The sequence below is a fragment of the Chlamydotis macqueenii genome, chromosome 1 (genome assembly GCF_036417535.1).
Source record: "Chlamydotis macqueenii isolate bChlMac1 chromosome 1, bChlMac1.mat, whole genome shotgun sequence".
NCBI classification, from domain to species: domain Eukaryota; kingdom Metazoa; phylum Chordata; class Aves; order Otidiformes; family Otididae; genus Chlamydotis; species Chlamydotis macqueenii.
Genome location: NC_141556.1, coordinates 34,965,066 through 35,109,244, shown reverse-complemented (window position 1 = coordinate 35,109,244; position 144,179 = coordinate 34,965,066). Strand labels below are relative to the sequence as shown.

At 37.9% G+C, this 144,179-nt stretch overlaps 1 protein-coding gene across 1 annotated transcript; it reads right to left on the bottom strand.

Moving 5' to 3' along the window:
* Nucleotides 1-46,608: 46,608 nt before the first annotated feature.
* SLC16A7 (solute carrier family 16 member 7) lies at nucleotides 46,609-130,278 on the bottom strand. Its single transcript, XM_086740026.1, has 5 exons — nucleotides 130,077-130,278; nucleotides 78,093-78,335; nucleotides 52,739-52,882; nucleotides 50,175-50,987; nucleotides 46,609-47,519 (listed from the first exon to the last, which is right to left on the bottom strand). Exons 2-5 carry the CDS (start codon nucleotides 78,304-78,306, stop codon nucleotides 47,248-47,250), a joined length of 1,443 nt encoding a protein of 480 aa, XP_086596152.1. The 5' UTR covers nucleotides 78,307-78,335; nucleotides 130,077-130,278; the 3' UTR covers nucleotides 46,609-47,247.
* Nucleotides 130,279-144,179: the final 13,901 nt, after the last annotated feature.

The following is a 144,179-nucleotide window of genomic DNA, read 5'->3' as shown; positions in this document are numbered from 1 at the left end:
AGTTAGAAGCTTTTTTTTCCTATTTTGTCTCTCTCCTGTTGATTTTTGGTGTACTCAATGCAATGCATGTGGACTGACTTCAAGAAAGAGACTCCAGGCAGTTGTAGCTTCCCCAATGACTAATACTTGATCATGGCTGTTGTAAGACAAGCATCCATCTGGCTCAATCAGTATATAGGTGCTCAGATTCTATTTTCCTGATTCTTGATGCCACACAGCCACCTTGACAATCAATTTTTTTTTTTAAGTTAGAAAACTTTATTGTATTTACTGTGGCAGACTTGCTTATGATAAGCACAAAAACACATTAGACTTTTAATTCATAGTGCTAATAAGCAACAGGCAGTCTTCCACAGAAGCAGTGATTTACAATGTGCAGTTTATGTTGCTTTCTCCTCTTTTTTTTTTTTTTTTCATCAGAAGGCTCCCTGTTTTCAATTAAAACACTTGAAGAATAGTCAGAATCTGAGAATGAAACTTTACTGCTAAAAAATCTGCACTCGGATTAACACTGCAGTCCAGTTTTTACTTAAGATCTTCCTGGGGAACCTTAACCATCTCCAGCTCTGTCTACATTAGCAAGTCACAGGAATAATAGAGACGGCATCCTGGCTTGCATCAAAAACAGTGTTACTAGCAGGAACAGGGAGGTAATTGTCCCCCTGTACTCGGCACTGGTGAGGCCGCACCTCGAGTACTGTGTTCAGTTTTGGGCCCCTCACCGCAAGAAAGACATTGAGGCCCTGGAACGCGTTCAGAGGAGGGCTACGAAGCTGGTGAGGGGTCTGGAGCACAGGCCTTACGAGGAGCGGCTGAGGGAGCTGGGATTGTTCAGTCTGGAGAAGAGAAGGCTCAGGGGAGACCTTATAGCTCTCTCTTGAAGAGCAACCAACTCTCTTGGACCCCTTTGTTCGCTAAGACTGAATGCCAGGGGACTCCCCCTACTAGTCTCTTGAACAATTCAAAGTCCGCCCTCCGGAAGTCCAAGGTAGCAGTTTTACTATTCCCCCTCCAAGCTCCACCATGAATTGAGAAATTTATCATTTCATGGTCACTCTGTCCAAGGCAGCCCCCAACCTCCACATCTCCCACCAGACCTTCCCTGCTTGCGAACAGCAGGTCTAGCAGGGCAGTTCCTCTCATGGGCTCTCTGACCAACTGCATTAGGAAGGCATCCTCTATGCACTCCAAAAACCTCCTAGACTGCTTCTTCTGTGCTGTGCTGTACTCCCAGCATATGTCAGGGAAGTTGAAGTCCCCCATGAGGACAAGGGCTGACGACCGTGCAGCTCATGCCAGCTGCTTGTAGAATACCTCATCTGTCTCTTCATCCTGGTTTGGCGGTCTATAACAGATGCCCACCAGGATGTCTGCCTTGTCAGCCCTTCCTCTGATCTTTACCCATAGGGATTCAATGTTATCATCCCCAGTCACAATCTCAGTAGCAGAAAAGGATTCCCTAACGTAGAGAACCACACCACCACCCCTCCTTCCTTGCCTGTCCCTCCTGAAGAGTTTGTAGCCATCCATTGCAGTGCTCCAGTCATGGGAGCAATCCCACCACATTTCTGTTATGGCAACTAGGTCATAGTTTGCCTGCCGCACTATGGCTTCCAACTCTTCTTGCTTGTTCCCCATGCTGCATGCATTAGTGTAGACGCACCTCAGCTGAGCCCCTCGCCTCTCTCCTAATCCCAATACCACTTCCCCAGGCCGATCTCTAGCAGGCCTGGCTTTATCCCCTTCCCCCTTCCTATCTAGTTTAAAGCTCTCTCTATAAGTCCTGCCAGCTCCTGGGCAAGTATCCGTTTCCCTTTTGAAGACAGGCAATTCCCATCAGCCGACCTCAGGCCAGGTGCCGAGTAGACCGCCCTGTGATCAAAGAATCCAAAATTTTTGCGTTTGCACCAGCCTCTCAGCCATGCATTTATAAGATGGCTTTTTCTGCTTATCTCAGTGTTTGTCCCTGCCACCAAAGGAATACTGGCAAACACTACTTGTATGCCCGCTCCATCAACTAACTTCACCAGCCTCCTAAAATCATGTTTTATAATCCTCAGGCTTCTATCAGCAATCCCATCGCTGCCAGCCTGAACTATCAATAAAGGGTAATAATCAGAGGGGCGGATAAGGCTGGGGAGTTTTCTAGAAATATCCCTGACCCGGGCCGCAGGAAGGCAACACACCTCCCTATGGGTAGGGTCAGGCCGACATATTGGACCCTCTGTTCCTCTCAGAAGAGAGTCGCCCACAACTATCACCCTCCTTTCTTTCTTGGAGGAGGCAGTCTTCAAACGTGGAGCCGTCCGCCTCACCTTGGGCAAGCTTGGCGGCAGCGCTCCCATGTCATCATCACTCACCTCTCCCTCTGGTTTCAGGGCTTCATACCTGTTACAGAGAGGGATCAGGGGAACCGAGGTAGGTCGGGATGGGGGTTGCCTGCGACGCCGGACTGAGACCTGCTGCCATTCCTCCTCTCCTCTTGAGCTGTCTCTCCCTGCTTGACTATGGTGAGAGAGAGGGCCCATTACTCCCAATACTCCCTCAGTCTGGGAAGTGCAATCTCTGCGCCTTTCTCGCAGAGAGTCACTCCACCAGTCAATCTCCCGCTCGCATTCTCTGATGGTCCGCAGTCTATCTACCTCCTCCCTAAGCTCCACCACAAGGCTGAGCAGCTCGTCTAGCTGCTCACACCGCACACAAGTCACATCCTTCCCATCCTCCCCTGGCAGCAGCAGTCTGAGGCACTCCCGGCAGCCAGAAACCTGAACTGCCACATTATGGAGCAGACCCTCTGTCTGGGTTGCCACAGTCTTCGCGTGGGAAGCCCATTTCCTGGTGAGGACCATGTTTGAAGTGTTGGTGTCGGGGCCTGTCAACTGGAGAGCAAGTTACCTGAGAAAAGACAAGAGCACTCGCCCGTGCTGATACAAGACACAGCCTCCACTCCCACTGCCACCTAATTGAACGGGCAGTGCAGGCAGCCCTCAGATACTGACTACCTCCACCCTAGGTGCTCAGAAAGGCTTTCCACACCTTCTGTGTTGCGTTGTGTGGGCAGGGGGGTTCCCGTCCTCCCAGGTCTCTCTTTATCCACACAGCAAATGGGTCAAGGTCAATTACCAGAGATAAAGAGCAGACAGTGTCAGCTCTGCCCCTGGTGAGTCAGGAGCCCTCCCACAAGCTGCCAGCTGCTAGCCCAGGCACAGCACTGCTGCTGGCCCCAAAAAAAACTCTAAAAAAAGAGCTTTTTCTGGTCGCTTTTCTTCACTTCAGTTTCCTTCCTCAGTGCAGTTTTACCTGCTTGAAGCTGGTCTCTGAAGCAAAGAGTGTAGCTATTGGAATTCTTGCAGAGTCCGTCTATTTCGGGTTGAAAAGAAATGTTCTCCCACACCTCCCAATCCTCAAAGTTCCCATAATTAAAAAAAAAAAAAAAAAAAGTAAAAAAAAATCTCTGTGAAGCTGACCTGAAAGGGGTTCATTACTTTCCCCACAGAGAAAACTGTTGTGGCAAGAAATGAAGCAATGTAAAGTGTTCCACTCAATTGTTGAAAGGAATAATTTGGATGGAATCATTAAAGTCTTATTCACTCATGCAGCAAGCAAACTGAGAAACCTGCTGATTCAAGGAAAGTTTGATTTTATAGACATCATTCATCAGCCAATTAAGGAGAAGCAAAATTTGATGCTGTCTTGATGTGGGGGACAGGAAAACAAGTATTTACTTTTCTAGCAGCACAAACTCTTATAAATTGTGAAGGAAAAAAAAATGAAAATAAATCAAATTTATCCTAATATTTTTTTATGAACCAAGTAGTCAATGCTTCTTTTTTCAAGGTTAATGAAATGTAATAAACTGTAGGGATAATGTGAGATTTACATAAATTATTGATGAATAACTTATCACCCGTGTTTGTGAGATTGATAGTTTTCCCACTAGCATTCATGCCATGTATTTTCGTGATTTTTTTTTTTTGTTTGTTTACAAGACTATCTAAGGAAGATATTTTATCTGCAATTTGTATATGTCACAGTACAAACACTGGCTTTGTTACTCTGTACCTGCCTCAGGTGGTCTGAAATGTATGTGTTACAAGAGGAGGAACTTAGTTTTCCAAGACACTGAAAAATCAATTAAAATGAGTAAGAAGGAGGAGGAATGTGAGGAGTATCCTGTGCACACAGGGGTCCTTTGCTGGAGTGCATTTGTTCTTCAAATAAAGAGTCCACTGTGTAGCTGCATAATAAGACAAGTTGAAAGATTAGACATTGCACAACATGCACTCTATATAACCACATTTGTGCAGACACAAGGTAATCGGCTCTGGGCTTTCTGACTACTCTGACTAGTCAAAGAGCTGATGGGAAGGAGAAATAGCCCATATAGTTCTTTGCTCAGGAAGAAGTGCAGAACCAGGAGGAAAGGAGGAAAGGGAGTCATAGGAACAGATAGACATGTGACTTGTGTAATGCTCAACCAACAATATAAAGGCTGATGAATCCTTTATCATACTGTCCTACTGTGTTTTCGTTAGCATCTCATCTTCTGAAGTGCAGAATTAAATTCCAAAACAGTAATTTAGAAAACAATGTTGCTAACTTTGTAAAAAAGTGTTTATCTTAGAACAACAACCCTTAAATTGTATTTGCAGAGAGCTGTGAATATCTGTCATTGCAAGTACAGAAAGGCAAAGAAATACTGCCTTTTCTATTATCTCTTCAGGCAAACGTCTTTTGTATCTGCTAAATCAAAGTTAGGTGCAGACATGAAGTTGAGATGCTACGTGTGTCCAAAAATAACTTGTCGAGACAGCTGTCAGAAAAGGAACTATAAAGGAAACTTGATTCTGTAATAAAGAATATTTAACCTGTGACTTTTATTCAATCCATACTACTACTAACATAGACCAAAATAGTGTGCGTGCATACACACACATGCAAAGCCCCGCAAAGATAGGAAGATGGAGCAGGTGCTGCAGTAGTCATAGGCACAAAAAGGGTTAAGCAGAAACTATGGTGGGTGTTGCAAAGCTTCAGCTAAGTATAGGAAATTGATTTTGCATATCAAAGAGGTTGATGAAATAAGAAAGGAGGAGAGAAAAACAAAGTTCTGACCTAAAAAGAAAACCCAAACAAAAGCTCTAGAACAAGAACCTAAGACATAATACAGAATCCAGACTCCTCTCTAGCAAGAGGTAACATCAGCTCAATCTCAGCCACAGCTTTACTATATAGAGGCTTAGGAAATATTTTGTAATTTAGGATAGTTTTTCACTCTTCTTCCATTGCCCATGTCCTTAAAACACCTATTGGTGAGCAGTCTAAAAGTCAGTCAGCTAGTCTGGCTGCTGAGAGGTGATTGTTCCCTCAGCTGGTCGTCCTGGCTGGGATCAGTCACAGCCCCTACTCCTCGGAGGAGAGGAAGCGGTGTGTACTTACATGGCACTCTCCACTATGAGGTCTGCAATGTACACTGCTCATGGCAAGGCTAAGGAAGCTGCCTCACCACCGCCTCAGAACTGGCAGTAGTTTGGAGCAACCTGCCTAGTAAAGGGGAAACACCCCAACCCTCCTCAAGGCACTGGGGACAGAAGGTGCCTACACCTGGGGGTGTAGTTGCAGAGCCACCATGATATGAAGCTTGTGCTGACGTGCGGAAAACGGACTCCACAATCTGTAAGATTGTAAAGTAGGTATGTTTATTCAGCGCTGGGCAGCACAGGGGGGTAGTCCCACCAAAACCGTGCGCGCCTTACGTGGCAACTCACTTTAAATTTGTACAACCAAATGTTACATATACATAAAGTTTCACAATACGCCTATACATATGCATGACCTATCCCCGCTTCGTATTAAAATTAGTCCCAAGGGGTCATTTTCATAAACTCCTCCTGTCTGGGCTTGCGCAGTGCCTCCTGGTGGTGGTCGTCGGGGGTCGTGGGGATGAAGGCAGGTGACTCCTCTTCGTCACCACTAGTAATCTTTTGTTCTTGCGCAAACTCAGTTATCCCTTGGCTTTCATTCAAGCTGCAGGGTCGGTTTTAGCTGGTTCTTGAAGCGACCCCCCTAGTCCTTACCGGGAACTGTCTTTCGTGAAGAATTGCAAGACTTTCTGCTTCAAATAGTTTGCACAATGGTTAGCAAATTATTAAGCAAGTAGTTAACAAAACATTAAGCACTATTTATCAACTTGATTCCTTAGGATGCACAGCAATAATTAATCAATGCCATATCTATTAAGATTTCTTTAACTCCTTCTCTCAGTCCCCCCTTTTCTGGAAAATTAGTAAATTCTTTTACTGTCAGCTATGTTCATCATTTGTAGATTTACCAGGATTACACAAACCTTAATCCACATTCTACCTTCTCAGTTTAAGCTTTAGGGGTCCCTGAACTTCAGAAGTCCAGAGTTTTTGTGGTGCCTTTTTTACCCTAGTGTGGTGTATCCAGGCATTCTGCTCTCTGATCTTGACTGCTGTAAAGGAGGTGAGGAGTACCTGGTATGGTCCTTCCCACTGTGATTCCAAGGTTTTTTCTGCAAGAGACTTTACATATACATAATCTCCAGGTTGTATATCATGCACAGGTTCATCTAGACCTCTTCCCCGGGTCCCAATTACATGCTTTCCAATTTTATTGAGCTGTTTGCCCAATGCCACCATGTAGGAAGTCATAATTTCATCCCCAGCTTGCGTAGACATTCCCCTCTGTATTCCATAGGGTCATCCATACAAAATTTCAAAGGGACTCAGTCCTTCCTTTGCCCTTGGTCTCGTTCGTATACGCAGAAGGGCTAAAGGGAGTGACTGAGGCCACGTTAAGTTTGCTTCTTGTCCCAATTTCACAATTTGCTGTTTGATTAAGTGATTCATTTTCTCTACTTGGCCACTCGACTGAGGGCGATACGGGGTATGAAGTTGCCAATCTATACCTAAATGGTGGCTGATTTGTTGCACTATTTTTGAGACAAAATGTGGTCCTCTGTCTGAGGATATGGTTGCCGGAACCCCAAAACGTGGTATTATCTCTTGTACCAACACTTTAGTTACCTCCCGAGCCTTGGCTGTCCTAGTTGGGAACGCTTCTGGCCAACCTGAAAAGGTATCAGTTAATACCAGCAAATAGCGATACCCCCCTTTTCTTGGAAGTTCTGTAAAATCAACCTGCCATTGTTGTCCAGGCCCATTGCCCTTCCCAATCTGGCCCATTTCTGGTTTGGGAGTATTTTTTGGATTAGTCTGGAGGCAAAGGTCACACTGTTGAGTCACCTGTCTCACTGTGGTATATAAGTTTCTAGCCACGATTTCCCTTATCAAATGTTTATACAGAGCCTCTGTTCCCCAATGCCTTTTTCTATGTTCCTCCTGTATCAAGTGCCACAGTAAACAAGAGGGAATAATTAGTCTTCCCTGTGGGGTATAAGCCCACCCCTCTTCATTATATGACCCTTCCAAGTCTGTGATAAGTTTCTGATCTTCCTTGGTATATTCTGGCTTACCTTCTAGAGAGATTTGCCTATCAGGAATTAGAGCCCCTTCTATTCTTACCTTCATTTTGGCCACTTGTTTTGCCTCTCTGTCCGCCAGTTCATTCCCTTTCTCCAAATCGGAGGTCACTCTCTGGAGTGCCTTAATATGCATAATTGCCACTTTCTCAGGGAGCTGGACAGCTTCTAGTAGCTTCAAAATTTCTTCTGCATGTTTGATATTTTTTCCCTGGGAGTTCAATAGTCCTCTTTCTTTCCAGATTGCTCCATGTGCGTGCACAACTCCGAAGGCATATTTTGAGTCCGTGTAAATGTTCACAGTTTTGCCCTGGGCCAACTCCAGGGCTCGGGTTAGGGCAATTATTTCTGCCTTCTGTGCGGAGGTGTTCACGGGCAAAGGCCCTGACTCTATTACCTGCTGGCTGGTAGTGATGGCATATCCCGCATGTCGATTGCCATTTAAGACATAACTGCTCCCATCTGTGAACCAGTTTTCCCCATTTTCCATGGGGCTATCCTTCAGGTCTGGGCGGCTTGCATATGTTGCTTCGATGGTTTCCAAACAGTCATGGTGCACTGGTTCTCCTGTGTTCCCACTGAGAAAAGAAGCTGGGTTGACAATGTTAGTGACCACGATTTCCACATCGTCCTGTTCTACTAATACAGCTTGATATCTCAGGAACCTTTGTGGAGAGAGCCAGTGCCCACCCTTTGCTTCCAGTACCGCTGATACTGTATGAGACACCAAAACAGTCATTTTCTGGCCCAGGGTAAACTTTCGGGCTTTCTGTATGTTCAGTATCACAGCTGCAACCGCCCATAGGCATCCAGGCCAACCCTTTGCAGTGGCGTCTAACTGCTTAGAGAGATAGGCAACTGCCCGTCGATATGGACCCAGATCTTGTGCTAATATTCCCAGGGCAATACCCTGTTTCTCATGGGAGAAAAGAAGAAACGGCTTACTCACATCTGGGAGTCCTAAGGCCGGGGCCGACATCAACGCCTTTTTCAGTAGCTCAAAGGCTCGTTCGGTCTCTTTGTTCCACTCAAGGTGCTTCTGCTCAGTAGCTGTCAGAGCATACAGTGGTTTAACAAGCAGTCCATAATTATAGATCCACAATCGGCACCACCCGGTCATTCCCAGAAAAGTCCGTAACTCCTTTACTGTCTGAGGTCTCTGAGTCTGGCATATTGCCTCTTTGCGGGCCTGTCCCAAAGTTCTCTGCCCCGCACTAATTTCATAGCCCAAATAATTCACTTTACGTTGCATTACCTGGGCTTTCTTCTTAGAGACACGGTATCCCTGGAGTCCCAAGAAATTCAACAGACTCACCGTCCATGCCATGCAGTCTTCCTCTGTTTTTGTGGCAATCAGGATATCATCTACATACTGCAACAATTTTCCTTCCCCAGATGGGGTTTCCCAGGATTCTAAGTCTTTTGCAAGCTGATTCCCAAAAATGGTAGGACTATTTTTAAATCCTTGTGGCAACACCGTCCAAGTGAGCTGGGTCTTCCGACCACTTTTAGGGTTTTCCCATTCGAACGCAAACAATTTTTGACTGGCTTCATGGAGAGGGAGGCAAAAGAAAGCATCCTTCAAATCTAAAACAGTAAACCAAATTAGTTCAGGTGTCAACACAGTCAGCAGGGTATATGGATTGGCCACTACTGGGTAGAGGTCCTCAGTTATCTTATTCACCGCCCGTAAGTCTTGGACCACCCTATATGACCCGTCGGGTTTCCGAACAGGTAATACAGGGGTATTGAATTCTGACTCACACTCCTTTAATAGTCCTAACTGTAGAAATTTTTCTATCACCGGCCGGATTCCTTCTCTGTCTTCCTTCTTTAGGGGATATTGTTTAATTCTTACCGGTCGTCGGCCTTCCTTAACCTTAACTTCAACAGGTGGAGCACTTTTCGCCCTTCCAGGTACATCAGTAGCCCATACCCCCGGGTACACTTGGTTTAGGATTTCCTCATTAATTTTTCCTTCTGAGGGGAGACTGGTTAAGGCTAGACTCAATATCTGAATATATTGCTGATCTTTTACCTCCAGAGTAATTTCTCCTTTTTCAAATATAATTTTTGCTCCCAATTGTTCCAATAGATCTCTCCCCAAAAGTGCTTTCGGGGAGTTGGGCATATATAAAAATTTGTGGATACCCCATTGTTTTCCCAATTTGTATTTTAGAGGCTTACAAAAATATGCCTTTTCACTTTGGCCAGTCGCTCCTTTTACCATGACATAATCATTTCCCAGGGGCATCAAAGCTTGATTCAGAACCGAATATGTTGCCCCTGTATCTACTAAGAATTCTACTTGTTGTTGTTTTTCCCCTAGCTTAATTATAACCAGTGGATCCGCTAGGGTAGACTCCCCAGGTTCCCGTCAGTCTTCTATCACATTAGCTATCCTCGCATTCGCCGGGATCCTCCAGCCTTTTTTCTTGTTCCTTGGGCATTCCTTTTTCCAGTGGCCAAAGCCCTTGCACATTGCACACTGATCCTTTTCCAACCCCAACCGAGGCTGATTTCGCCTACCTCTCCACTCCCCATCTCCCCGAACAACAGCCACCAACCTTCTTTGTCCCTGCCGATACCCTTCTTCTCTATTACTGAACACTCTCCAAGCCTCATCCAGCAATATCTCTAAATTCCTGCTTTCCGCAGGACGCAACTTTTGAAGCTTTCGTCTTATGTCCCCCGTAGACTGATCCAGGAACAGAGAAACTAGTTGCTGTATCCCTACCTCAGACCCCGGGTCCAGCGGCTTGCTACGACGCATCACATCCCTCAGTCGATCCAGGAATTCAGATGGAGACTCGGAAGGACCTTGTTTAATTGCATATAAGGCTGACCAATTTATAGTCTTAGGGATTGCCCGTTCCATCCCCTTCGAAATCCACTCCTGATATTCCTGCAATCTTTCCATATGTACTGACCTGTTTACCTCCCATTTCGGGTCCTGGAGGGGGAAGTGTTCCTTAACATCTCCCCCGGTAACTTTATAATAATCCTCGGCTAGATTTCCTGCTGTTTTTAAAATCAACTGCTTCTCCGTTTCAGTCATGTATTCTAATAGCAGTTGTATGTCTTTCCAGTCCGGATTATGTTGTTTTACAATGAACTGGAAATGTTTAGCCACACTTACCGGATCGCTTCTGTAATCTTTAGCAATTTTTCTCCACTCTCCCAAGTCAGCGGTGGAGAAGGGCACTTTAATTAGCATTGTTCCGCCATCCGGCCCCACCGCCTCCCGGAGGGGTGCTTGTAAGATTGTCAGAGCAGATTTCTGTCTAGTACGGGAAGATACAGGGCTATCAGGGGGATTCGATGTCCCTTCCGAGTCTGCGTCCTGGTCCTGTGATCGGGGGGGAGGTTTAAACAAATCACTTAAATCTTGTTCTGGAACCTGGCGTACTTTATCTGCTTTCGTACACCTCTGCCCAATGCTGCATGATGAACAGCACCTTTTTAATCTGCCTCCACCCTCCTTGTTCTCCCGTTCGAGTGCGAGTACCATAGGGTCCTGCGGGGATATCATCCCACAGTCCCTTTGCCACTCTGGGTGATTTCATAGGGTAAAAAACATATCTGCATACGACACCTCGTCCCATTTCCCTTCTCTTCTAAGAAACAACATAAGCTGCAACAAAGTATTGTAATCCAACGTTCCATTGAACGGCCACTTGACTTCACCCTCTAACTTATACAATGGCCACCACTGATTGCAATATTTAATAAGAGTCTTTTTACTTTCCGTACCTCCACCCCCGACAATATCTTTCCAGTGGGCGAGTATGCAGCCCAGGGGGCTTTTCCTTAATATTCCCCCTTGAGTGTTACCCATTTTATATTTCCTCTGTGAGAGGGTCTCAATGAATGATTCAAATTTAGACTAACTATTTCACTCCTCCACACCACACTTACAATCAATCACTCAACCACACTCTCTTAACCATACAGCACAGGGATCTCTCATTCATACCAGCCTTTTAAAGCAGCTGCAAAATGGTTGCAAGAACAAACTCACCTACTGATGTTAAACTATCTCCAAATCCGGGTTAAAGAGGCCCGCTTACCCTTCTCCTGCTTCTCATGTACCGATCATCAGCAGGTCCATCCTGGCTCCCAGCAATGGGATGCAGCGGTTACCTCGGACTCGCTCGATCTACCCCCAAGATCGCTAGTGGCCGCTCTATCGGTCAGCGAGTCCCCTCTGGCGCCCCAAACCAACCTGGGTACCCAACCAACGGGGACTATGCTGCACGCCAGACGTCTCTGCGCGATTTACCAGCTGCCCCAGCCACGCGTACGACTTACAGGCCCCTACTATTAAACATACCGTTTGGTCCGCGGCTTCAGGAGGTTGTTGTCTGCTCCTGCGGTGAGCGGCTGGCAGCGGAGGCTCCTCCGAGGGAAGTGCTCGGGGCGCGCCTAGGGGCGTCCGCTCCGCAGTCGATCCCACAGCCAAGCAGAGATCCTCCTGCCTGGCTCGCCAAACTGACGTGCGGAAAACGGACTCCACAATCTGTAAGATTGTAAAGTAGGTATGTTTATTCAGCGCTGGGCAGCACAGGGGGGTAGTCCCACCAAAACCGTGCGCGCCTTACGTGGCAACTCACTTTAAATTTATACAACCAAATGTTACATATACATAAAGTTTCACAATACGCCTATACATATGCATGACCTATCCCCGCTTCGTATTAAAATTAGTCCCAAGGGGTCATTTTCATAAACTCCTCCTGTCTGGGCTTGCGCAGTGCCTCCTGGTGGTGGTCGTCGGGGGTCGTGGGGATGAAGGCAGGTGACTCCTCTTCGTCACCACTAGTAATCTTTTGTTCTTGCGCAAACTCAGTTATCCCTTGGCTTTCATTCAAGCTGCAGGGTCGGTTTTAGCTGGTTCTTGAAGCGACCCCCCTAGTCCTTACCGGGAACTGTCTTTCGTGAAGAATTGCAAGACTTTCTGCTTCAAATAGTTTGCACAATGGTTAGCAAATTATTAAGCAAGTAGTTAACAAAACATTAAGCACTATTTATCAACTTGATTCCTTAGGATGCACAGCAATAATTAATCAATGCCATATCTATTAAGATTTCTTTAACTCCTTCTCTCAGTGCTTTGCCTCCTGATTCCTAGGAGCCCCCTGTGCTGTTCAGAGCAGCCTAGATTCTTCTATGGCTGAACATAAACACTGTAACTGAGCAGGGTAACTAACAGCTATACATTTCCAATAACACCTCAGAATTTCCATGAAATTTCTCTTGGACCTTCCTTGCTGTCCTATGACCCCTCTATGATTCTTCAATGATGCAAAAGGCCTAAGTCACAAATCTGGGCCACATTCTGCTGCTGCATTTAAATAACATTGCTCTGAATACTTTGTCTCAAAGTATGCTGACAGAATTTTAAAATATTCTTCACAGAAAAAAAAAACTAGCCTTAGTCATATACAAAGTCCTATAAAAGCACTTCCCTTAAATGAATCACTAATTGGAAAGTGTTTAATGCTTATGGTTTACAAGGTAGGACATTTAATTATTTTTAAAATTTTAAAATAAATTAGTGAAATTCTGTTACTAAGCTAATTAGGCAACTGCCTCTCATTACTGTGCTGTTTCAGCTTCTTGCCAGCTTGGATTTTTACAAGTAAAATGAACGTGATGATTCCAGCTTACTTTCTAGCAACCTGATACACTGAACCCTGGCACACCTCAGCAATTAGTATAATGTCCAAATGCAATGGATTTGCTGGTACAGCATCTGAGCTCCACCTCTGGTAACTCATGTAATTAACTAAACAAAATAAACCAAGCACACTTTGTAGAAACAGAAGCTTATTGACAGCAAGATGTATGAAATCTTGAATCCTGCTTTGCCTCAGTTGTTTATTCTTTCTCAACATAATTTGTTCTCTTTCCATGAATAATAAGGTAAACAGGAGTGAGTAACAGTTTCAGCAGAGGATTGTTATGTGTGTGTAGAAGATGGAGTATACACTGACAAGAAGGTCTTCATCATCAGTCTGTACAATGCAAATGGTTAAATTTGGAAGTGTTCTAAGTCAGGTTGGATACAGCTTCGAGCAACCTGATCTGGTGAAAGTTGTCCTTGCCCACAGCAGAAAGGATAGAATAGATGATCTTTAAAGGTCCTTTCCAACCCAAACCCTTCTGTGATTCTGTGGTAAAGGACTTGATCATTAAGATGCCTGTATAAAATCATTTACTCTACCACTTACTCATTTGCCTAAATCTGTCCTGAAGTATGCTATTCCTTAGCTGGTCAACTGCGAAATAGAGATAATAGCTTCTCTGCAAGAACAAATACATTTGGTGAGTAGGGAAACAAGGTAAAATAGGTAGAACAGTGCTGACAGCTAAAACAAACTTCCAATGTTTTCGGTGACACAGAGAAATAAGTACATTCTGCAGCAAGGTGAGCATGAGATAAGATGCCCTCAAAACCCCCTTTATTTACCTCACATCACATTTATTTTTCATCTTCAAACTCATTGCAATAATAAAACCTTTGAGAAAATAAATATAAAATAAATAAAAAATAACTCAACCCCTCTGTCCCTCAAGCAAAAAAAAAAAGCATTACTGTTGTTTTCTCCAGATAAAAGAAAGACTGAAAAAAAGTGGGAGCATACTACAAGTTGAGTAATAAAGCCTTCCACAATAAGTACACTTTACAAGACTCAAAGCAAGATAACAGGGTAAGAAGCCCTCTACAAAGTGATAATGGATACATTGTTCATGGTAATACCAGCAACAACAGCAAGTTGCATTGTACAATAATGTATCTTCTTGTATAGATGATACTGTTAAAACTCCTCTGTGCTCTTTCTTCTTGCTATGAAAAATGAATAGTAAACATTAACGAGTGCTCCTGTCTGGCATCTCGATTCTCTCTTTGAAAGATGTCACTTTTAGGTAAAGAAAGCTTCAAAAGCCTGCCATTTTCAAATGAAATAAAATCAGTAGGAGTGCAGGCTCTTGTACTCAGAACTCTTATGGGATCTGTAGCAGCATTAGCACACATAAACACAAAACCCTACAAAAGCAACCCCCTTTCCCCCACAAAAAAAAAGAAAAAAAAACCCTAAGAAAGCAAAAAAAAAAAAACTCATACACCAAAAAAACCCACAACAAACCCTCAAAAAATCCAACAAACATAGACAAAATTTACTATATTATTTCATTCATTTCCTGCTTTGAATGCACCAGTCAAATCTCCTCATTTAATGTATAGAATTTACCATGGCTGATCCTCTGTATAAAAGCAAAGAAAAAAAATATATATCAGATTTTACTGTCCTTACACACTCTTTTAAAAGAGCCATGAGTAGCCAAGTAGTTGTAGTTGGAACCATGATCTCCGTCCGGACTCAGCACCTGGATAAGGGCAAGTTTAAGGCAAACCGTAGGTGTGCAAGGTATTCGTGCTGATGCCATAGCTGTGACTTAGCTGGCATTCCTGCCTTAACATCAGAACTGAACAGCCCTGGCATTGGGATGAAGAAATGGACCAAAAAGCTGCATATGGTGTTCTTTTAGTAACTGAAATAATAAAATAACCCAAGAGTGGTAAGAAATGGAATATTCCAGAAGCCTGTGTGGGTATATTAAGTTGCTCACATCTGGAAGCTGACTGATGGAAATGACTCGATGCAAAATTAAAAGTAGTATTTCCAAGAATTTTTAACACCTATTTTTCTGTTACTCTCTGGCCTACGTGGAACTGGTCCCCTGTCTGCAGTGCTCAAAGGAGCCAAACCAGAAAAGAATCATCAGACAAATAGGAAGCAAATGTCAAGAAGAGCTGGGGAGAGGAAAATCTAAACTCTACCTCTCAAATGGCAAACCCACACAGAATTTGGCAAGTGGTCAGCAAAGGCCCTTCCCATATACCTGTGCCGTGGAGAAGGGCATGAGTCTGAACATTTTCATACACTAGTAGTTCACTCCATTTCCTAACAGTTCACCAGAAGCAGTCCTTATGAGTTGCTCAGGTGGTGACAATCGGAGTTCTGAATCTTTCATTTCCATCCCTACATGATACAAGGAGCCTCTCTCTCCCTAAAATAAAACTCTCAGAATCTGCCATGAGCAATTGTTACAGAATCTGGCTCTTAGCCCTGACCTTGATTTATTTAACGAGAAAAAATAAAGTATTATTCCAATATCCTTTTCACAGATTTTTATCTTTTTTTTTTAATTTAACAAGAAACATATCTATTAAATTAGGATAGACTTAATTTTATCTGAGAAAAAGAATTTAATGATGAATTAATAGAGGAAGTAATAAAATAAATTGCTTTTTATTTATAGCCCTTTTAGTACCTGGATATGGTAGGGTAAGCTCCCTCATCCAACAGTTTATTGTGGCATTATTTTTACTTAGTATGATTTATTTTGTGTTTATTAAATGTTAATTGTAGGAATAGTTCCTATAACTCTGTCTCCAAATATTAGTCAGGTTTGGATCTGTAGACATTCAAAGTCTAAGAAAAGGAGGTGGATGTTTTCAGATGTTTAAATCTGTGAGATCAGCTCAGAAGGTGATTTTTTTTCCCCCTCTTTGGTTCTAAATGGAAAAGATTGCCTTTTTTTTTTTTTTTTCCTAGGTCTTTAACCTGAGTTTTGCTGTGGAATGAAACACCACTAAAATTAAAAGCTATGAAATTTCAGAATTTTTTGATGAAGGAAGCAAAAAAAAAATGAACAGTAAGATATTACTACTTAGTGATACTTTAATTATTTCTGTGGTGTTAAAACTGTAAGGGAGTCCACAAACAAAACAACAACAACAAATTGATAAATACAACAGCATTTGTGTTGTAATTCTTGTTAACAATTCTCAGGATAACTCGCTTAGGAGTTGCACTAACTCTGTCCCTGGGTAAGATTTAAAAAGAGAAACCAACTTCAGTACAGTATATTACATGAACAGGACCTGTAATTCTTAGCTTAGGAGACCATTCTTTGGTGTAGTAGATGTTCTCTGGATGCAAAGTCTCCGGAGAGATTAATTAGCAATTGAATGGGATTAGTGATGAGTTTTAGCCTGAATTCATAGATAGATATCAGTATTACAACTTCCTATGGAAATGAACACGGAAACTTTTTGACCCCATCTTCTTTTATCATTTTTTTTTTTTTCCCTTCTACATTTTCACCTGCAAGTGCTTAGAAACAAATGACCGTGACTATGGACACTCAGATACAGCATTAACTAATCAAAATGGATTATCTGCATTTTTATGTTCAGATTCAGTGAGCCTCTTAAATGGCTAGTGAGTCATATATTAGTTTTATCATTTCATAGTAAAGAAATATTTTAAATATAGATTAAAAATAAAATGTATTTATTATGTAAACATGCACATCTTTTTTTAAAAAAATATTATCACCAACCAAATGTAAATCTGAGGTTTGCCTTCATATTTCATTCTCAGGAGCAATTTAAAGTCATAAATATGGCAGTCAAAGGTTATATTTGATCTACATGCAAAAGACCACCATAGTAAAATGTATTCGTTTCACTCCACTGTAAGGTAGAGTGTATTGAACAAATAAATAAACCCATAAAATCTTTGGGACAGAGAAATCTGTTACAAATATGTAATCTCCAGTCTTATTTTTTTCATATTTACCAATTGGTGACACGATCACATATAAATGTGATTTGATCAAAATCAAATTGTTTTCTGTAATTGTGTAAAACAGATAATATGGAAGGAAACTTTCTAATGAACTTCCCAGTAAAACTTCATAAGGAACAGATTTCCATCAGAAGCATACAAGTATTTCCAATGTCCCCAATACAGAGTAAGCCTTCTCTCATTTTAAAAGTCATCAGAAGTGTCATCCCAAAGGCAGGAGAAGATTGAAAAAGTTTCTCGATAGCATGCATGTAGAATACATTGCCTTGCATTAAAAAATCACAAATGTTTCCCATTATATCAAATGCAATTTCCTTCTCCGACTCCTAGGAGGTTTTGAAGACGATTACATTCCTATAAATTTTACAGACGTGTCAAGCTACTATTTCTCAATAAAATAACTTTGCTTATTTGACTTCAGTGCTACGACTCTCGGGAACTTTTATCTTTGGTGTAGTCTGTATCTCTTAAAACTCCACAATAAGACATTAAGCCATATTTAATCACATTTAATCAAGAAACTACTAGTTTTAATGAAGTATGCAGAAAAAATAGTTAAACTATTTTACTGTTATAACTTATAATGTCAGTGGATTTAGTACTTCTGGAAATAAAGTTGAACTTCAACAAGTTTTGCAATGCACATTGCCACAGAGTGCAAGGACTGCTGAAGGTAACCACAGGACTCTACCATGGAAACTGGGATGTGATTCATCTTTGGGACACATGGTAAAAGGCTAACAGTCACCAGTGTCTTCTCAGGGTCTTTTGATGTAGGTGTGAGGAATTATTAAGTTGGAAACACTAATCTCTCTCATTTTCATTTGTAAACCAAAACATCATGTGAACAAAGGCTTCCAGAGATTAAATAAGATGTATTGACTGACAGTGTCATTAGTCCCTAGCATTGCACATGTCTGGATTTGGAGAATATATTTCTGCTTAGAAAACTGCAGAGTTTTATAGCAGAAATATGTAAATCAATGGAGTTAGAGCACTGCTGCATCACTCAACTGCTCACAAATTGACTCAAGAAAGTTTGGCTTTCATAGCTCTATGTGACAACTGGAGAGTACTTTTGACCTCTGTGGGATTTTTCTTGTCATATTTTTTTTACAATACTGTCACACACAGAATTCTATATGGAGAAGTGAATGCATCTAATGCTGTCCATCCTTATCACAAAGTGTCCCTTGTTAGATAACATGACAAAAGGCCCCCAACACACAAAAGAGTGCAGAGGAACACCACAATTGGAGGAATCCCAGTACCACCCTGCCCAGTTCCTCCAGGTGCCCCACAGGATCCATCAAACCATGAAAGGCTCATCCCCGTGGCCGCAAAGGAGCACAGAGAAGTAATGGCGGGAGGGACCACAATGCCCCAGTCAGAGTAGACCTTCTGATACATAAACTTTTTGAAGTTTATAGGGAACTGGAAAGTGAAGTGTGGTGAAAAAGTGACAGATCAGTATTATACGTCATCTTACTGCTGAGGGGACCAAGACTTGTTCAGCAGGAGGTTTTGAGGGGACATAGCAGCACACCCCTAGAGCCTATTATGAGAGTTTGAAGATGGAGCTGAGGTCTTCACAGTTGTGCATGAAAGGAGAATGAGGAAGCACAAGTTGAAACGAGAGAGCTTGGGACTGGATACAGGAAAATATTTTTCACCATGAGGACAGGCAGGCCATAGAGCCAGTGGTTCGAGTAGACTATGAGGTCTCTGGCCTTGGAAGTTTTCACAACCTGACTGGATAAAGCCTGAGTAACCTGGTCTGACCCCAGAGCTGATGGCCAGGGTGCCACAGAGCCGCAAACCAGCGCTGCTGTGGCATCACTGGGGTAGAAACTGATGTCCCCAGGGGACAGTGGTATCCTGGGACATATGCAGAATGGCAGGAGTCCCAGAGGCTGGGCAAGGGCAGTCAGGGCTGTGGGTGCCCTCAGGGATCATTGTTATTTTAATAATGAAAGAACAGCCTTAGCAAATGAACTCACTTTCAGCAGGGTATATTGACTGTAGTCAATTTGAATGACAACACAAATGGCAAAATATTGTACTGCCACTGCACAAAATGCGTAGGAAAAACAAAATAGACCTAGTAGTGAAGAAGCAGTGCTGCCACTTAAAGAGAGCTTGGTCAAGCATCATGAATGCATTTTATTTGCATTATATTCGTATTAAAACCTAGCACGGAGTACATTTCCAAAGATAAGTAGGAAGTGTAATATTAACTATTAGCCAAGTGATTGTGCATTGGGCAAGCTTAAAGTACAAAATTTCTAATAATAATTAGAAGATCTAGTTATTCATATGGATAAATAACAAAATTTAGTTCAGTAATAAAAGGCTGTTACTTGAAGCAGTTAATCACAAAGCCCAAATCTGTACACTGAAACTGGTTGAAAACTGGTTTATAAAGATTTAGTGAGCACAATTTACAAAATTGTTAGCTGCATAAAACTGAAAAGCAAACAAAAATATCCACTACATTGTGGATTAACTTCTAAGATACAAATTCTGGGAAAATGAGGAGGAATTTTAAAGGAGCATCAAAATGAGTAACGTGCTTGCATGTAACACTGAGAATGTTTAATGACACCAACCCCCAAAAATAATCTAAACCATCTTTAACAAGACCACAAATAAAGGCAGCATGAGTAAAAAGAAGTGTAAATGATCTTAAAACTAAAATGTCTGCCTACAAAGACTGGAATTTCTGTCTAGAACTATAAAAGTACACAGATTATAAAGTTAAATGCAAAAATGTAATATATGAATCTAAAAGGCTATTTATGAACAATTTAATAATGACATCAAAAGCGAGTAAAATTTTTTAAAAATACATTAGAAGAATCTCAAAAGAGACTGAAAAGCCAGTAGATGATCACGTTATAGTACTCAGGAAAACAAAGACTGTTTAGGGAAAAAAAAGGATGAAACAGAAACATATATAATATATTTTGCACCAGTGTTTTTTTATGAAGACATTGAAAATTTCCTTCATAGAAGATATTTTCATGTGGTTAGCAAAGAATCTGTTTCAAATTGTAATATGCATCCTTTTAAAAGAAATCAATAATGCTAAAAGTAGCAATCACTATAACCAGATTTTTTTTTCCACAAAAAGCTAGAAGAATTCATTGTCAAACTACTAACAGCCGTTTTGTAGTTAGCGACATGTTTGGTCAGTTCATTAAGTTGACTTCAGTATGAAAGAATAAGTCAATAAAAAGCTACTCTAATTATAAAAGCATTCAGGGGGCTTCTCAGAAATTGTAGTTCAATAAATCTGACCTATATACTGGAAAAGCTAGCTGAAAATACACATTTTACAATGGTCAGAAAGAATATTGGGAAATGTGGACGTGTGGTCAGTTTCTGTGGTTTTATATGTATCTTGTGAAATTATCCATAATACTGTTGAGTTTCACAGAGAAACACAAGAAAATCAGTAATATAAAATATTTTAATGCATTCCAAATAATCAAAAACCACCCAACCCATTGTAACTGATCCCTTTTCACCAGTTGAAACACACAGAAACTTCAGTCATTTAATGTACCTTGGATTTACACTGGCAGATATAGTTACTAGATAGGGAAAGTGATTGGATCATTTTGCATATAAATTTGTATTGCATTATCCACCTGATGCTGTAATGAGAGGAAATAAAGTCAGAATAATAATCTTTTGTAAAAAGAAAATACAGTAATTTCCTTCATTTTTCTTATGTCAACTACAGGCTTTAGATGTATTGGCTAGCCAATACATCTGTGTGATGTCCTCATATGTCACTGGAAAAGCACGAATTAAATCTTTTATTTGCTAATACTTGAGACATTTTCTTTTTCTCTTTTTTTTTTTTTGTGTAATTCTGTCTTAAGATACTTGAATCAAGTCTGGATACATTCACAAAAAAAAATGTTTAGCAAGATTGCATTCAAAAACTGGGTTGTTTCAGCAGAATATTTTAGGTGCTCCCATGATTTCAGTCAGGAGCATGGAGGTAGTCTGAAAGCACAATATGACTTCATTTTCCAGGGAAGAACATGGTGGAGGCAGGTGTGAAAATAGAAGCTTTTTCAGGAAGAAGTGGCAAATCAGTGGTGACTGCAGAGTAACTTGCTAGAGGGTGAATGGCTCTTAACTGCCTTACCAAGTTGTTGATTTACGTGTTGTATGCTTACAATCAATTTTACAAGGAAGTCTGTGAGTCTAACTGACAGAAGATGTATTTACCTTCTTTAACAGTTTTTGCTTGCTCAAAGTATTTCTGTTTTTCCTTGAGGTGCTTACCAAGAGGGAATGTTTGTGACTAAAATCCACTTTTCTTAAGAATGACTTTTTGACTCTATATGCAAGAAGTGCACATAACCCTTTTTTATGTTTCTTAGTTTTCCGTTAAACAAAGCTTCTTTCAAAAGCGCTGCTGGTCATATTGGTCTTAGGCAAAATACTAGGCAAATACTAGGCATGCAAATATAGGCTAATACTTAGGCATGTTTACATGTTCCACTGGACAGGAAAGGACACAGGTGATGAGCTCTTGCATTTCTCTATATGAATGTAGAAATATAAGGGATATTTTTTCTTTTCCTATTACATTAAATTTCTACAATAATTGCATATGAATTTACAATTAATTAATTAGTTTTATCAGCATAGCATGTACAGTAGTTATCATTTCTTTCCTGAATTTATCTGCATGCTGTATTTATTTCTACCCACTCCAAGTGTGTATTCTACATCAATTTATAACATTTGAATCTGTTGCTGAAGATTTAATATTTAAAGTTTTATGTAGTTCAGAAAAGCAATTAGATGTCTCTTCTGGGGTTTATTCAAATTATGGATTGGTTTGATAAAAAACCCATCAGATTATATTTCTATCAGAAATAAAAAATCTTGAGAAGGTAACTGTTTAATGATTGATCTCATTTTAAGCTTTATTGTGCTGCTGTTGCCTTTTAAGGAGATAATTTTTTGACAGTTAGAAACTTTTTTTTTTCCTGCCTAGCAATCTACAAAGCTGTAGTTTGTAACATATTCTGATTAAAACTGCTAGGGTCTAATGTCTAATGAAAATAAATCTGCTCACAAAATGTATTTTTATGCTCTGGCCCAATAATAATTTTGAATACCCACACTGTTTCAGAAGCCTGATAAATTAACAAAAAAAAATCATAGATTTAATTTTCAGCACTGTTCTTGACCATTTACACTTTACAATTTGTGATGTCAAATTAAGTTGATGAAAAAATGCAGGATGAATTCTATATAAATCTTTTGAAGTAAAAAGAAAAACAACTGTTATATGGGATTAACAATAACCTGTAATCTACAAACAGTAGTAAAGGAATATTTACACAAATTTCTGAATTACTGAAAACTATAATCACAAAAAGTTCCAGGATTTGTTTTGTTTTGCTTTCAGCTTTAAAGTGCAACTTTCAAGAAAGTGAATTGTCATTATCTAAAAAAAACACCATAAAAAGAAAGGATGACCCTGTGGTTATAGTCTCTACTTGGCATGTATGTAATAGTAATCTTTATAGAAAAAGAATAAAAAGATTCATTAGATGACTTACCAAAGTCCAAAATTACTGTAATGAATATGCATACAGTAGCTCCTTACATGTAAATGTGTTTTTACCTGTACTCTTTGTTCTGAGAGTTCCCCTGATTTCTGCATGTCTGGCTATGGTGCATGCACACAGGTTTGGACTTGAGTTTTGCCTAAGCATTACTGAATTCTAAAGACTATACAAATAATCCAAAGGGTGCTTAAGTTGATCTATAGACAACTTTTCCACATGTCTAATTACACTAACAGGAATGAGGCATTTGTGAATGGAAGGATTCTTACTACTACCTACCCTACTCATCCTAGTGATTAGAGCCTCAAAGTACTAAGTACATATTTACTTCCCTACTCAGAAGAGTCTGTAGATGCTCCATAGCACTAAATGAGGTTCCATTCATATGATGGAACCTACTAATATTGTCTCCAAGTGGAAAAATATGCAAATATGGTCTTTAGAAGTCGACTGAGTCGCATAATCTCCAGTTTCTAAGAGCTCTTAACTACTGTCAGGACAAATGTCAGGACCTGTACTCTGGAATGCCTCTCAGAGTCTCACTGCTGCATCATCAGGACAGTTGTAGCCATGGCAAAGATCCCTTGTCTTCCCAGTATGCAGCCTAGACCAGTAGTCACCCTGATTTCCAGCTGCCATACACATACTGACATATGCACCCTCACACAGCATGCACACGCACAACAGCCTGACCAGGTGCTGGCATCACAGGCAGGCAGGCCACCAGCCAGTAGCCCGCTTCTGGCATTGGCAACCAGCTCCTCCTCCCCAAACAGGCACACACCCCAGAGAGGCCTGCACCCAGGAAAATCACTAGATATGGAATTTAGTGAGAAGCCAGTGCAGACTGTGCTGGTCAGGTGCAGTTATGGCCAGACAGGCATCCATCCCAGCACCAGTTTGCACAGAACTGTCTCCTTTTCTCCCCTTCTCCCTCTGTTTTCCCACACTTGTTCCTCCCCAAACACGATCCCTCCCATTCCACACATTGATTTCCTCCCCTAAACATCCTATAGTAACTTCTGAAATGCTTTTCCCTGCACCCCACAACAAGTCCTGTACCCTAGGCAGTGCCCTGTCTGTGGGTTGACCTGGACAGCCTCCCTGCTGATTGCTGGTGCTGAGTGTCCCTTGGCCATGGGGCTGAGGCTGCTCTGGGACAGCCCCAAGGCTGGAGTGGGGTCTCCTGTCTCTGACTGGAGCTTGGGATCTCCATTGCCATCACACCTCTGTGCTTTTTCTTGGCCATGAGAATGACAGCACCCCATGAGATCAGACTGTGGTTAACATAGACAAGGTCTGCAGAAGCACCTGAAGAACGGTGGCCTGAAACCTCTATTTGTCTTAAAATCTTCCAAACTGAGAAAATTACAAGTATATATGAATCTGTAAAGGTCTCATATAAAATTCTCTTTTTTAACAGATTTGAGATCTCTTTATTGTTCCAGAGATTAAGTTGGCTAACAAGTACAGAAGTATATATGCCTTACCCTTTACACATTGCTTTCTTAAATTGGTTAAGAGAAGAAATATAGTTTGCAAATGCAATATGCTTGTCCTGTTTTCAAAATGATTTTTCTTGTCCTCTTCAAATCCAATTGGTAAGACTGCATTTCCCAAAGTAAATCAAGATCTTATGTTTGAGAGTCCACATGAAACCCCCTGGGGACATAAAATAATACTCCTAGAAATATTAACATTCTTTTTTTTCCTTTATTTACATTTGCCCATTCCTTGAAGTGTCAGATAAGAACAGATATTCTCTATAGCTTTTCTACCTAGGAATTATTTTTTTAAGTATTTGCTTTTTTTAATGCATAGAATTTTTTATAATAAACTTTGCACTTCTGGCATATATATTTACATGCATGCCATGATTTACGCTGTAAGTGTATTCTATTCTTACAATTAAAGGCAAAAGCTTTCAGATTCCACTATACCAAATGTTTCAGAGGCTGATTAGAATCAATAATAACAATTAAAAAAAAATATATCAGTGGAAAACTCCACAAAAGTAATAAAAATAAAAAATATCTTCATATAAAATTGTAGTTTTAAAATTAAGCAATTAGGTGAGATAAGATTAAAAATAAAGCAATAGATGTTTTGTGTAAGTATAGATCACTAAAATTAAAGAAGTAACCTCACTACGTGTGAGGTAGTTGATCTCTTTTTCATTAATTAGATAATAAAAGGGATTTTCTACTAAAATTACTTTTGTGTAAGTGATGTTCTTTAGGATTTTGTTGAGAACTGCATCTGAGATAGTGTTCCATTAGTCATACTAATCAAAAACAAAGGTTATTTTTATTATTTAGGAAGATATATATATTTTTCAATAAGCAGTAAAGTACATTCATGTTATTCTGTAATGATTTCAGATTTACTTCTTTCAGATTATTACAAAGGGACAGTAAATTGTATTTTGTAAGCACATATTACCTTAAGAGATGTAAGGATTAATTTATGACATTTTTGGGTTTGATTTTGATAAATTATGAGGGGTAACTCAAAGGCCAGTGATGGGAAAGAGATTTTAAACTATTAATGTAGGGATTTGAGCACAGTACACAGACAGGAGTTATCCTTACTCTGTCTTCTCAGGCTCCTCAGTCCTTGCCCACTCTGCAGTCACCCACATGCGTGAGTGACAAGTGATAAGAACAAGTGAAAATAAAAGCCTTTTTATTCCCTCCAAATATGTAAAACTGTCCAGTTCAAAGTAGTGTTTTAATCTGGCCTAGGTATGTTATTCTTCTCAAACTAAATAACGGACAAATTTAAGCACCTGTTATTGTATGTAAGTTCAACAAATCAACAAGCACTTCAGCCTTCCTGCTGTCAACATTAGCTTATCCTGTATCCATGCTCTACTGTGCAAAGATGCTTCTTCCATGAGGCATAGTCTACATATCTGAAGGAGATAAACATGCCATTTTGCTTCATAATAGGATACTTTGTTTGCACCAAACTTCTGATAAAGTTACACTTCATACATTTTATTTTGTTAGCTCAATGAAAAGAAGAACAAATAAACAAATACAAAATAACCCAGTATCTGCACACTCTGTAAAACATCACTGACTGCAGAGAATAATTTCAGTGGGATAGGAGGTCTGGAAAGAACTCTATAGTAGAAGATGTGTAAGAATAAACTGAGAAGAAAATTAGTTACTAGAAAAAAAACTTGCAACTAGAAAATTAAAAGATCTTAAGTCTGATTCTGATTTGAAGAATATATATGTGTTGATTCCTGAATTGTTTTAGATTTTTTAAATTACTGACTTATACTTGGTTCATCAGAATCTTTCTTAGTAATAATCAGGAGGAAACAATAATTACCATTATTTTCCTTTCATCTCTGAGATACAGTAAAGAACAGCACATGCTTGTAGATTTGGGAAGAGGAAGTCCAAAATTAAAGAAAAAAAAAAAGATAGGCAATCATAGCAACACGACTGGGAGAGAAGGAAGAATATTTACGAATTGGAAAAGATTAAAATAGTCACACAGATTTCAGTAATTTCTTTAGTCACAAAAAGACTAGATATGGTGCCAAGCAGTTTTGATTTTCTTTCTGTTTCTCACTAAGGCAAACTCAATCTCATACTTAGTAATTACATGTCTTTTATCACAAAAAAGCACGTCTTTGAAGTGAGACTGCATGAGCCAATTAGGCAGATTAGTTTCAAAACACATGGGATGCAGCAGTTCTCATTTGTTGACCCCTGGACAGCTGTTCTAATGGCTTTGCCTCTAGATTATCAATGTATTAGCTCAATTACAGCTGCTTTGGTTTTTAAAAATGTTAGGAACCTGATTACCATCCCCAGCCTAGCTGGAATGTGTGGGCTGTGTCCCCAGCTGTATCTTCTGTTGCTGAGCTTAAAAAACATAGTTAAAGGGGACAAAGACATAGCCAGCGAAGTGGAGTGTCAGCTCAAAGTCCAGGTTTAAATGTTCCTAATTGTGATTGCTTTAATTGGCTTTATCAACAGTAATTTTCTCTGTAAACAGTGTGGTGTTTAGTTAAGATATGGCAAGCAACACTGACAGAAAAATGTACATATTTTTCTTACTACATAAAAGTGATGAATGAATTCTAGCTTGATTTATTTTTTAGATGTTTTTTAATTTCTGTATTTTTACATTCAATATTGTGTTATATATAAAGATATGTACTTTAATTAATGTGAAAATACAAAAGCAACTGCAGTAGTCATTACTCTTCAGTAGTCCTATTTATGTCTTGTCTTGAATTTTAGAATTATTTGTAATAAGATAAGGAATCTACAGCCATCCTCTTCCCTGGTAAAGTTACGGGGAATAGTAAAATTGAAAAAAAAAATAGTAGAACTTCAGTTTAATATTTCAACAGGAATAAGTCAGTATATCATATAAAAACTTCCACTCAGCCTGCTGAATATTAATATTGAATCCAGTTAAGGCCAAGAAAAAAAGTAAGACTTGGAACATTATGATCTTCAAAAGATACAGAAGCAATATGTAGGTTATTGCATCATTTCCTCTGCTTGCCACTAATGTTATAGGGAAAAAGACTCCTAGACTAGACTTCTGCTATCACATTGGTGCTGGTGATCATTGTACTCCAAAATAATTAGACCATTCCTGATGAGAGTAAAAACAGTTCAGGAAGACTGATTTGTGCAAAGCATAACCAGGATCAGCATTCTGTGGAAAATACATTTATGGGTGAACTGGGTTTATGACAATACTAGATTTTACCACTTGCTAAAAATATATTTCCTATAGAATTTTTCATTTTGATAAGGCTTTTGTTGATTTTTTTTATGTTCATGATGGGTGCAAAGAATTTTTTGTACTTTTTCAGTGAAACCTGAACACTGTGAAAAAAAAAAAATAATAATTTTACCCGGAGAAAATGAGTGAGGGAGAGGGGAAGATATTCCACAGTCACAGTGTGCAGGAAGAGATAGAATCTCTAAAGAGCAATTAATATCACCTTACTTAGAGATTTAAGGACAGCAGAAATTCCCCTCTAGAATTAATGACAAGAAAAAGTTATTTGATGTGTCAAATGGCTGATGTATCAAATACAAGTAGTATACTAGTAGAGAGTTATTTTCAAAGAGCATAAAACTAGTTCAACAGCACAATAAATGCACAAATAACCATTAGTTTTATTGTGAGTAGGGGTACAAAATCAGATCTATCATGTAGCTAATATATTTCTAATGAAAACATTGGATTTAGTTATTGAGCTCATGGAAACTAAGAGCTCCATTTATCTTCCTGGAATGCTTTCTATTATGACTTCTTCAAACTTCGTAAAACCTGTGGTGTAAACATTACTCTTTTCTTGTTAGTTAAGTGTAATTACTTAGGAAAAAACTCATTAAAAAAAATACATTACGCTTGTGCTGTGCAAAATTTTAGTAATAGTGGTAATTTACATCAGATGAGCATCAGGGTTCTCAAAGAGCATTATTTAATCAGATGTTATGGATACAGTTCTACTTAGATCTATTTTTGCTTAAGCCATGCTTTCACTTTTCTGCATATAGTCAATCAGTTTCACAGCTTAGCCATGTGACACATCAAATCCTCTCATTTTTCCCCAAACTATTTGTGACAAATTCACAGCTCTTAGCACCAGTCTTGGAATGCCCTAAATGATGTATGACTTAAATAGTGAGCTCCTCAACAGGTCAAGTATCAGGTGACACAGCTCTTTTATATACCAGTCAAATCGCATTTAATTCTGGGAGGGTAGTCTCATCTTTTAAACTATTTCTTGCATTTCATCAACAATTTATTTTTCCCTCACAGTGTTGAATACAAATATCTAGCAGAAATAAGCCAAGAAATTTCATGGAAAAGCATATCCCACTAGGGTCGCAAGGAAGCTGTTGTTAAATGAGAGTCATGTTGGTGATGCTTCCCATAATGTTATGGAAATAAAAGAATCAGAACCAGAGGATTATTGACTTTGCACAGGTATTTACTACAATGCAACACACTGGAAGATCAGGTAAACAGAGACATTCTGAAGCATCAGAAAGCTGTAGATGGCCATAAAATTGAAAATTATTAGAACAATGCATAAAGAGTTGCTCCAGCACATTAATCTGGCCTTTTATGAGCTTCAGATAGGATTTTTTTTTTTTTTTGTAGAGGGTACAATTTTTTGTACTTGAATGTGCCTTTTCAAACTATTTTAAAAGATGTAGAGTCCCAATTGAGTTTTTTATGGGAAGATTTGAATCACTCTTTAAAGGCTTAAACATAAATTTTCATTCTCAGCTCAATTCTAAGCTGCAGTCTTGAAGTCTGAGAAGGCCAAGGATCCCTTTCATTTCTTTTGTTAAAGTATGGATTTCATGAACAGAGCAGCAAGTATGCTTTTTGACTTCACTTGATTTCGATTACCAGAATATTTCAGGGCCATTTCTTTAATCTTCTGAGAAGATTCTCTTGATGACTCAGATTATAAGCATAGATCTCATTTACTGATCAGTTCAAGCAAATTAAGTTTCTGACACTTTCATATATACTCTTTTTTTTAATAATCTTCCTAACAGAAGAGCTTGAGGAGATGAAATATAAAATAGCCAGTTAATTATGAATATAGAGAAAGTACCTGAATTAAATGAGGATTGTTCCCTATGAGCAGAAAAGCTTTAAAAGTTGAAATATGAAATTTTTTTTAATAATTAATATTTTAAAATTTAAATTAATCAAATGAAAATTCAGGTGAAAGTTACCTGAAGAGCTCCACAGAAAATGTATACTCAGTAGAGCAGATTCCTATGGACCTTCACACATACATTCTAAGCAAAATGAAAGTGAAGAGATATGAAACTTCTATTCAGTACTGGGATTTTACATTATTTGATTTGGATAAGAATTTTTTTTGCTGCTGGGTGAAAACGACTTTCACCATTTTAATAACTCTATATTCATTAAATGTAAAAGAGAGCAAGTAAATAGCTCTGAGAAGTACCCACTTTCTGAAGCAAATTATTCACTTTCTTTTGTCTTTAGGGACACTTACAAGATATTGAAAATTAAACAAAATGAGTATACAAATGTGATAAAACAACTTTTACAAATGTTTGTCTATTTTTTTTCTGTTTATAATATAAACATATATATATGTGTGTGTGTGTATGTCTAGACAAGTTCCTGGGGATTAGTTTAAAATTGCAATTCATTGCAGTCATAGTCAGTTTCCAGAACTGTTGCCTGCCTATTCAAATGGTAGATTTTAACAGCAGGACTTGCCCAATGAAATACATGGCTGGTATTTTCAAAGCTGCTCCTGATGTCTCCAGCTGAGAATCACCAACTCATTTAAAACAGGTTGCAACCAAGCAACAAAACTGTTGGACAAGACTGAAGTTTGCAGAGCTCCATGAAGACCCAAGGCTTCATACAGATTCAGAAATCCAGTTGTAAATCCAATGCTAGGTTTGGATGCACATCAGAATGGGCATGTCCATTCTTGCTCTGTATTAAACCATAAACTAACTTCATAGAGGTTTGTTTGTTTCTACTCTTCAACAGTTTTATTAACTGTTTTAAATAAAAAGTGTCATTCAGAATTACATCACAGCTGGCAGAAACTCTGCATTGCACCTGTGGGTCACTGTCGTGTAATGCAAGTGAAGGTAGGAGGCTGATTCTGATTTTCAGCAGTTCACAAAGAGTTTCAAAAACACTATTGTTAACAGAAGCAAAGAGACTACTATGCTTTGAACTTCATAAATCAGACAATAACTAAGAAAAAAATGGAGCTGACCATGTCCTTTGTGGATTGCACTCATTGCTTCCTTCCTCCCTTCTCCTTGTCTTTGTACTGTTTAAATGAAGGCTTTGGAGAACAGCTTATTTCCTGATCCTGGGAATACACGATCTTCTTCATTGCAGAGTCCCAACAGGCAACTCATTTATGACTGCCTCACAGTCACATGTACAGACACACATAGGTTGGTAAAGCTGAAGCAAACACAGCACATGGGGCTAGACCTCCCCATTCTCTCCTCTCACCTTGTAGCCTTACTAATGAGGAGTGCAAAGATAGTTTGAAGTGCTGCTCAGCAGTCCTTATGCTGCCTATGAAACTCCTCACACACACCCTCTTCCAAGTTGCTCACCTTTGTACAGGAAATTCGTGCTTTCTGGTGGATGGAAACAGCAAAATATGATACAGTTTAGAGAGCTATTTTTTTGGTCATGTAGATCAGCCAGGCTTAAGGATAGCAAATACAACAGAAATGATATGGATGATATCTTAGCAGAGATGTAAATGACCTACTTCTCCATCTTCAAGCAAGTGGCTGCTGTGACGCAGATGTTTCACTGAATTGCTACAATAGAATATGTCAAAACCTGTCATGCAATAGAAGAACCATATTGCAGTAAGATTATTCCTACTGAGCAGCAACAGGTATATTTTCATTTAGAGACCATTTTGAGAGACACAGCAGTGCATTTGAAAAGCCCTCGTTTAAGGGAAAAGTGAGAGAAGAGCTAGCTAGATAAGAACCAGCTCCTAGACTTCACTTACTAGCTTTTAGGGTAGACACTACTCGCAGATTCCTGGGAAAACAGACCCTTTTCCCTTTGCTGCATCCTGTTTCCAGACTTATCTTGTGAAATGGAGAAAAAGATGTAGCTGGCTGTGCTTCAACACAGCACCTAGGAATGCTCAAGGGAGTAGGAGGCTGTTATTGACCTTCCCTTTGCTCCACATCTTCTGCAGGTCCACAAAGCTGTATAATGTTAACCAATTAATACAATGTAGAGGTAAATGGCTGGACTTACCCGTGCTTGTTTTCATAGTAAAAAAAGGACATGGAATCATAGAATGGTTAGGGTTGGAAGGGACCTTCAAAGGTCATCTAGTCCAACCCCCCTGCAAGAAGCAGGGACATCCCCAACTAGATCAGGTTGCTCAGAGTCTCATCCAGCCTGGCCTTGAACATTTCCAGGGATGGGGCTTCCACCACCTCTCTGGGCAACCTGTTCCAGTGTTCTATAACTCGCATTGTAAAAAATTTTTTCCTAATATCCCATCTAAATCTACCCCCCTCTATTTTAAAACCATTACTCCTTGTCCTATCGCAACAGGCCCTACTGAACAGCCTCTCCCCATATGGTGATTGTGAGCAAGATAACTTTTCATACAGATTAGATACTGTTCCTGAAACTCTGCTACTTGTTTTATATTTTTAGCTTCACAAATCTTTATATGTTCTTTGGCATCTAACCCATTTGCACTGTTGCAAATGTCCATATCTATTATTTCCTATGGAAATAAACTCCTCTTAGAAATAAGCAACAGAGTAGAGAAACAGTTGCCTTAAATTTAATATGTAGCTTTGAGTTTTGCTGACCTATGAAGTTATTTCTAGGCTGGAGGTGTTAGAAAGTGAGTAGCTGTGTAGTAGTTTTTCTTCAAGGATGCTAAGAACTTCATGCTGAGAACTTACTGCCTGCAATTCTGTAACAGAAGAAGTTGATCTTCAGCTGCTACAAAGGTGACAAGGAAAACAGCATGTGCTCTGAGAACATAAAAATATTAGTAATCACTGATGTTACACCTTGAATTCGTAGGTTTCACCTCTCTTTGCAAAGGTGTCTAGACATAATCTGTTGTATACTTAGAAATGTAGGAAAATAGAGACAAATCAAGTCCAGAAAAGTGCTTGGAAATTTCCTAAAATAATCCATAGCACAGATGTGAAACAAATTCCAGTTATCTTGCATTTCAAATTATATTTATTGATACAAATATATATATAAATATGCAAGCTTTTCCATGAAGTCTGTATCAAAAGACAAAAGCTTTTCAGGAGTGAAAGAAAGACTCCTTAATGTGTCCTTTCTGAGACTTCTGATATTTGAAGGTTTGGTTTTTTTATTTGTGTTCATTCCACCCACCCAAAGTTACTTCCAGTACTTCCAGTAAGGTTTGTGGCAAAATCCATCAGAAAGAGAAGTCCTCAAATTAAAAACTTTACATTTTCCCTGTGGATTATATTCATGCACTCTGAAGCTTATAAACACCAGAGAAAGAATGACACAAACTGTTCAGTCTAAAATTTTCATGGTCATCCCTTGACATGGCTTAGGGCAGAGTGAGAAAGAACCTGGACTGAGTTCAAAACAAATACTTCTTGACGTAACCCAGTGAGACAAGACCCTGGAACTGAGCACTTTCTAGTGCTGAAGCAAGACATTGCTTAGTTGTTGTATATTGTGGATGCTTAACTGCAATCTGGTGAATGTGCAGAAAGTGTGAGGCAAGCAATTTCCACCCCAGACTTGACAGTCAGTTGTCTGGTCTGCACTCAGGGAAAGGTGAGAGAAAGATTATTGTGGAGGCCTCTCAGAGACTGTTGCTTCGGTAAACAGAAAACACATTGCTGAGTCTCATGACACACACGTGGGAATAAGTTATTAACTGATACACAAAATGGAGTTGTAAATGGTTCCAGGGTGTTTCACGTTTGTTGTTGATGCCCTGCACCACCTGTGGAACTTAAAGTAGTCCTCTGGCTGCAAATTCCTGTTAATTTCAAATTCTTGAGGGCAATTAAGTATGTCCCACTTTTGAGCCCCTGGTACTATATACCTGTGTTAACAGCCCATTTGCCACCCTCTGCCAGATGCACTGAATCTCCAGGTTGCTGCTGCTGCTGCTGTTAAGGCAGAGTTTAAGAATAAGTTTTTAGTATCTTTTCACTTTATTAATTTTAAGACAAAAACTTGCTTTAATAATCCTTAGTGGAACTCAGAATTAAGACTGTTTTAGTGACATTGTTATTGTTACTTGTGGGGAAAATATTGCTAGCAAGATTAACTCTCTTGGAAAATAATTGCTACTTTGGAGCATTATTTCCCATTTTCAGTTACTTTTTGTATCCAGACTGAACTTCCATGGCTCTGGGTTTGAGGATGGGAATACAAGTATCTAGTTCTGTGAGGCAGTCATTTTCAATCAACTCAGACTATATGTCTGATGCAACAAATCCAGTGTCCATGTAAACACAAAACAGCTGACTGTGGATTTTATTAATACACAGCAATAAAAACTTTTATTTGCAGTGGACATCAACTGAGACTTCTGATATTTGAGTAAAAAGAAACAGGAGATTGTCAATGCCAATCTACTTTATTTCAGTCTTTCAATAACTACGGATACTGTATCTTTTCAAACCAATGCATTTCCTACAATATTGCCCAAACACAATTCTGTAGGATTTTTCTGGTGTGCAGGTATTAGCAATTCCTTTAATTCATGCTCTTTCACTTTGCATAAAATATTTGCTGTTGGAAGACATATAGTCCAGATGCTAGACTGCTCCATGCAAAATGAAACAAAAGATTGCTGGCCTCTGCAACAATAAAAATTATCAGCAGGACAGCAACTCACTCCTGAACCCCCAGCAGCTTTAGAAGATGGAATCATGGGTTCATTCATGTCAGGTAGAAGAAAGCACTGAATCTGTCTTACTGTATGTCTGATGAATAATGGATCATTGCTGAATCCTGTTGTTTCACAAACAGTATTCAACTCTCCCTTTATTTCCATTCAGAAGGTCCAAAATGGAATTGAAAATCTTTGTTTTGTAATTAAGGCAAAGAAACACTTCTTCTGTGATGAAAAAGAAACCCTTCACTTCAATCTCAACCATTTTCCCCCAATTATTCAGTTCAGTGATTGAACTGAGTAATTACAGTGCCTAACTGCTACTCATCTATCATTCAGGCCAAACTGGAATTGCAGTTATTAATCAAAGTATATTATGATGGTTGGCAAAATGAATCACTGTTCCTCTAAAATAAACTCCTTGTCAGTGAAAACTGATATGTGTGTGATATTTCAGAAAATTTTGCCATTTCTTTTTGGTATCTAGCTACAGCTTTAGAGTTCTACAAAACCATTTCTGAAAATAGTTATTTTGTGGAAAATACAAACATATACAAGTTATGGATATCTGAACCAGGTTATGTAAGCCAAATCTTTTCTATTAGTATTCAGTTTAAACTTATTTTAAAAGAAACTACTGAGAGATTAAGATGTTTGAATAACACATTTTCCTAAATATTTCACATGGCTTTTGTGCTCAGAATTCAAATACTGCATAAAGAGTTTTATTAAATGTTCATGGATTACCTACGTCTCCATGAACTTTGATGAGGACAATAAAACCAAAATAGATTTTGCTGATGTACTTCTACCTGTCTTAAATTAAGAAACAAAGACAGTGGCATTAGCAAATTTCCCATTCCAATTTCGTAGATATGAAAGTGTGCTGGTTTTCTGTAGAAGCAGGGGCTGCAGTGGCAGCTTCTGTGAGACGCTGCTAGAAGTTTCCCCTTTGTTTGGGGGACCTTGCTGGGTCTAGGGACGACCCACTGCTGGCTGGGGCCAAGGTAATTGGTGACAGAGATAACACCTCTGTGATGACATATTGCCCTGAAGGCCAACCGCATCCTAAGCTGCATCAAGAGGAGTGTGGCTAGCAGGTTGAGGGAGATGATTCTCCGCCTCTACTCTGCCCTGGTGAGACCTCACCTGGAGTACTGCATCCAGTTCTGAAGCCCCCAACATAAGAAGGACATGGACCAGCTGGAGAGGGTCCAGAGGAGGGCCACAAAGATGATCAGAGGGCTGGAGCACCTCTCCTATGAGGACAGGCTGAGAGAGTTGGGGTTGTTCTCCTCTGGAGAAGAGGAGGCTCCGGGGAGACCTGATAGTGGTCTTCCAGTACCTCAAGGGGGCCTACAAGAAAGAAGGGGAGAGACTGTTCAGTAGGGCCTGTTGTGACAGGACATGGGGTAATGGTTTCAAAATAGAGGGGGGTAGATTTAGATTAGATATTAGGAAAAAAAAAATTATAGAATTAGAGTTGTAGAGCATTGGAACAGGTTGCCCAGAGAGGTGGTTGATGCCTCATCCCTGGAAACGTTCAAGGCCAGGTTGGATGAGGCTCTGAGCAACCTGATCTAGTCAGGCACGTCCCTGCTCCTTGCAGGGGGGTTGAACTAGACGACCTTTGAAGGTCCCTTCCAACCCTAACCATTCTACGTGTCTATGATTCTATGATTTAAGAAGGGGAAAAAAAGTAAAAAAAAAAAAAGGTTAAAAAAAAAAAAAGTAGTGAAGAAGCAGAAGCAAGGAGCAAAGAGGAGGAGGCTTGAGCCTTGTGGACCCTGCGGCCCTCACTCTCTGGCCTCCTGCCAGGCGGCCGTCTTGGCCTGATTCAGCCCAGCCCAGCTGAGAGAAGAGAAGAGAGGAGATGTGAAGAGAACCTGAGAGGTGTCTGCCTGAGCTGATTGTGAAGAATTTCTTGTGAGAGGAACAGCTGTGGATGCCTAGGTCAGTGAAGAAGGAGGAGGAGGAGTAATGTTGCTCCCGGCCAGAATTCCCCTGCAGCCCCTGGTGCAGCCCACGGTGAGGCCGGCTGTGCCCCTGCAGCCCATGGAGGCCCACGGAGGAGCAGAGATCCACCTGCAGCTCATGGAGGACCCCACACCAGGGCAGGATGCCTGAAGGAGACTGTGGCCCATGGAGGGCCTGCGCTGGGGCAGGTTGTTCCTGAGGGACTGCACCTCATGGAAGAACGACCCGTGCTGTAGCAGTTCATGAGGGACTGTAGCCGGTGTGAGGGAGCCCACGATGGAGCAGGGGAGGAATGTGAGGAGTTCTACGCCCAAGAAAGTGGCGTAAAGCGACAAGTGATGAACTGACTGCAACCCCCATTCCCTCTCCCCTTCTGTACCACTTGGGGTGGGGCAGAAGATACAGATAATTTGAAATTAAGTGTAGGAAGAGAGAGGGGTGGGGGGAAGTTGTTTTTTTTCTCTTCCACATTATCCTGCTTTGGTTTTATTAATAATAATAAATAAATAGTTTTTCCCAAGTTGAGTCTGTTTTGCCCATAACAGTAACTTGTTAGATGCCACCAAAACTCTTCTGCTGTCACAGTAAATCTGTAACAGTTCTGTACAGAAAATAAATATGCTTGATTAACTACAGTTACAAAATTTCCAAGAGGAATAAATATAATTAAATTCAGAAAAAAAAAAACAATTTCTCCCTGTCTTTATCTCAAACCACAAGCTTTTTCTTACAATATCTCTCCCCTATTCCTTTGGAAGGCAGGGAGAGTGAGTGAGAGACTGCATAGCTTGGTCCTGAGTGGGGCTAAACTATGACAGAAAGTGTTCAAATACATCATGCATTTCCAGTTTATGAAAAATTATATGAAAGGGAAGTAGGAAGGGGAAAAGCCATAAGACTTGACTGGGACTGTATATAGTTGATATAAATGGCACCAAAACTCTTCTGTTGTCACAGTAAATCTGTAACAGTTTTGTACAGAAAATAAATATGCTTGATTAACTACAGTTACAAAATTTCCAAGAGGAATAAATATAATTAAATTCAGAAAAAAAATAGATATATCAAAAGAACTAAAATTCATAACTTTTGTAACAAAAATCTATCCTTGCATAGATACTACTGCTTAAAAGCACTCAAACTAAAATTGATAATTTCCATACTTCAGCATTTAATTCTATCTTTCATTGAAATAATATGTGTAAGAAAGATTTTAGGATTATATATACATTAGAGACATGTGGATGAGGAACTGATTGGATGATCGCATCCAGATGATTGCAGTCAACAGCTCAGTGTCCAGATGGAGGTCGGTGACAAGTGGTGTTACTCAGGGGTCTGTACTGGGACCAATACTGTTTAACATCTTCATTGATGACATAGACAGTGGGACTGAGTGCATCCTCAGCAAGTTCACAGATGACACCAAGCTGAGTGTTGTGGTCAACACACCTGAGGGATGGGATGCCATCCAAAGGGACCTGGACAAGCTCAAGAAATGGAGCTCAAGAAGTGGGCCCATATGAACCTCATGAGGTTCAATAAGACCAAGTGAAAGGTACTGCACCTGGATTGGGGCAACCCCCGGTATCATACAGGCTGGAGGTTGAAGGCATTGACAGCAGCGCTGCTGAGAAGGACTTGGGGGTATTGGTGGATGAGAAGCTCAACATGAGCTGTCAATGTGTGCTCACACCCCAGAAGGGCAATAATATCCTGGGCTGCATCAAAAGAAGCAAGGCCAGCAGGTCAAGGGAGGTGATTCTGTCCCTCTACTCTGCTCTGGTGAGACCCCATCTGGAGTACTGCATCCAGCTCTGGAGCCCTCAGGACAGAAAAGACATGGACCTGTTGGAGCAAGTCCAGAGGATGGCCATGAAGATGATTTGAGGGATGGAGCACCTCTCCTATGAAGACAGGCTGAGACAGTTGGAGTTGTTCAGCCTGGAGAAGAGGAGGCTCTAGGGAGACCTTATTGCAGCCTTTTAGTACTTAAAGGGGACCTATAAGAAAGGTGGAGACAGACATTTCAGCAGAGCCTGTTGCCATAGAACAAGGGATAATGGTAATGGTTTTAAACTAGGAGGAGGTAGATTTAGACTAGATATAAGGAAGACATTTTTTACACTGAGAGTGGTAGAACACCAGAACAGATTGCCCAGAAAGGTGGTGGATGCCCCATCCCTGGTAACATTCAAGGCCAGGTTGGACGGGGCTCTGAGCAACCTGATCCAGTTGGAGGTGTTCCTGCTCCTTGCAAGGGGGTTGGACTCGATGGCCTTTAAACGTTTCTTCCAACCCTAACTATTCTATAATTCTATGACACTATTAGGGATAAAACTAGATTACACGTATTATATATGTACTTATTATGTATTAGGAACTTTATTGAATGGCAATGCTTTTAAGTATTGATCAGAGGAATAAAATGGTGGACGTGATTGCTGCTGAGCTGCAGTGGTAAATGTAACCTTTTAACTCAATTTGGGATAACCAGTAGAGTTAAAAGGGCCCATTACTAGAATAAAATACCATTTGTGGGAAAACATAGTAACAGCTGACCTTAGAGACAAAGAACAGGTTGAGGTCTCCATCTGTCTTGCCACTGAACTATTAAAATACAAAACCTCAGGAATAGGTATGATTTTTCTGAATTCAGTATTTGTTAATCAGCAATTTCAGTCATATAATCAGATTCAGTGAGGCAAGATATCTTTAGGCATGCAAGTGGTATCAATAATGACTTTGCGCGGGGTTAAAGTGGTTCGTTGTGCCAAAGGGACGATTTTACCACTATGTGTTTTTAACATCAGTGCCTGAAAATGGATTATTTATAAACATTAAGAATGTTAAAATATGCAAATATTACAAGAGGCTAGAATCTAAACAAAATCTAAATATAATCTGGTGGCTGAAGCAACACTTCCATATTAATAAGATTATCAATAATGTTATTTGAAAGTAGATTTTACAGTTATTAGAAATCTAAAAATAAAGACCATTTGCTTTCATAGACAGAATAATTTATTTCTTATTCAAGAGTTCATCTTTTACACCTTTGTTTCCTACTAGTTTATTGTGTTCTATGTAATAGGTGAGTAGGGTTGTAAGGATGAAAAGGAGTTAGTATCACTAATATTTCTGTTATCTCTAATATCTCCTTAATAGTTCTGATTTTAAATATCCAATCACATTCTAGAAATAAACATCAATTTAACCAGGGCAAGTAATCATAACCTTAAGTCAACTGACAAATACATAGCATCTAGAAATGCTTTGAAAGATTATAAGAAATAGTTATCTATATTCACTCTTTTAAGGCATATGGATAAACTCCTCTTCAGCATGAAAATGAGTATTAGTGATAAATGAATGATATTGCATGTACATATCATATAGAAAAACATCCCAATCAGACTAATGGGGAAAAATACTAGGTGTCCAGATGGTATTTGAGTAATGTATGAGATTAAATAATAATTATGGTGGAATTAGGAATAGCAAGAGGATGGTAGCACGTTCTACTGCTGGTAGTATCTTTCCCACACAGGAAATCAATTTCTGTTCCTGTATGCAAGGAGAAGTGATTTTGAGATCTTAGCTTCATTTGAATAGTTAATCACTTAATATATGAATATTTGCACACTTTCAAAGTCTAAATAACTTACTATTAAAATATCTTTAAAAAAAGAGCATTTACATTCTTTCAGAAACTTTACATGGAAATTTTATTTTCTTTTTTTTTTTAATTGTTCATCACACACATTTTTAATTGTCATTTTCCATAAATATATATGGACAAACTTGACATATTACACAGTAGTACAAGCCTGGAATAGAAGTTAAAGAACAAGTATGCTTTTAAATACAATGTAATGCAGTGCATAAGCATTTAACAGTGTTAATATACATTATGAACAATGAATTTTGTCAGGTCAAAAAAAGGATTTGGCATCTAGAAAGAGAATGTTATCATTCACTCAGATCTCTTTGGAACATAAATAGCACCTCTAGCTAATAAATGATTGTCAAAAAAAAAAAAATCTAGCCAATATATTCAAGTAAAAATCGTACAGTATTGCAAAATACAAAAAGGAAGAAAAAATTTGTTAGTCAACAACAATGGCTACCGCATGTTTAATTATTGCATAGCAATACCAAGTTCTGTTGGTAGACTGCAGATATGGCGAACTTTCCAAGTAGGCTGTAAGTGGAAAATGCACGTGTCACACTTCAGGAAGGGTATTTATGTAAGTACTTTATGTACCACTCTGAAAAAATGTCTCAATAACTTTAAGGTAGAACTTCTAAAGAGTCAGAGACAAATGCAGACTTTTCACTGGCTCACCTACTTGCAGACAAAATAGAAAAAAAAAACCAAACTGGAAAAGGTATGAAAAATTGTCAGTATTTTAGAGCTTAGTGTTCTGGAGAGTTTCCCTGATCTAGTCGAAGATGTCCCTGTTCCTTGCAGGGGTGTTGGACTAGATGACCTTTGAAGGTCCCTTCCAAGACAAACCATTCTATGATTCTATGATTCTATAACTTAACAGGAATATTGTTTGCAGGGCCTTGAGTATCCTCATTCTCCATACTTTTTACAATAATATAATGTCTCTCAACACCTCATATGACCTTGTCATACATAATACAATAGATGAAAACTCAGTCTACATGTTGCAGTCTGTTCAGAGATCATCATCTAGTTAATACTTTCACAGCAAAAGCAACCAACCAACCCCTCCACCAACAACGTAGGTTTTACAGTCTAACAACAATGAAAATTCTCAGTGATCTTACGCCACTTTGAATGGAGCCATGGTTGAAATACTAGTGTTATGTAATATTGCAGTTTTCTGAATGAATTTCTAATAGAAATAAAACCATTAGAAATGAAAAAATAATAAAATATACTCTTGTAGAAAACCTTTAATTTTTTTCTGTCATTTGCTGAAGTCTGCTTACAAATATGGTTCATTTATCAGGCACAGTATGCAACTTACTCTAAGATATTATATATATTTTATATATACATAAATATATATAATATATATAAATTAGAGTTTTATATATAGGGGAATACATATATACACACATACGTATATATTTTCCCTTATACATAAATCTATATATACATTCCCAAAAGACATAAACCATTTTCTCTGGAAATAACAAAAATGAAGATTATAAACTGCTGAAGGAAGGCTTGAAAGGAAATAGATAATTTCCTTTGGGGTTAAACAGATTTGTTTATATATTTATTTAAATATATCATCTATATTTTATAATCTACATTCAGAGTTTGTGTTTGATATTTTTATTTACATAGGCTATTAAAATAACATATATTGTGCGTTAATTTAGGGACTGATTCATTAGGAATATTATGCAGGCATAGCTAAATTGCCAGTTGCCACAAATCCTGCATTTCCTGTGTCATATCTGATACTCCTGAGATTTGATATGGAGAAAATAAGGCTGAAGTCTCCACTGAAGCCACATCACCTCCAATGTCTGGTAAAGCTCTTTGACTTTGAAAGGTTTTTTTTATGATGGCTTCAGCGGACTTTTTACTGGGTCCTAAAAGGCAAGAATGGTTTGCAGACTAAAAAGACAAGTATCTTTGAAGAAACAATCATCTCTGTTTTTGTAAAAACCATATGAAGAACAATCATCATTCCTGGGCCTCAGTCCAGCATTTTGTGACCATCTCCCTCAACTGCCCCACAAAATGGGGGGTAAGCTAAAATTCCGTATTATTTCTAAACCAAATAAACTTTTTTTTTTTTCAGGGATGAAAAATGCAAAGTATTCTGTAATACTTTTAAAAATTGTTTGGATGTATGAACTATGTAGTGTTTCCATTTAATTACTTCCACTATCTCAGAAATGGAAAGAAAACAAAGAAAGGAGGGCCAGCATCTCACAGAAAGGGCAGTAGACTTTGGATATCTAAATGACATGTTGAGTTTTTATATCAGTTTAGAGCAGTAAAAACTATACCAGTACGGGTTAAATCTTTAGATTTAATAAAGCTATGCCAATTCATACAAGAATTTGGTCATAAATATGCATTGCCTTAAAAATAGAACTGTAAGTAGCTTTAAATATTTGGTAGACTTTCTAATAGCCTGTACAGGTTATATCATTACGCTTTTTGTTAACTGTATTCTTCCAGGGTTGTGCAAGTCTCCAAACTTCAATTGAGAGGTAGTTGATAGGAAAAATTTGAACTGCAAAACAACAACATGCAAACTATGTTGAAATTACATAGCAATGCTTATGCAAATTGTGATCAAGAAGATGATAATACATGCAAACACTTTATATATATATATATATGCAAAAATATCAGAAAAGCACCCACCTCCAAAAAAATCCAGACAGCCTTGTTAAAATTGATATGTCATCTCAGAAAATAATTATTTAAAAATTCCCTTTATATTCTTCTCTGTGAGTAGAAAAATAGTCATCTATAGAGAAACTAACAAAAGTTGCCTCGATTCAATTTCATTATAGGCAAAACTGCCACTATCAGTTACAGCATCTTTGTCCATAAAAGTGGTCGCTGTCTTTGTTTAGTAAAATCCTGACGACTGCCTCAGATCTGGCTGTATGTGGTATCTGTAGCTTATTATGTTTCTGAGTAATACCAGCCCACTAATGCTCACAGCCATCCAGATCTAAAAGTAGAGAGTGAAAAATGTTGCTTAAGCATTTGAGGAAATAGAACAACAAGAAAGCATTTAAGAAAAGTCACTACATGCAAAGCTCAAATTCTTTGTGTTACATCAAAATGGAGAACAGGGTGGGAGTGGAGAACCTTCAAGAGGAATGAGAGTTGTCTGGGAAGAGCAATTATGTACACACTGACAAATGTTTTTTAAGCACACTGGATGCTGATATGCAAAATGACTATTAAAATTCATACAAATTTTGAATCATGATGTTAGTGAAATTGCTGCCATTCACTTCAGCAGTAAGTAAAGCTGAACTTCCTCTCATAAGGACAGCATCATTAAAAAAAAAAAAAATCTATCTGAAGAGAAAATAAGACTTTCCCTAACTCTGTCAAAATAGTTCACAAATCACAGTCCTGAAAAAGAAGGATTGTAGTCTGACTACTTATGCTACAGGATTTCATATAAAAAGATACTTTTGTGAACTTAATGGAAATAGAGAATTAACAACATTTGCAGACATAGTTCAATGGCGAGAGGTGGGAGGAGTGGACCTTTGATATGTTCTTGAAGAATTACTGAGAATTATTGGTGAGAAGTCTTTTTCTGGTGTTTGAAAGGGCAATACAGAAGAACCCTCTGGTAGCTAGAGAGTATCGTGTCAAGAAATCCTAAAGAGATAAAGTATCTAGATATCTACTCTAAAATTACTTGAAACTTAACCTCAGTGTTAAATAGGAGAAATATTATTGATATTATCCCCTTTCCTACTAGTTTTAAAGTTTTCACATTATTTTTCTTAATTGAACAAATAAGAGCAAGATGATAATTAGGCTCAGTGATACCATGGCAGAGAAATGAAGAGGATGAAATATATATAAGTATAAATGAGATTAAAAGCAATGAAGGATTTATTTGCACTGACTGACAGAGACTACAGACTCCACAGTGTATAACAGATGCATTTGGTATGTTTTGAAGTTTGAGAATATATTTCTTGACTGTAGGGCAGGGGCATCTCTTAGTCCTGACCCTGCAGTGGTCCACACTGGGAGTGAGGTAATTAAAAGAAACCAGGGGGATTTAGAGAGATGGTATATAACCAAGTCTTATCCTGAAAGCAGAAATTAACGATGAAATGATTTGCAGTACAAATTACAGCTCAGTGCAAGAGTGATATTCAGGGGTTTGAAGTTATACTCATTTTGCTACTTTGCTGCTCAGTATAGAATTAATTAAAAGTAATTTATTATTATTATTACTTTTAGAAATAAGAGCTACATATACAAGGCAATTGCCCATTTAGGACCTGTTATTTGGAAGACACAGTTTTTTAGTTACAGGCAGTTTGTGCATAGATGTAGTTCCAATTTTCTTCATTCATCTCCAGATTTTAGCTCCCTTAATATTCAGTAATATCAAGAGTATTCTGATTTTTTTTTTTATTTTGCTGCCATTTTTATTTTTTATTTATTAGGAAAAGTAACGAAAGCAGTGTAAGGAAATGTTTCACTTCTCTCAATTCATACTTTATATCGCTCTAGTTGCCGGCAACGACATTTTACCCTATGGGATTAAGAATTGTACATTGGTAAAGTACAGTGGTGGTAAAGCAGCTCTTTCATTCCTATTATTTTTTAACATAATTGACCAGAGATGAAAGAGTAGTAGTTCTGCAGAGGATTGTGTTTATATAAATGTTTATTTCCTCTGAGTTAGTAACATAATTTTTGTTACTGGTGGTCAAATGTGTCTATGGCTTGAGGAATCTTGTTTTTCCCTTATTTCCTATATGCCATGTTGCATCATATTCTGTGATCCTGCATAGAAGTTGCCTGCACATTTCCTGAGAGCCTTTTTTATAATCTTTCTTCTGAGTCCCTTATTTGCTCAGCAGCAACTTTGAACAGACTTAAGTCAAAAACTGACACTTGTTGTCTTCTACTCTATATTTTTAATCATGCTGGTTTTTGCAAAGAGATAATAAGCACCTAGAATTCTGCCTCAGTCTTTTTGGTTCAGTCTCTATATTCATCTCTTTTCAGATAATCTCTGCCTTTCTACCTCTTGCTGTCAAGAGCAGAGTGATGTTCCTGATGACTACTCTTTAGTTAAAATTTCAGTTAATCTTTCACAATTCAGTATTTATAACTGATATTCCTCACTGCATGAAAGCTTAATGTCTATGAAACTCCTCATCACTTTCTGGCTCTGGGCAAAAAGGGCCTTCACAGCTCTTGGAATTCACCCTGTATGTTTGTATAGCCAAAAACAGAGCAATGCTTTTACCTTATGGGGTGCTGACTGGGCTACGATTCAGAAGGAGGTGCAATGCATGTATTCTTTGATACTGGAGGCTGGGAGAGGAACTGTAATTTTACTGGGACTAAATCATTCTCCTTTACACAAATCTTGAGCATGTAACCCATATTTTTTTCCCAAAACTCTGAAATGAACATATCTTGTTGTTGATGTGCCTATAAAATTACAGGACTTGTAGAAGGTATTGGTTTTCCTGCATTTAATTAGGTAAAAAAGTAGGTTTCTATACCATGCTGCGAGTAGATTCATGATGCTTCTCTCCCAAACTGGTGCTGAGATAATGAAAAAGTTCAGCATTACTGTGGAAGTTCATAGTATATAATATGATAATCCAGCAAAACAGAAGCAAGCACTACTAAATTTTTAGAAGAACGACAATAATACTATTGAACACTACTCTTTCTTAAAAGCACTCACATATTTTCTAGATTTTACTATTAGTTTTTTTCTTTTGTTATTGGCGCTTCAAAGTATGTTTAACACAGCTAGCTATCTGTCCAATACATGTACAACTCCATGAGATTTAAAAGAGGGCTAAAATGAATGGTATTCTTTTCCCTGAATTGAATGTATGTGTATTCTGCATAAACAGTGTATAAATGTTTTATGAATCAGACCCTTAATTTTCACAATTTCTGAGGCGTTATATGCATCTCTCCAAAATGAATAGCACCTTTCCTCATCTACAAAAAGAACATAAATACTTTCACTTAATACCTTCAGAAGCTTGCCCTTTTAGCTTTCAAGTGCAATGCTAATTTCTGAAAAGCAAAATGGTAGACTTATGCTTTCTTTTGCCTAAAGGAAAAGGAACAATTGTCTACATTTTAACTGATATGAGTGTTTGTGTGAAATTGTAGACACAAGACCAAATATCCTGCACAAAAATGATACGTTAACACAACGCTTCCAGACTGGGACTGTCAATGTGCCTTGAAGCAATTTTGCTTGAACTGACATCACAAAAAAAGAAGTGAATTTTCACTAAATACATGGGAAAGGGAGGTGAGAACTGGTATTAAGTTACCTGTCTGCAAGGACCTGAAGTTAGACCTTAAATCTCCTCTCGGTATACCATCAAACAACTAATGACTTGCCAATAAACCCAAGTATCTACTTTGAAGGCATTGCCATGAAGCTGATTCAGGCCACAAAAGCCCTGGGTAAGTATCCTTTTAACATCAGCAGGTTCTGAATCTAGTCCCTTTAGGAAGAAGGCTTCACAGTCCAATTCAGTTCCTTCAGCCACACAGGAATACATAACCAAACAAACTAGTTGCCACTCTCATTAGCAATGTAAATCTTGTTTTTAAATCCTTTCATGTACAGGTAGATTTTAGCTTAGTTTGAAATAGTGAGGTCTGAATGTACTTTGTGTTCAAATGTGTATGTTGAAGTACAATGTAGTCAGCTATCACAGGAGGAAACAACTTCTGGAATATATTGTAATTCAGCTGTTTATTGTATTTTAGAGATGGTGCCCACCAATTATTCATCTTCTAGCATTAACTTTTACATCCATATTATAAGTTTTTATACAGACATAATATATTTTTTATTTAGTGGGCATACAAAAGAGAAAATGTTTCAGTGTGTTTCACTCGGGTATTCTGTCTCTTTTGAAACAAATCTTTGAGCTTATATTCTTTTTAATATTAGTGGTGAGTACATTTTGGGTAGATTATTTCAACAGACTTTAACAATACTCTAAAGATGAACACAAAGTATCTTCCCAAAAAAAAGAGTAAGAGATACTTTTGCATTAGATATACTTTTAAAACAAAACTGTTTGTCATTGGAAAGCTTCATATATAGTCTGGTTTACCTGACTCTTGATTGTCCAGAGTCATAGTCTGATAGGACTCATTTGCATGGAGTCACTACCTCCATAATCTCAATTTTCTATCACTGAAATAAATAAACTGTAGATAGTAATTTAACTTAGAGTCTTGCCACGGGGCAAAAATCTGTTCCCATCCAATATTGTGACTGATCATTATTACCATAAAACCTGGCCTGTGTCTTGAAGACATATTTCTAATGGAAGTCATAACTGTTGCCTTCTGAGTCATATTGCAGATTAAATATTGGTTTCTCTTTCTGAAGGATCTTCAAGAGCTTTATCAGCTCTGCTGGCAACATCTTCATTCTCATTGTTTGTTAAGGGTTCTGTTTCCTTCAAGTCAGCATTCTTCTGTGCTTTCTGCTTCTCATCTTCTAGTTTCTTTTCTTTTGCCAAAAGCCTGTAGTTAATGGCATTGCCAATGAACAACCAGATACTGGCCACAATCACAATCACTCCACAGACAAAATACATGTACTGATATTCACCAGTAACATCCACTAACCAACCTGAAATACAAAGACAAGAAGAGAGAAAAAGAGTCTTTAGAATAGAATACCCAGATACAATCCAGATCTTTCCTTAGGAGAAGTCCCTATATATTGCCTGGCTTTGAAACTGGAGGAGAAAAGCATTTTCGATGTGTTCAAATGGTCTAACGTATACAGCAGAACTCTAATGAAATCTGTATTACTCAAGCTAGCAATTGTCATTGGAATCACTGACAATGATAAAATATTGAAGAACAAAGTAAGTAAAGCTTAACGAAAAATGACTGACAGTTTCTTTGTTCTTTCATTTTCATTCTTTCATTGTCTTATGATTTTATTCAACTCCTAATTTTGTTTCCTATTGTTTTGGAGTGACTGTCTGACACTCACGGAGGCTGCATACAGACAACAGAATGAAAAGGTATGTGCCTTCTTAGGTTGCTGTCACAGTGCATCAACTTCTTGCTTTTCATTTTTACTTTCCTGTGACTGGTGAAAGAGATAGAAGGGCTTGTCCCCTCAGCTTTCATGCTCAGCTGCTGAGTTTTGAACTCTGAAGCCTGTACCAAAAATTGCATTCACATCTCTGAGATTAATTTGGTCATGACAAGGAAAATAAAATGTAACTGTTCTTCCACTTTATGAGCCATTCTTTCTAAATTTTCCCAACTGCCAAATTAACATTTGTATGTATCCAGCTATTTAGCTCTGCTACACTATCATTGAAATTCACAGGATAACCTGCAGACTTCAATTTAGTATGTATTTAGATGCTTTTACTGGGATGGAGCCATAATGCCAGTCTATTCACCTGATACACATTTACAAGCCATTAAATTTTTTTAGTCTTTTGTTAATTTCACAAGTGTAGTATTAGGAAAAACTAAAATAGCACTGCAACTGTATAATTCACCTATTAATGTAAATAGTACAATTTACTGCTTTTTATCGATGAGCAATATCATAAAACCGATGATTAAAAATAAAATTACACATTAAGTTTAGTTCAGTGTAATATTTTAAAGGATGTGAACTAGTCAAAAGTGGAATTTAGCTTTTGCATGTGCTCATCCCCTTTGTTGTCTCTATTTAACAAGATAAATCAATTATTTATGCAGTTATAGCACAAACACATGCTTTTGAATATATTGAAAAATAAATAGTTGCATATGCTATTGCTCCATAAGTATTACATTTAATATCTTTAGAGTTAATATTAATATTGATTTCAGAATCTGACTGAAAAGACTGGACTCCAGCGGTCACAGGCTCAGTCCCCCCACTAGGTGGCACAGGAAGAGTCTGTGTGAGAAGAATATTTTTCTTTCTACTATTACCAAAATGAATTTGTATGTTAAAAGATGAGGGAAATATGGAATATCTTGACGACTATTAAACATTTACTTGTACAAATATTATTGCACTGAAGTGAGTGGAATTGTTTTGGCATATTTAAAACTTCACTCAACAATACTATTTTCACACAAATAGTGAGAGTAATCCCTAAAATACTTTGATAATTAGAAATGGTTTTAGACACATATAATGTTGCTGTATTTTGTGGCTCTGCTTATGTGGGTACAGTGTATGTTCACAAGGCTACTAATCTCAGTATCTTTATATTTTCATATAGTTGGGCTTGCACTGCAAGACACACACACATTTAATGGATAGTTTCCAATAAGATTTGAGCATCTATTTCTTTAGTCTCTTATATCATCTTAAGATCATAAAACTTAAGATTATAAAATAAATCTTAAGATTATAAAACTTACTAGTAGTATTAATAAATACTGATTAAAAAGCTATCAAACTGAAAACACTTTGGACAAGATTCTTCCTGATTTTTGGCGCTAGAAGCCCAAAATTTAGGAATATAGTCCAATCTGTACACCTAGGCTCCCTTTAAGCTCCCCTTACACTCAAAAGAGGGAAGTTGGCAACATTAATATCTTTTAGTCAATGTAGGATGGTTCACACTCTGAATTGCCTTACACACATCTGTTGGCTACAGAAAGAGGCTAAACAACTGGTGGAGAGCAAGGCTGTGGTATGAAATCATGCCAGGGCACAACGCTCTGCAGCACTGTGCTGGAATCTCACCAGGCACACACCCTGCCTAGGTTGCTGAGCATGCCCCTGTCCTTTCCGGCACCTCCCTGCTGATTTCTTCTCCCTAGAAACATCAGTCCTCTGTGTTTAGGCAAACTAAAGTTGCTATTTCAAATTTACGTGGGTGCTCCTCTAACCGCCATTAGAAACTGTAAGTCACTGTGAGATCTTCACAAAAACTGACCAGTGGATTCGACAAATTAAAGAGAGTAAGAATTGTGTTGGCAAAGAGAGAATTGTAGCTGAATACATGTAAATCAAGGCTGCAAAGTTAGCACTATGTGCTATCAGGAAAATATACATTTATCACACGGATTTATGGGCCAGTAGAGGTATGCTTTTATCTACTGCACATGCACACAATATATGCCTTTAGATTCTCATGTGGATCTGCAGCTGTAGAGTGTAAAGATAATTGATGCAGTGCACTGCTGCCATAGTACATTCCTAGTCACACAGAAAACATTATACAACACTAAGAATAATGTTTATAATAATTCAATACTAAATTGCAAGATTATGCTGTAATGTCTGAAAAAATGGAATAAAAAAGATTCTTACCTCCTAGAGGAGGGCCTATGAGCACAGGGCAACATTCCACGATGGTGACAAGTCCAACTGCACTGGAAAATCTGGCAGCCCCAACAAGGTCCATCAATGTCTCAAAAAGAACACTGCTAACCATTCCAAATGCAAACCCAAAAAATACAGCATATATCACCAAGCCAGTGTAATTTGTTGCCAGAGGGCACAAGATATGACAGACGCCGTTGTACAAGACAGCAAAACTAAAAAAGTACTGAATCTTTGGCCGGATAAACTTAGAGTTTGCTACGAGTCCCATTGAAGGCCTAGCAAACATATCTACAAAGGCTAAGATAGATAGCAAAAAAGCAGCAGAATATTCATCAATTCCCTTGTGCTTGGCATAAGGAGCCAAGAATACTATTGGAGCAAAGAAACCGATAAACATAATGACATTTCCTGACAAGTAGATCAGAAACCCTCTGTGTTTGAAGAGGGACAGATCTAGATATGTATTGATAGTTTGCCAAAAAGACTTCTTGTTGTTTTTGTGCAAGGTAGAATCTCCTGTGCCTTTTTCAATATCTTTTTTCACAGGAGGGACTTTTCTCGGTCCAACAGGTCTCATAAGTGAGCCAGCCACACAGCAGTTCAAAAGAAGTCCTCCCAGAATGAGAAAGCTTCCTTTCCAGCCAAATGCATTAAAGAGAAATTGATTGAGAGGTGCCAAAGTGCTCAGAAACACTGGACTTCCAGCCATGGCCAATCCATTAGCAATGGGACGTTTCTTATAGAAATACTTGCCAATCATGGTCAAGGCAGGCTGTAAGTTGAATGCTAAACCCAGACCTAAACAACACATAAAAGACAGTATTATTAAAGGTCATGCACTAAAAAACATATCACAGTTCTTCCAAGTTATTTTTAAAATGATCAGTATCTAATCCATTGATTCCAAATGAAGACAGAAACCAACTAGCATCAGAGAATGAAATACAGCTTCGTTGCTGCTTATGTGTCTTAATGCCAAGACTATGTCATGGTGGCATTCTGCCATTTCCCCCTGTAGCACTGCACTAAAAGCCAAAACTCCTTGTTGGGTTTCAGCAATGACAGAGACAGGGGAATCACAGAGGACTGATGGTATCAGTGCCTTGACTCACCATTTTTATATTTACTAAGCTATAATGCAATTCTCTCTTGGCTTATTTCACAGAAGTTATTAAACATCACCTCAGCTGCAATGAATGCAGACCATATTTAAATGCATAAATCCCCTGATTTCTTATTTCCAGCCTTATTTAAGATCAAACTTGTGTACAGAAGTGGAACTTAAAATGGCTCATTATTTTGGAACACATTCAGCTTCACTTCCTCAGGTACAGAAGTCACTATTAAAGGTGGAAGAGTTGTAGAGGACATGCATGGGAGCAGACCACTCATCCACATCATCTGAGTGTATAAGCCGACCCTCTAGGTCTTCTCTCTGTATTAAGAAATCTAGGCAATAAGGTCTAAGTAGCCATGCATCTGATGGACAGCACAGGAGAGAACCTTTCTTCTCTGATAGGCCCATTCTTGACTTTATTCTTTCAGCAAGTCTCAAGTTTAGGATGCAAAAATAAGAGCTTTAAGAAATAATCACTGAACAAAGAAGTCCTTTAGTCTCAACATAAAGAAAGACGAGCTTGAATATAGGAACAAGTATTATCTCATTCATTTATTACTTGCAATATTTCACCTCACTTGCCTTCCTTATTCTGAGGAGGTAGTTTAAAAAAAAAAAAACAAACCCACAACTTTTGATAAGGTTATTTAATTTACTGGTTTTATGATCACTTTAGTCCATTCCCTTAGGCAGTATCTAGGCCTTTGATGATATATGAATAATTTTATTTGAGGATTGACCCTGGGGGATTTTAAACAGAAAGCTATTGAACTGAAAGTTGTTATACTTATCTGTAACAGTATATGCATATACAAACCTACAGAAAGCTGGTACTAGCTTTCGCATTTTTACTAGAATTCTGCTAGCCTCTGCCACTCCATTTGAAGTGCAACATGATTGAAAGCTGAAAGAATGAATGTGAGATTCTACACAAATGACTGTAATAAGTGCTGTCATGAGCCAATCAACTTTTATACTATAATTACAGTGCAGTGTGGAACAGTACATACATACAGCATTTATTGAATAAAATCACCAGTTGTTCCTGAAATATCCTAAGAAATAATTTAGCTGCATATCAGCTAATTTAAAGGATTAGGTAGTTCAGGTAATTGAAATGAACTGATCTTGCTATCTTCTTGGTTTGCATTTGTACAATGGTTCACACAATGAGTTCTTGATCAGTAAGGCTCATTGGTAGAATAGTATTAGAAGTAATACAATGTAATATAATATAATGTAATATAATATAATGTAATATAATATAATGTAATATATTGTAATATAATATAATATAATATAATATAATATAATATAATATAATATAATATAATATAATATAATATAATATAATATAATATAATATGATATAATATAATATAATAATACAATACAATACATAATAATAATCCATTTTATACAGAACTCTTACCTCCAACAACCCCAATACATAGATAAAGTTCCAGGACACTATTGCAGAAAGAGGAAGCAATCATACCAAATGAACACAGGATACCTCCTGCTATCATCACAGGCCGGCTACCATACTTATTCACCAAAATGCTGCTTATGGGACCTGTTGGTAGAAAAAAAATACATTAACAGGTAACAGGTAGCTCCATCATACATGTCTCTGTGTTTAGGATATGTTGGAAAGCCTTACTCTTCCATCACAGAAAATGTTTAGCTGCTTCTAAACCAATTTGTCTTACAAACACACTCTGTGAGTTTGCAGACACATGAGTCTGGATGTGGATATATCACCTCCATGACAGTATAAATATTGATTAGTCATGGAGATGGATCAAAAGATTAAAGACATCAGACAAGTAAGAGAGATTGTTACAGTTCACAAACAATCAATACTGAGATTGGTCAATGGAAGTTTTGAAAGTGCAAGGACTGAAGAATTTAAAGTATAAGACAGATATCAAAACTCCACTGCACAAAGCAGGAATAATCTACAGGCAAGCAAACTAACAACTAATCTTAATACTGTAGCATGTCCTGGACCCCTACCTAAAACTACACATAGACTTAAAAAGTCTGTCAAATCAGAATGACAAACTCTGGCCTCTGAAGCTCGTTTTCCCTTACCTCATCCAGAAAGGAGTGTTAATGGGCAGTAAGATTACTACAGGTTGTCTGGGAAAATCTAAGATGTGGTTTAGCGTAAAGACCTATAAACTTTGAAAATATTGCTACAGGTCCATTTTTCAGTTTCAACTGCAATTCAGTTTATGGCATAATTACGTCCATACTAAACAAACAGCTAGTGCGCAATTTAGCATGACATGCATTATATGTTTTTTAAACGACCATGACTAGAATAGATGGTGTGCTACATATCAAGATTAAGAGGTTGTCAAAGCTCTTTAGGTAAACCTGCATACCATCTGACAGCACTATATTTGGCCCACACCATTACAAATAGTGTTGCTTTTGCAATAACTGAACTTAACCAATTCAAAAAAATTTTAAAAAATACCATAATAAAAAGCAATAAATTTCAAACTCAAGGTAAAGCAGGCACCTGGCATAAAGTGGAATGCCAGGCTCTGCATCTGATTTCATTGCAAATCATTCACTGTACTGGTAACAGTTTTAAGTCTCTCTGCTAATAAATATCTAAAGGAATAAATGTGAGAAACTCCAAGATGTGCAAAAGCCAAATCCAACCAAATTTAGAAGTATAGTTTCATGTGTATAGTGTTATTTTAGACTCCACTGATTGAATTACCTCAAATATATGACAGTATTATTATGACTATACTGTAAATGTTAATTACCACTTTTATATTAACCACAAAAATCTTAAGCATATGCCAAATGATCCATTTTTAGCTTATTTCCTTATGGAAATAAGCTTCTACAATAGCGTTGCCCTGTGCCTGTCTGTCTTTTCTAATACCTTGTGAACCCAGAGGTCAGTTTGAAATTAACTTGACTGAAAAGCAAATATATGAGTGATATTTAGGTCTTATAGTTTGCGCATTCATTAAACAGCTTGGGCTACAAGGACTCTAGGGCAGCACCTGTTTTAAGAAAAAGGAGATCCCTGTCCAGGCAGTACAGAACTGGCCAATACATTCAGCTTTCCACCAGTAAAAGCAATCTATCTTCTTGCCCAGACAGCTGTGCCATTCAAGGTAGGTCAGGGCATAGAGGATAAACAGGGTGACTATTTACTGGGAAGATAAAGGATGTTCAGACTGAAGGCATTAGGGCTCATCTTACAGACATACAAACACAGGAGACCAGGCTCTGCTGCTCACTGAACTGCAGTTTAAGCATAATCATATATTGAAACCATTAGACTTGAAAATCCACAGCATGGAATGGCTCACCAAATACACAATAGCCCAGAGATTTATTAAAAGACTTGAAATCACATATGAAGCACTAAAACATTTCGCTGACAGCTTATATTATGAGATACTTAACACTTCCTTATTTCCATTTGGGGGGAACCACTGAGCAGAACAGTTGACGAGATGGGGTTTCTCCTTTGAGGCCATATGGAGAAAGCAATGAAACATGAAGGACGGACAAATCACACTCCAAACACCCCCCAGATATATCATGCTTACTTCCCCTGTCTTAATAAACTTGTGGTCTCATAACTGTGCTGAAGCATAACTTCAATCACATTTTTTTTAATTTATAGAACTATGTTTGGACAATCAGTAGTTTGGCTCACGTCTGAATTAGAAAGAGAGGCCTTTTGAAATATGTGAACAATACAAATATTTCCTCTCGGTCAAAATGCACCTTTTAACTTGAACTCTTTGTTTAACTCAAAGTAAAAAAAATCATCTTTATATCAACTCATATGTATATATTTGAAAATAATTTAAATTAAAGGTAATTTTCTGAAAAAAAAAAGTTTTCATTGTTATCATTGCTAATCACAATAACGGTATTTCACTTCAAAGATACCAAAATAATTATTTTTAAAATTATTTTCAACTTCTTTTTCCTGTGATGAAGTGGAAGTATTTACAAAATTGTAAATGAAAAATTTTTGTAGTATTTGTTAACATTCTGACCTCCCCCCAAATTACTGCTGTAATAAATGTTGCCTTGCTGTAGTCTTAGTTAAAATGTTCCTTTCCTGAACCTTAGAAAAAAATGTAGGAAAGACACATAATAGCAGTTAAATATTTGACCATACTGTTTACACATTTATTCACTACAGGCAGCACCTTGAATTGTACCCTTACATAAATACCTCAGTTATGATGTAGATAGACCTGCTAGCAACCTGTTTCTTTTCTTATTAAACAAAGACAGAAAGATAGGTGTGAGATCAAGTTCAAGAGATGAGATAAATCCACACATAGCAGATTATCAAGTGTTGGAAAGAGAGGAATGGCATTAAAAAATATTGTTGTGCAATATTGCTATATTGTTAGCATTTTAAATAAAACCATGGATCAAAAAAGTATTGCACAACACTGTCAAAGCTTTCCAACCAGAATCAAGAACAAAGATGAACTCTACTGTAATATTGACCCCAGAAGTGTATTGACTATTAATAACATATTCTTTAACACTGTTCCATCAATCCTTCCTTCATTCTCCTGTAGAACAGGAAAATGAGACAGACTCTTGTGTGTTTCAGGGTTTGGGGAAGAGGTGTGTTTTTAGCATTTGGTTGATCAGGATCTTTAGGGAGTGTCCAGATACAGAAAGTTTTGTAGTACAGTCCTTTGAAGGAGATAATTTTGCAAACAGTTCCTTATGAGGAACAAGAAAACTGGACTTCCGTGGATCTTAACTATGGCAGTTAAGCCAGAAGTGTAAGTTATGGTTTTTCAGATCAAAGCACGCAATGTTAGCCTCACCTACAAGACCTGTTAGCTAGAGGTCAAATATGGATATATTCATATAAGTAGGCAGTAGATGAAGATACCAGAGGAAAGACAAAGCTGTCTGATGAGCCTGAGCTCTGTACTTTCAAATGACCTAAATCTGGAATGTATCATGAGTTTAAAATTCCTTTAAATATAATATTCTCTGAGATGTTTTCTTTCAGTTAATGGTGTGTATTTACCACCACAGTTTCATTTAATTTTGGGTTTTCTTTTAGTATATTCCAGTATTTCGATTTAAAATTTGTGCATGTGGGAAATATTAATTGTTCTCTAAGCCATAAAGTTAGCTTAAGCTTACACCCTAAGTTATCTAGGAACCCTTCCAATCTGATGAGCAGGTTAAATATTTTCTTAGGACCTCTGTGTATATACTTGGTTTCGGAGTCTCATAAAACGGTGCATATTCATAACTTAATGTATATGAATCTACATAAATTCCAACTCTATTGTATAGCCATGCACAAATTTCATTTCACATCTAACAGCTTCTACAGTTATTTAAGCAATGCTCACATGCTGGCATGTATCTATGTTCCTTGCATATTTTTTTTTCATTTTAGCAGAAGGAAGATTACACTGTTTCAGTACTGTACCACTCCCAAAATCATGCTATACATTAATGCACGTTAATGCACTAAAGGACTGCTGGATCTCTGAGTCTACTTTCTCGAAGCCTGAAGTAACTATATCACAGATGTTAAGTCAGGAAGCCCACAAGAATATTTACTCTGATCTCTCCCTTAGCACTACAAACCATCAGCCACAAAAGACTATACACTCCCTAAACCAAATTTAAGACTATTATCATAATACGCTAACAGTCTCCTGGCTGTATTCTTGTTTTATATCTCTGTTTGAGGCAAATGACCAGACTGTGAGAAGGAATAAGACATGAACTGTAACCAGTGCCACTGAAGAACAGCTTCAGGAAGGGCTGTGCAGCAGAATACAAATGCTTTAGAAGACAAAACAAACAAACAAACAAAAAAAACCCCCAGCTTTTTATACTCTTCAGCATATGTCAAGGGAAAGTTGGAAAAAGTCATTTCAGCTATGTAAGCAGAGACTCATGCATTTGGGAGCTGTTTATGATGTTTTATACAATGCCTGTTATAATGTGACACCTACATTCTGTTTTGATGGCTCAGCAGAACATTCACTTGCACATATGTATTGCGCAAAATATTAGGAAAAAGCTGCTTTCATTGGTCTTCAGTGAATACTAAGAACTTTCAGAGGAAATATATTGCTTACAAATGAGATTAATTATTTCTTATAATAACAAAGGTAGCAATAATCCATATTTTCCTCTCACTTCCAAGTTCAACTTTTCAATCACAATTTAAATCTTCCTTCTTCTGCCAAGCCATACTGTTGTAAATGAAAAGTAATAAAAAAGGCTACCTAACTGAATTACAGGTAGATTTAAAAAGCAGATGCTTGAAGAAATAATCACTTTTTCCCCTTAAAAGATGTTTATTGTGCTAATATGGTTTAAACATAATTCGAACATTAAAGTTTCTTTTTAAAGAAATGTACTGCTTGCTATTTTTTGTAAATGAATACAGGGCTTAAACTATGCACTATAAATTTAATATTCTTTCTCATACAGTTACATTCTCAGAGATACAGACACACTCATATACACACATCTATCCATTTGCTTTTTTCAGCCCTAAGAAAATATACACTTCAAAAAATGATCTGACTCTGGAGACAATGCAACAACTTTATATCTACCATCTCTAAAAGTTTAAAGGATGCAAACCAGATAAAAATACTTCCATTTCATGATACCTTGAGGTAATAGTACAGGCAGATCAGTTTTAAGGCCATGAAATAGAATAAAGGAAGATTTATTTGGCATAAAATCTATATCTTTCTCAGCTCTCAGGTAGAATAACATTTATAAGTCCAAATGTATTAGATACACTTCATTAACTTATAAGAGGAAGAGAATCTAGGACACTGGAATTCTTGCTCCCTTTTCTCTTTTCCATCAATTTTATTCTTGTCAAAATGAAAAAAAAAAATTATATTTACTTTAGACAGTTCTCCCGTAAACAGACACCACTTTCTGTGAGGGATGAAAAAATGTTCTGCAACTTAAATGTATAATAACTAGTCAGAATGGTTACAATAGAAGAAATTGGTTTGTAGTAGTATCGAGCTGTCGTAATTGTCTTTTATATCCATAACGAGGTCATCTTTGGGTCTATTCTGTATTTATATTCACTGTAGGAATGAAAATTTCTTTAAAAAAATATGATCTAGGTTTTAGTATTTAATTTATTTGTCCTCGTTTGACTTCTCACTGCTGTAAAACAGTGATGTAATTAAAGATCATTCACATCTGTAATTTGTTTCACATACAGGCAGTGCATTTATGCTTATTATTTTGTTACCTGTATTATTTTTAGCATGGAACAAGAGATAAACCTTCTTGATATAAAGGTAATTTTTAAAATATATATTGACAATGTCATACAGCACTCATAGTGTCATTGATCCAAAGCAACATGAAAAAACTAAATCTGAACAATATGACATTTATTTAAATAAAGTGAATTGCTGAAAGAAGTTGGAAATAAATACAATAATAATATTACAAGTTTCAGTAATGCAATTTTGTAGATTGCATCCTGTCAAGTCAAGTGATTCAAACACAAGTACATTTTCAGCCACCTGCTCTGCAGAATCAATGCACCTATCTTTCCAGTTTGGCTTTATTTTTTGTTTCTGTTGCCTACAAGGCTGGAAAAGTCCAAGGAGGTTTTCTTTTTCCAAAATACAAAATCCACTTGCAGGAGTTGATTTGCTTTGTTTGCTACAGTAGAGTCTTATCTTTCACTTTAAAACAATATTTTACTAGAGTAGAGCCTTATCTCACTTTAAAACAACTCCTTGAACGCCAAATGCTTTAAGCAAATACTTAGTACTGCTACTGGATTGTCATCTCTGGCATACAGAGGAAAAGGAACTCAAAATAAATTCTGATCATGTTTAAAACCTGTTCATTAAGTTGGAAAACACTTTAAAAATGTGCTGCTTTTCTGAAGCAGGACTAAGTCAATATACTGAGCATTCTGTGACAGTCATCTCTAGTTCAAAAACCTTTGGCTAAATACTTTTAGTTCTCTTGGACAGGAAATTAGATAAGACAGAAAAAAAATAATTAAAAAAAATTGATTAATTTGAAAATATTAAAATGTCATGCTAATATTTTTGTGTTCGACTCTATCACATTTCTAGGAACATCTGTGTTTCTGACATATCCTATGTGTTTGTGCAACAGTAACAAAGGTAACACAGTGCAAAAATTGTAAATATTTCTGTGTAGTTCCTCTGTGTATTTGACAGCATTTTTTTTCCATTTCACATAACATTTACAACTGGCTGCACTGATTCCGTAAACTCAGATAATATAGTCACCTTGACAGAAAGCAAAGAGAAAAAAAAAATACTCTTGCAATAAATATCACCAAAAAGAAATGGCTAACACTGAGTTAAAGTTGCTAAGCTACGAGTTAAGATAGCTCAGCAGCTGAAAGCAAAGCATGCCAGGTAGTAAGCAGTCAGTCGTTCAACCATCCATCACACTTTGCTCACCATTTTCCCTCCTCTAGCTACATTTCCTCAGTGTCATTACCCTGCACGCACACATTCTCACTTGTGTCCTGAAGGATCCTTGAATACTCTTAGGTTTTCATCTTGTGATTATCAATAAGGATTAATTTGACCTTCAGATATTCCTTAGGACTTTTATAAGAAATACAATGATCATGTGTGGTAACCTATAGGAGCCTGAGTGACGGCAGAGTGCCTCAACATACTGGCTACTTCATTTTGGTTCCTCCTTCCGAAAGGTTACATCTGATAATTTTGAACTGACATGCTCAGTGCAGTAATGCATAGGTTAAGCTGTCTTTTTCCTGAAACATTCAGAAGAAACATAGATAAGTGATCAGTGGTGCTGATGCTTGCTCAAAATATACTGCTTTTTTGCAGAAATTAGAGATCCTTAATCTTTTGGGGGTTTTAGGGGGTTGTGGGTTTGGTTTTTTTTTTTTCAGTGATACATCAGAGAAAAGAATCAAGGGTATTATATACTTTAATTAAAGCTGTTGATTGGCTTAAAGCTTTTTTTTCTTGTTTGCTAGAGTGTGAATGTATATAGAGTTAAGGACTATGTAATTTAGAAAACTTAGCTTCAAGTTAACAAATTACTCTAAATCTATGAATTTTAAAAAGTTGGAAAATTGCCCAGTTTTTAATCAAGGAGTAGCCATGCTGATCATTATTTATGTGGATACATATCAATGATTTATATGAATTATTTTTTGCATGCTCTGCTACAGAATGTTTTTCATGAAAGGCTACAACACTTGATCACAAAGCAGAAGACTAAGATGATTTATGACATTTGCTTTCAAATCAGCAATGTGAAATTTGATAATATTTAATAAGAAATAAATGAGTGCAATCTATGAGCTGCTGAACACTCCCCACTCTTCAGAACTGTTTATGGTCATCTACCACAAAAAAAAAGTTCTGCCCCAAAATTAATTGCCCAAATTTTGCATTGATAATTTTATTGTGAAATGAAGTCAGATGCCGAAATTTCAGTATTTTCTAAACTTTGTTTATATTTGTATTCCTGTTACCTTCAATATTACTGAGTAAAGCGAAGCTTGTGTGTAGATATTTGCAAAAATTAATCTTTCAACTTCAAAAAAGTCAAGAAACAAGAGAGGTAACAAGCTAATGATGAGATGGAACCAAAACACCTATAAGAGAGATGTGTATAAATAGAGACATTGTAACACCAGGCACATATTTTTCACAAAAATGTCTCTGTAATGGGGATAGATGGAAACAGCATCAGCCTATGATATACGAATTGCAGTCTTCTCAGAAAACTGTTCTTTTCTTCTCAGAAAACTGATGCAAGCGGCTTGCAACTTAAGTAGTGCCATGTGGTGTATCAACATTAACATTAAAAAAATTCAGTGGCAAATATGAGGTACTTGGAAGAATTAATGAAAGGTTCCTCCAGAAGAAAAGACAGTGAATTTTTAAAGCTTAGTATTTAACCACAATTAACTCCTCGGGACTTTGTAGGCTGGTATGAATTCAAATTTAAAGCAGCTTTTCAGACACAAAAAATGTGTTGCAAATTTCATCTAAATAATATTACTGTTGACATGCACAATGAACCTATGCCATTAAACATTACTTCCCCTTCAAATGAAAAACCAAAGACTCATTTTTCCTCTCTCTAAATACAGTAAAGATAACAATATTAATATATAAATATTATTAAATATAATTATCTATAGTAATAGTTAATATAATAAACTTCACTAAACTTATAATCTTTTCAGGATTTCACCAGGAATTTCAGGAGGAACAACTATAAGTATAGAAATGCTCCGATGAAAATATTTAATGGTTTTCTTCCAGAGGTCTCATCCCTGAAGTATTATCCATTCATATCAGCGGCTGCTCCTTATTTCTCTGTGGACGGTCACAAGTGAAAGACTTAGTTCAGTTTGGTAACATCTGTGTTTGAGCACTTGTACTGAAAGAAGCACCACATTTCTGAAAAGATTAAAATAAATCCTACCTAATATGTCTACTTTCAGGGAGGAAAGGAAAATTAATACTAATCTGATATGAAAGGTTCATTCATAGCTATCTAGTGTTACTACTAATTCTTCTATCTCAAAAATAATCTTACTAAAAAACTGCTATGCCCAGACATAAAGACACATTCAAATTAAAATCCACCTCTTTTCCTCATCTGGTTGTTGGACCCCTAATGATATATATGTGTTGTTTTTTTTCCTGGGGTAATAGAAAGTACTCATCCCATTTATAAATATTTTTAACCTGGAAACTTTTGAACTCACTAGTAAGTTCACAGAACTTGAAAATTTCTAACTAAAGACTTAGTGTTTATTACTTTGTGCCTCACCGAAGCAGATTACATTTTTTAGCTATAAAACTTCTTTTTACAGCTCGCTAACTGTGTGAACCAGGTTGCCAAACACATTTTGTATACTCTGCTGTTACAAAGGAAACAATTTTCTGTGTTGTTGCAGATCGTAAACTGAAAATAAAGACAGAAGTTACGATATACCATTGTCACAACTACAATTATAGCAACTTGAAAATAAGAGATATGTTGTTAATCTCAGACCTAACTGTTGGGAAGGAAAAAAAAAACAAGCAGAAAACAAACAGTGCTTGCAAATATTTATTTTAATTCTTCATATACATTTTCCTAATACATGTTATTAACTAGTTGCAAATATTTTTTTTTCTTTCTTTCTCTTTGAGCAATGACAGTCTTTTCTACAAATCTGTGTATGCACATGTGAACGTAATATTCATAAATGTTCTTTTATCATCATTTCCTATTTTTTTTTCCCTGTTATCATTCATGATTTCTATACACCTTCTTAAAAATCTCTGGCTACTTTTCCTGGAAGCAGAACAATACTTTGTCATTTGGAAGTCTATCAGACATCACAGATAGCCGAAACTCACAGCAAACACTTTCAGAAGACCTTGCACAGGCTATTTAGTTGTTCTTATGAATGTAGAATATATTCTCTGCAACTCAAATAATCACATTTTCCAGATCATGCATTCACTGTGAAAAATTCAGCCAGCTTCAGTTAAGATTAATACTGTCATTTGGATTTCTCTGTCTTCTACAAATTGTCCATCATATTAATGTTTATACAATATCCCATTTTTACCCTGCACATCATCCTACAATTTATTTGTTTTCTTACAGAATAATAGTATATTTAATTCAATTGGAAATAATTCCTTATATATTGTTTCAGGCAATAGTACATAATTTCAGAAAAAAAAGCACAAGATACATTGTTCTTCCTAGTTGCCTCTTCATCATATTCCTTTCTAGTCTCAATTTTGCACTGTGTAATTAAACTTCAAATTGAAAATACTCAATCTACTCCCTAGGATGTTTCCGTGGACCACTTACTATGAATTATGGATCATGACTGGATCATTAAATCTCATCTAGAATATATGCAATGAGAAGTAGAAATCTGGATGTATTTATACCTTGGAAGTGTCCTGAGAAGTCATATTTAGGTCATTGTCAATAACATTGTAGGATTATTTCCAAATGGATTTGCTGTTTCACAAATATGTAACACTAAGCTTAAAATGTACTTTAGAGAAAAATCTTTCTAAAATATTATTTTATCATTATTTTCATTATAAATGTATTTTAATAATATCCAATAAAATGCATATGGTGACTTTCAGTGGTAACAATTAGAAGCTTAGGAGGGGGAATTTCCCAAGTTCCTTTACAGTCTGTAAATTAGGTCATGTCTGAAGAACTGCATATAGTAAATATATGTGAATAATATTTAGTTCACAACTACTGGGGGAATGGGAAGAGGGAGGGAAGAAGGAAGAGGAAAGAGGGAAAAGGAAAGAGAAGGAGAAAGAGAATTTATTTGTGTTTCAAAGGTATCATTCAAAATGGGAACTGAGCATTCTCATTAGGTTTTTGGCACTTACGGTATTTAAAGTGTAAGTGCAGACCATGGAAGTATATTAATGCAATCATACCATGTACAGAATTTGGAATTTTCCCAACATTTTGCAAAAGGGGAGACTGAGAAATTGGAGTGGGACATTTGGAGGCACAACTACATTCAGTTGTCAATTAGAAGTGAGAATCCTTGGAAGAGTTAATTTGGAGGTTTTTTTCTCCTGTTTTCAGACAAGTTAAAAAATAAGAGGTACGCAGATTGAGAAAATGTGTTTAATTATAGAATGCTATGTAAAGGTAATACTGAATTTCTCATCTTCCAGGTCAAAAGTACTAAAAGCAAAAAAAAGTTATCATAAGATTATCCTCTTGATCAACAATAGTAACAAGGTTTATGTGATGTTTTCTATCTTCCAATGCATTTCTTTATTTCAGCTATGCCTGAATCAGTAGCCGTTATGACACTGTAGAGGAAGTGGAACCTTTGGACACAACTTAGTGAAAATTTCAGAATTTTGGAAGTGTTCCACAGGTTCAGATCAGAATATTTTCCAATTTATTTAAACTTTAGATACTCAAAATTTAACTGCTTTTTAAAAATATTAATCTTCTGGAAAATATTTACTGATTAATCAATAATTTAAGAATGAGTTCTAATCTCTTCTCTCCTCATCCTTTTTCCCTCACTTCTCCTTAGGCTTTTACAGCATAACAGACATGCCTGAGAATAACACTCTATCCAACAGAATTGAAAGGGAAATTAGATACATTCTTTTAATCTATACATTATCTGAGCAGATGTCAGTTTATTTTTGCATATTCCCGTACCCACCTCATATAATTTTTGTCATTGGAGTTGAATTTCTTATCAAGTTGACACTTTAAGATTCCCATCTACAAGGGAAAGGGCTTTACCTGATGAGTCTTTCAAATTTTTAGATGTTTCTATGTAGAGTCACATGCTATTTCTTTTGTGGATTGGATCAACAAATATACTTTCTATGGACTGTAATCAACCAAAATATGATTACTTCCTTTAACAGGGGGGAAACTATGCCTTCCCCCATGAAAACAACATTTCATAAAATATGCCCAAGTAAGTAGTGAAAGAATCATGAAAAGTTAGTAGAGGAAGCCTGAGACTTAAGCAGTGGAAAATAAATATATTTAAAGGGAGCTGGGCAAAGGTCTTTATGGCGTCTGTGTTTTGCCTGGACTAGAGAGGAAACAACATGCATAATGTTCTCTACACAGTCCTTTCCCTTGTAGCAGCAGAGTATACACATCTATAGACAAGGTCTTCTGGGGGGGTGGAGGGGTGGGGGAAGTCTAGATCAGGTCTGCTTACCTGAACATGGAATATTTGAGCTCTGCTGCAAAAAGCAACATGAAGTGGCTTGGTGACCTAGTGCCACTTAAGGCAGTTGAGGATAATATTTGTGTGGCTTTTGAACCATGTGCATTTTTTTCACCTAGTGTGAAGAAATAAAACAACTCACCACTGGCAAAAACTTTATCCTCCATCAAGTAATGTCAAGAAGCTTACTTCTAATGATTGTGATGCATCATAAACTCAAAATAAATTACTGCCCATTAAAATACAGGCTTCTTATTATTTGTATTACAGATGCTGCCTAAACATCATGCATTCCTGGAACCACCTTTCATCTAAGGAGTTATGTTAATATTCTTCAGCCAGAATACATTAAAATAATCCAATGAAATATACCTGCTTCTGCAAGGATTTAATATGTGTGCCTGTGAGGAGAATATTACTTAGGTTTACTAATGTAAGAATTATTTTCTTCCCACAGGAGGAACTATGTTTCTTTAGTAAGTTTTAATATATCTTACCGAAAAGCAATTGGTTAGAAAGTTGACTGATCTAGGCAATATGTATAAATGAACACTTTGTCAGGTAATTTTTTTTATAACATCAGGAGAAATGATCCAGAAGAAATTCTATGATGCAAATTTGTTCTTGTCTTAATCCCATACGCCACTTCAGCTCTGTTTCTCTGAGCATAGGGTCAAGTGCTTTGCACTCAGGTTACTGTTTACATTTGAGTAAGTAAATATGAAAAAGCTTCTAAATCATAATGACAATAGTTTATATAACCTTGCACACTCTTTGCACAGGTATAAACTATGTAAAAGACAAGAGAATCACTCCTGTATGTACTATCTTTGTCACATGCTAGTTGTTTTTTAAAAAACAATATGTAAAATTAGAACTACCCTTGCACTCTTATGCTTTAACATCCATTTTATTCCCAAGCTGAAATAAAAATTTCAAGTCTCAGAATTTTCACTTCAATTAAAATTCTTCAAATAAGTCACTCCAAAATATCTCAAATGTCTTAAGTCATACAGATAAATAAATACAAAACACAACTACCTGGCAGTCCCATGATCTAATTCTTCCTCTTAGCTTTTCAAAATCATAGAATCATAGAATCATAGAATCATAGAATGGTTAGGGTTGAAAGGGACCTTCAAAGGTCATCTAGTCCAACCCCCCTGCAAGGAGCAGGGACATCCCTGACTAGGTCAGGTTGCTCAGAGCCTCATCCAGCCTGGCCTTGAACGCTTCCAGAGATGGGGCCTCCACCACTTTTCTGGGCAACCTGTTCCAGTGTTCTATAACCCGCATAATAAAAAATTTTTTCCTAATTTCTAATCTAAATCTACCCCCCTCTATTTTAAAACCATTACCTCTCGTCCTATCGCAACAGGCCCTACTAAACAGCCTTTCCCTATCTTTCTTGTAGGCCCCCTTGAGGTACTAAAAGACCGCTATCAGGTCTCCCCGGAGCCTCCTCTTCTCCACGCTGAACAGCCCCAACTCTCTCAGCCTGTCCTCATAAGAGAGGTGCTCCAGCCCTTTTATCATCTTCGTGGCCCTCCTCTGGACCTTCTCCAACTGGTCCATGTCCTTCTTGTGTTGAGGGCTCCAGAACTGGACACAGTACTCCAGGTGGGGTCTCACCAGGGCAGAGTAGAGGGGGAGAATCACCTCCCTCGACCTGCTGGCCACGCTTCTCCTGATGCAGCCCAGGATGCGGTTGGCCTTCTGGGCCGCAAGGGCGCATTGCCTGCTCATGTTAAGCTTCTCATCCACCAGCACTCCCAAGTCCTTCTCCTCAGGGCTGCTCTCAATCCATTCCCCGCCCAGCCTGTATTTGTGCCTGGGATTGCCATGACCCAGGTGCAGGACCTTGCACTTGGCCTGGTTGAACTTCATGAGGTTGGCACGGGCCCACCTCTCCAGCCTGTCAAGGTCCTTCTGGATGGCATCCCTCCCTTCCAGCGTGTCGACGGCAACACACAACTTGGTGTCGTCGGCGAACTTGCTGAGGGTGCACTCTATCCCACTGTCCATGTCGCCGACAAAGATGTTGAACAGGGCCGGGCCCAGCACGGACCCCTGAGGGACGCCACTCGTGACCGGTCTCCACATGGACATCGAGCCGTTGACCACCACTCTCTGAGTGTGGCCATCCAGCCAACTCCTTATCCACCGAGTGGTCCGTCCATCAAACCCATGTCTCTCTAGTTTAGAGAGAAGGATGTCACGCGGGACAGTGTCAAAAGCTTTGCACAAGTCCAGGTAGATGATGTCAGTTGCTCGTCCCTTGTCCACCGATGCCGTCACCCCGTCATAGAAGGCCACCAAATTGGTCAAGCATGATCTGCCCTTGGTGAAGCCATGTTGGCTGTCACCAACCACCTCCTTGCTCTCCATGTGCCTTAGCATGGTTTCCAGGAGAATCTGCTCCATGACCTTGCCAGGCACAGAGGTGAGGCTGACCGGCCTGTAGTTACCTGGGTCTTCCTTATTCCCCTTTTTAAAAATTGGGGAAAATTTAAAAATTTAAAAATGTTCCCCCTCTTCCAGTCATCGGGGACCTCACCAGACCGCCACGACTTCTCAAATATGATGGCCAGTGGCTTGGCAACTTGATCCGCCAGTTCCCTCAGGACCCGCGGATGGATCTCATCAGGACCCATGGACTTGTGCACCTTCAGGTTCCTTAGATGATCCCGAACCTGCTCTTCGAGTACAACGGGCAATTCTTCATTCTCGCAGTCCCTGCTTGCACCTTCTACAGCTTGCACCTTCTACAGCTTGGGTGGTGGGACAGGAACTCTTGCCGGTGAAGACTGAGGCAAAAAAGTCATTGAGAACCTCAGCCTTCTCCATGTCCTGGGTAACCAGGACACCAGTTCCCTTCTGGAGGGGGCCTACATTTACCCTGGACTTTCTTTTGTCCCCTACGTACCTATAAAAGCTCTTCCTGTTACATTTTATATCCCTGGCCAGATTCAGTTCTGCCAGGGCTTTGGCCTTCCTTACCTTATCCCTGGCCACTCGCGCAGCCTCTTTGTAGTCCTCCCAGGCTACCTGTCCCCACTTCCACCCTCTATAGGCTTCCTTTTTCACTTTCAGTTGGTCCAGGAGCTCCTTGCTCATCCACGCCGGCCTCCTGGCCTTTTTGCCCGACTTGTTTTTCATCGGGATGCACCTCTGCTGAGCTTGGAGGAGGTGTTCCTTGAATATGGACCAACTTTCCTGGGCCCCTCTTCCCTCCAGGGCCGCCTCCCATGGCACTTGGCCCATCAGGTCCCTGAAGAGGCCGAAGTCCGCCTTCCTGAAGTCTAGGGCAGAGAGCTTGCCGTGTATTTTCCTTGCTGCCCCGCGGATCTTGAACTCCACCATGTCATGGTCGCTGCAGCCAAGGCTGTCCTTTAGTTTCACATCCCCGATCAGTCCCTACCTGTTGGTGAGCACAAGGTCGAGCATGGCACCCCTCCTTGTCGGCTCCTCTATCGCCTGCAGGAGGAAGTTGTCATCCACGCATTCCAGGAACCTCCTGGACTGCCTGTGCCCTGCCGTGTTGTCTCTCCAACAGATGTCAGGGTGGTTGAAGTCCCCCATGAGGACCAGGGCCTGTGAGGCTGCTCCTATCTGCCTATAGAGCACTTCATCTGCTCTAGCCTCCTGGCCAGGCGGCCTGTAACAGACCCCTACCGTGACGTCCCCTGTCCGTCCCCATCCTTTAATCTTGACCCATAAGCTCTCTGTCAGCTCCTCCTCCATCCCCAGGCGGAGCTCCACACACTCCAGCCGGTTGCTGGTGTAGAGAGCGACACCCCCTCCTCCTCTCCCCTTCCTGTCTTTTCTAAAAAGCCTATAACCCTCCATGTTGACGCTCCAGTCGTATGTGTCATCCCACCACGTCTCCGTGATGCCAATGAGGTCGTAGCCCTGCTCGTGTGCAAGCATCTCCAGCTCTTCCTGTTTATTCCCCATGCTGCGTGCATTGGTATAGAGACACTTCAGCTGGGCCCCCGACAAAGCCGACTTGCTGGCTGGAGCGACAGGGGTGCTATTGCACCGCAGTTTAGGTTTATTTGCACTTATCTGTGATCCCTCCTCAGCTTCTGGACCCTCAGTGCTGGCACTGGCGCCATGCTGACCGCAGTGGGCTGAACTGTGCTCCCCCTCCCCCAGCAACACTAGTTTAAAGCCCTCCAGACGAGCCTGGCAAGTCTTTGTCCAAGCACACTCTTCCCCCTCTTGGTTAGGTGCACGCCATCCGCCCCTAGCAGCCCGGGCTTCTCAAAGCATGTCCCGTGATCTAGATACCCAAAGCTAACTATTCTGATTAGACAAATAACAACAGATTCAGCTACTTAATTACATACACTCAAAGCTTAGCAACGTCACAATGAGGAGGGATTAATTATGCTGTTTGGGTATAGGCCAATAATTCAAATAACTAAGAACAGAATTGCTCTTGAAGATTTTCTAAGTGAAATTTGACTTCCAAGGACACAAGATGACTTTCTCTTCTAGGGAAGGCCAAACAGGACACTTGCCACCTTCTCTTGTGCCAGTCCTACCCTGAAAGCCATTGCAAAGTCCTTGGGAAGTCCTGACATTAAGTTATGTTCTACAATGTAGAAAATAACAACACGATAAAAGCTAGGACACGTGCAAATCTGGAAGTGGCATGTGTGGGACAGAGAAGCTCACTCTTGTAAAAGAAGAAAAAAATTCAGTCAAGTTCTGTTCCTGGAAAAGCAAAGGAGTCCTCCATAGGAGAGCAATATGGGTAAGATTTGTACCATGACAAAATTGGTACTGCCAGCTGATACTGATAGGGAAGTGTTTGAGGATCTTGTTGCAAAGAGGCTGAAGTGTATTCCACTTACATTAAACAGAAGAAAATGTAACAGATCCATAGATTTCTATCAGTTTATAATAAACTACAAAAGAATTTAAACTTGGTCAATTATTAGACAAACCAGCTATTCTCCCAGTTGTGTTTTTTTTTCTTAGCTGGAGATGGAAGAAAGGGAATTATAGGTATGAGGAAAGTCATGGCAAGATTAGAGAAGATTTACAAGCTAATAGGTAATCTTAAAACGACCAGGTATTTTTAATAGTATCAAAACCTGTATAACTGAGTCAGTGTCACTGAAACATGGGAGAATTACAACCCATGCAACATACAAGAGGAAGATTAAAGACAAAAATCAAACCTTAACCAGAACATGCTCAAAATCACTAACCATGGGCACGTATCACTAACAGGAATGTTCTTAGATTTCAAGGTCTCTAGGGAGCAAAATTTAATGTATTAGTACAGGGCAACAATCACGTAGGTTGGCATCACCTCAGATTTCTGCAAAACGGACATCCGAACCCTTCCTCTAGATTCCTTTAGCAAGCAATGGACAGATAAGTCTTTCTAAAACATGATTCATTTGATGTGTTTCAGATATTTCACTTAGAATCATAGAATCATAGAATAGTTAGGACTGGAAGGGACCTTCAAAGGTCATCTAGTCCAACTCCCTTGCAAGGAGCAGCAACATTTTCCATTAGACCCACAGGTTGCTCAGAGCCCCATCCAACCTGGCCTTCAATGTTTCCAGAAATGGGGCATCCACCACCTCTCTGCACAACCTGTTCCAGTGTTCCATCATCCTCAGCATAATAGGAAGAGATGAATCTGAAATTCCCATTTTTAATAACTGACAACAGAAGATGTCTAGACAACTGGATCAGATGTAGGTGTCTATGTTGAGGAAGACTAAATGCAAGAATCCTGTCCATATAATCTCTAGTTACTATTGTTAAAAAGCTGTAAGGGTAGCACTACTTCCTTCAAAGTTTTCTAACAGCCAAAGCACTTAATGCTAAGTGCACACAGGAAACCAAATAGGGTACATGTTCCGATCATGACTGGGAAAGTGTTGCAAGTATTTGAACTAGATGAGGAAATCAACATCTTACTGCACAATACAGTTTCCTATTTTAATCATATTCTTTCATTTGGTTGTCTAGTCACAGTACATATTCATACAAACAAAAGTTAGGTAAAACCGCACTGAAAATGCTTAACTGTTTCTTGGCAATTAAAAAAAAAATGCCAAAATTTGTGGAAAAGAAAGGTAAGTTTTTCTTTTGCTTGTATGCACCAACAAAATGTGTATTACCTACTAAAGCTGCAGTTGTTTGTGCTCTTTGACATATGTGATCTTAACAGAATTTCACTGTTAGATTAAAAGGTTCTGATTGATCAAAAACTCTTCATATGGTACATATGTTTATCTACGTGTCATATGTGATCTCTGAAAAAAATCTTCAAAACCAGTTAATCAATTCAAAGAGTGTTTAAAGTAACCAGAAAAGACAATTTAAAACCACCTCTTTAATTTCAGTGGTTCCCCTGGCATCAGCATAAACCTGTCACTAAGTCCTTGGTCCACTTTTCTCTGTTAATGACTATAGACCTACATATCTTTATGAATCAGTGTAAAAATCTCAGCTGTTGCCATTTGATACTGGCTTAGAATATCTTCCAAACATATCAGTACAACTCTGTTTCCCTTGAATATACCCTTCAAAATAAACAAGGGAATAGTTCTTAGACACTCCAAAACAATGGACCAGTAAAATTCTATAATTACAAAGTTATTTGTAAAGTGCTAGGTTTATTATTTCATTTTAAGTGCTGGTGTGACTACAATGGTATACACAGCGTGAGCAGATAGTCTTTTCCTTCCCCACAGTACCCTGGTATCTGCTTAAGTATCTCATGATCCCCAGTTGTGCTAGACCATTGTTTCATTACCTTTGAATTAGGCGACACACATCACAAATACAACCATTGTATGATCCAGTGATTTGAAAAACTATATGGGAACTAATCCAACATTATTAGTACACACAAAATAAGCATTCTTTCGTCAAAGTTTTACAAGCTCAATGAACATATCAAAGGCCTAAGTTCATCCCTTGATATCTTTCTTAAACAAACCCAAAGTTTAGTCCCTTAGAAAATGTATTTTATGATGTATGTTATTTATTATTGTTTGATTTTGACCCATTACTTGAAACTAAATGGGAGAGAAAAAAAGAATCTTCTTTGCAGATGAAAAAGCTCTCCGTATTGATTGTTTTACTTATAGAAAGTCTTGGCTATAAAACCAAATGAAAATCAACACAAATACAAAGCCTAAAGTAGGAAAAGAGTTCTTAACTATTGTTCACTATGTAATCCGCATTGCCTGCTTGTATGTAAATGAGAACTATTTTAGTAAAGGGCTTGAGTTAATTAAAGTTACAATGAATATTTCTATGATATGCATCAAATCATTACTAATAACCTATGCTTTGGATATTGAAAGAGCTTGGTAGAAGCACAGTAGGAATTCTTTGTTGTGTAATGTCTTTCTGACAATTTTTCAAAATCAACATAAGTGTATAATAAAAGACGAAAAACCCTTATTTCTCTCAGTGGCAACATTTCCTTAACTTTGAGACTGCCTTCTTGAGCATGGCTTAATAGATGGCAGTAAAAACTATATTTCGTGAAATCTTGACAAAACTGGATCCCCAAAAGGCACAATATTTTACAAATCTTATCTATTCAGCCATACATAACAAGTTACAAAGTAAAAAACCATCTTGCCCCTGTAGGTAGGATGACAAAGCTGTTCAAAAAAGTGTATAAAACCACCTACAACAGATCTGCTTTTTTTCATCTTTCATCCCATGACCATTTTAAAGAGTGTTTTCTAAACATTAGGGAAGGTCTCTGTTTAAAATAGCTATTGCTACCACAGAACACTGCCCTACAAGGTACAGTTTTACTAAAACTCAAAGCCTTCCAAGAAACCTAAGAAGTGGCTATATTGCCCTTCAGAGGCCTTATCAGGCTTCCTTATCATTCAAGTCTTCTTTTAAAAACTGAACTACTGTAAATTTAGATTTTTTTTCTTGCTCTTGATACCTCTTTTTTTTTTGTACTTATCTCTATTTGTTAGTAAGACTCAAAATGCTCTGTTCTTGTGTCAACTCATTATTACTTTTTTTTTCCTTTATCTATGAGTCTCAAATTAACTTGACACACATGTTTTACATACAATTTAGGCTAAATGTGGAGTATTCCCTCATGCCCATGAGGCATTTGGAAAGTTGATAAGTTCTGCTTTCAAGGACACTCTAAATGAGGTTATTAAAATTCAACACTTTGCATGTTCTGATGGAGAAAAACGGCTGTCCCTGACAACAAAGGACATAGGTCAATTTAAGAAAGCTTCTCAATCTCCTTACCCATGGCCACCAAATTCCTTGTGCCAGTATTTGTAAAATCAAAATAAGAAAATGTTACCAGGGAGGGAAAAAAGTGTAGGAGCCCAGGTCCTGTCCAAAAGTGAAAATCTATAACCATCTGTCGTTTGTGTTACATAAATTGCGCAACTGTCATCTCCACTGTGCACGCCATTTCATCTTCACAGCAATATCACCAAAACACCCACTGAGACAAAATCACAAATATTTTGAACATACCATATGATATGTTATTTTCCAAATTAATATTTGACAAAGTCAAAATGGGAACTTTTCTATAGGTTACTTTTGTATTGTCACCTCAAAAATCCTTTAAGGGTTTTCTACTCTTTTGAAATATTTAACCTCAAACTTGAATAATTTAAGGCATACAGAAGAGAGAGGAAGCTATTAAATTCTGCAGGTTTTTTTTAATTATAAGTGTGCTTTCAAAAATGTTAATGGTTACTACTTACACTTACCTTTCTTCAAAGGTGTCCAAAGGTGCTTTTTAAATTATTTACTTAGAAATATAATCTAGAATTTAAATTTACTTTTCTTTTTTGAACTCCAAACCAGCAAGACTATCCCACATTTCACAGCTGGGTATGGCCTCAAGGATTTATCAGCTCTCAAGATGATCTCTATAACCAATGTCACACTAAAAAAGTTATTAAAAAAAATTAAAACACACAAGAAAAAATCCCAAACTGAAATTATCCTTGGAAAAATTACAGAGAAAGAGTTGAAGACAACTGAGTAAACCAACTGCTTTTTCCCTAAAGAAATCTAAAATTCAAGGTCAGCTGTGTCTGAAATCACCAGACCTGTCACATGGCTTTCATACCTGGCACTAAGACTCCTATCAAACCTACACTGAAAGCAATGAAAACATTTTTACTGGAAACAGATCGAGCTCTGATAAGAAACTCTCTAATCACCTTTGGCTATTAATGTTGTGCAAAGTGAGAGGTGAAGTTTTCAAAAAGAGAAGAATGAGCTGAGAGAACCTGAGGTCAAATGTATTTGATCTTTTTCTCGAATTCCTTAATGTTTGCTGTGTTAGAGCATACATATGGCTTTTTAAGTATATGAATGTATATATAATTTATGTATATAAGAACACTAAGTGCACACATATTTTATATATGTATATGTATATATTTTATACATGTACCGAAACACATGTTGCCGTGTCTGGATAACTCCCCTAATTCCATTTTATCCCAGCTTTTGCCCTCCAGTAACAAAAGTTTGGTGGTCTCAGTCACAGTCTCTTGGGTGTAGGAGTCCACCACAAAACCATCACCCTTAATTTAATACAATTGACAGTCTCCACTCAAGAGAGGCAGAAGGAGTTGTCATGGAGACTGAACTATTGCTCTTCTCCAGAGGATCCTTTTTATCAAGCACGGGCTGTGCATGCAATACCTGTAACCTTGATCACATCACAGGATCTTCATTTTTGGGATGGCTTTTTAGTAAACTTTAATAAACTTCCAGGAGGTAAGGGAGGGGAAAAGACAGAGCTTAAGAAAATAAACAAACAAACAAAAACCCAGAAACCAATAAAAAATAGTATGAAAGTGCATATTATGCCAGACTGAAAGAGCAAAAGAGTTTCATATTGATTTGATTTATCAGATTTGTCACCTCTGCTTAGTGCTTTCCTAACGGGGTGAATGCTGTGCTTGACCTATTTGCTGGAATTAACCAGGACTGCAGGAGACCATATGGATTGCCAGATGGTCTGCTATAATTTAATGCCATTTATTCTAAGTATGAAGTAAGTGATAAACATAATTAACATTCTTTTAGCTCCTTACTGGATGCCTTTTATTAGTTTCTTTTTTTTTTCCTCATACATTGAAAGGTAAGTTAATACCTTGTTACTGAAACGCAGATGCCAGCTAATTACTGCAAGAGGCTGCAGCCTCCAAAGCAAGAGCATCTACACAGACTCTAACGTATTCACTGACCCCGCTGTGATGATTAATAGGTCGAATGCTAAGCTCTAATGAGGATGACAGATATTAGATGTTTTCAGGTTACCTTAATTAGTAGTATGATGAACAGAGTGTTCATCACAGATGTACATATCATACTTCATAGTAAACAATACACCTTGTACTCATGGCCTGAACATGTATGTCACATTACAGCACATCAAATGCTAAGGAATCAAACCACCTTCAGACAGTAAAAACAATAGAGTGATTTCCTTCAGAAATGTTTTTCCTGGTCGCTATTTCATATTCTGCCAGTGATTGTCTAAATGGTCTATTTTTTAGGAAGTGGTTCTAGAGAAGCTATGGCTTCAAAGAGTGTTTATATCACGCAGGGTCGTCATTCTCAGCATTTTAAAACCACAACTCTATAACAAGATATTCAAATAACTTTGCCTCCTGTTTCTGTGCTGATAATCTTAATAGTGACTGGGGTACCTGTTAGTAGAATGAATAGTAAAATATTTTGTAATATTTAATGTCAGTGTGTAGGTGAAGTTAGCATACTGGTACTCAGAACAGTAAAAGAAGTATTAGAGAAAAGGCAGAAGTACTGAACGCTTCATATTTTACATTAAAAGTTGTGCACATTGAACTTCAGAGATAAAAATTACTGCAGTTAAACGTCCTGTGATTTTCATCTGTACTGTTAATAAAACTTAGGTGAACTTTTGAGATGACAGAAAAGGCATAAATTAAATGTTATTCAAAGATTTTTTAAAAAAGAACAGCATCTGCTCTATAAAGTAAATCTGCCCTTAGAAAATTTAGCTCTGATTAGAAAATGTGGTGAAAAAGAGTCCAAGCCAAAAGTTACAGCATAAGGAAAGCAGAAACAAACTCCAGCTTCTCAACACTTGTGCTCTTCCCTTGTTCCAGATGGGTCCAGCAGTTGCTCAGGGGCCTCCACAGTTACACACGTACACTCCACAATGCAAGTGCTGATGCATCCTTAAGAAGTAATTACATTAGAGGGGACCTGAATGTGATGGGATATACCTGCCTTTTTTCTCCACTCTTGATTGCATTAGTTCAAGTTACTTCTTCACTTGGTGAATTTTGGTGAATCACTTGGCTATTGTTGCTGGTCCTATAACATCCTTTATGATTCTCTACTAGTATATGAATAAAAATGGGATCAAAATATCTGAACAGCAAGCTTTTGTTGACATTGACACCACTTGTCAAGATATCTTTATAAGGTCTCTGTCTCCGCCAGCATTTGAAAAAAGGATCTCTTTTTCCATTCCATTAACTGAAAAATATTTACCTGCAGTGCTTAAACTAATGCTATGCTGGCTGCACATTCATTTTTATAGTCAGAAGGGAAAAACAGGTACTTGAAGAAAGCAGCTCAGGTAGCCTGAATTCCTCTTTGTAGGCACCTACCTCGCTTCCCTGACTGCTAAAGGAGCCAGGGTCATTCAAGTGTTAAAACTTAGGTAGGTTGAAATCAGAGACAAAAAAAATTACCATGCTAAAAGTGAGACTTCATGCTTCCTTCAATAGGTTATTTACTGGACCAGATAATACTGTACACAGATACCACTACTGAAAAATATTGGAGTGATGCTCTTCAGTGATTAAAAATACTGAATCTTAATGTGCTATTGACATAATGTTTTCAGTTTCTGTGTATATACATTTATACACATGTACATATATATACACACACACATATAAATATATAAATAAAAATATATATAAATATATAAAAATAATTTAATTTCTCCATCATTGCAAACAGACTGAGATGTTCCAAGTGGTTACCTCATAACATCCAAAGAAAGGGCAATGCCCCATCTATTTTGTGAAATAATCTCTTATTCAGATCTCCAGACTGCCTGAAAAAGTGTTTTGCCTAAGTAGCAGCTAGCTCCCATCAATACTTAAAAAAAAAAAAGTGAAAGAATGAAGAAATCAAGTAGAATTTAACAGTTAGTCTTTGAGGTTGATAGACACAAAACCTGCCAAGTAGGTTTGACACTTAGTACTTCAACATGGCTTTATACTTTAAAATCCTTTTTCATATGATCTTGTTCTTTACTTGCTTGCTCACAAGAAAAAAAAAAAAAGATTATCAGAGAATTTATGTTCACTGTTCATTTCAGTCACAAGAATGAGACTGTCTGTATCTTAGCTGTCATAAAGATGGCTTGTATGAAACATGGCTCTTGGCCTAAAGGGAAAGTAGGATTTTATTTTAGGACAAATAGGGACAAGATATAAAACCTCCGTCTACAGAGAAATACCTGTGCCTGACTAATGAACCCTCATAGCTACCATAATTTTCTGTGTTTAAGCACCATCGTCTCATCTACTAAGAGACCTCACTGAGGCAGAGGAAACCAAGCAAATGTACCCACAGTCCCAGGGGAAGTTACTTGGGCATTGCTTTGTTGGAAAATGTGACTCTCAGAAACTGTGAATTTAGAGCAAAATTGTAAAATAGAATTAGGTAGAGCAACAAACAAAATGCCCTAAGGGGAAAACAGAAAGGAAGAGAATATAAAATGTTTTAAAAGAGAAAGTAAACAGTTCTTTATAGATTGTGTGGCTATCAGTACTCTCTAATAAAGCATGATACAAAAGGAAGCATGTATTTTGGTAAATTCATGAGGTACTAATGATAAAATCAGGTAGTAACTTTAAATGCTTTAAAACCATAGTAAAACAAACAAACAAACAAACAAACAAACCTATGATGTTTGCAAATTTCATAACTGTCTTACCTCCTGCATACATGACAGCCAACATTATTGATGATATCCAAGCTATTTCACTATATGAGGTGTTGAAGATTTCTTGTATTTCTTTGAAGAATACTGTGATGGCTTTGGGGAATGCATAGGAAAATCCAATGGAGATAAAAGCCCCAAAGACCACAACCCATCCCCAACCTCCATCTGGAGGTGGGTACTGTGGTGCTCCTGTTGCTGGTGGCATTTTTGGTTTCTGTCTCTTCTGCAACTAGGCTGAAAAAGAAGAGAAAAACAACATTTCAAACAGTTTTCCTTTTTTATCAAACCACAGTATTCAATCATCATCTGCAGGGATTGTAAAGAATTCTCAGGCCAGAGACCAATTTCCAGCTCTTATGGGACCGTGGAACGTGAGTGTCTGTTTTCAGAAGCAAAATCTGTTCTGCACAAAAACTTGTGGCAAGAATATTTGAAATATCCTCTTCAGTATGAGGCACCTGTTACAAATCACTGATCTCAGTCACTGAAGTTGTATTTGCAATTAGTCACTTACTGGAAAGTGATGTCTTTGTGTGGGTTAATTTACATAGTTCTACTATCTACAGTGTGGATTTAGCACAGGAATTAAACAGAAAAAAAAAAGGAAATTGGACTTACAGGAAACAATGGGAAAAAAAATCCCTAAAAATTACCACTAAATGCTATTGTGTTAGCAAGATTTATTAGTACCTCAACAACATAATCTGCAATGACAGCAAGGAGTAAATTTGTTACACAGTTTTTTTATCAAATCCTGTCATTACTCAATTTTTGACCATTGTTGATATCTCTTGCTTATCTCATGAGAACATCTAAAAAGTGGGTTCTAAGCAAAGATTTATAATTCCCTGTGTATCCATAAAATAAATATAAACTATTACAATTCAATATTGGACTTTTAAAAATTTTCATCTTCACATTAGTTGATGTTGACATTACTTGTAGAAGAAAGACAGAGCTTGATGGCACTATTTTTGCTCTGTTTCCACTTGTCAGAAGACATCAGAAAGTCTTTACTAATAAACTCACAAATTTTCCACAGCTATTCTCTAATTTAGAATTTACGACAATAGATGCCACCAGGGTGATACAGAGGTTCTGAGAGGTGCAACCAACACATTCAGGAAGCTTAAGAAATCATAAGTAATCCACACAAAACTCCTTAGGCCTGAAATAATTTTCATACTGTTATTATCATCCCATCCTGATATCTAAAAACTTAAGCTTTCTACATTCTGCATAACCTTTTTAGGAAACTTTTAGTACGAAGAATCCATTTTGTAATTCTGACACTTTTCCACTATCAAATCCCTTTATTATTAAAGACAGAGCTGGAGACCACTGGCTTTTCTTCTGTGTAATCCAGCCTACACAGACAGCATGAACTGAAAATTCCTCCTTCCTCCCTGTTTCTTTCTGTGGCATTTAGGTAACTTATTACTCTTGATTGGTCTCCTGCCACACCAGTATCAAAAACTGTGGATGATAACAGTGTGTAGGTTGCGGTTAAGCTTATGATTGCCAGCAAGTCTCTATGTGATTTCTTCCGTGTCACTTACGGCATATTCCAATTTCTCGTAGCAAACTGCATTAGCAGTGGGGGTGATATGATTACCTTAACAAAAAATTAAAAAATGAACTGTGTCAGCTTATATTAATCACTCGGAATAGTGCCTGGAGTAGTTTCAGGTTAAATGCCATGTAGCACTGCATGCAATATATGCCACAAAACTAGCAAAGCTAGCTAGGCTAGCACTGTGATTAGAAACTCACTGTACTTCTGATTCTCCACTTTACTGAAGCTGACTGTAGACATTGCCCTGATACTGGCAGATCTCTGAGGGGGCAGCTAAATCAACCACTAAAATCTGGCTTCTATGCAAGGCTGCAAAAGCCCAGGTAGTTTGGCTTCTGCAACATATCATACAGATTTGCTGCTAGTAGCAATAAATATCTATTGCTCTGAACGCTGAGCACATAATCTTTTTATATGCATGTCCAGAAAGAATCTCTGGCATGTACTTTTTTTTTCTGCTTATCCTAGTCTCAGCTTAATGTTAGTCCACGGACATACATCAGTGAGGAAAACCTGGACCTGCCACTAGAGGAAGTTGGACAAGTAGAGACAGTTCTGGTTGCTGAGACTTAACTTTGGCAAAGCAGTTAAACAACAGGTTTTTTTTTGCTGAATCAGGACCCATTAGAAGGAAGAGTATCTCAGAAAGATATGGTAACTTACAGTACATATAGTGATGATCGATTGCCTTCAAAAGCACAAAACCTCAAATTGGCATGGAAAGCAGAACTCTGTTTCTGTTAATTGAGTGACAGTAAACAACAGAGTTTGCTATCTGTCCCAGAAAGCTGCTGAGAAAACTTTTGGTTATTTCCTATAAAAAGGTTAATGATTGTTTTCTTACACTTCAAAGGTTTGAGCATATTTGTTTTCATATTTTATATTCGTATGACAACACTTCTGTCTTTTATTATAAATTTTAATAATGCCACACAACATCACGGCATTTCTCTGCATAAAAATGGAAAGAGATTATCAATGTATTGAGGAAGCACTCCTTTTCCTAAAAGTAATACACAACCACTTTGAAAAATCACTGCCACCATATCAGTCAGAAGAATGCTGAAAGTTCCTGAACATCACTAAGGCAGCAGCACTTTGGAAAGATCCCATTATATTCACCCCTTCAGGGCAGCAGAACAGGCTCTGACAGTTCAGTGCTTTCCTCCTTTCAAAAGCTTCACAGAAAACTAAGAGGGCATTAGGGAGAAGAGCAAAGGGGCATTGGCTACTCCTGTGCCTCAGCCTAGAGGCAAACTGCTGCCAAGGCCAGTGCACGGCCAGCCTGTAGCGCTGCTGCTGCTGCTGCAGTGAAAGGCTGGCTGCTAAGGCACGCTTGGCATCACATTGTCACAGAGAAGAGTCTGGATCATTGTATCTCACACCTCCTGTTTATCCCACAGAGCAGAGTTAATAATAGCTCCCCTGACGTTCCATTATGATCGTGATAGCCAGTTTTAGCTGCAGTTAATAAAAGGTGAAAAGGGAAAAAATAATAAACACGTATTTGCATCAAGGGGAAAAAAGGATGCATTTTCTCAGAAACATTAAATCCAACATCTCAAATATCCCATACCTGCTCAGGAGCTAAAGCAACTTTCTCCTGTAAAATCTCCACTTAATATCCCTGAAACTGAACTCCTTCTAAAGCAGTCTAGCACATTAATATATCTAGCTCTAATCTAAGCCTACCTAGAAAGATCTGGGTAGTGTAGGTAGTATACGGACAATTGCAAAATCCATTAGCAACCAAAACAAAACAGCATTTTAGATGAATGGATATAAATACTGACAAGGGAAGAGGCAGAAGAGTGAGGAATGAAGCAGTGACAAGCAAAATGCCTCTTCAGAGCTCTCAGAGCTTATCATGGGCTGTGAAGAATAAAAAGAAATATGGTAGAAAGCATAAAAACAGGCATGTGTGATGATGTTCATGAAAAGGACACGACCAGGGGGAAAAAAAAGGCAGCACTTCAGTAAATAAAGGTCACCACCAGTGTTTTTAGTTAGTCATATGAATTTCATCATGTGCTTAAAGCTAGCGAGTGAACATCGCTCATACCTCTGCTTTTATAGGCAAGCAGTGAGCGAGAAACACTGCCTGCCCTCCGCCCAGGGAAGCAGCAACAAATAGTGACTGAAGTGCATCCTGAGCAAAGCCATCAATCTCCCTTCCCTCCATCAGATACAGAGAGACTGCTCAGCCTTTCCATACCCTGAGTCAGACTGTGCACAAGGATTTTCTCCTAAGCTCCTTCTAGTTCCCATTTATGTAAGCAGTGAACAAGAACAAAGCTTACTGTATTAACAGCTGCATGTGTCAAGTAATGAGTAATAGTAGAGAAACACGGTAAAAGGACACTTTTAAAACATCTGAGATGCAACGTTTTTTATTATATAGGTCTCAGCACATTTGAACTTTAATTAGGCAAATGAGAACTAGTGAATAAAAGAGAGAAAGAGAGAAAGGGAGGGAAGGAGGAAGGAAGGGAAAAGAAGAAAAAAAGGAAAGAGAGAAAGCAGCAAGCAAGCAACAAGGTCAGACTAAGAGCAAATGCTACAGACAGATAATGTGTCTTGATATCATGCACTGTAGACTTCAGTCAGTCATGATCAACCTGTTCAGGCTGCTCTTGTACCAATGCCTCATTAATATTCTGCGGTTGCCAGCTGCCAGAATCAGCTATCGATACAACATCTTGTCACAGACTCTTCTGAGAAGGGGTTATGTTGTTCTGTTGTTTACAGAGACTCTGATTTTACTGGGAGTTTTAGTTTTGCTTTTCTGCAACATTAGAGTAACTGTTTGCTTTTCTGCTTGCATTTTGTCTTCCTTGTCCTTAATGTGCCCCATCACCACTTAACCCAGCAGCCATTTGTCCCAGTGTTAAAGAGCTGGTATGTGAGAAATCTGTCCCCAGTTGCTGTAGGATAGTAGGAATATTTGGCACGTGTGTATGGCATTCCAGTTCTACACAGTAAGCCAAGGACCACAAAAAGCTTTGCAAACTTGAGCAAATTCAGTCTTATCCCTGACTGAGAAGTATCAACCGCTTTCAGACATGGGAAACAAATATGATAACAGGCTAAATAACCTAAGTCTTGTCCTGAACCGGTGGCAGAGCCGGGATGTGGACTAATGTCATTATGACTGAGCTTTTTAAGTACATGTGTGTTTTAGAAGATCATTAAGTAGCAAATGCAGATTAATTGTATGGCTTAATACTTGAGTTAGGAGCAGAGAGGTGTGGTACAACGTTTGCTTTATAGATTTGAATAGTCTGCTGCTCTAATGTACCCCTAACAAATGTTACTTAAATTGCTGTATTTGAAATAAACAACTTAATGGTAGCATTAGTAAAATAATGAGCTACATAGGAATTACACTCTTATAAAAGATCCTTTCTTAAAAGCTGCAGAAATTTTTATTAACAGCTCTTTAACAAGTTCCAAGCAGGATGGCAGGATAGTGGACATCATCTCATCAAACATTTTTGCCTCACCAACTTCTGCAAGCTATTGTCATTGTCTGGTGAGCAATATTCAGTATTTGGAGAAAAAAAAAAAAATCGTAAGTTTTGTGAGAAGGTTTTGCTCTGGCTTGGAGAAAGGGAGGATGTGGAAAGACTTCGACTGAAGGGATCAAGAGAGCTTGTTCTCTGCATTTAGCTCTAACTACTCAGTTCTGGAGGCAAAGTAGCTCCTAATGAGCTCTGGTACCTAGCCTTAAAGAACTGGCTAATAACCCTGAAAGAGGAAAACAGTCACCATTTTGTCTGAATGTCTGTATTCAGAGACTGAGGGGTATGCGATAAATGAAACACAGGTAGATGAAAGATATGCTCAGAATATGACCTTACTGCCTTTTTTCCACCAGAGTCTAACCTGCAGGAGAAATACACCCTGTGTGAGAGTAAAATTGAGAAAATGTGCCCAGGCTATCTAGCATTTTAGAAAGCTGCTGGCTTTTGCAAAGTTTCTCCAACAGACTTGAATCAAAGGGCCACGTCTGTGAATGCTTTCCAGACTTTTATGTGACAATAAAATAAATTATACATATAATCACCAGTCTTACTTAATTTTAAAGCCTATTTCACTTCAGTATTAATTAGTATAATATTCAACAATATTAAAATATATTACTACAGGTATCTTAAGTATAAAGCTATACCTTATCGAGAAACCAAATTTTTTTTTTCTTGAAGAGGAGATGAAGGAACTAGTTCTAAATATTCACATCTATGAAACAAACACGGAGCTATTCAATCCATCCATAATTTACAGTTAAGAATCAATATTGTAGTATACTTGTCATCTCGCTGAAGCAGTAACAAGACAAGTATGTGCTTGAAGACAGTGTGGGAAAGTAATAGCCCCTCATACATCCAAAGCAGGCATATTAATATCATTCTTCCAAATGCCTAGGAGGTTGGCAGAGGCGGGCTCCGTGGAGGGACGCAGAAGGGATGGAAAGGCATATGTTGTAAGATAAAAATAAATGAACAATCCCAATAACTTTCTTTCTTCTTAGGGTCTGGAATTGTAATGGGCTGATTCTTAGTAACAGCATCAGCTGGGCAAATAATTGGATGTAAATGCAAAAGCTGTTTACTGAGTTAAACAAGGATGATTACAGATGTTAGTTCCTGATGGCTGTGGGAATAATGAAAGGTGTAATTCACTTTTACCAAGAGGACTGGAATAAAGGTACATGTCATGTAATTCCTTCTTGTTTGAGGATTCAGAATAGGTTTACTGAAACAGAAGTAAGCCCTTTAAGATATTGCCTTATAAAAAGCAAAAATGTATAAATGACTCTGTGAGAGCATAATTAAAATCCCATTTGCACTAAGGCCCCATTTCATAACACCTTAAACAGAGGCTGAGGCCAAAATGCTATTACTAAGTCAGGTTTTTACAGAACTGGAACCCCCATCCAAAAAAAAAAAATTATACTGAAACTACATTGGAATTGTAACATCATTGAAATCAGACTTTGAATACTGCTGAGTAAGCAGTGAGATGACTAACATAATTTGTCAAAAATAATATTAATGCAGCATTTGTAACTCATTGGAGTTCTGCTGGGGAGGGGGGAGGTGTTACATGCTTTTCATTTTTTTAACCTCTTATGTTGTGCTGCCACATTCTCCTGGGAAAGCATAACCTGTATCCACAGTCACAGTCAGGGCTTGGACTTCCATTCATCATATCTTCTGTTACTATCTTTTTTCATCTACTTTAAGGGAAATGTAAATTAGTGTCTTACTTTGGATGACTAAATGCCTAGACGACTAAAGTTAAACAAAATGAATTTCAACCAAAGTGATTGCAATTCTGTTTTAATTACTTCAAAAAAGCAGTCAATAGCATATCTAGCCTAAAGAGGTTGGCACTCCACCCAAATTGAAGTGCGCTGAAATGAAATGTTGATGGCTAAATTGAAAATGTCAGTGATCTGGTCTGAAGAATCCATCAGTTTTAACAGTAAGTTGATGAAAAATTCTGCACACCTGGAAAAAAATTAGCCGTCAAACTAATCAACCTTTAAAAAAAAAACCCAACCCAAAACTGTGTTGTGCCATTAAAGAACTAGTTTTAATAAGCTCAGCTAAATCTTTCCTTTATAACTCAAAGTGTTGGCTCCCTGCTTGCAAGAATATTGATCCACTTATTAATTCATTTCTAACCACTTGTTTCATCATTTAAATTCTAGTACTACTCCCTCATATTTAACTATGGTAGTTACCAGCTTTACAACTTTTTGAATAAGCTTATTATTTTAACTCTATATAGACCAATTTTGAACCATTTTTGGTAATACAAGCCTTTTCAGAATGTGAGCAGACTTATCTTTAAAATTCACATTGAGTGAATGTTATGAAAAAGAAGAACACCTAGAATAACAGAAGTCATGTAAATCTGGAGCTGTGTGTTTGATATATAGTTTTAAGAGTTCTGTTGGAAGACAGGGAGTTGTATTTTCACTTATTTGTAATATTTTATAAATGGAAGAGCTAAGTTTTCAAGCCAGTATTAATGCAGTGGTCTGCACAGCTGCTGGACATTGTTTGAAAAATAAATAGCATAATCTTTCCAAAGCAATAGATTTTCCATTATCAGTAATAACAGATATTCATTTTAATATCATCCTCTCAACACTAAGCTGGAGAAAAAAAAATCAATGATGGGAAAAGCTAGTCTACTCTTAGGCTCTGCTATTAGTTAAGGTTTTCCAAATCAAAATTCATATCTTTTTACATAAACATATAATTTGGAAGTGGCACCATTTAATTCATTTTTTTTCTGAAGATAATATTCACATCCATCTTTCAGCTTAATACTTGACATTATGAAGATGCAATAGATTCCAATTCAAATTCTGCTGACATTAATTTCTGTAAACTTTATCAGAGTTACTCCGTGCTCTTGAGATTAGAATCCAACCCCTGGCTGTCCTCTCTACTTCAGTATTATGGCTCAGTGTACTTTCTACATATTTGCCTAAATCCTGGCCTGGAAGCACCATCTCACACACAGTGGGAAAATATTTTTCTTCTATTCTCGTGCAGCACATGACTTCCACGGGTGGAAATAGTTACTAATGCTTAAGTCTCAGTGACAACTACTTAGATTATGTAATAGGAAGTAAACTGATCTGGATTCTGTTCCTTAGAGCATATGACTGGAAACACATAACAGGCCAAGGCTGGAAAATAACTCCAGACCGCAAAAGCTTATACAGGGTTCACATTTCATTTATTCCTGCCAGTTTGGAACTTGCTACTAGTTTAAGAATTTTTTTCTATATTATTAATGAAATGGAAAAAGTTAGGAACACTTCTGATGACACAGAGACTTTTAGAAGTGTGAACTTGGAAATCTAAGGAATTATGAACTATTTATTAGCAAAGCTACAGTAAACTTACTTAATATATAGAACATTACATAAATAAGGCAAAAAGGAAATGGGCAGAATCACCAAAACTTCCAATGAGGAAAACAGCTTTTTAAAAGAAATTACTCAAGAACCATTGTATCTTGAAAATTTCAGAATAGTTTCTTCAATTATAGGTATCCAATCTAAAGAAACTCAAATAATAATAATTCAAACTGAAAAATCCAATTGATACAGCTGTGCCCATAAAGGCTTGATGTGTGAGCTCTTTCTGCCACTGAGAGTTAAAATGTGAGCCACTGATTCCAAGCACAATATAGCCAAATAATAAATAATAAATGAATCCAGAGGTCCTTCCAGAATTACTAAAACATATTAGGTTATTAGAAAGAAAGAAAGAAAAATAGAAATAAAAAGAAAGAACAAATGAACAAACCAACGTACTTAATCCACCTTAATAGAATTTAGCAGAGATGAAAACTTTTTATACATTTATAAAAAATGTTTTTAGAACTGTACCAGCATGTCTTTATAAAAGGAAGTTGAAGTATTCTAAAAATGTAAATATTTTTCTCACACACATAGTTTACCTGAGAGTTTTCTCAAGCCAGAGACATTAATTTTAATTTTATTAATCTCATGACCAGTGACACCCACGGCTATGAAAAAGCAAAACATGACAGCAACGTTTGCTCCTCACTCCAACTGTCTCCAGTTCCAGGCAGATGAATAATCATGCAGATATGCTAAAACGCTGCTTGTGTTTGGGGCCATGCAGGGCCATCCTTGAAGATGCACTTGCTATTTCTTAAGTACAGAAATTAGATTTTAACAACACCTTGAGGACCGTGCAGGGGAAGGTAATATCTCTACCATCTACCATTAAATTAGACCACTATGTCTGACACACTCAATTTTCAGCCTTTCTTATGCTGATATTTATGATGGTAAAAGACTGTAAAAGAAGGTCTATCCTTATTTGATAGCCCATAACTTTGAGCAGACAGCTAAACAAATGAAGAGGTAAGTATTTACATGGGACAGTGTAGTAGTATGCAGATACTCATGCTATCTCTTGATGGCTAAACATGATTAGTAGGAGCAGAATAGCTACGTGAGCTCATTGAGGCAACTTAGCTCAACTCAGGTATCATGGTATTGTGCTACATAAAATAAATACATGTATGATGATTATTTGTCCAGTCTGGAACATGATGATAGAAAAAATTCATTTGAAGTATGTACCAAAAGTAAAATAATTCCGGCAACAGCAATGTTTTAGCATAAACAAATACAGGGAAGGAAGAAGTTATGATTGTATTTGATTTCCATGGGAAGGAAGAGGATGTTTAATTACAAACTTACTATGTACTTTGTCCAAGTGTTAATGAGGTGACCTGCTGATACATATACAAAACAACTTTAAAAACCAACACGGTTTAATCAAACTCTGATGTGTACTCCCCTGCCCATTGTGAGAAATTGGACATGGGGAGATCAAAAAAACCTCTCTTGTCTGTTATGGAGGACACTTTTTCCTAACACAGTATACAACATCCAAAGAGTACAACATACTGCTGTACCTCTCAGAAAGTACTTCTACAATGCTACAGCTAAAACAATCTTTGACTATTTTGCAACAAGCTTTAGAATTTGTCAAGAGTTTAATGTAAATCATATTGTTTATACATGTACCATCTGCATCTTTTTTATTCTGCCATTTACTAAATCCCCACTGAAGGTCCAGAATATATGAAAGAAGCCTGTGGTTCTGCTCTGCAACAGCAGCACTGAAAAATTGTTCAGTGCTTGTCAATACACTCAAAGAGATGAAGAGATGACCAGCCACTGAAGGATGCAAGAGAAGTGCTACATAATTCTGAAAACACTTCCCTCTCATGCTGATATCAGGAATTTATGAAGAATCTAGAAATTCATTTTTTTTTCCATGTTTTTGGAATCTACTTAATCCCAGCACCCTCCATTTATCTTATACAACATCCACTTCCCCAGCTTTTGACCAGAACTTACTAGCTATCTTAGCTTGTTACAAAAGTGCTCCTTATAGACATTAAGACAAGAGAAACTCCTTTTCTTGCTACAAACAGATGATCCAAGTATTTCACTGTCTGGGTTGCAGACCCAAAAAGCAGACCTGAAAACTGAAGTCCTGAAGTTCTAATTACATGATATGAACTTGCTATTGCAATAGTTCTCTTTTAGCTGGTAAACTACTCATTTTTAACAGAGAATATGGAGCAGCATTTCATCATTATTCAAGAGTAACCTGATAAATCCACAAGATGCACTTTTGTTGATATATGCTGGCGTCTAACTATAAAACTTATACCATGTACCAAGGAGCTTTGCTCTACATAACCCTTCTTTGCCAAAACCACACCAAAGTAGACACTCAAAAGCATTAGCTTTTACACTTCTCTATTACATGAAAAGCTTTACACTTCAGATTGTTCTTCTGTGAACTGAGATAACATAATACTCGTTATTCTCATTATTGAGAGTCTAGATCAAAATAATTCAAATCCTCAAAATTTCACTATAGTAGCTGCAATAGAAACAGCAGTACAGTTTACTGCAAGTAATATACAGAAAATGAGACACAAATAAAAAGATGTCTGTGGTATTTGCGTGCTTCCAATTAGCAAAAGAGCATAGTAAAAATACTCACAGAAGAGACTAGTTAAATCATATTTACTTGGAAGCTTAGTAAATCAAGAGCAAGCCTTATCAAATGCAGGACAACGAGCACATCAATCTAAGCAATTACTTTGTTGTCCCTTCCAGGATAGAAGTTGAATCGGTTCAGAGGAAAAAAAATTAAGCTGTGTTTGTCCTTATGAAAAGCAGATACGTATACGCATGTGGTTGTTATATGATTTCTACTGAAGGCCAACTTACACATAAAACCAAGACTTCAGCCAAACTTTCTACCTGTAAAATTGTTCATAATGTGCAAAAACATGTACAACACACTCCATATATCTATTAATTTTGTCTTGATAATAAGATAAGGAAGTGGCAGTGGAGTTTCATAAATCTTAAGGGGTTATTTTTGAGAAAGCAATACTATGCTGCGATTGAGCCTGAGAGCATTACAGTCCACTGAAGATTACTCTTTCAGTCTTCAAGACAATAATATTTTCTTTGTGTAGAAAACACCCAATTCTGGATTTATATGTTTTTCTAAAACCTTTAAAGACAACTCTTTTACTCATTTCTACTGAAGTCCTAAATTGTTGTCCTACCAGTGCACAGGTACGCATAGGCTATGCATAGACTTCCTATACATAGACTTTTACTTTCGCATACAGCCCAACTGACTTCAAAGGGGCTTACATGGATTTGAACTACAAATCCATATTTCTAATTGTAATTTAGCTAGACGCTTTCTCAGTCAATAGCTGCAGATGAAACAACAAGCACCTTCTGGGATGACTGAATTTAAGTAAGCATTTTTTTTTCTTTACAGATTCTTCTCCAAACACTCTTTTGAGTATTTCACTTATCTCTCAAAAAAAATACTGCATGTGCTGCCTGGTGTTCCTGAGAGGAGGTTGTACTTGCTTTAATCTGTTTGATTCAAGCATAAAATCTGTGTTCTGTTCAACCTTAGTATTATCATTTCCTTTTCATGATATTTTGCATTTTGTATATTAAACATAGAATTTTGGTTTTGTTCTTTCCCCCCCACCCTCCCCGTAAGTTATGTAGGGTGAGATTCATCTCTTCAGTCAACAAAACATTTACACTAAGAGGCAAAGCTTGGGTAAAATGAACTCTCCCCTAACTCCAAATAAATCTGTATGGCTTTAATGTGTAGAAAGAGCATGGATTGTTTCTTCTTCCTAGTATAATTTGCTGATACAAAAACTGCGTCTGTAAAATGTTACATACATTTACTTCACCATTTACATGAAAAAAGAAGTATATGATGGAAAATCATACCTAAGTTGCATATTTGTGCCTGTGCATCTCAGAAAATGGTACAATGTATGCATATGCACCCATGAAATGAAATTTGAATGCACAGATTTTTTTGTTTGCCCTTTGTGGGGAAATGTGTGATTGGCCTCTGCAGAATAAAGATGACTGTTAAAAGATGAAGCACTGATAAACTTTTAATTTTTAGGAAGTGAAAAAGGACAGTAACTGAATGTACCTGCTCAAGTTTCCTGAGTAAATATCAGAGTGCAAAAGGATGAAGCAAATAGTGTTGTTTTCATCTCCAAAATGTGAGTAAAGCTATGACTCATCTTTTTGCGAAACAAAATAAGACTTTGTGGAGGAGTGCATGAGATGTTGTCTAGCTCTGGCTATTTATGAGGTTTTCAATTGTCTCTACCTTCTATCTGTTATGCATCAGACCTAAACGTGCCTTGTAGAGTTACCTACATTCTAAAATCATACATTTGCAGTACATATACATTACAAAATATCTATTATTATTACCTAGGATAGTTGTGCATTTTTAAATGGTAAATTAACACAATGTACTGTTTAATTTTCCACCAAGCAAAGGAAAATTTTCATCTTTTCTAGCACCATCCCTAAGTAAGACTATTGTAGATATTTTGTATAGTAATTCATAGATTTTTTTACAGTTATTTAAACAAAAACAACATAGTAATGCAAAGATGATGTACAAATTCTCCATGTAAATTAATAAAATGTTTCTTAATGTACACTCCTTCTGTCATATTTCTGGAAGAGACAGAGGGGGGATTCCGTACATTGCAATCTGCCAATTCAGTAGAACAGCAGAAAAGCAATAGAACAGAATACAAAAGTCTGATTTTGAATGACAGCAAACTTTTATGTACTTTTGAGTACTTTTGACACCTCTCACACCTCACATTTGAACATGCAGGTGGTGGTTTCTAACAACTGGATTTTTATGTATCTGTCTCCTGCAAATTTAAGCATGAGTGCTTTAAAGCATGAGTGTTTTAAAGGGCTACTCTGGCCTTACTTGAGCCTTGAATCGCTCACGTTCACCCTCTTCAAAGCTTTTATATCACTCACTGAAATTCACTGTATTTTGGTTTCTGCATGTGGAACACGTCCAAGGTTCATTAAACAAACACTTTAATACAACTACTCTAGAATTATTTTAAAGAAATGTTTTGAAAGAAAAACTTTACAAACAGTATCTTTCTCTAAAAACCTAAGAAAGTGAAATACGACAATATCCTTTGTGAACAGTTATTATATAATGCCAAAATATCATTCCAAATAGTGCAAATTACTTAGAAATAGAAATTATGTTGACATGAGCTAGACAATAAGGTTGTACTTGCCTCCTCCATAATTACATAAGGAAAAAATAACTTACATATTTCACATACACTATATATCTACAAGTTTTTGTGTTGAAGATACGAGCAGCTACACCTTACTTTAAGGAAATGATTTCTTTTGTTTGTTAACAGAGCAAAGCACTGGTTTATTTGCTCTAGTACATCATACATACCTGCTCTGATGTGAAATAATGCAATACTACTCTATCATTTGCTGTCAAGTAACTACAAAATCATTGTTAATTTCCAATAAAGCAAAGATGACTCCAGGGTATATTTGCACCATGGGACTGACATAAAATGGCTACTATACAATCCAAGACGGAGTCTTTATCCTTATCAATTACAATGAAAGACATATTTTATCAACAAACCACTATCCATAATAATAGTATTACGTGCATTTCAGGATATTACACTTCACAGAAGAATGTGACATACAGATAAATTAAAATATAATAACTGACTGTAGATTTGTGTTTCTTCTGGATATCAATGCTGAGTAGCTGAATGTTAAAAATACACAGCCTTTACAAATAGGTTGAAGTACTCAGGACAGCAAACATGAAGCAGAGAGATGAATTAAGTCTTTCAAGGTGTATGTCAGCTCTTTCAACCTAGTGCATACTTCCACTCCAGTATGAGTTGATTGATATGTATCAAGTTGATTGACACATTTAATTCCTCCTTTTTTTTGCAATTTCTTGGTTTTAGTAGATTCCATTGTATTTATTCTTTCATCTTAATGATTAATTTTTCATTATCTATATTTATTGTATTAGTGTACCAATAATATTAAGTCTATATCTGACTGCATTTAACTCCATGTCTGACATGGAAGCTTAGTTTTCCAGTCAGGGCAATGACTCATGTTTCAAGTGACCTGGACCCATTCTCTCACTCTGCATCAAACTTTTCTTGCAATTTTAGGCAAACCTTTCATGTCTCAGTCCAACAAAGAGCTTAAGAACCTTCATAGATCCATTTTTATTTCAAACAAAACATTTAGGCTCAAAAGCTTTTCAAATTGGTTGTTTGTTACAGGTGTCTAACACATCTGTAGTGGAAAGATCACCCATTGAGGAAAACCTAAAATATATATATCAATCTCCAAAGCAGCAATTTCTCCTACTCAGGCTGAATTTTGTTAGTACTTGCATTTTCAGCAGCCAAGGAATATGAGATTATTGCCTCCAAAACAGAACAATTCTATCAAGACAGATTGACAATGTCCCCATGAGTACTGTCACAACTGAAGTACTCCCCTGAAATGGAAAAGATGTTGTCTAGAATTTTGTTGGCTAGAAAACAAACCTGAACATTAGGTCATGTTCTGATCATTCAGCAAGTGACTATAAAGGAAGTGCTAGTGTTACCTAACATAACCCACAGCGTGACACCCTATTGACCAGGTAACCTCTAAAAACATAGAACAGCCCAGACATATTAAATGACCTCATGTTGCTTCCTTAATAGATGCCAGTGGGAGTAAGACATCCAGCACAATCAAGGCTGGGGCATTTCTGACCACACTAAGAAACAGAACGTTAGCACTCTGAATGAACTAGGAAAAGAAATTTTAGGGCCTTCACTATCATGCCACAGCTGTTTGAGGCTTTGATTACTGAAGTTTATATATCAGTTTGTATTTATTATCATGTATGTATGAAGCATATATTTCAGGCTTACATATGAAGCTTATACTCCTTTCTGTATCAGACTTCATTGCAGTGAATTGAGAGATGATGAGAACTGGCCAAATACATGTCTCTGATGCAAATAGCAATCAAGACCATTTTCTCCAGCCATGAAAAGCTCTCCATTTAAGTGCCCATATATGACCAGTTTTGTTATCTTTATTTTTTTCATTAAGGGAATTCAGTGATGAGTGGGACTGCTGTACAATATATATGCTATCAGCTGCTTCTTTCCTCTTTCAGTCTTCAGTGTGAGAGAATATGTATGCTTCTCAATGGCAAGGTCTTTAACACTGTATTATTTTTGCCCTTTAAAATTGTCTTTTGCACAAGCCAATGTCAAAACCTATTTAATCTATCTGCATTTTGCACAAGCCAATGTCAAAACCTATTTAATCTATCTGCATTTTTAAAGCATTTATCACTGTGGCGCTGGACCCAGAGTGGTGTATAAAGATTAAAAAACAACAAGCAGGCTACCTGCAGGTAGGCAGTGGAATCTGTGTGTTCTGAGTGCTGTGATACCACGATCTTTCTCTGGAACAATAAAGAGAGATTAAAAAAAAAAAATAGGCTCTGTACAAAACTTTCTAAAATAAGAGTGGTACTGGAGAATCTCAAATTTCCAAACAATTTTTTTTATTTTTTGTTTATTTTTTTATTTTCCCGTATTCATGGAAAAGCATCAAAGGTTTATTTATGCAAATAACCTGAACTTAATGGGGAAAAAGTTATTTCAGAAACATTCTTTCTCACTCTCTCTTTCAAAAAGAAAAAAAATCACAAAACTCACGGATTTTAAAATTCAACTTTCTTATTTGGGCTAGCATACTCAGTAAGATTTACAGATGCTTATATTTTGCACAGAGAACAAGAACATGTCTTTTTTTTTTTTAGCTGAAAAAGAGACAAAAAGTATTAAAGTCAACATTTCAGATGAGGAGAATTTCTAGTGATAAGAGAAACCATAAAAGATTAAAGCCAATGTTTCAGATTTTGCAAAAATATTCCCCTTTGACTTCAGTATGAACTTGGCAATTTCAATGCCAATCACATTTTTAATTGAGAGTGAATGAAGCCTAGTAGCAGTGTTAATTTGTTGATTATATGATAGCAACAGTCTCTCTATAGTTCATCCCACATTATTTTTCTCTCCTAGGCAAAGAAATGTATATTTTTTTATTATTCTGAATTCAACAGATTCCATCTTCAGTGGGCCAAGTGGAAATCCAATGTCCAAGTTCTACTGGAAAAATATGACATCCTCTTCCCTTTACTTGTTGCAAATCATAGGATCATAGAACGGTTAGTGTTGGAAGGGACCTTCAAAGGTCATCTAGTCCAACCCCCCTGCAAGGAGCAGGGAAGATGAAAGAAACAATCCATAAAAGAGCCAGTATTCATCCTGAAATGTAAGGCTTTACTGGAAAAATTAAAATCAATGCCGGCTTTGGTGCTATACGTCAATAAGCTGAAATCATATATGCAAAGTCCACACATTCAGCTATTGTCTGCTTGTATTTGCAGCACGAGCAAGCGCTTGTTAAAAGACACAGAAAGAGGAGCAGATCAGCATATTTTCTGTGCCAAAGTAGAATTTACTCATAAAAAAAGAAAAAGTTGCCATAAACAAAACAGGAAAGCATTCTGGGGAATCAGCATGGCATGCATAGCATTTTTTGAAGCCGCAATTGTATTCGTCATCCATTCTGCCTTCTGTATCATCACATTTATCTTATTTAAACTGTCTTTTATTTCTCCAATATTTTAATATATGTGCTTACACTCAAGGATATCGCCAGAGGACTCAGCTGAGATTTCAGACAAAATATTTGGCACCGCAGCAGAACAAGGTCACCTTTTAGCCTCATGACTAGAGGTTTTAGTTCAACCTCATTGACCCTGCCTGTACTACATTCTCAGTTAAGTCATGCAAGGAGTTGTGAAGGATTACGCAAGAAAATGTAGGCAGGCTCAGTAACGTGTATAACCATATGCACCTCTTAGAAAAGAAGCACTTAGCTTTCCCATCTCAGCTGGGTTTGCTTCCCTCTGTGGTCTTTCAGTTTCCTCTTCCTTTCTGTTCTTTTCTAGTCACACCAGAGAAAAATTGGGTGCTTTCACATAAATAATTAAGGTAGCTTTCTTTTGTACAGCACAGCATAGTCACAGGTATTTTCAAAAACTATTTGTGGCTTGCTATCATCCTGCAGCACTTCTTCCAATAGCCATTCCCGCTTCAGCTGAGCAGCGAAGAATGCCACAGCATTTCTGGAGAAGAACTGCCACGCCAAACAGCTTTCAACTGTGAAAGCATTCAACAGATTTAGGAAACAATGTAGATCTGGGCCAAAATGCTGGCTTTTATTTGACAGAATTTATCAACTCAGAATTTAACAGTTTATACCTTCTTCAACTGGTCTGATTAAATACTAGTTTTAGGAGCAAATACAAAATAATTTCTATTCTCTGTAACCATTTTCTTACTCTTTAGCTTGTTCCCTGGCATCCAGCATACAGACAGTTGTTTTTTTGCAATAATACAATTCATTATTTCCTGCAAGAAATACAGATGCACGGCTTGATCCCCTTTTCCAAAATACTGCTGGCCAACAGAGTACTGTTAACATAACAAAGATCAGCTACAATGAAGAAAACACAGCAGTAAAATTGTTTTTTATCTTAGAAAAATCAGATCCTGGATCAAATTAGAGATGAAGGACACATGACTTTATAACTAGGCTCAGAGGATAGGAGCATCTACCATAAACCTTTTTTCCTCCCTGAATTTCAGAGGTCTTACACACAGGAGGGCAAAAAAAAAAAAAAAAAAGAGGGGGAAAAATCCAACTAGTATTTACTATTGGAACAAAATTATGTAAAGCTTTTCACAGATTCCTTTGATAGCAGTTTCCAACAATTAAATCTATATGAAACTGGGGCTTTGGGTTTGTTTTTCCCCCAGCATGTCCCCAAGACAAAAGTCATAGAAAATGTTAATGTTTATGGCCAAGCAGTTGAAGAAAAATAAATTGATTGAAATAGGTAAACAAAAAAAAAAATTGATATGATTCAAAAATCCTAATAATTAATTCTCCAGACTCACACTCTATTTGAAGCACGCCTATCTCACCTGTGCATGCAAACAAAAAAAAAAAGCTGCTCTAGAAAAAATGAATTGCTCTCAACAGTTAAGCCTTAAATGAGGACTCAGAAAGGATGATTTTTAAATTTGACCAGTTATTACATGAATCTCAGTTTCTAAGCAATCAACTCATGTCATGACAAAATGAAGACTCATTCTCAGAAACTGTAGAAAACTTACTCTGTGCAAAGTAACACGGTACAGTTAGGGTGTGAGGCAATCGCAACCTGATTCTATGTATGCAAGACACTGACCAAGTTTCTCTTACAGAAACTAATAAAATTCAATGTATTTTGAAAGTAAACACATCTGCACCTGTATAGCTCCCACTGTCATCTGATTCCAAACATTACAGGAGCTTTAGGCTTAAAGAAGACTTTTGACTTTTTATGGTTTGAATATCCAGATTTCAGATTAATGCTACCTAGACCTGAGATTTTCTGGGCAGAAATACGAACATCTGTTTTATATGAGAAAGCAGCAGTGAGTCTCAGGTACCGACAAGCAATCTCTGGGTAATTGCCAGAAGTCCTAAAATTCTGTCTTGAAAAGATTTCCACATGAGAAACGAGGATCTGCATATCAGGGTACTAATATCTTCTAGCTGTACTGAACTAAGCCATAATCCAATTGCAATAAAATACATAGATGAACCCTTCCTCTGTCTACGCTAATAGTTTGGATAATATTTATACATTTCATAGTATCTGTGTTTTAATTTGCTTTAAGCAATCCCATTTCCCAACATTGATCCTTTCTTCATCACTTTGTCATATAAAAAATAAATAGCATTTAGAAAAAAATATTTTTGTACTTCTGTTTAAATTCCTTACGGGTTTTTTTTTATGAAGAGGCAAAATAATCTTTTTTAGAAAATCTCTATTAATTCAGAATTCATCAAGCAGCAATGCTGTCCACTTCACTTCCAGTTTCAAATCTAAAATTTTCTTTCTAAGGAAATATATTAAATTTTGCCTTGATAATGGAAATGAAGAATAGGATCAGAGTATTTCATATCCAAGACATTGGTTTATATGTAGCAAAACCAATTTAAGTATTTCAGATATGATATATAGCACTTTATGAAATATGGGCAACAAGGCAACTAAAGCACAGTCACAAATATTGGAAAATATGTCAAAAGGAATAAAATCAAACAAAACCCAGCCTTATTTTAGTTTTATTCCACACACCACACCTCAGAAATAACCCTACATTTTACAAAACTTGCTGCAGGACTTAAACTACAAACCCCTTTACTACTGCCTGACAGAGGTAATTAATGATCCGTCCAAAATGACAAGGAAGTTTTATCCTAACAGAGTAAGGTGCTGAACCACCCTCAGCCGGCTGAATCCAGATAAATGAACCAAGTCATGCCATACTATGTCAAGGCTTAAGTATAATTTTCCTACTTGCATGGCATGCCTGTAACAAATACAGCCTGAGGTTTCCAACAACAGACATGCTGTTATTGTGGCAACTGCACACGGTAATAAAAGAAACCTTGTGAAAATCACACGTGACAAAAGTTGAAAGGAAAGTCATAGTAAATAATTGCTTCTCTGAAGCTGAGTCTACTGCTATTCTTTCAAGTAGTTTGATGACTGTTTTTTAATTTATACATTACACTAATTTTGCAATAAAATAATTGTTATTAGTACTACAGGTATGCACATTATATTAGACACTGAAATGAGAACTTTGTAAAACAGGCTTTTGTCTAGAAGAATGTATTGATACTTGTTTTTTATATCATGATAGCATCAATCCATTATCTTTAATGGACTTCATTCTCACTTACAGGTCATAAGGCAAAGAATAAAGTTGGTTTTCTGTTCTTCAAAATGTTAGGATGATCAAAACCAGGAAAAGATGACTGTATCTTTCAGATTTCCATGAAACAAAATTGCATTTTTTCTCAATACCTTTTTAAATAGGTAAAATACTTCTGGTTATTAATATATAGAGCTGTGAATTTGATGGAAAGAAGAGAAATCAAGGTGAAAATAAAAAAAAAAAAAGGACAGGAGTTTAAAATATGACATTCAGAATAAAAAAGTTAGATATAGCTGCTGATATAACAACAGATAATGTTGGGGCAATATTAAAGTAATGCAAAGTAATTTTTATAACTCGTAATGCTGTCAGATTTTTCCCTGACATCTCCTCCCAGAAACAGTGTCTATGAAGATCTAAGTATCTTCTGGAAATCTAGCACTTCTAATGTTGGATCAACCTTTTCAATTTGGAGTAGGCAGAATCACGTTTGTACTGTTTATACTGTGCAACAAAAGAAAAGATCAAGAAGTAGCTAAATGTCAGTAGATAGGCACTTCTAACTCATGCTACAGGTTCAGAAAAATCCTCTTTTCAGTTCATTACAGAGCCAACATGTTACAGAAACTGCAGTACTCACCATGAATAAATAGATAAGCAACGCTCTGAAAGCAAGTTCAGATGCTGTCCTCATAAGAAATAAGGAAATAGTGGAAGTAAGCCTTCATGTGAAAGTACACTTCTCTCTTACCTGCCATTCTGAGATACCCCATTGAGATACCTCAGAGGCCAATCTAGTTCATCAGTTTAAAATCACCCCCAGACCCATTAGCAATGCTTTACTGTCTGATGCCCCATACATGTGGCCATCAGGATACAGATATCAGGATAATCTGTACTTTATGTGGACATTTCATGTCTCACATAAAAAGCCAATACATCCATTTCTTCATAACACTGGCTTCTATTACCAGGGGCAAATACCACCATCCCACACATTTGGCTGTGTGCCATCTGGAAAAACAGTTTCAACTTCTTCACTATTATGGTTAGCAGGAAAGGAGAGATGAGGAATTTATATTTAGCTAAAGAACTATATTTCCCTAGTAACATAAGGAAATTAATGCATACCTACTTTTCTATGAACTTAAGGTTAAATTGCCCTTCAGACACCTTTCTTTTAGAAATAAAATGCTCCTCCCGAACAGATATCAACTGTTACCCTAGTCTTTAGAAGCGATTTGATGACTCAGCTGATAGGACTGTTGCAATAACTAATGAAGATGCATTTCTGTCATTGATACACCTAATTGTGAAACATGTAATACTTCTATTTATGAAGGACTTGTTTCTGGAATTTCCCTTCAAGTGTTCTATTTCAATTCTACAACACCCAGAAAATCATCAGACTTACAGTATGATTTGATTATACACAGAGCTAGCACTATTTTCCTCGGTTTATATCTACTGCTTGAATTACAGTAACTTTTATTTTGGAACTAATTACATTTTCCCATATTAACACATCTCAAACTGTCTCTGCTTTGTCAGTCTGTTTAACCAGTATTGCACAGGAATACTGGGCCCTTGAGCCTATAATTGTCTATATTTGCATGCCATTTTCTTCCCTTACTGCTATTGCATGAGTAATTCAGCTGCACTATGCAGCCAGATGTTAGTACATACTGTTGATCTATATCATTCTTGCCAAGTCAGAAATTAATATCATGGGATCATTTTGAACAAATAAAGTACTTACTGAGGGACAAAAACCAATGTGTCTTATGTGAAGGATACAATGTATCCCACAAGCCTTTTTTATAGACTGTAATTAACTCTTTAATATTTTCATACATTACAGAAAGTCTTCCTCATAAGTCAGATATTAATTACTAAGCAAAAAAATGTTAATCTTTGTTCCAATGGTGTATTTCATACCAATTAATAAAAACCGGTTTCCTAATAAGAGAGTTTCTTACTAAAGTAAAAATTCCTACTCTGTGGAATTACATTCCTGTTCACCTCTTTTCTTACTTCCGAGTTAAAAATGACTCATTTGGAATTTAAAATTGAGGACATATCAGTAATTTTATGTATCACAGTGATACCAAAACTCAATTCATACTCTCTGAAGTCTTACAAAAAATAAATAAATAAAGAATTCAAGCCAGTTAAGATACAGAAACAGACACCCAAAAGCACTTAAATGATTGTTTCATTATAAGAGTGTTTTAAGTGTAGTGATGGTCTACTTATGACTAGTGATTTAAAGTGTCTATAATGCTAGATTTGGTTAAACTACTTTTTAAAAATTCCTGATTTGTCATTAGGTGGGATTTTTTTTTTCCACTTTTCTTTACTTGACTATTCAATATCTTTATTTTAAGTGCCTGTTTTCTGGGGATGTAGGTGAATAAAATGAAAAATTGCTTCATCCTCACATTATGCTTAGTCTTCTGATTTACAGAAGCTGTAATTTTACCCTGATTCAAACAGATCTTTTCAAATGTTGACTTATACTATTAAGACGAGTGATTGTTATAAAACTATCTAGGGAGAAGGGGAATGGCTTTCCCTCTCACAGCATAAAGATTTCTGCATTTGAGTAGCTAAGCTCAAATAACCACGCCCAAAAAGAGATGGTTCTCCTTCTTGTAGCCCCACGTAATTGTCCTAATCCAGAAGACACCAAAAGGAAGGGTATTTTGGCTGCCTGGAGTCTTCTCCATGCTGTATAGTCAGATACATCATATTATCTTCATCTCAAATATCTCCTCAGTCCTTTTGCCTTTCTACTGCATGTTTCAAAGTCTCACCTCACTTCACACCTGCCATCATTCCCTTTGTGCAAAGGGACAAAGCCCAAGGGGCTCAAACGGACATTCTTTCCCACAGATCAACTGTTCTAGCTTTTCTTTTCTACCTCCTTCTCTTGACCTAGCGCACTACGGCTGCAGATTGCTTGAGCTGCACACCACCACTAGGCCATTAGCCTGAATGACCTCAGGCTGAAGTTACATCAACCTGCCATTTACAAGGCAGATTAACTTTTTCTTCTCCTAGAGCCCTAATTCAGACGTCCTCAGGCAAGGGCCAGCCCAGAGCATAGGCATGTGTGTGAGTTACCTCCTAACCGTTCTTCTGGGAGCGCTGGCTGCTGCGTGCAGCCTACCAGGGGCTTCCCTTCCACCAGCAACCTGGGTACCCAGGCTGCACCAGCACATCTCCATGTCTGCATTCCCAAGGAAGTGCAGGCTGCAAAGCAAACACAAAGACCAAGCCAAAACGTTCACACTGTGTTATCTAATGAGTATCCTTTTTTTTTTTATGCAACATCCACTTCTATCATACTTTTCTTTCACAAATGCCTGAGGTTTACTGTCAACCAGGGCAAATGCTTCGGCTTTAATGAATCTGATAGCAATGAGGAAGAACAGAAAAATAAATTAACACTTCATACAGCCACCACAGATAGTTGCCCAGAATAAAGTGAAATACATTAGAATTTTCTTCCTAGTAAATCTAAAGAAGATGTAACGACATTGATCACATATTCCTGCTGCTTTATGTCTGTGACACCATAAAACCTGAATTATATAAAGTTAGTAGGTAACAACTACTTATTATTTCTTACAAGGGTGAGGAGCTACTCAAAGAAATTTTAAAAAAATTTTTTTTTGCATACAAACACCAGTTTCACAGAGGGGAACTCATTGCCACAGGGCATACCGAACAACAAACCACCAAGTGTTTATTACAAGATCGTACTAGACATTCCCAGTTTCTTACAGTCTGTGCATAACCAGCTAAACACCTTCAGAAACAGGATGCTGACTGGGACTTCTATTTGACGTCATATGTCAACTTTCCTGCTCTTGCAAGGAATATAGACTATAAAAAGTCTAGTCAGACCAGTGAAACAAGCCTCAAACTATTTCAAGTATTCACACTTCCACAGAGTGAAGGATTCTTGACGGTGTAACCAATATAATTATCAGAGATTTAGTGAAGATTTATCTTAATAACATTGGTATACATTTTAAAGATAATAAAGAACTACTTACTCATTACTGACTACTCCTGCTCTTTCAGAAAGATTTGTAGGGAAGAATTAATGACACTCAAATTAAAAATACTTTCTTTTTTAAGATAATTTACAAGAATTTCCTACGATATTTTTAATCTCCCTTCAGTGTGAATCTATTTTAAGTTTCTTCTTTTCTTTAATGATGCATGTTTTCAAGACAAATCCACAAAGACTGTATTGTATCCCATTCCACTTTCATAAATAAACTTTGAACCTTGCCTGAAACCTAGTGGGGAAAAAAAAACAAACAAAAAACCACCACCCTTCCCTTCGAAACTCTACTCCTCAAATAGACCTAACAGCCATGTCACCATCCCTTTTTTCTCAGAACAAACATTGAAGAGATATTTTCTTGGTGTTTTATCTTTCTGCCACAGGTTTAGATTTCAAAGGACACTGTGTGGACTGCAGTATTTTGCAGTGACTGTCAGAGTACTTCCTGAACACATTGCAAAATTAAACATTTTGAAAAAGGGAGAGTAATTATTATTCCCAAATGTGGTAGTTAGTCTTTAGAGACGGTGATCAGTGCTTTCTTGACACAAGACAATGGTAAATTTAATGAAATGTAAAATAGTTTGTTCACTACTAAGCACTGTAAAACAGTAGTTACCAGGAAAGCACTCATTTCTTCCAAAAATATTCCCTGTAACAAACCTCAATAAACAATCTCATTATGTCTCCTAACAATGACTGTGTGCTCCTCTCTAGAAAAAGACTCCTCAGCAATTCAGTGGCACAAACATATGCTAAGTATTTTTTCTGAATGGGAGCTAGAAAGCCCAACACACCCAGGGACTTAATTCTAGACAGGAAAACAACTCCAAAGAAGTGTATCTTCCTCTTTTGATGCATGTTTGCAGCTCAGCTGCATGACAGCTCCAGAGCATAACTATTGCTGTCAAGCTGATCTCATTAAAGGGAGGGGGATGTACAGGACAGCTGGCCAGCAACAGATGGGGATATGCTGTTCCATCTCGGAGGCTGGTAGAGCTCCTGTTGCAGCACATGCTGTCCAGAAGGAATTCTAACTCTAATGCAGCACCAGTCTTCCAAAGGAGGCCTGGCTTTAAGCCACAGTCAAGTCCTAGAATTCAAAGAACTTCCTAAATTGCCTATCTACTCCTTAAACAGTCCAGTCATTTACAGTTCAGAACAGTTGTTTGTGCTGGAAATTAATTAGTCAGTTCTTTAAATTCTTTTTTGTTTAAGATAAGGTGAAAGCATGCCGTAACCTTCTCCGGTTTTGTGAACAGAATTTGATATACCTGTTGACAGCTTAAGATTTCTTGTCCTTGAAGGAGAAAATTCTTTGCTTTTCTAATCACATGATAAATGCAAAAAGGTCATCAGTCCCAGCCACCATAAGATGATTGTTTTCATTCATTCTTCATTACAGTAACATTGGCTTTGACCATCAAATGACTTCTAAAATAGTTAAGCTGCATTAAATTAGACTGTTGTTATCCAAATTTACAATGACCTGAATTTATCTTTTATTCATTCTCTTAACTTTGTATAGACACCTAGAGTTTAATTTTGTTCTTCTCATATTTCAAATTAAACATTACTTGAAAACCAAAAAGTAAAACTCATTTGAAAACTTATAGAAACAGAAATTAAGATACCAGTTCATCTTGACCTTCTGAGTGGAAAGAAATGAATAAATTAAATATTTATGCCATTTCTCATTATCAAGGTGACTGTACGCAATTGTAGGGAGCTCATTCTACTACGCTAACTCACCCTGACCCAACTAGTGATTGTGTGTCAATATAAAGAATTACCTTCTCATCTTATCTCCTTAAAATAGAGATACTGTCTATTATAAATACAGTTATCTATACCAGCTCATACACACAATAGCAGAGGACAGTATTCATTTGTAGTACTAGATTCACACCAGAGTTTAAATTACAAGGCACTAATGTAAACTAATAGAAAATCTGAACTGATACCCGAATATACAAAGTGTAACAAGGAACCTAAAGGGGATTACAAAACAGGATTTGGCTGAGAAATACTGATTCTTTGCATTATTGTCTGTGGCACTAAGTACAAAAACTGCTGTAACTTCACAGTGTGTGATAACACACCCTGAGCTCATACTTGGCATATTAGAAACTTTATGTAAAAGATGCCTGTACAATCCCATACAGACCTGTAAGTGTTCAGTAGGATATTTTTTTCCTTCATGCTTTTTTCCTCTTTTAAAATAGCTTTCAAGTAAAAAAGATATATACTAACGGTGATGTATAAACACAACTCTATAGTAGATCCTTTTTAAATGCAGAAATTACGAATTAGAAAAAATTAATATGGCCTAGTATTCACTAAATGCTATTTTTGTATTATGCATTTTTTTTTAAACTAAAGGATCAATTTACAGAAATACATGTACAATGTGACCCTTTTGAAATGCCTGCTGACTTCAAAGAAAATCTGTCCAAGAACAGGAATGCACGTTTTACAGCTTCTTCCTCATTACCAACAAATATTTCAGTATTCGAACTAAAGGAACAATTCTTGTCAATGCTTACACACAGCATTTTAGTACTTCTGCATATTCTTACCAGACCCTACAGCATTAAGTTTCACTCTGATGAGCCTCTTAAAGGGAGTCTTGATGAAAAAAAACCCCACAACTTTGCAAAATGTGCTCTATAAAAAACAACAGGATACTCAGAGTACTCATACAAATGAAATTAATATTCAGACTAAATGTATACAGATGTGAGCCTTTAAACAAATGCAGTGAGCTAGAATTCAGTTTATCTTATGCTTTTAGCTACTAATTCACCTTTACCACAAACCAGAACATAAATCAAATACGGTTCTACCCAGAAAAAGGACTTGAACTTGCTGAATGAAATACTGCCATTTTTATGCCTTCTCTTTCACTGCAAAGTGACAGCCTACCCTTATCCTTTTTCATGGTCTTTCTATGCTTAAACTTCAGGCCTACAGTTCAAGGCACATCATCAACTTATCAACAAAAAAAAAAATTAACTTTTTATTGAAATTGTTAGAATTATTACTCTAACCTATTATTGTTTCTTTAGTTTCTTCATTTATCAGTCATGATTGTTACTGGTTTACACACAACATGTGCTGTATAGTATCCATGTAAATCACAATCCCTATATCAGAGTTCAAAATCTAATGTAAAAGGGTAAGTATAAGTATACGTTTATAATTTTCATAATTTATGTAATCGGCATATGTATGCTCTATAGCGTTTGTATCAGCATACATCATATATACTGACACTTTTGTGATTAAAGAAATGCATGAATTATGATTTACTGCTGCTAAACATATGATACTAATTTGCTGCAATATAACGAAAGAAAGGAAATGTGATGATAGAGATAGTTGAGCGTTTTGACAGTTTTCAGGATCTTCAGAACCAAACACCACATATGGCTTGGTTGATGACCAGTTCCACTTTGAGGTTGATGACCAGTTCCACTTATCATCCACAAGAACTTGATTCCATCAGTTTTGTATTGTTTTGAATCACCAGATGGCACTTTTCCCTGCTTTAAAGACTTACCATCTGAACATGTAGGAGTTAGATTTGAGAGAAACATTGCCAGCTGAACTGAGATTCTGTATAGATATTGAGTATGTTACCAGTAAAGAAACATTTGTCTTGTTTCAATCTCTATCTTTAGCTGAGAATATTCTTTCTCAAATTAGTTGCTGTAGACAAGCTATGTCTACAGAAGCAGGAAAAAAAAAAAAAATCCACTTTTGTCAACACATATGCACTGCCCAGGGACATTTTTTAAAGGCATTCTTTCACATTCCCCATGAGATATATTTAAAGCTGCACTTCTAACTGGAATGAAATAATATCAACTAAATGTCAAAATAAAACTGTGGTGAAAAGTTGGTCCACTTCTAAGTACTATTATAATTTTGGTGCTTCTCTTCTATTTATGTCTTTCAATAATTTCTCTCCTTTGTTTCCATGTGCAATCCACAGGAAGAAAAAAAAAATCAGTCATGGCAAGAGCTCTCAGTGAAGTACAATCATGATTCATTATCATCACATCCTAATGGAATATCTCAGTGGAAACACCATAAAGCAATGTTTAAACATCATGCAGTGATTGTTTTATAATGTCTGCAACTACATTAGACACATATCTTTCACTCTCCTGCGTTCTTCTGTTATGTGAGTCAAGCATAGTGCTTCCTCTCTCTGTGAATTTGGGGAGAAAAGACAGGCTGATTTGGGGTCTTCTACCCTTAATTTCTTTCCATCTTCTAACTGTTCAAGGAGACAGGGAATTGTACTGGTAAATCAATTTTGTGTGACAAACTGAAAAACAGTTTTTTAGAAGGCAAGTTAAAGCAAAAGGATTTTTCCTCATACTGAAACTTCACTAAGGTTGCATGCAGCGTCATGAAAAATCTCTTGTTCAAACATGACCTCTTTATGTAAGAATCGGAGTACCTCTCTACCATTACCCTGTAGGAATACCTTTCTTTTATCTCCTCCTATTTTCACTAACAGGCAAGTGACTGTTTTTACTGTTGGAAAGTTATAATACACCAGTTCTACACAAGGATGGCACTGTGTGAATATACAGTGGGGTCCTAGTCACTCGTGAAAAACAAAATATTTTTTTTTTTATTTCCTCAATATTTTATTTTTTCATAAATAATTTATTAATAACATTTCATGACGATTTATTGAAAATCATATAATGAGCAAATACAAATAAAATAAAAATATAAGGAAAGCTATTAAAATACCCATTGGAAATAAGTGTGACAACTATCACCAATGACCAGGTTTGTCATTTTTTGTTTTGCAGTTCGACCCATTTAAGTCCATAGCCTTACGATGTGGTAAGCCACTACAGTGGTTCTGACATCAGAAGAGTTGCAAAGATGGCAGCCAAAATTTTGGCCTCTAAGTCATCAGCCTGCTCTAGTGAAATCAAAGACAGCTTTGCAGTCAGTTTTGACCTTAGTAAGCAAAGAATTAGACCTTGAGGCTTTAACCCTTGATAACAGGGATGACAAAAACAGCATCAAAATTCACCAGGTTATCTCTCTGAAACAAACTCAGTAAACTTTTCTCCAAAACTGTATAATCAGCCATTGTAAAACTGCTAGTGCATTAATTATTGGCAAAGCTGTTTAGGTTGGGTGGAGGTTTTAAAGACGAAAAGCAGAACTGGAAATTACTTCTGCACTTGCTTCAGTCAAAGGAATCCAATAATTTTAAATGCCTACAGCTAAGACTAGGCATAGGACCCTGAGTTCGGAAGTTGCACAAGACTGAAACAGTTACTTGTGTCAGTGAAGTATACACCCACACTGCTTGCTTTAAAGCAACCCTTCATTCTTTATTCTAAAAATCTCAGGCATTGCAGAAGAACCAACTGTGTAAGCGCTCAGCGAGGCTGAATAGCCTTCATTCCATCACTCGGTTTCATGCAGAGGGATTATGTTACTGCTGCCCTTCCAAATCCTTATAAAAATAAGATGTTTATTGTGAAAACTTGTCTAGTAAGTAAAATTGATATTGCATTTGCAAATTATGTTACTTCAGAACACATGGGATTAATTCTCCATGTCAGCCCAGGCTCTAGGCTTCATTCCCACACATACTCCCACAGCAATCATCTACCTTTGTGTTGCCTCAGCTATGTCCAACTTGTCTTCAAACCTTCTCCTGCCCTCATTCATCTTTTCCCATATTACCTTGAGCTTCTTGAGCTTCTTCAAAGCTATGTTTCTGCCAAACACTTTGCTTGCGCTCTTTATCACTGTCCTATCATCCCTCTAATTCAATCCAAGTCACACAGCCACAGAACCACTTCCAGCACACCCTTCACTCTAACTCTGATTTACGTTTCACGTACACCAGTTCTGAAATCTGACCTGAGCTACATCGATGTTTCCCTTTCTTTAAAACTTCTCTTCAGAAGACTCATCTTTGAACTCTTTCTCATAAACATTGGCAAAATATATGAACAAAAAAATGTCAATCAAATCTATAAAGCCTGACAAGACTGGGGAGTATCACCATTCATTCATTAATCCTTGTTATAACTTTTTAGGAGTAAATAGAACGTAAGAATATTTCTTCTTTAAAATGTTTCAACTCTTTTGTCAATATATGCTGGATAATCATTAAAAAGCCAATAGCAAATATTGTGCAATGTGCGCCGGTGTGTTGACTTGTCTTGCATTTAATTAGTCAATTAGTTTTGCATGGATTACCTCAGCAATCTGAAACTACCTATTGCCACTAAGCAAAGCTAAAAGAAAGTAGAAAAACAACACATTACCTGGCAGAGAGCTGCTGTCAAGACAATAATCTGAACTTGATAGATACAGAGCCTTTGTTCAGTTTGAACATTTAAAGACTCTTTGGAGACCTGATTGGCTGATTATCACACATGATGTTCGAATGGTTTATTTTGTGTGACCAATTGCCAAACCAACTAGCATCTCAAATTACTGAGGCACAAGACGTTATGGTGAAGCTCAGCATTCAGAACATGATCCCATAGAAGGGCATCCTAGGTCTATGAACATTGCATCGTCTGTCTAGGGTTTCTTTCACAGTTTCGTTGCCTGACATGCAGGATTTTTCCTTATCACCCTCTGTGTACATTCAAAAGTGTATTTAGGCACTGCAGCCTTTAAAATGAGTGCTAATATCTGGGGACACCTGAACATAGTTTGTGCCTAATGCTACAGGAGTTCAGCATGTACTGAGATCAGAGAATCATAGAATCATAGAATAGTTTGGGTTGGAAGGGACCATTAAAGTCCAACTCCCCTGCAAGGAGCTGGGTGTGAACCTTCCTTTTAAAACATATAGTAACTTAAGAGCAGTATTAATATAATTTCATTCAACAAATTAAAAATGCAGTAAAAATGCTCTAAAGATCATCAGCAGAAGCTTAAAAGCAAAATCACAGGCACTCAATGCAGCTAACATGTTGCAGAAGTCTGATTTTTTTCTCATTTGAACAAAATTGTCCAGCAATTAACAGTAAATGTGCAATTAACTTAGATTTTTTTAGACTGCTTCATTTACAGGCATAGTAAAATACCACATGAGGCTTTATAGAGTAATTAGAAACTTACTTGAATTAGTAAGCAATGCTAGCCATTACATTACTTTAAAAGCTGTATTTCGCTGGAGATAACGCAGAATTTACTTCAGAGCTCCGAAAATTATTTTCCATAATTTCCTAAATTTTACAAAAGCTCACCATTTTTGTATAGGAAAAAAAAAATTGAAATCATCTGCAATACTGATGATAAGATAAATGCATATAGAAAAGGCAAGATGCACCTTAGACCTCATCATAACTTCACTCAAGAATTCTGAGCAAAATGCTTTTACAAGTTCACATCAAAAGCCCTTCCTTTGTAATTGCAAAAATGACGTCAACTATTTTGTTGAAGAAGCAAACAAAACAGTGTGTATCATTAGAAGTGCTATTTTTCACCAGTCTGACACACTATACTTGCCTTGACCCAATAAATGCTGGAAGGGATGAAACTGCATGGCCAAAACACACGAAAAAACATTCTGACAACTCAGGTTAAAAAACCAAACTTTTTCTTGTCCTACATATCCACTGTGCAACTGATATTAAAGCCTCAAAGCTCTCGGAAGTGCTTTGTCTGGGAACTTTAGGCAGTCTTCGGGACAAATTTTGAGAAAATTGCTTGTATTTTCACTGCCCACTACTTTGAATACTCAGAGGGAAAGAAGCAATTCTCTCAATGAATTTCTTAATTTATCTGAAAATAATGATGCTAATGATTATCCACATTTCCAAGACCTGTGGCAATCTGGCATGAAAAGTGAGGTGAGTTCTAGCATGACTGGAAGCACACTCAATATGAGAGTTGCTTAAAGGAAAAGATCAGCTTAATCATGAGAAAATAGTATCATTTAATTGATCTAAAACTTTAATTTCAATCTGAAATGGTTCCTTCAAGAAGGATTAAATACATCGGAGATAATATTTGGTGGTGATAGGTAAGCCTCTGATGCCAAACTATGGGGAGGACTATTTGCAAGGGGTGTTGGTCTCAGTACTGAGAACAACAGCAGGAAGGGAACTTGCTTGCTGACACAAGCACATAAGAAGAGGACAAAAAGGAAATAAACATGGGTTGCTGAACTCTGTCGGAGACCCTGTGGTGACAACAATGCCGTGCTTCCTATTATTGGACAGAAATAGGAAGTGGTTTTGCTGGACATCCTCTGTTAGATTTTGACAACTTCTGTTTAGTCCCAGGTACAGCTTCTCACTTGTGTCAGCACAAGTATCGCTCTCCCCTGCCGTGCCCTTCAGTGCAAGGCCCTTCCTCCCACAGGATCCCAGTCCCACTCTGGGCAGGGGAAGACAAAATAATCACCTCTGGACTCAAGATTTCTGCATCTGTGAAAAGCAGCCACAGAAAGAAGGAATAACAGCAGGTACCACTGAGATGTCCCTAGAAAGTGAGCCCGCAGCCGTCTTCTGGGGACACTGAAATTATGGTCAACGTGAGCGAGCACAGCACAGCACCAGCCTGGCATCACAGTGGTGGACCATAGCTGCCTTGTGTCCATTCACTTCAGAGACCAAATAGAAGGCCTTAAATCTTTGCCTACACTGAGGCTGATCTTCTAAATTCAGGGAACTGAGCATGAGGTAGAAGGTCAGAGCTAATACTAAAGTGTGCCTGTGAGTGACAGAGCTAATTGGCACAGAGCACGCGAGTGGCAGGCAGTTGGTCTGCAGTTCACTCTCAGCTTGAACTTGACAAAAATAAAAGTTAATACTGTCTTGGACTACTGTCTATAAAAATGTATAGATACCAAGAGGGCTATTACTCAACTCACTATACAAGACTAATGTGGCAGTGTAGTTTGTGAATAATAACGGCAATGGGTTTTTAATTGAGACTTCCTCTGGGATAGGTGCCTAGATGTAGTTGCTTTACTGCACCTTGCTGCCCAGTCACACATAGGCACATGCTTATTAAATTTAACCACTCCTTCCTGGAAAAGTCCCAGACACCACACACAAGCTTAAACTGTTAAAATTGGAGTTCAGCATAATTACAGACTGAGGCAACAAAGGGAACCTTGTGGTTCATGTCTACCATAGGGTGCCCGATCAAAGGGAGTCTACTGATGAAGTCTTCTTACTCCAGCTACAAGAGGAAGAGGCATAGCGCTCACAGGCTCTGGTCCTGCTAGGGAACTTCAGCCACCCTGGCATCTGCTGGAAAAGTGGCAAGATGAGTTGTAGGCAGCCCAGGAGATGCCTGGAATGCATTGAGGATAACTTCTTAAGCCAGGTAACAGACAGCGCTACCACAGGGGATGCAAGACTGGACCTGTTGGTCACCAACACAAATAAGCTAATCAGTGATGTCAATATTGGAGGCGGCCTGGGCTGCAGTGATCATGCACTGGTGGAGTTTGAAGTCCTGAAGGAGATGGGTCAGGCAAAGAGTGAAGTCAGGACCCTGAATTTTATGAAAGGAAAAATGGTCACATCCAGAAGGTAGTGGTCAATGACTCAATATCGAGATGAAGATCTGTGACAAGAAGTGTCCCTCAGGGGTCCATATTGGGACCAGTAGTGCTTAATATCTTCATCAGTGACATAGACAATGGGATCAAGTGCACCCTCAGCAAATTTGCAGATGACACCAAGCTGAATGGTGTGGTTTACACACCTGAAGAACAGGATACCATCTAGAGGGACCTGGACAAGCACAGGAAGTTGGCCCATGTGAACCTCGTGAAGTCCCTTCATAGGGCCAAGTGCAAGGTCCTGCATATGGGTCGGGGAAACCCCCAGGATCAATACAGGCTGAGGGATGAAGGGATTGAGAGCAGCCCTGCTGAGAAGGACTTGGAGGTACTGGTGGAAGAAAAGTTGGACATGAGCTGGCAATGTGCACTCGCAGCCCAGAAGGCCAACTGTATCCTGGACTGCATCAAAAAAAGCATGGCCAGCAGGTCAAGGGAGGTGATTCTGCCCCTCTACTCTGCTCTGGTGAGACCCCATCTGGAGTATTGCATCCAGCTCTGGAGCCTTCAAAATAAGAAGGACATGGACCAGTTGGAGGGGGTCCAGAGGAGGGCCATGAAGATTGTAAGAGGGCTGGAGCACCTGTCCTACGAGGCTGAGAGAGCTGGTGCTGTTCAGCCTGGAGAAGAGAAGGCTCCAGGGAGACCTTACTGCGGCCTTCCAGTACCTAAAGGGGGCTTATAAGAAAGATAAGGGGAAACTTTTTAGTAGGGTCTGTTGTGATAAGGTGAAGGGTAATGGTTTTAAGACAGAGGGAGGTAGATTCACACTGGATATAAGGAAAAAATTTTTTACAATGAGGGTGATGAAGCACTGGAACAGTGAGGTGGCAGATGCCCCATCCCTGGAAACATTCAAGGTCAGGTTGCACTGGGCTCTGAGCAACCTGATCTCATTAGACATGTCCCTGTTCATCACAGGGGGATTGTACCTTTAAAAGTCCCTTTGAACCCAAACTACTGTATGATTCTGTGAATCTATAGTCATTTAGTCTGGATGTTGATCTGAACTTCAGCTCAGCTTTGCTACTCACTAACACCTCTTCCAGTACAATGTCAGTTTATTAACAGACACTTTAAAAAATAATGTCTTTTGCACTCAGTCAAGTGACATCATTAATATTACAGCATAATTTTTCCTTTGATCACAACTGAAGGATGTTGGTTTTCTTGAAAGAATGTTTACTTTAGCAGTAGCAATAGTACTTAAAGCTATATTGAGGTTTGTTCTAATAACGGAGGTTTGGTCACAATCTGTTTTCTGATGGTGTGATTTTTTTTTTTTTTTTTTGTCTAATCCCCTGCAAGACCTCAGGACAACCTCGGTTCCTCCTGTTTCTCCTACTGGTATATACTTCTGGCTTTTCGCGTTTTAGAGAAGATTGAAGTTTGTAAAAAAAAGCTCTGCTTTTTCTTTGTTTTACACACAATTTGTGACATTTCTGATTTAAAGGAGAGATTCATCATATTTAGACAGCAAGAGTGCTACATCTGCATGTTATCTGGATACCTAGGTTCCACTTAGAGTGAATGGGCAGAAATGAACTTCTGGGTCATACATCACTGACCCTTTTTAGACATCTAAACTATAATGAAATTATATGTGGCCTACAAGTACCTGTATCTCTCCATTATATAAAGTGAGTCTAGATAACTTGCTCAGCTACAGATACCTGTGCTACTGAACTCTACATTTGGGTGAACACAGCCTTATACGCTCATAATACAGTTTCTTGGTATTGCAGGAGATGGAGTAATGACCTAGTTTCTTCTTCCAGTTCAAGGTTTTTAAATCTTAAGTGTTTTGGGGTAGGCAGGTAGGAGGAGGGTTTTCTTTTTTGTTTATTTAACTCTTGTGAAATAAGAAAGCAAAAAATAAATGTTTTACATTCTAAAAATGTTCTTTCCATCTTCGTTGAAATAAATCCACAGCTTAACAGTACAGTATTGAAATCTGAAATTTTGCAATCTTTTCTTCATTGCTGAGAAAAATATGTTCAGTTTGTCTGAGTAATGAGTCTCTCAAAAGCATATGCTGCAATACTTATATTTTATTGCTGTGTTTGTAAAATGTGCAACTCAGGAACACTGCATTACAAACATTTTTGTGGCTATCATGGCTGTATAGCAGAAAACTTATGGAAGATGCAGATAAACTATCTCATTATTTATGTGCATACCATAGCCAATTAATACTATCCTTTTTGAAAGTAAACCTTCAAGTCAAGTCTCACATAGCAAAAGCAAATCTCTAACTGTCTTTTTAGATAAAAAAAAAACAGGGACAAATTTCATATGTGCAATTTTAATTCACAGTTCACTCAAATAAGTCACCACATAAACCATCCAATTAAAACTTGAAACAATTTTCAGTGCCTTACAGAACAACGTAGAGGGCAGCTTACCTTATGTAAAGACTGGGCAGTTGCCCAGAGCTGCAGAATTGGAGAGGCACCACTTTCAGAGCCAACTTGTGACTGCACTGATTAAACTGCTAATAAGACATAAATTTTTATAATGCATAAATACTTTGTCTCATATTTTTCTGGAATTTTGTGAGACTGTATTTCATAACAGCTAAATATGTGGTATTATAAAATTCTATAAAAACGCTTGGTATTAAAGAATATTTCTTGCAAATGTTGGAGTAGAGGCAACAGAATATATTTTACTCAAGGTAGCGAAATGGCTAGGGCTGTCTCTGGTGGTGCAAATACCGAATATGCATCAGGGACTGCTTACAACTAACCAGAAGAACAGTAACTGTTTGCCAGAGATACTGCCAAGATTTTCGGAATAAGCTCAAAAATTACATAGTAGAACCATTTGCAGAAAATACGACAATAGTAATTCAAAAATATTCTCTGCAAATTATGTTAAAAGTGTTATAATTCAAGCCTGAAATTTTGTTGGCTTAGATAACTGCAGATACACAAGAGCTTGAGTAACAAGATATGCCACAGGGTGTGACAGTACACAAGTTTGAGTGTGTTAGGTATGAAGAAAATGCAAATCTGAAAGGTATGTTGCACGTCACATTGCCCAACACTGTGTGAACACGCAGCCTTTTGGGCTCGTTCTTGCCTGATTCTCCTGTAAGACTCTTTTGCAGAGGTTAGCATCAAGGGATAAAAAGGAGGCAGTGGAGAAGACCATAACAAACCATGAATAAATGACAGCAGGACCAAAGTTGCTGTACCTGGGTAATGAGAAACAGATTTTCTCATCTGTTCCAAAATGGCAATAACTCTCCCCTTTTGTACACCACCTTTCAGAATGAGCCAGATACATTGGTGGATTAAAAACTTCAACACACAGAGGGTTTTGTGCGCCTGTGTACAAGCCGCAAACACACCGGCTGAAGAGAGTATCAGTAGTTTCCTTCTCATCACCTGCAATTTAGCACTCGTTGCAATGGCACTGCAGCAAAAAAACACACTCCTCCACCAGTCCCTTAGTCTGTCAGTCCTCCCCAAAAGCAACCACTGCTTCAGCCTGCACTAACTGTCCTCCCTCCACTCTTCCTTCCTAATCCCCCAACCTGAAAGGCTGGCGGTCTCACCCGCCTTGCTCTAACAGCTCTAGTAACTCAAAAACTTACCAGCATACAAAGTCCAAGGTAAGGAAAAACTACTCCATAACTGACTTAAGCCTTGTTCACCACAAGACTGACACTTCATGTTTCCCCTGGTGCCTTGATCTCCCTTCAGTCATCCTCACTGTCTTGTATTTAAATGTGTCTATATGAATATGTATATATAAAATCGTAGACAAAATAAAAGGATGCAATACCTTCAAAATAATTTTATAAGGCTACTCTATCAGGCCAGAACTAAGATATGATTATTTGAATATAATCTAATGCCTTATATAAAGAAGTATAAACTTAGCCACTAACTTTCTTACATTTTTAAAACATTACAGTAGCTCACAAAAACAAAATATGTTCAAACCATTAATATATGTTTGTAATTTTTATGGTTTACTCAGATCACTTTAGATTCTTTTACTGAATCCCTTCCTTCTTCTTTCATAAATTATTTGTGGGCAACTGTGTTTTTTAGAGTAGAAAAATACATTTTTCTAGTCAGATCAGATAATGTATGTGAGCCTAATTCATGAATCTAAGTGTGTACATCAGACTTACTGAATATTAGAAAATAAAGGGTGTTCTTCAGAAGGGAGAGGATGCTGTGAAGACAAAGCAAAATATAAGTGAAAAGGAAAATGAGCTTGAATGTAGTGGTACTACTACCTTCACTGGCATCTTAATTTTTAATGGTATCTGTCTTGTGAAAGCCTGTAGCTCTTAGCTTTAACTTAGCAAATCTTCGTAGGTGCATAATTATATTAAGCAAAAAATATTTGTTTCCAGCCTGTAAGAAAATGCAAGATGGTCTCCAACTTATGATTTACATACAGATATATAAATTGCTAAATGTGTGTTATATTTGTTGGAGGTACACTCAGCTTTCAGACAAATTTGGACCATGATTAAGGGAGGCATTTAAAACAAGTAAGCAATAAATGTAGGTGTATATTATAGCGGGAACATGACAGTTGTACTTGGGTCTGTGCTACTTTAACATATAAGCACAGTGATAAATATATTCAGCAATTGGTGAAGTAATTTTGTTTAAAGACAAGGAGATATAACCCATAGTGATTAAAGGGTGTAGTATAACGTCTTTCTATCTTGCCTAGAGGGGCAGCTGTGCTGGCAGAAGCTTTCACCCCTGAGGGATCAACTGTTGGCCGCGGTTCCTACCAGGGTAAAGCAGGTTTATTTTTATGGGCAGAAAACCACACAAATCCTGCCAACTGAGGCTCCTCAGGAGACAGATAAATTTTACGCAACTCCCAGCTGGCCTGAATACTGCAACAGCAGCACCTTTCCCTTACAGCTCTCTTTTCTTTTTTGCTCTCTGAACTAAACCAACTTCTTTCAAGCCACCCTGAGTATGTCTAGTTGAGATAAACACAACACTTTTAGCTACCACAAGTAAAAGATTCAGATCAATGTACAGGTTCACTGTAGCTCTACAGCAGCTTTTTGTGCGCGTGTGTTTTTTTTTTTAAAAGGTGGTAACCTTAGCATTAACACAAATGACTCCTGAAAGTCAGCCCGTGGTCCACAACAGAGCTTCTTGATCTGATCTAATCCTTACGCTGCTGCATTTTAGGATTGAAATTACAGCCAGTACTCCAACAGTACTATGCATTCCCTCCATTTTGAGGCATAGAGGATTTTTTTAAGGTAGCTTATGTTACTATAGCTTTCCTCAAAAGCAGGGCAGAAAACAAGTCGACGCATTGCTGGACTGCCTGAGAATTGATGCCTAGCAGCCTGACAGCTTATATCATATACCTTCCCTTCTTTCTCTACCTTCAAGACCTTGTTTCATCTCACTGCTGTCACTAGCATTCGTACTCCTGCTTGAAGAATCACTGCAACACCCTCCAAGACAAGAAATTACCAATTCTCTGAAGGGGGAAAAAAAAAAAAAAAAGAAATAAAAAAGTCTTGCATGAGCTTTTCTCTCTTTAGGACAAGTGATAGTCTCGCGTGGTTCTCATTTGCAGCAGAAAGTAGGAAGCCCACTTCTATCCTCAGCAGGGCCTGGATAAACAGTTCTACCAAACGAAGAAATAAACAGGGATTCCCTCTGGCAAGGTCAGAGGAGCAGATGAAAATAACCCTGGGAGCACGAGTTCAACAGAATACAAAAGGTTCAGTGCTCAGTGGGGTTTGGTTAAATAATTCAGGTCCATTCTTTTAGGAACACAAATACAAACCATTCCCTTCTCAATGGGGTAACAGAAACAAACACACAAAGTTAATGAACCCAGCAGGGATTGACCAAACAGTTCAAACTCCCCTTTGGAGCAGCGAGAATAGCTATGAAGCAAACAACCCCAGCCACTTGGCACTGGAAAACAGAATCTGCTCTGCTTCGGTTGGATGAGTAAAAATGTCCTTGATTACAAGAGTCCTTCATCCTTTAGGGGGCTAATTGGGTATCAAATGCTGACTAAAGAGTCACCCGATCAGTTCTGACACTTCATGCGCTAAGTCAAAGTAATGGCAGTGAAATGTCTTCTCTAAGCGTTCAATCCCTTTGTCTTCTTACTGGGTCCAGATTCTACATCTTCTTACACTCCTGTATTGCCAACATGCAAGTTCCCCTTCTTCAGTCTCATGCTTTCTTTCAAGCTGTTCTCCTTGTATGAAATACTCTTCTTTTTTTTATCCATCAGTATTCACTACTCCTTTTATTCACCTGGTCATAGAAGTGTTCTAAAGGAGTCAAAAGGATCATATTGAAAATACATCCACATGCATATATGGTACCCATGGCAGATCAATATAGGCTGTAAATACCATACTGCAACACTAGAACTTCCTGAAACATCAAACCAATACACTTGCACTTATTCCAGTGCTTTTTTTCATGCCCCCATTTCATCTCCTAGAATGCAGCATGTTGCATATTTCTTCCTATTTTTGTATCACCTTGTGTATTTGTATATAAACATACTATGATTTCTATTAGAAAACTATCTCCTCACTTATGTATATTCAGTGGCCATAATGAGAAGAAGTAGATGCTTCCTTGAGACTACACCAGAATGCAAGATTTTCTGCTTATTAAACAACAACTGCTCTTCAAAGTATTATAAAATAAGCTACTCAGCATGCAGTTATAACTTCTGATTTCATCCTATATGAGTGCTAGTTAGAAAACAGGATTGATTTAAAAGTAGGATTTAAGCTTCACTTATTAAGAGATAACAACCTACTTACCCAGGATCCAGTAACACTGAAATTAAAGATCCTAATTGAGATGGCTAATTTAGGTTTCACAAGACTTGTGCTGAATACAAAACCTGTTGGATTTATACACCTGGGATAAAACTGATAAATGGAGGAAAAGTAAAACATAAGAAAGAAAAAAAAAATGTAACTACCTTATTGAGGTTAAAAGCATATTCTGGATTCTCAATAAAACCATTCAATATTCTATAAGAATCCTACTGTGTTAGGATTCTAGCAATTTAAGTATAATATTTAAAAGTAAGCTTGGACATGGCAACTACAATAGCTTTGCTAATTTTTCGTGACATAGCTACAAGAAAAAAAAAAAATCATGGCCTGATAGCTAAAATGCATTTGCATTTTGAAAAACACAATCTAAGTAATCATTTTAGATATATAATATTTCAGCAATGCTAAAGTATATCCAGAACTGCAAGCTGATTATCTAATTAAGTAAGAACATCTTGTTTCATTAACACCTTTCTATGCTATCACAGTCACAAGAAGAACCTATTTTAATTGTGGAAAGGACAGGCTTTTGTATCCTATCACATTATGAACACAATATGACACAATTTTCCAGGTTACATGAACCAATCAGCTTTAGCATTAAGCATAACAGTGGAAGCCAGTGTTATTTTTTTTTTAATCACAAAAATAATTCTGCGCTGGAAACCATCAACTGGATCAACACTCCCTCATGCATGTGGGTGCCAGCGGACACAGCCATGTACACATGACGTATTCACATTTCATATGTCAGGGTTCCTTTTTCAGGATCTGCACACATGCAAATCAACTTGACAAGCACACACAGTGGGACGAGTTAGCAGATTGCATGCCAGCATGGGGCTTCTCGGTGCTTTATAAGCTGTAAATAAGAAAATAAGCCCGCATACTGCTAAAGCACCTGAACAAATCCATACTGCACAGTCCACATTGGCTTCCACTAAAGTCACAGGTGACCATCACTCAAGTAAATCTAAATTATGGTTCCAGCCTTTTTTTTAATTTTACAGTGTTATGTACAATGGTTTTGAATGTGTTTTACATATCTGCAAAGACTTCTGGAAGTCAAGATATTCTTTACCACCAGGCTAAACAATGACTATAAAACTCAACACTTGCCTTTTATTTTAAAAGTTGCAATATTAAGGTTTGAGATTTGGATTGCTCAATTGTTTGGGTTTTTTTTCTCATAGCATACTTCATATTCATTTCTTTATTAACATCTTGTCTGATAGATATACAGGTATACACAACAGCACTGCCAAGAGTGCACACCCATTTGGCAATCAGACAACACTACTATTCATCAACGACAAAAACCTTGCTATGGCCTACAATTAGCACATAGAAATAATAAAAGCAAAGGTCAACATTCTCTCTACTCCTTTCTCAAAAATAAAAATTAAAAAATCTGAGGACATCTCCGAAAAATATGGCACAAAAACCACTCCGAAAATATGGCACATCATTCCACTTCTACTAGCTTGAAGATATTTGTCCCTGTGAAATTCCTCAAAATAATATTTCCTCAATAATATTTCCTAATAATATTTCCTCTCTTTCCCTTCTACTCTGTTTTCACCTTCTACATTTGTCATTCTTCTGAGGCTACATTTTTTTTACCCTAATCATAACACCTGAAAGACAGAATTAAAAAGCAGAAGGGTAAAGAATGTAAACATTTGTAACTCTAAAGATAAAAATAGCTTTAAAAAAACATAAATACTGGTTACTATGGAGGAGCTATGCCATATAAAAGTCATCCTACAAGTGAGGAGGCCTCCGACATTTTTCCAGTTTTAATGTGGAAAACCCAGTATGCCAGCAGGATGAGCAGAACAGAATAGTAACTTGATCTTTTACCTTGAGTTTTTTTATTCTAATAAATGAGGAGAAGGAAAATGCTCTTACAGAAAGAAGGAGAGGAAGAGAGGGACAGAGAAGATGGACACATGAAAGTATTTGTTTGGAAACAGAGAAACCATTTGGATAATCATTACGAGAAATAATTTCCATTTAAACTAATCAGGCAAGTCAAAGCAAGTAATCCAAAAGACTAGCTAAGTGAGTCTTGAGAAGCAGTCGAAAGAGTCTCTTCAGCCATGACTGGGTGCAAACCACGAGTAACTCCTTTTAACCCAGTGGAACTGCACAAGAGGAAAGCAGATAAAGTTCAGACCTGGAGTCTCAGAAACAGAGGAAATGCCAATCAAGCAACACTGACATATTCTTTGACTGACAGAAAATACCACAGTGTTTTTTAGGTCTCAGTTTTAAATGCCCTTCCTGGATTTGTCTACCTCATGTGAGTTTGGCTCTTATGTTCATTAGCTTTGCTTATAAACCCTTTTCACTATTAAGATATAGCTAAAACCGAGGGAGGCCATGCATAGCTCTCATAATGCTCTAGTGGTGTTATGTATGAATGAGGAAATAAGCTAAATTGAGATAAAGCACCCTCATATCCAGCATAACTACATCAAAATATGTCTTTTGGGATAACTACATCAGAAAAAAAAATGAGAACAAAAACTACCTTATGCCTCTAGCCAACATAATTATATGTGCACAAGAACAAGAAAATAGGTTCTCCTTTTTTCTTATTCTTCACAAATAACAATGCATACTTCATGCTTTGTAAATACAGGCTATTATGGCATATTCTTTTCTACCTATTTTCCTTAAATATACAACCCAGTGGTCTCAAAATACATGAGCTTTTTTCACTCCTTGCTAAAATCTGGTTTTGTGTCTTCTAATCATGGGCTATTGAGTCCCCTGATTTGCCTTTTGTAGTGTTGGTGAGAAGAAGGGAAAGAGGCTGCCTAATGGAAGACTGGGCGGTAGGACCCCTGTGTGACACAATGAGCAGAGATCTTACAAATTCCTCAGGGCAGAAAGGAAGTCTTTAGTTTAACACTATGTACAAATTATTATAAAAATGTGCATCTTAGAAAGGATTTGGTAATGACATGACAGGCCCATTGCCTTCTTCAGCTTCCAGCACCAATTTCCCTCCACAGTCTGTTCTGTTCTCTCCACCTCTCCCAGATGCAATCCCCTTGCTCAGCCAGCTTGAGTCTCTGTCCTAGGCACATTTTTTCCGCCTCTGAAACCAGTCTTCAGTTCCAGTTTGCCATTTACAGCTTGCCAATTTCCATTTTTAACATCAGCAGGAGGCATTGCTGAGAACAGAGGGTTCAGTACCCAGTTTCAGACCCAAAACCATCCCTGGTATAGCATGCAAAAGCAGTTAACTTCTAGAAAAGATTTGTTCAGTGGAGAGCGTACTCAGCAAAGACAGAATTGTCAAGGACTTTAACAGGTAACATTCCAGTTGTTAAGAAATCAGACACCTACATTCCCACGGGGACCTTATTTGCATCATTAAGTTGTTCTTTTTTTTTTCTTTTTTGAACCTGCCCTGAGGGCCACATTAAGAATGCAAACTATAGGAGCTCAATTTAGGAGCTCAACTCCTGTGGCATTTTAATTCAATAGCACAGCAAACAGTTTTCTAATTTCCATCTCTCAATAAGGTGGGCAGAGAAAAGCAGCTATGTCTCCCAGAAGCCAAGTTGTTATAGTTGGTAGTTTGAACACAGTCCTGTGTGACTTCAAAAATTCTAACTTCCACTGCCAAATATTTATATCATTATCCCACAGATTTGAAAAAAGGCCACAAAGCACTTCATTTCTAATGTTAAAAAAAAAAACATTCTAATACAATTGATTGCAAAAGCACACATTGAAAGTGAGCGCATTTCTCTTCTTCCAGTACTGATGAAATATATTACAGTAGGAACTGATTTTTTTTTAAATCAAATATGCATTTTGCCTGTATGCTTTTGCCATTTTTGTCAGTACAGAAATTGTAAGTTCTTTTTGGTTTGTTTCTTCACATGTTTTTAGTACTGTAAAATACACATTTGCTCTCAGTATTTTGTGAATTCAGAAAACAAGCACTGAGAAGTACAAGTTTGAAGTTGACACTGTAATACAAGAGACAAATTGAGATTTCATCTTGGAACTATCCTGAAAACTATCAGAAAGATTACAGAGCCCTGAAAGCAATGGTAAAGGACTCTGGAGTGCAGGTAGTTTCTTTCATCAATCTTCCTGGGATGAAGGGGCTTGAAAGGGCCAGTCGAATCTGGCAAATCAACAAATGGGTACAGGAATGGTGCCACAGCCAGGGACTTGCTTTGAGAAACCTGGTCTATGGGACGCTGATGGAGTCCACCTGACAGAGGAGGGGAAGAGCATCTTCAGCCAAAGGCTTGCCAGGTTGGTAAAGAGGGCTTTAAAGTAACATTGCTGGGGGAGGAGAACCTCAGTCCATCCCACTACTGTCAGTTTGATACCAGTGCCAGCAACAGGTGCCCAGAGCCTGGGGAAGGATCACAGGTCAGCAGGAAAGCACCTAAAGTGCAACTCAGAGGAATTCCAGCTGCTCCAGCCAGCAAGTCAGTTTCATTGAGGGCCAAACTTAAATGCCCTCCATGCTAATGCATGTAGCATTGGGAACAAACAAGAAGAGTTAGAGATGTGTGCACAGGATGGCTCCTATGACTGGAGAGTTTGAATGGAGGGATATAGGCTCTTTAGGAAGGACAGGCAGGGCAGACAAGGAAGGGGTGTCAGGGGTGTCACCCTCTATGTCAAAGACCAGCTGGAGTGCATGGAACTCCACCTAGAGATGGCTGAGGAGCTGACAGAGAGTTTACAGGTGAGGATTAAAGGGAGGGCAGGGACAAGTGACATTACAGTGGAGGTCTGCTACAGACCACCTGACCAGGAGGACTGAGAGGACAAGGCCCTCTATAGACAGATAGGAGTAGCCTCACAGTCACAAGCCCTGGTTCTCATGGGGGACTTCAACCACCCTGATATCTGCTGGAAGAACAACACAGCAGGGCACAAACAATCCAGAAGGTTCCTGGAATGTGTGGATGATAACTTCCTTCTCCAAGTGATAAAGGAGCCAACGAGGAGAGGTGCTATGCTGGACCTTGTTCTCACCAACAAGGAGGGGCTGCTGGGGAATGTGGAGCTCCAGGGCAGCTTTGGCTCTAGGAGAAGAGCAGGTTTGAGACTATCTAAGGAACATGAAGGTGCACAAGTCCATGGGACCTGATGAGATGCATCTGCAGGTCCTGAGGGAACTGGTGGATGAAGTTGCCAAGCCATCATATTTGAGAAGTCGGGGCAGTCTGATGAGATTCCCGTTGACTGGAAAAGGGGTAACATAATCCCCATTTTTAAAAAGGGAAACAATGAAGACCCGGGGAACTACAGTCTCCCTTTTTGTGCCTGGCAAGATCATGGAGCAGATCGTCCTTGAAACTATGCTAAGACATATGGAAAATAAGGAGGTGACTGATGACAGCCAACATGGTTTCAATAAGGGCAAATTGTGCCTGACCAATTTGGTGGCCTTCTACGATGCAGTTACAGCACTGGTAAAGACAAAGCACGATCAACTGACATCATCTACCTGGACTTGTGCAAAGCATTTGACACTGTCCCACACAACATGCTTGTCTCTAAACTGGAGAGACATGGATTGGACAGATGGACCACTCAGTGGACAAGGAATTGTCTGAATGGCTGCACTCAAAGAGTTACAGTCAACGGCTCAATGTCCAAGTGGAGACTGGTGTTGAGTGGCGTTCCTCAAGGGTTGGTATTGGGTCTAGCATGGTTTAACATCTTTATCGGTGACACAGATAAAGGGCTGGAGCACCTCTCCTATAAGGACAGGCTGAGAGAGTTGGGGTTGTTCAGCCTAGAAAAGAGAAGGCTCTGGGGGGACCTTACTGCAGCCTTCCAGTACGTAAAGGGTGCTTACAAGAAAGACAGGGAGAAACTCTTCAGCAGAGCCTATTGTGATAAGATGAGGGGTAATGGTTTTAAAATAGCAGGAGGTAGATTCAGACTGGATATAAGGAAGACTTTTTTTACAATGAGGGTGGTGGAACACTGGAACAGGTTGCCCAGAGAGGTGGTAGATGCCCCATCCCTGGAAGTGTTCAAGGCCAGGTTGGACAAGGCTCAGAGCAACCTGATTTGGTTGGAGATGTCCCTGCTCACTACAGAGGGCTTGGACTAGATGTGGGTGACGTTTAAAGGTCCCTTCCAACCCAAACTATTCTATGATTCTATGATGTGTTTTTTGTCTCCTTTTCACTTGTACCATAGACAGCAAGCGTCTAAGTGATGAGTGGCAAGCATGAATACTAAAATCTTAATTAATCTATTCCTATGAAAAAATTATAATGTCTATCTTTTGGGATGATGTAGTGCCATTTTGTGATTGATTTTACTAATTTCTATTGGACAGAACACAAGCAAAAGGCAATGTACATATTGCAGTGTCGTTACCACCACTGTAGTGGTAATGGCTAAAGATCTTTGATGCCAAATACATTTTGAACACCATTACAAGACTTTATCATATCCCTAAGTGCCAAACTTGGGAGTGCTGCTAACAGTTTGCTGTCACTGAGGCCGTATGATGGAAGGGCATTACACAATGGTCAAGCCTGAAGCTGCAGCAGCAGTCTGCTAGCAAGAATGGAAAGATTAGCTATTCTAAAAGACTAAAACTTTTAAAAATAAAGATAGGAAAGGCCATGAAATCCAGGAAGTGTTCTCAGCTGTCTTCTCTGCAACATGCTCTCTGAATGTTCCCACAGCACCCTGATCATCACCTACAGCTGAGTCCTCCAGTGGAAAACCTTAAAGAGAGACAAGAGTGAAATAACTACCAAGCTTGCTGTCAAAATAACTGGGAAATGTTCTTTTGGGGCACACAAATGCTCAGGCTGGAAGAAAGCAAACACTGTTTAAACAATCCTGTATGTTTGGGCAACTCCAACCTGCAGAGTTTTATGCTTTGACCATTAAAAGCAGATGCTGTCACTATCTTTCATAGTAACCATATGAAAATAATGCCAAATCCACCTTTTCTGAAATATTCCAACTTCTACAATGTTTGGGTTTTCTGCAGTTTGTCAATAGATGACTTAAAAGTACAAGCCTCTTACAGTCTAAAGTTATTAGCCAAATCTATATGATTTACACTATTATTCAGAGCACTGCTTTCTTGTTGGATGAAACTAAAATACATTCAATACTTCACATTCAGTAATTATGATGCCAAGTTAAAAGAAAATGCATCAACAGCTAAATAAAAAAAAAAATAAAAGAAATCAGGCTTAAGCTTGTTCTCTAGTGCTTCCTGATTTTGTGAATTAAAATTAATTCAATTTCTTAAGATCTTAAGTCTTACAACCACAAAGGAAAATAATATATCATGCTAAGGTCCCTTTCTTTTCCATCAATTTTCTCCCTTCATTTTTAGGAACTTTTTAAATTGCCCTAGTTCTGTTTTGATATCCTTTTGGAAATGCTTATTCAATTTTTATCAGCAAATGCTCTTAATGCACACTTCTGATTACATATTACTGCAAGTGCCACGAGACAGGAAAGCACCATGTCCCGAAAACAAAAAAATATTATCATGTAACTAGGGGCTTGACCTTTAAGATAACAAATAAAGGAACTACTTAAAGACATTGCATAAACTAAAATTAAAAATATAATCAACAAAAGAAGGAGCTGATGGTGATGATGAATCACTTCCCCAGACACAAATATTATTAATTAAAAATCTTGACATTGCAGGGAAAGAAAAATTGAGACTCTTCCTAGTTTGTCAGCCACCATGACCTGCTTAGCCAGACATTTGCTCTTCAATAAAAGTTAACATTTTTTTGATTGCTTGACTGTAAGACCAAGAGCTATAAGAAATTCTAGAAATACATGGTCAGTGAGGTTTTATTTTCTTATCTAACCTCATCCGGGGCGCTGTGCAAACGTTTGGCCATAGATATTATATGAACAGATGTAAAAACTGGTAATGTTCTCTATCATAGATTAATGGCTATGATCTAACCCTTTTTTAATAACAATCAAAAGATAATTACATTTTCATAATCATACCAACCTTGAACACAAAATTCATTTAACAGCAGAGATTATTAGCACAGCCCACAAACATTCTTCTTTTCTTGATCCTCACCTAAGAAAATGGACTGCTTTAACTGGCAAATGGTGTAAGGGATATAATTAATTGAGAATTGTATTCAGACACCATCTTTGCTAAAGCAAACATCTCCTCAAGAAAAATACAATGCTTCAAAAGCATCCTGTGATGTTGCAATAGGAAAAAAAAAAATCAGGTGAGCTGTAGTCTCTTTTCTTGAACTGGAAGGGGTCCAATACTAACCATAGTTACTGGAAACAAAACCACCTGCTCATCATAAAAAGAGAACAAGATAATTTACTTAAGCAACAAAGGATACCAAAGAGGATTTCTTTTTTCTAAAATGAAGAAAAACAATGGGTGCCAGAAGAATATATATATACATATATATATATATATATAAAGAAATAAAAAAGAAATAGACAAGAAGTATGATATAGTGAACCAAGAAAGAAGAGTAATGAAAGAAAAACATTTTAAAAAACATCAGCTTGTGATTCAAGGAGAAGTGCTCTTTTTTTTCTCCCTTAACTTTCCTGTCTGTAAATAACAGCATCTCCTTTAAGGCTGCCCAAAGGATCTTCTGCCTCTGTAAAATCTGGATCCTAGAATAAGGACTTTGCAAGACCTGAGTGAGTTTAAATCCAATATATACTCCAGAGAAGTGACAGATGGAATTAAGTTAAAGAGCTGGAAGGGGAATTTTTTATATATACTATTAATGATGTATTCATTTACACTGAAAATTGCTGAAACAGAATTCCACTTCTCTTCACTGCATAATGTTTAACTACACTCTGTTTATTTGGTATCTCCCTTTGTAATGTTTCAAAGTCTCCCCCTTTACATGTAAAATACCTGTTCAGATCAGTTGTATCACTACATAATCCAAAGAGTTTTCCTATCCATAAAACTTGTGAATTTAGTTTTCTGCCATCCATGAAGACCTTCCATGAAGACCATGGCTGATATTTAGGCTATTCCATATCTCCATTGGATAAATAAAATAAGGCTGACTTCAGTAAGCAGAATCACTTCCTGCTGCCATAAAAGAAAATCCATAACCTCCAGCCACCCTTCGCCTGTTCAAAATGATTTCCCGTTTTGCTCTGAAGGGACTTACATTGTAAACGCCGTGTTGCAAACTAAGCTAACTGGGCCCCTACAGATAGATGGAGTTACAGTTCTAGCTATAATAAATTGCACAAATAATAGAAATATCTAGAGTATAATTTCTTCTCTGAATTTATTCCACCACGTGGAAGGAGTAGATCGTCAGCACTCATTCTCAAGCACGATATTCAAAGTTAGCAGACAATAAGGGAAGGAGAGAGGTGAGAGCTGTCTTTAAAAACAAGAAGGGAAGCACTTATACATTATTGCCAGATTTAATACTTGCACATAAAAGCATTTACCACTTTTATTGAACTATTTGTCAGTTTTCTGCTTCCTTTAAATATCAGTCTACATCCCTCTGTCTTGAAGACTAACTTTCGTATCATGATTCATCTAGACAGAGCTGAAGCAATATTTTGTTGGCTCGATTGGTGTGCTGTTAAGTTTATGGCCCCATTCCTGCAATGGCAGCTGCAAGCACCTATTTCATTACTATTTGATAAGTAACTTGAGAGCCACAGATGGATGTCACTATGGAAACACGAGTGATTATTATAGAGACCAATGAGACAAGAATGGATGCCTCCATGAGGCATCAGCTTCCTTCAGTTTGTTTCTGTTTCCCAAAACAGCTTTCAGTAATAATTTCAGTAAGACTCCTTCACTGAAAGCTCAGTCTGGCATCTGAAAAAACAGCTATCTCTAAATGTTATTCTTTTTTGGTTTCTTTTCCTATCCACCTGATTGCAAAAGCAGTGGACAATCCACGGCCGTTCTGCATCCCTGCGGGACTGAGAGACAATGTCCCAGGAGTACCGGGGGACACTCTGGTCTCTGAAATGTGAACAGGGCAGCTTCTCGGTCTTTGCTCAGATTGCTTCAGTGTCTTGTAGGGGCCACTTCAACAACCATGAACCCAGGACACAGAGGTCTCCATGGGCACAGAGAACTCCTGTTCTCTCAGGACGATGGCCCCTGGCCTGGGAAGCTCTTCAGACCTTTCCTTCCAAGGACCTTTGGCGCACTGTGTGTTGGCAGAGGTCAAGTAAAGAGGACGATGGAGAAGGAGTATTTTGCCGGCTCTGGTACCAGTTTACACCAGGAGCTCAGTACACAACCACTAACTACAGCCAGCAATGTTTGGAGATAACAATGCCAGTTCTGTCGGGCTCAGAGCAGCCCAAAGCAGGGTAACCCGTGCGGCTGCCAGCGCGGTGCAGCAGAAGGTCCATCCGCACCCACCCTCCCCAAGATCATCCCCACCACGGAGCTGCGACATCAGCGCTTCTTGCAAGCCCGTTTCTGGTGACGGCAGGCGCGGCAGCGCGGTTTTTGCTCCCCGCCCACATCCCTCCCCGAGGCTGCGGAGGCGGGGAGGGCGGGCTCGGACCGCAGCTCATGCTCGGGGCGGGCGGTGCCGCAGCGGCCGAGGCTGCGGCGGGGGGCAGCCTCCGCGCCCCGCGGGTATGCGCGCAGCGGCGCGGGGGCGGGATCGCGCCGCGTCTCCCCCCTCCCTCCCCCCCCACCTCCCGAAGCTGCGGCCTGGGCCCGGCCTCGCCGCCCTGCCCCGCCGTCCGAGCCGGGCGCCCACACGGTAGCGGCGCGCGGCGGGGCGGGACGGGCGGCGGCTGCTTCGGTACCGGGGGCAGCGCCCCAGGCGGCGTCCGCCCGTCCGCCCATCCATCCATCCATCCATCCCTGCGTGGGCGGCGGCTCCTCTGTGTGCGTGTGCGTGACTGACAGTGCGGGGCGCGGGGGCAGCCGCCCTCACGCAGCCAGCCCTGGCTGCGGCAGCCCCGTCTCCGTTCCCCGGAGCCCTCCCCGGCGGGGGCGACCTCCGCGGCCTCGCTGCTCCTCCTCCTCCTCCTCCTCCTCCCTCCAGGCGGGTAGGTTACGTTACCTGGTCTCTAGCTCGGGGCTGGATCTAATCCCGTGGCCGCCGCCGGCTCCTCTCCCTGCCGTGGGGGTGAGTGGGGCAATTAATTTATTTATTTCCCATGAGGTGTCCTCGGCAGCAGAGCAGCGGCGGGAGAGCCCGGGCCGGGCGGCAGGGAGGGAGGCCCGACTGCTGCTGCGGGGCCGACGGGGAGCCGCTGTCCCGCGGGGGTGCTGCCGGGGAGCGGCCGAGCCGCTTCAGCACCGGCGCGGGGGGGCGGGGGCTGCGGAGGAGACGCCTCCCGGGCTGCCCAACCCGGCTCCGCGGGGCTGACGGGGGCGCGGCGCCCGGCCCGGGCAGACGGAGCCAGCGCGGGTGGGACGAGACGGGACGGACGGGCCGGCGGGCTGCACCAGGACCCCGCGCCCGGTGGAGCGAGGCGAGAGCCCTCCCCTCCGGCGCGGCCGGGACAGTGGAGAGGGGCAGGGAGAGCCCCTCCCTCCTGTCATGCCCTGCGCCTCACTTCTGGTGGCACGAGACGCGTGTACCCCCTCACCCCACCCTCGTTCTCCTCGTCTTCGGGACTGAGGGTGCCCAGTATTTCACGTTATAAGGCTGTTTGCGCTCACTGTTCCACGAAAAGGTGTCAAAAAGGAGCATCAGTTTGCTCGTGCTAAGGAAAAAAAAATTAACACTCATCTTTTTGTGCTAAACACGGGAATTCTGTCTTCCGAAGCAGGAACTGAAATTTGGCCGGTTAGCAATGAGTTCTGGATTAAAATCTTGGTCACCTCTCCCTTTGCCACCTTTTCTCTCCCTTAAGAAAAATATAAAAAAAAAAATTACAAGAACTATTTTGTATATATTGTGAACATATTTATGAAAGTGGCCATTAAATTCTCAAAGAAAAAATCCTGTCCTTAAGGCTAAAATCCTGTAAAGAGATAGAACATAATTATGTAATTGCAAAATTACAGCCTTTACCATAATGCCAGTTCTCATGGGTAAAGGTTGCACATTATGTGCAACATTTAAAGCCGTGGAGGCTGGAGTAATTACAGTTGTTGACATTATGTTGCAAAATATGTACAAAAGTAAATGTAGTTATCATGTGCTCTTTTTTTTTTTCAAACTTTATTGCATGTGCTTTGTTTAGTGAGAGCTTTATGAATAGGACCTTTACAGATGTGTTGGGAACTGAGGCTGCCTGTGTATCCATGGGCGGAGAGAGAACTTGGGCTGCAGTTGGGGATATTCCAGTTTGTTGAGTTGCTAATAAAGGAGGAAAGAACTTGATGGAGTTGTCTGTTTATTTACCATTATTAACATTTGAATCCCTTAGCTAGCATCAGCCACAAATGAACAAACATTTCTGAAAAATTATCTGTGAAGGAGCATAGCACCCCTCAAAAAAAAAGCTACAGAATGAGTGGCAATACCTATTACACATCAAAGAATCCATCCACAGAGGACCCCCATCGTGAAGCACAAATTCATAGAAATCAGGTTTCTTTGGCTCCATTGCTTATGAATTTGTTTGTTTTTATGTGAGAAGTGTTCGGATTCATTCTGTGTTTTAAACTACAAGCGTTAAACCAGAAGACACAGACCCAGAAATCTCAGTAAAGTAACATTTTATCATTCCTTCTTTCTTTAGGATATTATTGTTATAATTTCTGTATCATCTGCTTCCACTGCAAGTTCTGCTGCTTTGTCACATGTTTGCAAAGCAGCCAGGTCACTACAGTCCCTGGGCAGATCCTGGCACCGTGGTCATAGGGAGCAGTAAGTAATTCACTGGTAGACACGGCAAACACTTCTGTTCCTGAAACAGACTGAACAGTTTGGAGTCATTTTTGTGATGTCACATAAGCTAAGTAATACTTGAGTTATATACCTGAGTCCAGGGATGTTTTTAGGAGCAAACATCCATGGTGACTGCCAGCACAGCTCGTGGGAGTCACAACTGTATTAATTTAGGTAGCGGTGTCAGTCATCTCTTGTGCAAGTATGTGAAGGACTCCTGTGCTCAGCGTCCCCACAGTCACAGTGTCTGTCCTGGTAGCAGGTTGTACTATAGGCTTTGGAAGACCAACAAGCACTCAAAAGGGGTCCACAGAGCCAGGTAGATGGAAGAGGAAATGCTAAGCAGTGACTCTTGGGCATGCAAGCAAAGGAGACCCGTGGTCAAATTCACTGCCACTTCCACACAGGCTCACAGTTACAGGATTAAGAATTTGTAAATTAGAATGAAATCTGATGTAAGATCTTTCATAGAGAAGCTGCTAGTGCTGAAATCAAATTTGTATACTTGACATTGCAGCGGTGTTAGGCTCTCTTCCATGTTCAAACACTTTGTATGCCCTGAGGAAAATCATAGGCTGTATAGGACCTCAGACAGTTCCTGTAAAATGCAGAACATGGCTACGTTGTCTTTTACAATGAAACAGTAAGGTTCACATACTGTTTTATAGAATGTTAGGAAAGTGATTTTCAAAGGGAGCTGAAAAATAAATAGTTGAAGATGTAAGTGGTACTTGTTTTTTTGTTGCATGGTTCTATTTCCTCCACTGATGTGCCTTAGCTGGAATAACTAAATCGTTGTATAGATACAAGTATAGCTTTTTAAAATAAATGTATGCAATGTATATTACAGGCAATAAATTTTACACAGTGATATATGTGATAAGGTATATCACATACACAAGTATTTAGAATCATAGAATAGTTTGGATTAGAAGGGACCTTTCAAGGTCATCTGGTCCAACCCCTCTGCAAGGAGCAGGGACATCTCCAACCAGATCGGGTTACTCAGAGCCCCATCCAGCCTGGCCTTGAATGTTTCCAGGGGCCAGTCATCATTCTACATTCTTCCAGTCACTGAGCCCCTTCAATATAGGAAACCCGTTATTCAAAGTGAAAGTGTTCATATCCACCCTCTAAGGGTAAGAATTAAAAATGTGATAGCAATTAATAATTTCCATGTGAATTTAAAGGAGCTAGCAAAGGTTCAGAGCTGCATGTGCATGGGTGTATGTGTCTGTGGATGGAAGGGTGGCATTCATTATTTTTCAGTGATCTAATTGCAAAGAAGAAATTAAACAAACTTATCTATCTAGTGTATCTGTAAAAAGAAGTCACACATCTGCTAATTAATTTTGTGTCCATTCGACAGTGAAATAGACTTCTGGGAGGTTGTATGTTATACACTCTCTTTTTAGGGATATTAATGGAAAAAGTTTTTAAGTATTATTTTTCACCAGATAAAAAGAAAATGCTCCAAATGTTGAACACCTGATGGGTATTTCTGTGAGTCTATTCCACTAATCATTTGGGTAAGTCTCGTACTGGAATTGTCCATTTCCTGCATGTGTCACTTGTCACACAGTTTCATTTGAACCCCAAATTTTACAGATCCTCTTCAAATCTTAGATGCCTCTGCTACATCACAGGTTATGTCTTGTAGTCACAGAGTCTGGATGTAAAGGTTGCATGTTTATGATTCTGTGTTGTTCTGGCCTACATAAGATTACATTCTGATCATGATTGGGGTTTTTTTTATGGACAATTTCTGATCCATAAATACACAACTCAGACTTCTCTCATGTCCATATGCAGGCTGATGCGGTGTGCATGCTCCTCATCTCCAGCGAACACACAGGGTATTATGATTAAAATTATATTGATAAATCACCTAAGACACATTCTCTAAGCTTTATATCAACAACTAATCGTCAGCCTGTGTCTCACTCCACCCTCATTTATACACACAGATAGCTAGCTCAGTTGCTAGCATAAAACTTTAATCCTAGTTCTATTAGTGAAAGATATACTTAAATTTTTGTAATAAAATCCATATAACTATGATTAGACTGTAGAATTCTAATGATAAAACATAACCAAAGGATGTCTTTCTGTTGAGGTCAGTTTTCTCTCTAAGCATCAACCATGTCTTTTCCAGGCCCAATAAAATTCTTTTCTTTTACAGCTCCTGGGGACACAGAACACAGCACATGTAACTACAGCAATAGACTCAACTGCAAAAGATCTCTATCAGACATCACAGAGAATTTGAGGCAGCTGGCAGTTATCAGCTAAAGCAGGTAGCCAGTAGAAGTGTAGAAGATAAATAGATAATAGAAAAGCAATCTGGAAACCTGGGAGAGATAATAAACCTCTCATCTAAAGAGGAGGTAACAACTCAGGTAGGTCACCGATGAACTCAACTGCCAGATCAGTCCTGCATCCTAATACTGCTGAAAATACAGTAGCAGTTCATGCCTGTCAGCTCTGAAGTAGTATTCAAGATGTTGTTGGAAATGCAGTTTGACATATTCGGTTATAGAAATCACTATTGCAGTAAAGTGAAGAAGGATGATACTGCTGAAAGACAGCTGACCAAAATCCCTAGGACACCATGACCTTCTATTAAATTACAGTTGCCAGAGTAGAAAGCTAGTTACAGCCCCTTCTTATCCCGCATGCTGCTGTGCCTATACTGCCAGTGCTACCATTACGTATTTTTCCTGTCATACTGCCCATGATCATCTGTGGGCCACATGATATCTTTTTTGTGAATTTCTACTTGTGTTAAAATAACTGAACCATTCTCTTTTCCCTGCCATGAGCCCCGAAAAGAAAGGCCCATGTCTATGAGTAAAATAATGTATTGTTCTTAGTAGCTGTACATTAAAATGGTCTTACAAAACATCTTTGTCTTCACGTCGCTCTTACAGTTCTCAAATTCCTGCCTATGGAAAGTGTGAAATCTTGCATGAATATGCAAGGAAACTGATACCATTTGAGAACTCTTCTTGCTGGGTTCTGAGGTGTTGTAGGACTCTATTAGTGATAGAGAGATAGCATCTGGAGATATTTTTGAGAGAGCTGGCACAGAAAAGAAGTATGTTGGTGCCATATTTCCACCAAAGAAGTGATAGAGTTACTTCACTGACATCTGTCTTTATTTTGTTAAACCACTCAGGTGGACCATACAAAGTGACTGGTGTCAGTGAAATGTGAATTCTTGTGGAACTAAACAACAAAAGACAAAAAAAAAAAACCTTCTGCTGCTCAATTTTCTTTGAAAGATCCTTTTAAAAAAATCTATATCACAGGAGTTATAAATCATTCTGTGCATTTAAACTGAAAGAGAATAAACCAAGAGACATGTATCAAATATTTTTAGAGTATTAGCTACTCCTATTAAACAAAATCATAACCAGGAAAGAAACATATTATATTCACAAAACCCATTTACAAAATTCAGGTGTATCTATGTTGCTGATTGCATAAATAGTGTGTGTCCTTTGAACAGTCTTCTCTGTAATTCTTAAAAAGAAACTAATATATATGTTTTTATTTTTTATATATTAATACTTGTTTTACTATGCCACTGGATGTGAATTAATTGTGTGCATCTGTAAATTCTGTCTCTAAGGAGCTGTTACTAAAGTGTTTTTTCTTTCATATCTCATTCTATGACTGCTAAAATAAGAAAAGGCCAAAATTTCAAAGCTCCCATACACTAGTTTAAAATGACCTTATGCTGTTTTGAGGCCTGATCCATCTTCCCATTCTGCCAGTTTAACACTTGTCATAGATTCTGGGCCAGTCAAGATCCATTTTTTACATCAATTTCTTGGTTCAGATGTTATACAACTGCAGATTACTACCGTTGTGTTATAAGATAAGCCTAACTTCGTTAGATTACATAAATTTTTATGTACAGGAGAATTTTCTTTTTTATTTACATAATTCTTTTGTTTTTAAAAGAAGATGAAAGAGAAATAGAAAAAAAAAAACTTATTAGATAAAATTCTAGAATGTGCCTAAATATTTATTATATAAGATTCCTGTATATCAGTAATTTTCAGCTAACAAAATATTGACAACATGTCCTAAAGGATGCAAATAGTATATAGGGAATATATGGAGTGAGAAGTAAGAATGCACCTCTCCCAGGGAATCATCCCTAGCATGAAAAAATAGATAGAAAAAAAGTATCTTTTTACTTTTTTCTCTCTCCCATGAATCCCTTGAATGTTTCAGTCTTTTTCTACACTATGATCCAGATTCAACAGGAAAAATGGAGAATAAATAGTTCAACTCAGTCTCAGGCTACATAATCTCTGAGATTCAGGTACTCCCATTAGAGGTGTAAACAGAGGGAGGTCTTAGCATCTCTTTCTGGTCGAGTTCCCTAATTGCACATAAAAGGAGGTTTTGTTCAAAAGTAAATTCAGTGTTGTGAATCTCAGGGGATGAAGGTATCTGTTCTATGTACGTATATGAGTTAGAAAACTATTCAGAAAAACATCATGGCTGAGCGTTCACAGAGGTACTTACTGTACCTCCAGTGGAAAGGGAAAGGCTTCTCCCTTAAGGTTTCTGAATTTCCTCATGGAGACACTCAACTCACTGACTGTATGAGAGCTGATGTACCTAAGGGACCAGATCTGAATCATCTTTCCAGGCAGATGTTATTATACTGGCAGCTATAACAGTCTGACTATAGCCCTTAAGAGTAGAATTGTTTTACAGAAACCTTAAGTATCAATGAGCATACTCTGATGGATCACATTCTTCACTCAAGGTAACGTGAAAAACCAACTCCTGAGATGCTCTACAGAATATCATTAACATCTTGAATATCATAAGCATATTGAATGCACAATTAATCTTCAGTTTTTTCATTTGTTATTCATTGTGTTGGAAGTACTGGGCTATATGATCAAAATCATATGTGAAGAGCTTTTGCTTCTTGCCTTTACACCTTCCTGTTAAAATCATGATTTTTATTTGCAACTGCCCTCTGGCATAGTCATATTTTCACCAAGTGGGTAAAGCTAGCATTACTACTGCTTTCTTGCTTCAAAATTGTAAAAATCCTCAGTATATCATGTATTTACTTCCTTTACCAGTTAGGTAAAAAACTGAGTTTTTAATTCCTTTTAATACAAAGGAATTATGAAAGATTTCACACATAGTAATGTGTTTAAGTTTTTCAGATGTAGCAATATGTTTATTATTTGAGGGCTACAAACCCAACAGATCCTTCTCCCAATACACAAATCAACACCAGGAGATTTTTAAAGAAGAAATCACACGATACTTATGTGTGTGGTTCTACAGGGAAATACAAGGAAACAGAATTCAACTCTCCTTTTGGGGAAGGCCTCAGACTGCTAATCCAAAACCTGTTTCCCCCAACAGAGTTGTGGCATGGCAACAATCTGTTTGGAGGTGTTCGCATATGTCCTCTTACCTCTTTTTGGTGACTCTCTTATTCAGTAACAATTAGGCCTGCTGGAGCTTTTTGCTGGTGCCCTGGGATCACACTATTCTGTTTTGGTTATTCCACAAAATCAGTAATAAAAATTTCTTTCTTGATATTTCCATTTTATTGTCAGTCATTGCCTCGTTGCCAGTAATGTCCTTGGATACATAAGTATGATATCTTGTACTGAAATATCCACTTCTTATCAAATGGCTTGAATTCTGCAGCAGTTTATTGTGCTCTAGGGTGAGACTTCAATGGAGATTAAGATGCCTTAGGCATCTGTATGGGAGTGCTCAAGTGTAAGCTATATGTGTAAACTCCTGTTCTGGATAACAGAGTCAATGCAATTCATGGAGCCTACTCAGTGCCTCAGCAGCTGACAAACTGCTTTGCATGTGTTTCAGCGTGAGCTGGGTTGTTCTCTAGGCTCCATCTGAACACAGAGAAAAAAACATGGCATCTTGTAAAATGTACTGTTAGTTTCTGTGTCGTACAGTTCTCTAAAGGATACAACTCCCAGAAACTGGAAAAATATTCCACTGTAATCACTAAGTTTCTGACAAACATAGTAAAAAGAATTTTCTTGAGTTTCTTCCAAAGATAAATTAGGATTCCATTAAATTGTGAAATCTTCTCTTGTCATTGGCCATGATTTGTGCACATCATACATGTGTATACTCTAGACTGGTAACATGTATTTGGCCAAGCAGAAACAATCTTGGGTAATCTTTGTGTGCCTTTATCCTGGAAATGTGTATCAACATAATTATGTCAGTTCTTGAATCTCTCAGGCTTTTTCCACACTTTTAAGATATTAACAGGGTTATTTGAGTTGGTAGCCTGTAATGATGGGAGACTGCATTTGTTGATGCAGAATGTTACTCTGAATCCAGTATCTGAGTGTCTTACTTACCTGTTCCATGTGAATAAAATACTTTCTTGTAAACATAATTTTTCATTTCCTTTGCAGTGTTTGTGTATGTTGGGGGAAGGGAAGTCATTTGTCCCTTAGCCTAAGGGGCTCTTATGTTTTAGAGCAGAGGGTTGATCTGAAGACCACCAGGTAATATACCAGAGAGCAGGTTTGATTCCAACCATCAAATAAAAATGGAAAGAAATAGCAAAGGACACAATCCAAGTTATGGTTGGACTAAGGTTACATAGGGTGGCTACTGACCCAGGACAGCTATAGAGACAGAGCCTAGACAGCTGCAGAATGGTGGCAACCAGCCAGTGTTCCTGAACAGATGAAGATGAGGCCAAAAGGAGGGCTTGAATCTCAGCTATTAGCTGCTCTAATATGGAACAAACTAGCTGTATAATAACCTTACACACTGTGACAAGAATTACAACAGCTAGTTGGTAACAAAGGCCTTAGAGCTTCTTGTGCAACTTTTCAAATAGAAATTCTCATAACCAAACTATTTTAAAAAGATTAGCTTTTGAAACTAAAGTTCTAAAAATTGTGTGCCGTAGGTACATCATAAACAATTTTTTGCCATCAAATATGTCATATACTGAGTCATCAAAGAAAGGTCATGGCTTCACAGGCACGTTTCAGTTTATGCAAATATAATCCTAGCTATCCTTCTTTGCCTGGGAATTAGAATATGTGAGCCCAAGTATATTGCTTTTAGTATTGCAACAGGCCCACTCTTCGTGATGGTTCACTGTGTCTTGTGTATTTTAATTGTTCTTGGAACAAGCAAAAACTGTATATGAAAGCCCTGCTTCTCCCTGAAAGTACATTTTTCAGACATAATCTCTAAACTATGTACCTCCTCACTGACTGAAAAGGTTACTTTTTCTATCCTATTTATAAAGCATATCAATGTTTTACCAAATAATTGCAGAACCTAACACAAGATCTGCCAATTTGAAACCAGACAACAGCTCAAAAGGGAGGAGAAGAAATGCAGTAAAAAATGACCTCTGCAGAGAACCCATAGCTGTTTGTGATCCCCCCCATTATTCTGTGTAGGATGTACTCAGGCAGTTTGGATTAGCCATGGATACAGATGATGTCAGAACCAGTCCTCTAAATCTTTTCAATTTTCTGTTATGAAAATATGCTATAGAACCGTGCTATCAGATATGAAATAACCCTTTACATATATCTTTTTAATGTCAATAGAATTATTTTTCATTAAGGTTTAAGTCATGTGTGCTGTATACTGTGTGTATTTTTTTTCCTATTAAATCCAAAAATCTTTCCTGATAAGGGCATCCTTTCTCAAAGTACTTCTTAAAATAGAATAGGTCAATGCTGTGGGTAGCACTTTGACATTGAAGAAAACCAGAGAAATGCAAACAAATTCTAGCAAGTCTGAAAGTGGTGCCTGTATACTTCAGAAATTGTTTGACTCATTAGTAGATTAATAGGCTGTACAGAGAACTGGATCTTAGAATGTCAGTGAGTTAAGGGCAGACTATTGCCCTGTAGCTCCCATTAGCCTGCCCATTAGCCAGATAGATCTACAAATATTTCAGCTCCATACAAACCACTAGAACAATGGATGTAGGTTTTATATAAAATCAGCATGGCTGTAAAATAGAACATAGGAATGACTGCAGTTAGAATGGCCAGAAGTTTTGAATACAGCTTTTTCAGGATTTTTATTCTCAAGACCCTAACACAAACCTGATATAGCTGAACATCACAGACCTAGGTTGCCTAGTATGGTTATTTTTTGCTCAGTAATAATTCATAAAACTATTTAACGACTTTGATGTAAAAATATCTTTTGATATATCTGACAGAAAATATACCTGATCTTGGCTGAGGGCAAAGAATGGGTAAGATGACCTGTAATCTATGATTGCAAGCCACTATTCCAATCCTTTATCTTTCAAACAGGGATCTGTTGTGATGACAGATACAGTGAGAGTCAGCAGTCCTTTCCAAAGGGCTTGTATTGTTCTATGTGTGCAGAAAAGTCATAGGAAAGGTTAGCAAGGTCCCAAACACTACATATTAAAGAATTCTGTTGGGGGGAATGAGGGGGGCTCTGCCAGGCATATTTTGGATTTCAGTTACTTTATGTGAGATTCGTACGACCAAATGGAACTTCTGTAATGTAGCAGCTACACTGGAGCTAAGCATCTAGGCTACACTTACTCTCAGTGGTTAGAAGTAGGCCTGTGAAGGACACAGCTGATTTCACCAAAAAGGTCTAAAATGAGTGAGAGGAACTGTGTTTGGGAACCAGCCATTTGTCTCTATTGACTACAAAGGCAACCTAGGATGTTAGTACAGATATAAACATCTGCAGTTTAAAAATCTAAAGTTAAGTGAAATGACTTCCACCCTAACTTTTCACTTGTTTGTATATTACCATCTTTTTTTTTTTTGAGAAAAAAAATGATCTGTGGACTAGAAACAGATTTATCATACTGCCTTTAGCTGATTTTTGACTGCTTAGTAGTTTGTTATATCCATTCTGCTTGTGTCCTGTAGTACAATGTCTTACCATAGGCTTCCAATTTTGGTGATAGTTCTGCACTAGATTAACATCATTGGTTAAGCTGAAGAAAATAAAAACAAAAAGCCAGTAAGTTATGGATGAAAACTTATGAATTTCCAGACCAATAAACTTTCTCCTGTAGTCTCCAACATCGAGTGACAACAAGGACGAAGAAGACATGAGTTATGTTGTCTTTCTTGATTTTACTTTAGATGTAGTAAGAGAAATTTTATGCTGATTCTGTCAATCCATCAACCTATGCCCCTAAACGTGAAGACTTAAAATTTTGTTGGTTAGTTCACTATACTTTAACTGCAGGTTACTACTTTTATGTACTCCATATGGACGTACTTGAAAAGTGTTCTCTGAATAGATCCTGTAATGTGAATGTAATATCCAATAGAAGAAAAAAAGTGGCACAATTTTGGTGCACTTGTATCTTGTGTAAGGTAGAAAGAATCTGCTTACAGATGGCTTAAACCTTCATAAAGCTCTGCAGGAGCAGGGATGTTTTATACATTGACAAGTCCAAAGCTATGACTAATGAACCCAGGCCAGCAATGCAGCTACCATAGACCTGCGCATAGCTGGCAGCTGATGGGCGATATTCATGGAAAAGATATTTTTCTCCTGCATGCAACACTTCTTTGCCAAGAGTATTCAGACTTGGCACAGGTAGAAATATTTGATGCTCGGCTATTTTCTGCTTTGATAGGAAACATTGGTTTTTGATGGTGGGGTTTTTTTCCCCCATATATGAAAACTATATTCTCTGTTTCTTACAGCCTTCATCCAATAGTTAGCTAACCATAGTTATAAAAATACAGTAAAAGAAGTAATATTCATTAAAAAACCCAGCTATCACTCTATTTGTAGTGATACTGCTCATTTAGAACTATCAAATAATATAAGGTATGACTTTCAAAGGGAACCAAATTGGATGTATATATAATGAATTCAGTTTCTATTTAATTCTCAGTGAGAATTTTTAAAGGAGAGAAAGACGGAAAAATTATAGACATTTGTTTTGAGCAAACATAATGACACTGATTTGTTGTTTATAAGCCAACACTCATGTTTTGTTATGCGTATATGACTATACCATTAATTTTGCATCTTAGAGAACTGTGTTTGTTTAGTTCTTTGTCATATATTCCTGTCAATATCCTGAATAAAAGTGATGAAGATAGAGTGGTATAAAAAAGTTTTTAAAACCCAAAACAACAGCTTCTCCCCTCCTTCCCCCCAAAAAATACCACCAAAAGTTCCAATGGGGAAAAATTCTCTAGATATTGGGGTAATATTCAAGTAGTTTATTGGTATTTGTTTGAGTGTTTCATTTTTGTGGTGTTATGGTAATGTTTTTATTGTGAACAAAGTCAGAAGTGCCTAGATTAGCAAATGAGTGCTTTTCTAAATCTTAATAATGAAAGATCAATAAGCTATTCTAAAATTACTTGTGACAGATCTCAGCAATAATAGAGGAATATCATTTTCAATTCACTTGTGTACTTCAGCACATTTATGTCAATGAGACTGATTATGTTTTAAGGCTTTGCAAAGGATTGATTTTTCAATTTGGCCTCTGAATTAAGCAATAGAAATAATATTTGTTCTGAGAAGCCAGTGTTTTGTGTTTCTTTTTTTTTTTTTTCACTTTAGGTCCCAGACTGATTAAAAAAAAAAGTCAATTAGTTTGAGATCGAAGAATTGTGTGGGCTTGTATAAACGATTTTCTTGGAACATAGGTAAGAAAAAGCAAAGGAGAAGATGGACCAGATCCAGACAAAGCTTCTGGAGAAAGACACATATTCCTTCCTGCTGGAGTGTTAGAATGCCCGCCTGCATTGTGCAGCTTAGGTTTTGTTTTCAGTTCACCTTATGGGAATTAAAATATAAACTCGTCTAATCCTAATTGCCAAGCTGCAAATGGTTTTGTAATAAGAAGAACAATTCTAGCGGAAGTAACAGAAGTCTTATTTTATTTCTTCTCTACATTACTCTCAGAATATCTATGGCCTTGGGAGAAGGTATTAATTTGACATAGGAAACAAACTGTTTCAGATTCCTCCTCTCAATCAGAAAAATACATCTGAGTTCAGACAAGCAACATAACAGGCAGGGTGTGGAGCATGTGAAGGCTGGGAAATCTATGGATATAATATCTGTATGTTAGAGGTACTCCAGTTTGTGTAAGACATAATCACTGAGTTAGAGACAGAAGTAGCTTGATAGCATTTAGTTTAGGAAACCTTTCAGGAGCCACTGGATTTAAAAGCACAAATATAAAACAGTTCAGTAAAACGGAAATATGATCTCTTATTTCTACTTTGTACTCTGAAGTTAGAATGCTAACCTAGGATCTGGGGGAAATTTGGGAATTTAAGCAGAGACTGCCAAATTTTGTATGCATGTCAGGAGCACCAGATTAAGCAGGCATAATGATAGTTCTACATTTGTGTGCAATGAAATTTTCAAAATTCTAGTAATGAGCACATTTGGCTTGCACTCACATCATTTTGAAATGACTGAAAATGCTTTTTTTTTTGGAGGAATTTATACTTTGTCAAATAATCATCAACATCATCATCATCTCTACTCATCTCTGCTCATCTGACAACAGCCTTAGCCACAAGTCCTTCAATGGATTGGAGTGAGCAGAATGAAAGGATACCGTTGGGAACACTTGCACAATGAGGGTGTTTGATACAGAGTTCATTTTGCACCATGTTACTAAATAACTGCAGTTACAGCAAAGGGGAGAATTATTTCTAGATTCTCAAATGCACCAAATATTGGAGTTACAAAATTAAATTGTTTGACTTAAAGAATTGAAGTGCATGAATGCAAATTCAGAAAAGAAAATATTAAGATGCTGATGCATTGCAAATTTGGAACATGACTATGAACAAGAGTAATATGGCAACATGGCAGTCACTCCCTCTAGTCCTCTACTCATGGAGTTTCGTGACTTCCCTGACTCTACTTTTGCCACACTTTGTTTTCTTTGTCACCTCTCTCAGCATATTCCATAGACTGAGCTAAAGGACGTCAGTCAGAATTACAACAGATCCTATTTCTTGCCGTGTTAGTAGCTACATAATACAAAACTCTCCCTTTTCTCTATCCCACCTACACATACACACACACAAAAAAAATAAGAATGGGTGGTTTTGTACAGCCCAATGGTTTAAAAGTTTGTAGATGGAATTAAAGCCTGGCTTAAATTGAAGTGAGTAAGAGGAAACAATGGGTCATTTTAAACCATAATGTTATGTAATTTTTTTTTGAAAGGAAGAACATGAATGATGTAAATTATATTTCTTTAAACTAAAGGAACTCTTGATTATGCAGTTTCAAGGTTTCTAGGAAAGTCATGAG

What these genes read in the sequence shown, in the direction of transcription:
- SLC16A7 (XM_086740026.1), bottom strand. Translation starts at nt 78,306, where the DNA reads ATGCCACCAGCAACAGGAGCACCACAGTACCCACCTCCAGATGGAGGT. An exon ending in GGCTGTCATGTATGCAGGAG is followed by an intron (nt 52,883 to 78,092) that starts GTAAGACAGTTA and finishes TTCTACCAACAG; the next exon opens with GTCCCATAAGCAGCATTTTG. An exon ending in ATGTATTGGGGTTGTTGGAG is followed by an intron (nt 50,988 to 52,738) that starts GTAAGAGTTCTG and finishes TGTGTTGTTTAG; the next exon opens with GTCTGGGTTTAGCATTCAAC.